Below are 130,456 nucleotides of genomic sequence, written 5' to 3'. Positions count from 1 at the left end.
GGGTTGAGATGGACCAGTCACCTATGCACTCTCATCTAGCCTTTTCTCTTCCCTCCTTCCCTCCCCTCCCTCCTTCCCTCCCCCCTTTTTTCCTTCCTTCCTTCCTTCCATTCACCTACTTCTTAATTCAGTGATGATTCACTCATTCATTCAGTCACTTGGTGACTCACTCCTTCCTTCCACATGGGTCTGCATTTCTCAAAGTGTGCTCCATGGAAGAGCACTTGTCTGGGTGCTCTTAATCTATCTCCCATGAGTGAAAATTTCCTGTGGCCAAATGCATTTGGGAACTGCTGGACTAAATAAGATCCCCGGGCTTCTTGGCATCAGGACCTTTCCTAAGGGGTGTGAGTTCCCAGGAGGGGCAACCTATGTGCTGTTCCCTGACTTCTCAGGCCCTGGGTCCTTTCAAGGCTCTCTCCTGGTGCTTGGGGTAGTATCACCAGAGGCCCATGTCCTTCCACACTGGCCTGGGGCAGGGACGGGAAGGGTTGTAGCTTCCGAAGCAGATGGGAGCCTGGCCTCAGTGGCTCGCTGTCTGGAGAGCGTGTTGGAAGGCGCGGTGGCTCTGCATGAACTGGCTGTGACCTGGCAGTCACACAGCCGAGGAAAAGCTGGTTCTTGACCATTGTTGGCTTTCTGGGAGGCTCTGCTGGCCTCCTGCCCCTCCAGTCACCAGGAAGGGCATCTGATCTGCCGGGTGCTTGGCCTCGGAGCAGCCTCAGACCTGGGCTGGCCGCACCCAGGGTCTCGTTGCTCCCAGCCCCCGGCTCCCCTGCCACCTTTTCTGAGCTCAGTGGCCAGAGCGTTCCTACCCCTCCCATTAGGAACTTACTTCCCAATGGGAGGGCTACTTGGGAATGGGTCTCGTGGCTGGTCTGAATCCATCATCTGAGGTCCACTGGTGGGGATGCTAGTCTCTGACACACATTAGTTCACCTGATCCTGAACCTCGGCAAGATTAGGTAACTGGCCCAGGTCACATCTGATCATCCTTCTGGGTAGGAGACAAAGGTCAGCATGGGTGGGAGAGTGCTAGTGGACGTTTGATATTCTGGTCTGACTTAGGGTAGGCTGGTGGGGCGTGGGTCCTGAGACCGAAAGAAGGACGGGGACTGGCTCAAAGGTCCCAGGAGGCAGGCTGGATGGATGCCTTGTTGTGGTCTGACTGAGGCTGTGACCTCAGGGTCTGAGGCCTGCAGACCTGGGAGTCCTTGAAGAGATGCTGAACAGGCACAGGTGGGCTGCAACCCCCGTGCCCAGCCCCCCAGCCCAGAAACACCAGGCCTGCCCCAGGCAATTGGTCCCAATCGAGAGAGCTCACTTGGGCTTGGGGAGGAGCGCTGTGAGGTCAGCAGAGCCAAACCCTGGATGGGGCATTCACTCTCTCGGGTGATGATGCTGTGGGTCCTTCCACTGCTCATGTCCCCAGCCTGGTCAGTCTTTGGGGGACACTGATGGTGATACCTGAGCGTGAGTGTGGGTGGCCTTGGGGTGGGACCTCTGGGTGTGTGAGCTCTGAGTGTGAGGGGCACAGTGTGTGTGTGTGTGAGCTGTGTGTGCCGCAGGTAGTGTGAACTGAGTGATGCTGCACACAAGTGTGTGCCTGAGAGTCTCTAGGAAGTTGATGTGAGAGACCCCTGTGTATGCATACATGGGTGAGCTTGGCTGGTGCAAGCCAGCGGGTGTCCCAAGGGGCCACTGTGGTCGGCCGTGCTTGGTATCCGCCCTGTTCCTCCCTCTCTCAAGGGATTCCTGCTGCTCCCGTATGCCCGTCTGGAGGCCGTGGAGGGCACTGTGCCCATGCTTGATGGCCTGGTGGCAGCCCACGCAGACCAGGGTGATGGCCTCAGCTGAAGGTCTCCAGTCCGAAGACCTGGGCCAGAGGAGCTGCTCAGCTGCGCAAGGTGGAGCAGCTTGGCTGAAGGGCAGCCTCAGAAAATGATCCTTGAGAATCTGAGAGCCGTGTGTGATTAATCCACTTCTCTCCCCATTGGCTGACTAACCCTGAGGCAAGCTCCACTCTGGCTCTCGGAGTTGCCAGGGGGACGGAGCGCAGTTGCCCACAGCGGAGACCAGCTCAACAACACCCTGCCTGCACTTTCCACCCTTCCCAGTTTCACTTTCCACTCCCTGGTGCTGTTCCTGGGGTCACCTTCCTCATCAACCCCTTGCACCCCCATCCTGTCCCAGGGTTGGTCCTGCCCCTCCTCCCGTCCCCACTGTCCTGGGAATTTAGCTTCACTTCCCATCTTCTTGGGGCCCCAATGAGCCCCACTGCCCAGTGCTCATGTGGGCCCAACTCCTCAGGGCCCCCTGGGAGAGAGAGGCAGCCAGTATCCTTCTAGGAGTGTGAGGAACTTGGATGTGGCGCCATAGGTGAACACGCCATAGTGTGTCCGAGTGGACACAAGAAATGTTGTGAATGGAGGAAGTGGAGAGCACTGAGCTTGATAGCCCCTGGGGGGCTGTGGGATCCTGAGTGTGTTTGCTTTTGGAACTGGGTATGGGTGTGGGGCGGAGAAGGCAATGGCACCCCACTCCAGTACTCTTGCCTGGAAAATCCCATGGACGGAGGAGCCTGGTAGGCTGCAGTCCATGGGGTTGCTAAGAGTCAGACACGACTGAAGCAACTTAGCAGCAGCAGCAGCAGCATGGGTGTGGGGTCGTTCCGGTTGGAATTGCCATGGGTACCAGGTGAGCTGGGCAGCACCACCGTGAAGGCTGCCACATTCGTTCCCAGAAGGGGCCTCAGAGTACAGAGGTGGCAGCTGAGCTGTGCACCCTGGTGTTTAGGACAGGGGAGTGGTTATTTTGTATACCGTGAGAGGTGCTGAGCTATCTGGTTGTGCCTAGAGAGGTGCTGCGGGGTTGGGGTGGGGGGTGGGCGGCAGGAATGATTCCTGTAAATGGAATGCTTGAATGGTTTAAACCTCGTGGAACATCCCGAGGGTGGAGGACAAGCCCAGGACCAAAACAAGTTCTGTTACAACTACGAGTGTCCGCAGGCAGTGGGTTAGAAACTGGGAGAAGGGAATTTGCGTCTTTCAGGGGCTCACTGGCTTTGAACAGGGGCGGCAGGCAGCCAGCAGGTGGCAGTGTGGGCTTGCAGTGGGACCCAGGACAGGGCTGTACCGTCCTTCAGGATCACACCCCACTTTCAGGGCACTTGGGAGTTTAGGACTATGCTCATGGACTCTACCTGAATTCAAGTAGGAGGGAAGAGTGACAGAGAAAGGGAACCTGTCAGACAAGGGATCGACAACCAAAGCCAAAGTCTTATAGAAAGCAGAGACAAAAGAATTTCTGCAGAGGGGGAGAAAATGACTTACTTCAGTCATTTCAGCCTGATTTCCTCCCCTACACCTTCCCCACCGCTTCCTGATAGTCAAAGCTGTCAGAGTGTGGAGTGAAATGCCAGTCTTCTGGTGTTCTGGAGTCAAGTCCTGCAAATTTATGGCTTGTCTTGGTGGCAGTTACACTGGCCGATTCTTGGAGAATCGATGCCATGTTTTACAGAGGTTTAAAAAAAATTACGGCTTCCCAGGTGGCTAAAGAATCCACTAAGAATCTACTTGCTAAGCAGGAAATGTGGATTCAATCCTTGGTTCAGGGAAGATCCGCTGGAGGAGGACATGGCAACCCACTCCAGGATTCCTTTCTGGAAAATCCCATGGACAGAGGGGCTTGGCAGGCTGCTGGTCCACGGGGTTGCCAAGAGTCAGGTACAACTTAACCACTAAACAACAACAACAAAGTAACTGGTGTAAATCACCCACTACCCAAATATCCCTGTCCTAGAAGAATAACAAGGTTTCAGTGACTGCTGACTTTGAGAAAAGTAACATATTTTCAGTTTGCTGATTTAACCCTTTCCTTACAAGTGTCAGATGGTGCCAACCCCACCATGGGCTCCTTATTCAGGTTACTTCTTACAACATTTTTTTATTGATATATTTATTTTGAACACAGAAAAGATACATTGTTGCGTATTTAGCGCTTAATCCAGGGACAAGAAAAGCTGCTTGGCTCCATCCCTTCAACACTGATGAGCATGTGGGGGTTTTTATCTCCCCCCCAACTCCGGCACTCTATAGGGTTGCAGAAGCAAGATGTGTTTCTTAAAAGAACCTCAGCCCTGGAGTGCATTTTAAAAGCTATACAGTACAACAGACAAGAGATTATTTTTTTGCCTAGAAAACAGTACACCACAAAGGTGGACAGAACTGCGTGTAAACAAGGTCCCTTCCCCAGGCAGAGTCAGGGGCGCCAGGATGCTACAGAACCTCTGGGTGGATTCCTTTCAGTTCTGCACCAGAAGAAATGCTATTTCTACAGAAAATAAGATTCACGATTGCCTTCCTCGCCACCTCTCTTCTTAAGAAAGGGATTACTAAATTGTCTTAGCCCTTTATTGGAGGAATGGAAATGTAGGGGAGAGGTTGGTTGGGGGTGCTGCAGTTTAAGGAGCGGGTGGGGAGGGAGGCGGGGTGGGTTGGAGGACTGCCGCTAGTGATGCCGGCGGGGACGCTCTTTACGGGCGCTGGGCTGCCACCCTCGTGCAGGCTGGGTCTGCAGGCATCAGCTCTGTTACCTGCGTAGTCTCTGATGGAAATTGCTGGGATTCAGGGGCCAAGGTCTAAGTCTGTTTACAACGAGGCCCGTGTACTCCTTTCTGCAGTAGCCCCAGCAGCAAGGCTGAGATGCAACCACTGGTCCTCTCGCGGTGGCACAGTAGGGCCCACATCCCCTTGATTTCATTTGCGCCAGCACCATGGAGGGCAGACCAGAAGGTGCTGGCTCCCAACTCCCAACCCTGAGCCCCCACCTAGAGGGCCAGCACTGCTCCTGGGGTCCGTCTCCAGCCCACTAGAGCTTAGGCCATGAATGGCTGGCAGGGCATGCCCCTAGTGAGGGGCTGCTCCTCTGCCTCAGCGCCTGTCCCCAGGAAGGCCCCACCCCATCTTCTTTGAAGCCCCTCAGTCCCAGGCAGTGGTTGAATGGACATGGGCACCGCCATGACCCACTACCACCACCCCACTACCACCACCGCACGCCCGCTGAGGGCCCTGTCCATCACTTGGGGCTTGGAGTGGGGGCTTTGGAGATAACTCCGCTAGCACCACCAGACGGAGGGTGCTGGGCTAGGGATGGGGCAGGGTGAGGCAAGGGTTTCCAGGTTGTGCCTGGGCCCCCAGTCCCGTGTCCCTCACCCTATAAGTGGCAGGTGTTGTGGCTCTTCTGCCCTGGGTGGGGACATAGAGAGCGTGGAGCTGAGCCTCACTGAGGCCTGTCCCGCCAACCTGGAGGACCAGCTGCCTCCTGGGGGTGGGGGGTGAGTTTGAGCAGGAAGCTGACCTGGGGTGGCTGAGCAGCTTCTTGGGGGGAGAGTCAGCGTTGGGGTCCAGGCTTTCCAGTGAGGGCAGGGCAGACAGCCTGGGGAGAGGGCAGAGTGAACCCCAGCCCCTTCTCTGCCTTCTTTCTCCAAGCACTGGCTCCAGGGGTATCACTGGCAGGCTGGGGAGGAGACTGGAGGTCAGGAGAGCTGCGTCTGCAATGAAACCTTCGCAGGTGGGATTGTGTATCTGGGTGGGGGGGGGGGGGGGAGGCCTGTGTGTGTGTGCACGCCTGCACACGTGAGGGACATGTCTGGATGTATGTGTGCACATGGGTGTGTCAGTGTGTGTCTGTCCAAGTTGTGTGTATATGTGTGCATGTGGGGGTGCCATGTGAGCATCTGTGTGTGTGTGTGTGTGTGTGTGTATACACGCCCCTGTGTGCCTGAAAGATGTGATTCAGCCCTGAGGGGCCGGCAGGACCTGACTACCAGGTCGCTCACATGATCTGCTCTGGGCCCAAGGCCAGGGCCTGGGTTGGGGCAGGCGAGCCCTGGGAACTCTGCGGGCCTGGATGCGGTCCAGGCAGTGGCAGCCGGCCTGATGGAGGGCTGATCCCACACACAGCCTCATAAGGGGGCAGGGTGTCCATGGAGACAGTGCGGAGACCACTCTGGCCCTGCGGCCTCTGCGCCTGCTGGTGTCGGCCAGGGCTGTGGCCATTGCCCGCATCCAGCTCAGGGCAGGAGTCGGTCAGTGAGTAGGGGGGCGGGGCATCCGTGGGGACGTACAGCTGAGTGGCGCCCGGTCCCACACACTCCTCGTAACTGCAAGAGAAGAAGCTCCCTCAGGCCCTGTGTGAGCTGGCCTCAGTGGCGGGTAGCGGGGTCATCCGCGCCCCCCCACCCCCTCCCAGGGCTAGAGGCCTAGCCACAGTGACAGGCTGCCCTGGAGTGGAGCAGGCCAGACCTTAGTCCCACTGACTCCTGTGAGACCGTGAGACCCCTCCACTCCCTGGGGAGGGGCACCAGGCACATTGAGACCTGGATTCTGGTTCTGACTCAGCCCCGGTGTCCCTGTGAACACAAGTGACCAAGTCACCGAATGCTGGGTCCCAGATCTCTTAGAACAGCAGCTGCCACTGCCGAAGCATCTCCAGGTGGGGCTCCCAGTGTGGGGAGCACTGGTTGGGGCAGCCAGACACTCCTTGGTCTCAGGTCACCCCAAAGTGCTCCTTCAAGGGTTAGGGAGGACTTCCTGGGGGCCCTCTGAACCTGAAGCTACAGGGTAGAAAATCACCCATCCTCTGGGAAAGTCCATCCCTCCCAGTGACCCTGGGGAGGGGGTGGTGGTAAAGAGTAAAAGGGTGATGGGGAGGATGGGGCTGTGTGCAGGGCGTAAGGGGGTCCCCTGGATGGGAAGTGCTGGTGTCCTGACTCCTCTTTCCAGGTCCTAAGTGGTTGGGTGAGGTGCCTGAGAGTGGCTGCCAGGACAGGACCCAGAAGAGAATCCCCCCAAGACAGGGCCACCTGGTGGGCATGAGCGCAACTGGAGACAGTGACACCTGTCCCAGTGGGTGTGATCTGGACTTCAGGGGCTCATACTAAGGGTGACGGAGGATGAGATGGCTGGATGGTATCACCAGTGCAGTGCACATGAATTTCAGCAAACTCCGGGAGATAGTGAAGGTCAGGGAAGCTCAGTGTGCTGCATGGTGTGATATAGTCCATGGGGTCGCAAAGAATCGGACAGGACTGGGCAGCTGAACAACAACCAAGGGGCTCGGGCCTGGACCCTCCACCTCAGCTCCTCACCCATCCTGAAGCAACTGAACTTTTCTTCTTTTCCTTTTGGAGTGTCTCTCGGTGACATCTGCTGAGTCACGCCCCACCTCACTTGGTCAGGAGGGTGAGGAGATGGCCACGCCCACTGAGCAGATGTGTTCTGCATTTGTACCATCTGGGGTGTTGCCAGTCCCCGTGGGGGCGGGGCTTCCCGTCTGGAGCCCCGCCCTCTCAGGCCCTCCTGCCGCCCCTGAGTGGCCTCCTTACCCGGGTGGAGAGTCTGGGTACAGCTCTTGGAGCACCGTGGCATCCACGTCCCCATCAGAGCTAAGGTCCAAGGGCGGAGGCCAGTCCTCAGCGGGGCTGCAGGCGTAGCGCATCCTGTGGCTCGGGCGGCCGTATATATGCCCGTCGGACACTGCAGGGAATGGACGGACATTCGGCCTGGGTCTCTGGCTGGCGCCAGGGAGTCTGCCTGCGGCCACTGTCCTGTCACTATCCTGCCCCTCCCTCACCATGCACAGCTGCCTTCATCCCCTCAGCGAGCCCCAGAATATGAGTGCCAGTGCTCTGCTGAGTGTGTGTTGGGGGTGGTCACAGAGAGGAAGCAGAGCTGGCTCGGGCCTGGTGGGACTCCCAGGGTGCTGAGCAGCCTGTTCTGGGTACAGCCAGGTCATGAGCAGCACATCATGAGCTTTGATAGGTGTCGTACTAGGGCTGTGGGAGCAGAGAAGGGCCCGACCCAGCCTGGAGGTCAGGGAGGGCTTCCTGGAGGAAAGGCTCTCAGAACTGAATCTGGTTCAGAAATCAGTCACGGGAAGAGGGGCAAGCCTGGCAGAGGGAACAGAACAGCTCAGGTCAAGGGTGGTGGTGGTGCGGGGAGATGAGAAAGAAGACTGTAGTGTGAAGGGAGATGAGAAAGAAGACTGTAGTGTGAACAGGATGCTTTGAGCTGTGGAGAAGGGCTGGGGCATGACAAACGGGGAGGAAGTGTCGGAGAATGAGGACTGCAGAGGTCTCTGGGGTTAGGTCTCCTGCCCTTTAGGTTTCCCGGGGAGAAAACGGGGCTTCTATGATGAATCCTGGTGACTTCACAGACGACACTGTCTTCTGTTGTTGTTGTTTTTATCGCACAAGTACATCAAAGACTCTTGAAATGTCCTGAAGCTGAGAAACATATTTAACTGTGCTTGTGCAGCATCTACCAACAGAATCTTATTTTCTTAGACCTAGTAACACTGCTTAGGGAATGCCGACGGAGTACAGTCTTCTCATTCTACAGCTGGGGTTCAGAGAGGATCAGTGACTTAACAGAGGCCACACAGCAAATTACTGCTAGGGCCAGAGGGTGACTGGATGTCCTGGCTCCTAACCCTAGAAGCTCTCCACCTCCCAGTTTCCAACAGGTCTGGTAGAGGCTGGAGGACAGTGGGAGCTGCAAAGATGGCTGAGACATGAGGTTTCCGGACCGCCCTGGCCTCCCAGGTGGCTCCTCCCCTCGGAGGGTGGGGCCTGAAGTGGGCGGGACTTGTCTGCTTTGGGTGGGACTTGCGACCTTTCTTTGAGGTCAACACCACTGTTGGGTTGCCCTTCCCATTCTATAGCCAGGAGCTCAGGGTCCTGTGGCTGGTAGAGTGTGCAGCTGGAATTCACGCATAGTCTGTACAACCCCAAAGACTGCTCCTTGCATTCCCCAAACTCTCTTTCCCATTCTTGACACAATGGTAAGTGGAAAAATCTGGATACAAAACTCCATCTGTGGGTATAATCCCAGGATTATCTACAGACATCACGAAAGCTCTTAGAAGAAAATATTCCAAACAGTGGCTCTGTTTGGAGGACAGGAACAGAACCCTTAATTTTTTATGTTTTCTGTATTTTAAAGGTTTTCCACAGTGATCACACATTACGCTTCTCCTAGGAAAAAGGACTGCAAAAACATGCTGAGAAGATGCTGAAATGAGATTTGTTTCCTTTTAGGTCACCAGCTGAAGAATGAGAATTTGGGGAAGAAGTTGGGGAAGAAGCTGAGGAGAGAGGAAAACATGAAATGACTGGGTGAGAACAGAAGAGCCGCAGTGGCTGGCCCTGGGCTCCGGTGCTGGGCCCCATTCCCACCAGTGTTGGTGGGCAGGGCCCCGTCCACTGTGTGTTGGGGTAGGGGGCAGCCAGGGCTGTCTGGACCTCGGGAAAGCTGAGGCTGTTTCCTGGTGGGCAGGCCTGAGAGCCGACGGGGTTGAACCACACTGCTCTTCACCTCTGTCTCCCTGTGGTTACTTTCCTTGGGCCCCCCAAAGGCTGAGCATCTTAGGGAAACTGAGGCCACCCTGAGGCATTCACCTAGCCCAGACCGCAGTCCTGCGATGACCCAGGTCAGCCCCAGACATCCAGGTGGGCAGAGCTCTCAAGGAACAGCTGGAAAGAAACTCCACTCCCCTAATCTGAACTCCCCAAATTCCTTTCTCCTCTACCCTCATCAGCATGCACTCAGATAGTCCAGGGAGACCCAAATCTCTCTCTTCCCTTATTTACCCAAGTTAAGGTATACCTCTGTTCATTATTCAGCCCCAGTCCAAGGTTAGCAACCTTACACAGGCTCCAGAGAGCGGGGAGGAGGAACTTGCATCCCTAAGCATCACTGTGCAGTAGCCTCAGGATCTTATTCACCCTCACAGGGATTTGAGAGAGGGACACAGTGGGTGCCTTCTTCTTGCAGATGAAGAAACAGACGTCAAGTCACTTGTTCTAAATGTCCAGCAAGTGAGAGAGGGCCAGATCCATCTCCTAAAGCTCAAACTCAAGACCTTTCCATCTTATGGAAAGAGAACAAATTTTTTTCTCTTTCTCTTCTTCCTTCTTTCCTTCCTCCTTTCTTCCCTAGTCTCTCTGACTCATTTCTTCATTCACTCACTCCTTCACTCATTCTCAAACATTCACTGGCGCCTCTCTCTGCACCTGACCAGCCTACAGAAGGGCCCTGTGGGCAGGCAGGGGAGGACTGACTTTGCCCCGAGGGCACTGGGGAGCCACTGCATGGCACTGAGCAGAGGCCACAGTTCAATCGTGGTGCTTGTCCCATGGAGAAGGCCTTGGGGGCACCAGGCCAGCGGCTGGCAGCTGTGGGGGCTGCAGCATTAGTGACATGACCCCGAAGCAGGTTGTCTCAAGGGGGAGAGATAATGAAAATAGTTAACATGAACTGGGCACTTACTCATAAACCAGGCACTGTGCTATTTTAGACCTGACAATAACTTTGGGGCGGGTCCCCATGTACCCATTGTATAGATGACTCACAGAGCTGAGCCACTTTCCTGAGGCTGCTTGGTAAGAAGTGGAGATGAAGGCTGCTGTGGACCCTGGGTCTGAGGTGCCTCTGAGACGTAAGAGCCTTGGGGCATCGGGTGAGGAGGATGGGTGGGGCCTGGAGCTGGAGGGTGTGTGAGATGGAGCAGGGGTGGGTCCTCCTGAGAGAGGACCCAGGGCCCAGGGTGGGGCTCTGAGGAACCTTGAGACTCCTCTTCTCAGGAATCGACCAGCAAGTCTGAGAAGAAGCCACCAGAGCGATGGGAGAGAGCCTGGAGAGGCTGAGTCACCGGAGCCAGGGAGGGTGTCTGAAGGACAGAGGGTCCCCCACGGCCAGGAGGCTGCTGCTCGTCGGAGCGTGGTGGCTCTTGTGTGCCCTCTCCCCTGGCTTCTTTTCAAGCCTCCTGGAAGTCCCTGGTGTACCCCCTGAAGGCCGGGGGACGGCATGGGGGCATCAGCACCTCCAGGCCTCCTGCTGAGGCCCCAGGGAGATGCCAAAGCCAGAGCTGAGAACAGAGGCGAGGGCAGGGAGGCGGAAGCCCCGCAGCAGGGTCTCCACGGCGACAGGGCCGCGGGGCTGCAGTGACTCAGCATCAGGCAGCAAAGGCCTGAGCCCAGACGCAGCCTGGCGGCGGCCTGCGCTCACCCCACCTGCTCTGAAGTCAGGGCTGGGGGCTTGCTCATGTGACACTGGCCCCAGGGCCCCACCACGCACTCAGGACGGACTAGCCTGCCCGAGGCCTCTCTCTTTCCTCAAGGCCAAGATTGACCTCTCCACTCAATCTTGGAAATTCCCTTGGCCCTCTCTCCTGAGCTCTAAGTCCTAGGCTCAGGCTCAGGCACATTCAAGCCACTCAACAAGTCCCTCTAGCTCCTGGTCTTTAAAATGGGCTACCACAGCTCTCACTGGGAAAATGGGATGGGGTAGTGACTTCCTCTGCTGTGGAGCAGGTCCCTCTGGGCTAGGCCCATGCTGGGCTGTGAGCTCAGTGCGAGGAGAGCTACAGCTGCCCAGCGTCAGGGCACTGCTGGGGGTGGGTGCAGTGCTCAGGAAGTCCTGGAGTGGGGATCACCCCTGCCTGAGGGGAGGGCGTGAGGAGGGGCAGAGAGGCTCTAAAAAGAGGAGGCATTTGTGTCAACTCTGGAAGGACAAGCAGGCTTCTGTCAGATGGGGAGGTGGTGGGGAATGGCATTCTAGGCACAGGGAAGAGCGCGTGCAGAGGCGGAGGTGGTAGGGAGCAGGAAGGAGGCGCCTTGGGTGGGGGAGCAGGAGGGGTAGAGGGCAAGGGTCGGGCTCTGTGAGGTGGGCAGGCTGGCCATCCTGGGCCTGACTGACTCCATCCTGGGGTGGGAGAGGTCGAGGGTGGTACTGGGCTCCTTGTTGGGGGGAGGTGGGCACGCTCTGGGCAGGAGCCCTTGCTCCTCAAGGGTCAGGCTGGTGCTTCAAGGGCAGGAACAGGCAGGCTTGTTTCACGAAGGCCGGGGCTGGGGAGAAGCCCTACACCCACCCTTTGACCTTCAGCCTCATCCTTGGCAGACAGGTGGGCTTCCCACGCCACTGAGGCATTATGGTGAGTGCCTCTGGGCTCTTCCTGATCACTCAGGACCTCTACAAGGCAGCCTGACCACCCTGTCCCACCCACGGCAGAGCCACCACCTCCCTGCTGCCGCCTGGGCGACAATCGGACAGGGGGCCTGGGGGTGCCCGGGGACGGGCAGCAGCTCACCGTAGCCCTGCTCGTACTCTCGATGGCGCCGGCGGCGGCGGCGGTGGCGGCGATGGTGGTGGCGGCGGTGGCGGTGGCGCTGGCGCTGGAGCCGGGCTTGCCTGTCCCTGCGGATGCTGCCCACGATGATGGTGATGCAGGAGAGGATGATGACCACGCCTATGACCGCGCTGGCCACCAGCACGGGGGACACGAGCAGGTGGCTGTGCTCCGAGCTCTCCGAGAACGTGGGGTAGAAGTAACTGGTGCGGTTGTACCGAGCTACTGTGGACAGAGAGAGACACTGAACAGAGATTATGCCCCACACCCTCCTCCTGCCTCCCTGCTGCCCTGCGAGTTATCCCTCCCTCGGTGTGCGTGTTAAGTGACTCCAGTCCGTGTCCAACTCTTTGCGACCCTACGGACCATAGCCCACCAGGCTCCTCTGTCTGTGGGATTCTCCAGGTTGGAAACTGGAGTGGGTGGCTGTGCCCTCCTCCAGGAGATGTTCCTGACCCAGGGACCAAGCCTGTGTCTCTTGAATCTCCTGCACTGGCAGGCAGGCTTTTTACCACTAGTGCCGCCTGGGAAGCCCTCATCCCTAGGTAAATGGAGGCTACTGTGGCCCATGGACTTTATCCTGACTGCTTCTGCCAGGGAGGAAGGGAGCAGCGCCTTGCCCACATCCTGCCCCCCCTCCCCCCACATCTACAGGAGTCTCTACTAATGAGGGTTGACCCTTCTCCTCTCCCCTGAAGCCTCTGCCCTGGGAGCTCAGCCAACTCAAAGATAGGGAAAAAGGAAGCTCAGAGAGGGCAATGGACTTGCTCAAGGTCACACAGCAAATTAGTGGCAGAGCTGAGGCTTGAACCCAAGATCCAGTGCTAGACCAGGACTCTCCTCCACCAAGGCACGAGGTTGGAAGGTCAGTGTGACTTTGCCAAGGTCTTGGGAAGGGATGGAAGATACTCATGCATTGGAGTTTGAGGACAAACCATACTGGTCTCCTGCTTCGGGCGTGAATCCTACCCAGGGGACACCAGGGAAATCAGGCGGGCCTGGGCCTGCGGGCAGTAACTGACCCAGGCAAGTCAGGGGGCTGGATCTGATCAGGGAGGACTTCTTGGAGAAGGTGAAATTTGGAGGTATTCCAGGCAAGGGAAGAGCAAGGGCAAAGGTGCAGAGAGGTAAGAAGGGGCTTCTAGGAAGGGGTGTGACATGGCAGGAGTATGGGAAGATGAAAGAACCTTGTCTAGGACCAACAGCTGGGTCCCTGAGAGCCCTACTAAAGGAAGCTTCTGGGAGCCATGGTGGCTTTGTCCTCCCGCTGGATAAGATGATGGAGCCCTGGGGGCTGGAGCTCCAGGGAGGGGTTAGAATCAGCCAAGAGCATCCACGGGCCTCTGCCCAGGGAGAACCAGCACCTCATTAGTGAGTCTCTGTGACTGCTCCTTAATTCCCTCCCACTCAGCTGGGCTGGGGTGTGGATTTCCTCTTTTACAGATGTGTGAACTGATACTCAGGACTGGTAAGTGACAAGCCAACGGTCATTCTGTTACTCTGTGGTCGAGTCAAGCAAGAACTCAAGCCCAAACTTCCAAGTCCAGAGCTCACTGCGCTCTGTGTCCCCGTCCCTGGCATGCTGGTCCCACCTCCCCAGAGCGAGTGAGCTGCAGACACTTGGTGAGCCACAGGGGCAGGGCAAGTATTCCTGGGCCCTGTTCTGAAAGGGGTCCTTCTGTCTGCCCTCCCAGAGCCGAGGTCCCAGGCCCTGTTCTGCATCTGTCTTGTATGATCATGCATGGTTTCCAGGGCTTGTGTCTGAGTGCCCTCTGTGTCCTCAAGCTCAGCCCTGGGTCCAAGTTCACCAAAGGTGCCCAAGGCATATATTGAATGGGTGGCTTCAGCCTTGAGACCAGAGAAAGAAGTGGCAGGGAGGCCCTGAGCTCCCTCAGGGGAATGAGGTCTCTGTCTTGGGTGTTTGAGGATACTGTACTGAGGATGCTGTAGGAGGGCTCTGTTCCCAGGTGAGGGCCTGGACTTAGGCAAATCAGAAGCTGGAAGCTCAGCTGTGGCCACCTGTCCCTTCTTATCCCTTTCCAGCACCATGTCCAAAAGCCTCTCCCACATTCAGGCCATGGCGGGGACAGGTAGGTGAAGCAGGAACTTGGGGTTGCTGCCTGAGCTGTGAAGATGCCCGGCCAGCAGTTCTGCCCATGCTGGTAGCTCTTGAAACCTACCGACATTCATTAGGAGCGGCTGGCTTGAAAGCCTTACTTTCTGGGCCAGTATATCATCCTACCTGAGAGCCAAGCCTTTGCCTGCTGAAGTTCATTGTAAGCTGCTCTCCTGCAGGTGCATTCACTGGGGAGAGGGAGAGACCCTTGGCTTTGGCTGGGCATGTGTGCTTCTTGACCCCGTGATATAAGAATGTCAGGGTATGTGAATTTCTGGGATTCTTTGGGGGCCAAAAACACACCACTGTTTTGAGAGCCCCTGCTATGTGTAGGCTCTGTTTAAAGAGCTCACTTCATCCCTGAAGCTATGTTCTCCCCATTTTAGAGGTGAGGATACTGAGGCTCAAAAATATTAAATGACCCACCACAATCATATAGCCAGTATACGGCTAATTGATAACCATTCTCTTTCTGTTTGGCCCAGGAGCCAGCCTCAGCATCCTTTCCTTTTTTAAAACATCCTTTCCAACATAGCACTTCACACAGTGATTACCCTGGTCATGAAGCGAAGCTTGTGGCCACTGCTCATCTAGTCCACGGTGCTGCCACTTCTGAGCCAATGACCAGGCTTTGGCTTGGACTAGGTCTGAACCAGTGGCCACTCTGTTACCATATTCTCTCTAATAAAGCACAAGCCAACTGGCCATCCAACCAATGTCACCATCTTCCCATCTACCATGTGGCCTCTCCGCTTAGAAGCCAATGGCAGGACTTGGGACTGTCAGAGACAGTCAGTCCTTCTTGGGGAGCATAGGAGCGTATGGAGTCCACACTCAACTGGTTCAGTATGTCCCAGCTGCTGCAATGGCTTGGGACACGCTGGCCACCCCATGATCCAAGGCAGATGGGCTACTAGAAAGCTGGCCAAGGCAAGGTTGTGGGTGCCCAGAATAAAAACCTAGGGCAGGATGTGTGTGCGGGCATGCCTGCCCTGCTCAGCATGCAGTACCTTCTGCCAAGGTGCCAGTCCCATGGGGTCACCTTGAAGATGACTTGCTGCCACCTGCTTCAGCTGCTAAGGGGAGCCTCACCCTCCTGGCAGTGCTGGGCTTATTACCAGCCAGGCGTGGAGATGGCAACACCGCACCTGCATATGAAGCCAGTTTGGGCAGGCATCCGCCTGTATGGCTGGTGAGAAATTAATCTTCCAGTCACTGTGACCGGCAGAAGTAGGCGCTGCTTTAAATTATGAGGGAAATTCTTCCAGTTTCCAAATGCAGGGTCCACTTCATCAACGAGATAAAAATGACTGCAGAAAAACGACATGATGCTAACACCCCTTCCCACCCCTCTGCCTCCCTGTCCCCCATACCAGCTGCAACAAGGACAGAGAATGAGGCAAGCTTTGCCTCTAGCCTGATTTTCTTCCCAAGTAGCCTCTACAAAGGTGCTGATGACCAAGAGGAAATTGTACCCTGAGATGTGGCCCTTCCTCCACACACCAGCATGACTAGCTAACTTCTGCTGAACACCTACAATGTGTCCTGAACCATGCTTGGTACTTTTCATGTACTAGTTCATTTAATTCTTACGATGGCCCATGATGGGAACTCCAATTAACAGGTAGAGAAACTGGGCCTCAGAGAGGTTAAGTCATTTGTCCAATGCCACACAGCCCACAAAGAGGGACCCAAGTCAGTGGGCAGCCAAAGCCCTGTGCTCTTAGGCAAGATGCTAGTCTGTGGCTAACAGGCACTGTGAGATAGAATTCATGTTTTCAGGATCTTGCTAAAGTGAAAATTTCCTCTCCCTGAAATTGAGCTTTGCTTCCTCCTGACCACCTTATATGTAGCAACGTAGACCATGACCTAAGTCTTATTCAGGGTGAAAGTATATCAACAGCTAAACATTGCATGTCATGTTTAGCTAAACTAAGCCTTTAAACAGCTAAGCATCCCTGGGTCAGGAAGATTCCCTGGAGAAGGAAATGGCAACCCACTCCAGTATTCTTGCCTGGAAAATCCCATGGACAGGGAAGCCTGGCAGGCTACAGTTCATGGTGTTGCAGAGTCAGACACGACTGAGCACAAATATTGCTAAGTTTTGAGGGGCTGGCAGGGGTCCACTATTAAAATCTAGAAAAATCAAAAGACCGTTCTTGGGTTTCCCCTGGTGTCCAGTAAAGACTCCATGCTCCCAATGCAGGGGCCCAGAATCCATCCCTGGTCAGGAACTAGATCCCAGATAACACAACTGAAGATTCCGTAGCGGCAACTAAGACCAAGCACATCTAAATTAGGGGAAAAGGCTGTCCTTTAATTCAAGGGCAAAGAGGAGACTTCCAGGGGCCTGGTCCAAGTGTTTTAGGGGCGCCCTCTGGCTGAAGAAAGGGATAGTGTATGTGTATGTTAGTCGCTCAATCGTGGCTCTTTGCCACCTCTGTCCATGGAATTCTCCAGGAAGGAGTACTGGAGTGGGTTGCCATTTCCTTCTCCAAGGAATTTTCCCAAGAAAGGGATATATCATAAACACACGAAGGCTGCTGCCAGGCTCCAAGCGAGCGTGGAGCGAGGGTGGAGCGGTGCATAGAGCAAAGGGCATGCGTGGAGCATGGAACGTGAGTGGGCGAGCGTGGGGCGTGCGTGGCGTGTAGGTGGAGCATGGGGCGTGCGTGGAGCGTGGGTGGAGCGTGGAGGAGGCTGATGCCCCGGCTCTCGGGCTCTGAGTGGAGCCAGGCTCAACTGAAAGCTCTTGACGGTGAGCTGTTCCTGAGAGAGTTCCTCCGCCGCGCCAAGCTGAAGTCCTGTGAGCACACCGCAGACACAGCCCTGGTGCTCTCCCGACTCTGCGCATGGGGTCCTGAGGCTCCTGTCGGGGCGGGGATGGTGCCTGGGACCGTGGGCCGCCGCCGGGCCAGGCAGAAGCCAGCGCTTGCGCCTTCGGACTTCTGCTTCAGACTGCGACTGGGAACCACTGGTGAGTCAGGCCCTCAGTGACCCCGGCCTGGGCTTGGGGCCGGGTCTGGCGCTTGCCTCCTCTCTGTGTGGAAACATGGCCACTCCCATTTACAGGACACTGAATCTTGGTGGGCTGAAGTTTGTCCGCCTGGTTTTGTGGCAGAGCTGGGATTTGAACCCGGGTGTGTCCGATGCTGCATGAACTTATGGCCCAAGGCAGAGGCGGAGGTGGGAGAACTGGGCTACATTCCTGGTTCTGCCACTTACTCTCTGTGTGACCTTGGGCATGTTCTCTGCCTTCTCTGGACCTGCTCACTGTTTGTCTGAAAGATGTTTATTCTTGGATCTTGAATCGTTCTTCCTGAAGGGTGGGTAAAGGAGTAGGGAGGAGGTGGGAGCCCGGTGAATGCAATGGGAGAGGCAGTGAGATCAGAAGATTGCTCTTTGCAGCCTGAAGCCACCTAGGACCACTGGCAAAGGAAGGGCATCGAGGCACCGAAGGTGCTGAGCCACGGTCTTTAGTTCTCCAGCCCTGCCCTTATCTTCAGAGATGCTGGCGGGAGGAAGAAGGGGGCCGCGGACAGAGATCTGACTGATGGTCCCCATCACAGAAAATTCTGAACGCATTTGTCACGGGTCCACTTCCCTAAGTCTGGCCTCAGCAGTGCACTTCTTCTCCACTGCTGGAGCCACCACGGTGAGGCTGTGAAGTCACTGGAGAAAATCTGGGGAAGAGGATTCAGGCGCAGTCTTTTCTTTGCTCACCAATGGCTGGTCCCAGCCTCCCAGCTGGGACTAGGGTAGGGGGACACGGCAGGTCAGGCTCACTACACGTGGGCGCTTCTGAGTCCTGTCCCCTTCTTTTTTGGGGCAACTTCCCAGCCCACTTGTCACCTATCGATACCTATCCTCTTGTCACCAGGAGACTGTGATGGAGAGGGCACTGGGGGCAGGTCAGGATCATCGACACAGGGGCTGGGTCTTGCAGGATGAACCAGCAGAACAAGAGCCGGGGAGGGAGCAAGGGGCCTGGGCAGGAGTACAGAAGGGTGAGGTCGCAGAAGAGCTCAGGGAAGGAGGTGCTCCTGGGGTGAGGCTGTGGGCTGCCACGTGAACACTGGGATTATGAAGCTGGGGAAATGGCTGCTTGGTGTTCAGGATTCTTCTTACAATGGAAATGTATCTCTGCAAGATGTCAAGGCCCTGACAGGTTTTACTTCGCTGTCTGAGGCATTACAAGTGGGGCAGGTTATAGTGGAAACTGAGGATTAGAATGTGAGGTCATCCACCCCTCCATTAATTCACCCAACCAACCGATTATCCACCCTCCCATGTATTTATGTACCTAGGCATCTACTCAGGATCCACTTGATCATCCATGCATCCATCCATATATCAATCATCCATCCACCCATCCATCCATCCACCCACCAGTCCTCACTAAGTGCTTCTCTGCCTGGATACATGCGAGGCACTAGGAACATGTATGTGAGTCAGCTAAAATGAACCTCTCAAACTGTAGAAAGCACAAATACCCCAGTGCTCAGGGGGAAAGTCTTGGTAGATCATGGAGTTCTCTGCTCTCATGTTATGCAGAGTAGCCCTGCTTCTCTCTGTTTATACATCAGAGTTAATAGCAGAGTGCTCCACTGCCATGTTTAAGAATTTTAGCCACTGCATTAAAATATAACTGGAAAAATAAAAGTGACCACCCACAGGCTGTTCATGATTCTATAAATATAAGATGAAAATTATTTATTCCACTATTAAGATAGATTCTGCCACTTAAATAAACTCACCAAAATTAACTCACATGTACTTCTATGTATCCAAACTCTATAGCTTACCATCCTGTCATCATTCACTAAAGTTTTATCTCCAATTTGATGAACAATTTATTTGTTGGCTGGAAAACTCACTGAAACAGTATCACAGACCATTTTTCCCTGTTTCTGCAGAGGAAGTGGTGAACTGGCTGACATTACAAAATCCAACCACAGCAGAATGAGACTTTCAACTTGAACCCACACCACCAATCTCTCATTTTCTTGCTAGAGTCATCAGTGGCCTTGAACTCATAGTCTCTACTCTTCCACCATCACCTAGAGTTAGCTTTTCTGCTGTTTTCCGTGGAGCACACAGGCTTTTATAACACCAGCAGTCACTGTGCCTGCTTGATGTGTAGGAAATAGGGGCACTGTGTGGAGAAGCAGCTGGATGGGAGCTGGGGGCTGGCTTGGCCCACCCGCCAGCTGGGGCATTCGCTGTCACAGCCCCATCTGCATTGTGCTGTGCTTAGTTGTGTCCTACTCTTTGCGACCCCGTGGACTGTAGCCCACCAGGCTCCTCTCTCCATGGGATTCTCCAGGCAGGAATACTGGAGTGGATTGCCATTTCTCTCTCCCTCATTTGCATTATGAGCCTCAAAATCATGGCTTCAGAAAATGACCATTTACTACAATTTGGTCTTTCCAGGAAGTTCATGAATAATTGATACATAAAATGTTAAATTCATGAATGCTTCAAATTATCATCAACTGTCCCCCAAGCTGGGCCAGCCTAGAGATGTGTTCTTGGGCCACAATGGCTGAGCCCCCACCCCAAGTACTATCATCATTCTTAGTTTTGTTCTGGCCTTTTGCTTTTGTGGGTTCTGATTCTGGAACATATCATGGGACTTTGTCCCCTGCTCCACAGAAGTTCCCTCAACTCCTAGAATTTACAAGGGCATGTGGGAAGCCACCAGGGCAGCAGTGTATTAAAAATAATACATTATGAGGAGAAAGGACCTATTCCAGGAATGCAAGAATGGTTTAAGACCACGAAATCTATTAACGTAGCATGTCACTTCAGGAGGTAGAATGAGAGAAACTACTAGACCAGGCAAAGACATATACTTCTTGGCCACAATAGATACGAATGATCTCAAATGCTGACTGAACCATGGTTCATCACAGTGAACCATGGGGCTTTGGAGTAGTTTCTCAGCGTGTGGCTCATGGAACATAGATTTCTAAAAACATGGAGTGTTTGTGGAGAAGTCCTGAATCCCCCCAGTCCCCAAGGTTGCTCTGCAGCCCTGAGCTGGGGCACCCCAGCCCTAGTCCTAATGCCTTTTATTCACCAGCATTTAGTGTCTGAGGTGAATGGCCCTAGTGTCCTCTGGGAGAAGGGTCACTCCTCAGCCATCTTCCTCAGGGCAGTGGTGGTGTGGGGGGAAACCCCAGAGCTCCTCCACCAAAGCTGACATGCATCTAGTCCTCGGATCTTGCCAAGTCAGAGTCCTGGGTTCAGATCTTGGCCCTGCCTCTTGCAGGTGGTCTCTGGGAAGTTTACCCCTCTGAGCTTCTAGCACTTCAACTGCAAAATGGGAACAGCAATTTCTTTGAGCTAATTAAAGCACACTGCTTAGCAGGATGCTTGGAACACAGTAGGTGCTCAATATATGACAATTAAACCTTAAAATCTTAACAAAACATTCCCTAGACATAGTGCTAAATATGAAAGGCAAACAGTAAAGCTTCAATAGGAAGACACTGTAGAACATCTTTATGATCTTGGATTTCTTAAACAGGATACAAAGGTATTAATACTGACTATGAAACAATGGGTAAGTTGTACTATATTAAAATAAAGATCTTTGGTGGGAGTTTGGGCTTCAAGGTGGGCAAGGGGCATGGGGACCGAGATGTGAACAGGATCAAGGACATGGCTAGAGCAAGGGGAAGATTTTGAAAGAGTTTCTAAATAATTTGTAACCTGCCCTGGGACACTGGTGAATGCTTCTCAGGGAGGAACCTGTCTGTACAGGTGCCTGGAACCAGATAATAGATCCCAAGACAGAGAAGGCTCCTCTTCACATTCTTATGGGATCTTCCATTTTTGCATAATTAGCTCTTTCACTCTAATAGTTCTTCGTGGCACACTCAAGGGAGTAGCCACACTGTCACTTACAGGAGTTCAATGTCAAACAGTAGTAACTGAGTATAATGCTTCTTGTGATGATAGAGGAAAACTCATTTGGAAACCTTGGTCTCATGTTCAATGAGGGGACCTAAAACAGCCTTTCTTCAAGTCAGTGATAAGTAAAAAGCCCCACAGGATTCCTTTTCAGTTCGAAAAATGCAAGTCCTCGCAGCAGCTGACAGGAAATGTGCGATATGTACCCGGGCTGTCTTTTGGTGGTGACTCATGTCGCCAGCGCCTTTGCCACCTCTGATTACCTGTGTTTCAGTATTAGTGTCGCTTTAGTACTTCAATCCTGTAAAGATTTTTGCAGCGGAAGTATAACTCTTGATTTCCTACTAAACTTGGAAACAGTTTAGTTTCTTACCTACTAAACATGATCTTCATTCAGTTTTTATGATATGTTTTTGCATTCTCCTCTCCTCTAAATCAAAGCCAGTGTTGAACAAAGGGATGATGCTGTGCATGTCTTTCTCGTCTTGTGTGTTCCATGGGCGCGCCCTCCCCATGGCTCTTGTAATAAGACTATGGTGTATAGCTGGGCCTCTCATTCTTGAGCACTTAAAAATAAATGGCACTGCAGGAGACGTGCTGGCTGTGCTAGGATTGAGCAGAAATTGATTTTGAAACGATAGGTAAACATTTGTTAAATCAGACACTGAATTTCAGCCACTGTGGTGGTTGAACTGTTTAGTTTATTGTTTTTAATGCTCACTGTAATTCCTATTTTAAAAGAATTTGAGGAACACTCCATAGGTTTCTGAATATATGGACTCAGAAATTCCATACTGGCTGGGAATTTGATAGTTATGTTGTCCTAGATAATTGGATTTTACGCTTAGTAGATATGGCAGTGTGCTAGCATCACTCAGGTGTAATTGATCATCGTGCTGTCTGGCAAGGATAATGTGAGAGCCGTGCCCCAGTGTGACTGTTCTTATTGTTTGGAGAGTGCTGGTGACTTACTGTGCCAAGTATATAGCCACATGTACTGAAATTGTCCTTAAACTGTTGGGATCACAGTCATTATTTTAGTGTTAGAGGTACTTTTGTATCTTGGAAAAAATAAGAAAAAATTTTAAAAGTTTAAGTTATTTCACAAGCAGTCTCTTTAAATTTCATTTAGCCTAACACCTAAAATTTCAATAATAGACAAAAACTCTTTAATAAGACTGCCATCCAACTTAAAAGGTGCCCACCTTGGCTTTCACATTTATAAAAATGTATTATTTGAAGTGCATCAGCAGGATCCTCTGCTCCTAAGAAGTCCAAGAGGGTATCCCCTAACTGTATGCTCCATATCATTTTATTTTCTGTAAATTTTAAAGTTAAATATGAATAAAGCAAACAGTTATATGTAAGACTTGATAAATACTCTCTATATAAAAATTTGAGAATATCTTTGAATGCAAAGACATGGTTATAAGAGTCAAAAAATCTTCCAGGGTCATCCCTGGCGGTCCAGTGGACTTTACCTTCCAATGCTGGGGGTGCGGGTTTGACCCTGGTTGGGCAGCTAAGATCCCACATGCGTCTCAGCCAAAAACACTAAACATAAAACAGAAGTAATATAGGAACAGATTCAATAAAGACTTAAAAAATGGCCTTTGTTAAAAAAATCTTAAAAAAATAAAGCACTCCACAAAGAGGAAGAAGATTTTTGCAATAATGTATCCAACACAGGTCTGGTATTCAGAATATATAAAGACTGACTAGAAATTAATACTAAAAGGACCCAATTAAAAAAAAGTGGGCAAAAGGCTTAAATAATCACTTCACAAAAGAGGATATCCAGGGTGCTAGTACACTGTACTTAATAACTAGAGAAATTCAAAGGAAAACCACCAGGTGATATTTCTACTATTTTCCAGAATGGCTGAAGTGAAAAAATTCAGAGCAAGCACTGGTGAGGATGGAGGGCAATTAGAACTCGTATATTGATGACAGGAGAGTGGACTGGTATTGCCTTTCTGGAAAACTGTTTAGCCCTATCTATTAAAGCCAAACATATGGATGTCCTATAACCCAGAAATTCCACTCCTGGGCAGAACAAATCCTCCAACAGAAATGCATCAATATGTTCACATACTAGAACAGTGCTGTCCAATATGGTAGTCACTAGCCACACGTAGCTGCTTAAATTAATGAAAATTAAATTAAAAATTCAATTCCTCAAAGTTGGAGATGATTCAAAGAAACTGAAAGATGTCCCATGCTCCTAGATTGGAAGAAATAATATCATTAAAATGCCGTAGTATCCAGAGCAATCTACAGATTTAGTGTATTCCATACCAAAATAGCCATGATATTTTTTGTAGAACTAGAACAAATAAACCTAATATTTATATGGAACCACAAAAGACCCTAAATGGCCAAAACAGTCCTGAGGAGAAAGAACAAAGCCGGCAGTGCACACAGTACTATGTATAAGACAGATAACTGGCAGGGACCTACTGTATAGCACAGGGAACTACTGAGTGTTCTGGGATAATCTATATGAGAAAAGACTCTGAAGAAGAATGAATGTATATGTATAATTGAATCACTTTACACCTGAAACTAACAGAACATTGTAAACCAACTATACTCCAATAAATAAAGAACAAAGCTGGAAGTATAACTCTGCCAAATTCAGACTATCCTACAAAGTTATAGTAAGCAAAGTAGTATGGTATTGGGACAAAAACAGATACATAGATCCATGAAACAGAATAGAGAACCTAGAAGTAAACCCCCACACCTATGGTCAATTAATCTACAACAAAGGAGGCAAGAATATACAAAGGAGAAGAGACAGTCTCTTCAACAAGTGGTGCTGGGAAAACTGGATAGTTTCTTATAAAACAATGAGATTAGAATATTCCTTCACATCATATACAAAAATACACTTAAAAGAGTTTAAAGATCTAAAGGTAAGACCTGAAACCATAAAACTCCCGGAAGAGAACATAGGCAGAACACTTTTTGACATAAATTGTAGCAATATTTCCTTGGCTCAGTCTCCTAAAGCAAAAGAAATAAAAGCAAAAATAAATAAATGGGACCTAATTAAACTTAAAAGCTTTTGTACAGCAAAAAAAACCATCAACAAAACGAAAAAAAAAGCCTACATAATGGGAGAAAACATTTTCAAATGATGAGCCCAACAAGAGATTACTGTTCAAAATATATAAACAGCTCATACTTCTCAAAAAAAAAAAAAAATCGAAAAATGGTCAGAAGACTTGAATAGATATTTATCCAAAGAAGACATACAGATGGCTAACAGGCACATGAAAAGATGCTCCACATTGCTAATTATTAGAGAAATGCAAATCAAAACCACAATGAGGTATCACCTCACACTTGTCAGAATGGCTATCATCAAAAGGAAACTCAAATAACTAATATTGGAGAGGATTTGGAGAAAAGGGAACTCTAGTTCAGTGCTGGTGGGCATGTAAATTGGTGCAGGCACTGTGGAAAACAGTATGGAGAGTCCTTAAGAAACTACAAATAAAACTACCATATGATCCAGCAAAAAAACCACAAATAAAACTACCATATGATTCCACTTCTAGGTATATATCTGACGAAAATGAAAACACTAATTATAAGAGATACATGCACCTCAAAGACCCCATGGACTATACACTCCATGGATTTCTCTAGGCCAGAATAGCCTTTCCCTTCTCCAGGGGATCTTCCCAACCCAGGTATTGAACCCAGGTCTCCCACATTGCAGGCAGATTGTTTACCAGCTGAGCCACAAGGGAAGCCCAAGAATACTGGAGTGGGTAGCCTATCCTTTCTCCAGTGGATCTTCCCAACTCAGGAATTGAACTGGGGTCTCCTGCATTGCAAGCAGCTTCTTTACCAAATGAGCTATAAGGGAAGCTCCCCAATGTTCATAGCAGCACTATTCACTATTACCAAGATATGGAAGCAACCCAAGTGTCCATCAACAGACAATTGGATTAAAAGGTGTGATTCCATATATATTCCATATATATATATAGAATGGAATACAAAAGGAATGAAATAATGCCACTTGTAGCAACATGGGTGGGACCTAGAGAATATTATTCATAGTGAAATAAGACAAGGAATGTAGAATCTTAAAAATGATACAAATGAATGTATATACAAAACAGAAATAGACTCACAGATATAGAGAACAAACTTGTGGTTACCAAAGGGGAGAAGGAAGGAACAAATTAGGGATGTGGGATTAATAGATAGAAACCACCGTACATAAGATAGATCAGCAACAAGGATATACTGTATAACACAGGGAATTGTACCCATTATCTTGTAATAACCTATAAGAGTATAAACCGCAAAAATGCTGAATTAGTATGTTGTACACCTGAAACTACCTGTATTGTAAATCAGCTGTACTTCAGTTAAAAAATTGAGTCTTCAGTTGCACTAGCCACATTTCAAGGGCTCAGTGGCTGCAAGTGGCTAGCGGCTATCATACTGGGCAGTGAAGATGTAGAACATTTTCATTATTGCGGAAAGCTCTGTTGGACAGCATTCTACTAGAACGTTCACTATTCATCGCTTCAACCTGAAGAGTACTCAGATGTCCACTAAAGTAGAATGGAGAAGTTATTTGTGGTATATTGACACAACAGAATATTATACATTCCATTGTGTCAGTATACACAATGTGATGAGAATAAGTGATCCACATTTATACACAATACTGTCATTGAATCTCATGACAGAATATTGAGCAAAAGAAGCCAGACCAAAAGAGAATATCCTGTATGATTCCAAACATATAAAGGTCAAAACCTAGAAAAGCTTATTTATAGTGACAGGTGTCAAGACAGTGGTTGAGCTGGGCATGGCGCAGGGGCTGGAAGTGCACATGGCCAGAGCTGTGGGCTGCAGCTCATGATGTATTTCTCGATCTGAGTGTGCTGCGTTTGTGAAGATTCAGCTGTACACTAATGATCTGTGCATATTTCTGTATGTGTGTTTTATACAGTGGTGTGCTGGCAAACCAGCTTTTCAGGAAAAAAAAAAATTCCTGATTTGTAGTGTTATTTGCCAATTTCTACGGTGTAAAACTCCCATCATGATGGATTTCAGGCTGGCTACCAAAGATTAAATGGGTCATTAATCTCCTGAATATTTAGCTACTCACTCTTGTGAGCTGGTATTTCTCCACTACACAGACAAACAAAAAAAAAACTAACCCTATAGAATCCCCATAAAAGGGACTCCTCAGTTCAGTTCATTTCTCACTTCAGATATTTAGAGGTCCTTCTGAAGACTTGAGGCCCAAAGAATAAGGACTGAGCAGGCAAAAGGGGAAGGTTTTGTTGGCCTGACTGTCCACTGCCTCCATTTTAGACTGAGGGGGCACCAGGTTCTAACAACTTTTGTCCTTTTAAAGACTAGTTTGGTAAGCCAGTCCTGGTATTACCATTCCCTGATGGACAGGGAGGCCTGGGGTGCTGCAATTCATGGGGTCGCAGAGTCGGACACGACTGAGCGACTGAACTGAACTGAACTATGATTGGCTTAGGGGTGGACATGCAACTAAATACTGGCCAGTAAGACATGAGGGTGGTCTTCTGGGAACTTCATGCTGGGGAACTTCTGGGAAAAGTTGTGTCACTGCCTGGGTTGATGTTGGCCCTCTTACAATGCAGCAGTCTTACAATGGAGCCATCTTACAATGGCCATCTTACAGTGGAGCAAGAAGATGGAAAGAACCTGGGTCCTCAGTGATGTTCATCTCTGACCACTGAAACTGAAGCCCTACAGCTGCTCTATCTCAGGATTTCCCTCCCCATGTGGAAATAAGGTCTTCATTTTTTTTTTTTTTAAAAGACATGGCTTGGATCATAGTTATGCTCTTTTTCTTTGTCTTCCCTGAGGACAGAGGAGAGCAGGCTCCTTGTGGAAAGAGCGCTTCATGTGGAGTCATGCTGGGAGCATCAGCGTTTCAGCTGCAAACACGCTAGGCGACCTGGTCTGGTCCCCAGTGTGCATCCCAGTTTCTGCATCTCTGGTGAGAGGCAGTTGGGGTAGAGTCTCCGGGTAAGTCCCGTAGGGTCAGCAGAGGATCTCTTACATCCAGTCTAGAAGGTAGGGAGAACCCATTTTCTTGCATTGTCTCGTTATGTGCCTGTGATGGGGTCTGATGAAAGGCTGGCACCTGGCTAGCCCCTGATGAGAGCCTGCCAGATGAAGTATGGCCCAGTATGCCATGCTGCGTCTGCATGCCCAGCTGGGAATGGAGAGGGAAGACGTGATCTCCCCTTGGAACAGTCTTGGGAGGACCCTGCAGGAAGACCTCCTCTCCCTGTGGGATAGAGGAGCCAGAGGAGGAGGATAGAACAAACCCTGCTTGACTGACTGTGTGGTCACTACACTCTCAGTCACCCTGGAAAGTGGGTCTCATGATCCCATTTCATAGCTGAATGACAGAGGCTTGGATGACTTAAATACATTTGCTTCAGTGGTTTTTGAACCTGCGTCATTCAGCTCTTGCTGTTTTTACTGTAATCGGCTATATCTCTAGCCCTAGCCCCATTCCTAGGGGAGACAAGTATTATCTGGGGGCTGAAGGGCCTGGTGGATGGGCAGAGGAAAGCTCTGGAATGACTCTTTTTCAAACAAGGCCTGGAGGTCACCTACAGATATGGAGTCCAGGTGGGAAGAGGGAGCAGCCCTTAGAAGCTGATGAAACCAGGGCTAATAGAGGACATGGTACTTTAAATGCAGAGAGAAGCAGATAGAAGGAACTCTAGGAGGTGAAAATGTATCAGGCTATCAGAGGGACTGGTGTGGCCAGTGCCCTGAGCTTGGGCCTGGAAGTTTCTGCTTTTAGATGCTGCCACCTCCTCTAGCAGTCCCTGGGCCCACAGGGCATGTGACTTCTCTCTTGGGGCCTCTCTCTCCTGACTGGGAAGCACGCGGTCTGCACACTTCTGTGGTGATGTCACAGAGGGTGACCAGCCTTTCCTAATCACCCTAGGCACGGCTCCAGGTACAGGAGGGTGGCTAATGTAGTGTAGTCCTTGGCAGAGAAATGGCAGTGTCCTTACTCATTCCTGTTTGCAGGTAAATCCTCCCCAGTGTACTTGGCTTTGGGCCGCCGTGGGTGACAACTCCAGGGATCATGCTTGCTTGGCAAGATTTCTAGATGCAGAAACCAACTCAAGGCTCAGTCTCTAGATCCTTCCCTTTCCCCACTCCCAGGGTTGTGGCAGAATAGGCTGGAGTGGGGCAAGAGGGTGGCAGAGAGGTCAGTTAGGAGGGCAGAACAGTGGTCCAGGTGATGCCAATGGTGTCCTTGGTCCTGGGGCTTAGTGGTGGAGATGGCAAGATGGAGTCAGAGTTCAAAGTGAAACTGTTAGGGTTTTCAGATTAATTGGTTTGGAGTAGATGAGAAAGGAGAGCAGTAGAAACTCAGAAAGTTTGGGGCTTGAGTACATGGAAGAACAGAGCTGCCATTTACTGAGATGGGGAAGATGATGGGTAGCTTGGGTGGGGGACTAGAAGTCAAGATTTAAGGTTTTGACTTGTTCCATCTGAGATGCTCTGTAGACACCTGAATGGACATCTGAGTGAAGATACGGGGTGGACAGTTGAATATATGAGTCTGGAGTTCAGGGAGAGTCTGGAGCTGGAGATGTAAATTTTGGGACTGACAGTGTATGGAAACATCTCGGTACCATGAGGTGGATGAGGTCACCCTGAGAGCCCACTGCCAGGGGAGGGGGAGATACAAAAACTCTGCCAGCTAGGAGTACTCTGCAAAGGCTGGGGTACTGCTGCTGTTACCAGTACTACATTAAGCGCTCAAGCTGAGGCTGATGCCCTCTTGTCAAGGACTCTAATATTAATATAAAATGATTGTGCACTTAAAACTGAGATTAGCTGTCAGATGCTGAGCACTGGCTACCGTCAGACTCTGGGATCGACCATAGAACTCAGAGGAGGGGTAGCCAGGATGTTCATGGGGCCACAGAGTGGACTTTCCATTTAAGGGCTGGGGGTTCAGGAGCTAGCTCTCAAGTTCTTCCTTCTGTTGACAGTGAAGTCTCTCAGAGGTAATACAGTAAGCAGAGCAGAAAACAATAGTATCTGGTCCACACCCCGGGTTCATCTCCAGAGTCCCAATCTCTCTCCATTTTTGCCAATCTGTTGCCAAAGACTTGGGTCATGTTAAGCATTGTAGAGAGAGGGTGGTCAAAAGGCTATGACTTTCAAGTTTCTCAAGCATCTTCTCAGTGTCTGGCACTAAGCTAGATTCTCCTTGTGGCATGTCAAATGTGGGCATCAAACCAAAAGGCTATTATGACTGTTTACATTTTACAGATGAGCAGATTGAGGTTTCTAGATGTGAAGAAGCTTGTTCTAGATCTCACAGCTGGCAAGTGTCAATCCTATGTTGTCCTTGAACCCAAGCATTGTTGACCACATCACACAGCTCTGAGGGAGGCCCAAGCCCACCCAGAGGCTTTTCCAGGCTATGATTCCTTCCGGCCTGCTGGCAGCCTGTGAACTTAGCAGAGACAAGCCCTATCCAATTCCCCGGTGGACCAGTGGTTGCTGCCCTCTACTCTTAGCCCTGCTTCGCTGCATGCTCAGTCTCCGCTGGGGCCCCAAAGCCCCTCCTCCCCAAGGTCTGTCCCTTGAGGCCACCCCCACTTCACAGCCTAGGAAGCTCTGTGGAGCTGCGATGTGCTCATGGTGAAGAAGTAGTTACGAAGCATCTGTTCTTGAAGCCTGGATCCTGGGGGAATCCTGGGCTGCCCTTCCCAGCTGGGGCCAGATGGAGGAGGCTCCCACGCGTCCAACCTCTCCGAGGAGCCGGGCTGGTCCTTCTTACTCAGTGCTTAAGGCTGGAAATGGCTCACAGGCCTGCACTTGCAGGGAAGAGACCAGATTTCCCTCCTGCAGCCTTGTAGCCAAATCCCTCAGGGCTTCCCCTCTCCTGTTCTTGCTTCCTCTCCCTGCCTTAGTTTTTCCATCTGCCTAACTGAGAGGGAGGGACATGGAGGTTTGTTGGGGCTGTCTCTGTGAGAGGCTGAGATGAGCTAAGATCCTTGCGATGTAACAGGGGTTGGGGGAGCCCAGGATGTGGGCAGGGCCTGGGAGAAGTTGGCCCCGCCTGGTCTGATCCAGGGCTGCCCAGCTCCTGAGAGGCCAGTGGATGGTCCCACTTCACGCGGTGTCCAGCGCTGTGGATGCCAGCCAGACCTGTGCCCACTGCCCTGCCCCAGGTTCACATTCCCTGTTGACTCTCCCTGACTTCCCTGAACTCTTAACTCCTAGCAGCCAGGTCTTGCTAGGGAAACTTTGGTGCTTGTTTTTCCTTCTGGTGACTTTCCTCTTTGCCCCTCTCAATTGGCAGGATGTAGGGGTGTGGAAACCCAAATAGGAACAAGCTATGGTTCCTGTCCTAAGTTTTCCAGATTTTAATGGGCTTTGGCATCTTCACATGTACCAAGCAAGATAATTTTGTGAGCCAAGACGGTTCAAGCGATTCCCTGTTAGGCGTCTAAATTCACAGAGCAGGAGAGGAGGTGCTAAAAGAGAGGTTGTGTATCTGTGGCCGGATGATGAAGCCTGACTTCCGGGCTTGCCCCTCAGTGTTCCCAGGCCAGGTGAATCAGGGCATCAGGGGCTCTTGTGGTTCTGCATCCCTCCTGAAAACCACCTGAGGGCCTCTGGTCTGTAAGCCCAGGAGGCCAACCATGAGGAGTCCGCTTCACTCTGTTTGTTCACTTGTCTGGTTCCATGAATATCTACTGAGGCAGCAATTTCCAGGATGGGGTCTGAGGAGGGGGTTGGACTAGGGGGGAAGTCAGGAGAGAGATCTGTTGACCTACTTTGGAGACCCCAGGGTCTCCCTGGGCAGCTGGTAGTGATGCAGGTGTTAGAGGGAAACTGAGGGTCACGTGTAGGGCTGGTGGTGATGGTGGTACCCTAAACCAAGACAGCAAAATCAAGCAAGCTGGCATGGAGGGGAGGGCAAGGAGTTCAGTGTGGGACGGGCTGTACTTGAGCAGTGGAGGTGGGGCTGCCCAGGGGAGCCAGGCAGTGGAAGGCAGAAGGAATCAGCTCAGGCAGAAACCAGAGTGGAAGAGAGTCATGGGAACTGCTGGCCTATAGGCTGCAGTTGAGAGAAGAGTGAGGATGAAATGGTTTGGGGTGTACAGGGCGAGAAGGCCAGTGGGGTTGGAGTCCTGGGGGACCCAGCATCCCCAGGCAGATGTGGGAAGAATGCACCCTCCTCTTGTACCAAAGGAGACCATGAATGGATGATCAGAGCCCAGAGAGCCAGAGGGGCTGGAGGAAAACCCCAGGGTTCAGAGTCCAGAACCCGGTGGAGGAGCCACCAGCAGGGTTGATGTGACCAACAGGGTCAGATGCAGTTGAGAACTGAAAACTCTGGGATGGACTTAGTGACACAGCTGCTGATGTCATATTGGGGTGAGGGTGCAGGAGGCAGGTTGAAGCAGACTAGGGGTGCTGAAAGGGAGGATGGTGAGCACTTCTTAGCTCAGAAAAAAGGTAAAGAGTCTGACTGGACACTGTGAGGAGAAGAGAAGAATCCTGCAGAGAAGAGATGATAGAGGAAGAGGGGCCTGGATACCCTCACGGGACCTGGCCTACCATTGCCTGGGACCTCTTTCTTTAAGTGAAATCTGAACAGACCCCCAACCCAGAGATGTAAGCAGAGCTGCTCTGGCTGACGCAGAGGGTGGTGGGGCATCTGAATTCTGCCCACCTGGTCTCCTCTCACCCTCCAAGGAGCCTCACAGCTGCTCTGAGCTCCTGGAACCCATTGGCCTCAGATAACTGCTTCATTTTAGAGATGAGGATGGGCTGGCTAGAGCCACGGAGAGAATCTGGTGGCAGAGTCAGGAGCTTCGGCTTCTCCCCCTCCAGGGCCTCATACACAGTGTTGGACTGCATTTATTCATTCAGCAAACATTTACTGAGTGCCTACTGCATGCCAGGCACTGAGCCTGTGCAGAGAGAGGGGGATTCAGAGAAGCTCAGTAACTGCTCTTGACCAGCCCAGGATACCCGTGACCACACCTTGGAGTCCTCAGGAGCTGCTTGCACAGAGCCTTGTCCTGGGGTGATGTCCCCTGTTAGTGCAGACGGCAGGGCTCCAAAGGGCTGGCTCAAGCCCGGAAGGTTCTGGAAAGTCCTCCACACTCAGCAGCCCCAGCCTTCTGCACTGCCAGCTGCTCCTGGGGGTGACAACACAACCACCCAGACCCTCTGTGGGGCAGGTGTCCCTGGGCTCTTACCTGCTCCCATGGCAGCCTTCTCACCTGGCCTGAGGCTTTGATAGCTGATCATTCCACAACAGCAGACATGGTGGTAACAGTAACAGTAATTTACTGAGCTTGTCCTATGTATCAGAAAGCTTATTGCTCTTGACCTATGCCCTCCTCGGTACCCATGGCAGCCAGCAGCCAGGCTGCGCTCCCCTACCTCCTGAAAACCAATCCCTGCACAATGAACGCACTGCCACCTTACTCCCCCGGCACGCCTGGTGATGGTCGCTCCCGGACAGGATAGGCCAGCTCTCCCTACCTCCACTACAGCAGCCCCTTGATGCTCGCAGAGTTGACAGTTGGCGATTTGACTCTCTGCAGGAGAGGTTCCCCAATCCTAGGATGTAGGACATGTAACCAGTGGTACAGATTTGAACAGACACTGGTGAGCAGGGTGAGGGAAGTTGACAGGTAGACAGGGAGCCTCAGCTGGGGGCCCCGATCTCACACAGACTCACAGTCCCAACCTCACCAGGGAGAAGGGATGGGGAGGTTATGCACATCCTCCCAAAATGCAGCAAATGAAGGTGGCTTGGAGGGGGCTGAGGGGACATCATGGGAGGAAGCAGGTGGCTGCCAGGGAGAGAGGCAACTCTGGGGTCAGGGTGGCAGCATGAGTCATGAAGGCAGGGTTGACGATGAGTAGGGGAGTAAGCCACAGGGGCTGCAGCCTTGAGCCCCAGGGCATACCTGATTGAGTCCATCGTCTAGATGCGTGGGCATCAGGGAGCCATGAGAAGAATGTTACAGGCAAAATCATCTAGTGGCTTCATTAGATGGAAAAATGAATTATTAATAGCAAACAAGGGACTGCCTGGTGAGGCTGCTCTAGGAAGGGTTTCCTCAGACACTGAACCCCAAGGAGTGTGTTCTGTGAAGCACCCATCTCATGAGACATTCCTTGTTGTCAGATAAGTTTGGGTAGACCCCTGGGCTTTCTCTTTCCTATGGAGCCTCACTACACAGCACCACCTTAAAGGCTCTGAAGAGTCCAGCAAAACTGACTTGACTTGTGTCACTCAGCATTTCCCACACTCATTTGACTATGGAATTAAAAAAAAAAGTAACCTCATTAATATCCCTTGGAAGAACCCTGACCCACACTCTGGGAAGTACTGATATGGAGGGACTGGCAAGGTGAGACATCTCTTGCAGATGGTCAGGGGTCTTCTGTGTTGCCCTCCCCCATCCGTCATATCACATCAAACCCCAATCAGACCCCTGGAGCTCTTTGGCCAAACATCCTAAAAACATTCTCTGCATCCTGACTCTGCCATGCTGGCCCCGGTCCATGGAAGGAGGTGGGGAGGAGACTTACAGGGGCAGGGGCGTTTGAAGGACATGTAATCCTTGGAGCAGAATAGTGGAGCCAGCCTGCCCACGTGCAGAGCTCTGACTTCTCGCAGAGAAGGACCCTCCGCTCACCTGCAGAGACACAAACAGGCAGGTGATGGGGGCGCCCACATGGCACCTGCTGACCCTGCAGGCTGGGGGCTTGTGTACCCTGGGCTGTCAACCTCTTGGGAGAGGATCGTGACTTTGATAGTCCTAGTCCGTGGGGGCGGGAGTGTGCTGGGGGGCTCTGGGCTGTGGAGTATGAGGGTTCCAGGGCAGAGGTGGCACAAATGTGTGCTGGCATCTCAGTGGTCTGTGGAAGGGGGCGAATATCTCTCCTGGGTTGACCTCTGAGAATTCTGTAACTGTTAGGGCTGAAAAGACCCTTACAGATCAGCTCAATGTCCTCATTTCACAGAAGGGGAAAGTGAGACCTGGAGAAAGCGAGAAACTAGTTCAAAGTCCCACAGCTGGCTCTGGAAGGGTATTCATAGATGCTTAGCTCAAACATTATTATTATCATCATTATCATCACAACAGTTTTAAGAGAAAGATGCTTTTTTCATTCTCATTTTATAAATAAGGCAGTTGAGGCTCAGGGAGGTTATGAAGCTTTCCAGGGTCACACAACTTCTAATTACAGGATGGGACTGGAACCCAGGTTTGTGTGACTCCAAAGCCCACACTGTAAGCCAGCACACTTCCTTAGAAGGTACCTACTAGATTAAATTACCAATTCAGAAATAAAGAGCTAGAGATTACAATTTTCTCTTTACCAACACCACCCCCCCACACACAAACACACCCCTATGTGAATATCCAGGTGTCAAGATGTCTGTGCAGTAAAGGACTGCCACGTCACTCTAGTACCTGTTTGCAATGGAGGAAACATTTTCAGACAGTAATTCATCCTCTCATGCTGCTGGAGATCTGAGCTGATTCAGTCTGTCCTGGTAGGTCCCCAAGTGATAGGAGGCCATGGGAATATTAGGGAGTTTTTATTTCCTAGGGAGTGTGGTCACTCGACTTGGGAGAAACCAAACCGTGCCTTTGGATGGATGTGGAGCCCAGCAGGCACTTGCAGGGGAAGCTGCCGGTCGCAAGCCAGTGGGCAGAGTTCCTGGCCCCTCTACATCCCAGGGGGAGCAGGCTTCCCTGATCCCGGGGATGATATCATTGTGGACAGAGCTTTTCCGTAAGAGGCAGTTCCAAAGGTTCCCACTTTTGTCTTCTCCAGGGATCCTTTTTATTATATATATGTGTATATCCTCTAAATGGGTCCCATGTTTTGATGGAGCCAGTTGGCCAAACTATACTAAGAATTCATTTTTTTACTTAGTAAACAAACACCTATCTTTGGAGAGCCCAAGCTCAGAAATCCAGTTCCTGAGTGCTAATATTGACTCTCCCACTTCCTGGCAGTGTAGCTTTGGGCAAAGCACTTCACCTCTCTGAACTTCAGTGTCTTCCTGGGGAAAGCAGAGTAAGAACACTTTACCTGCCGTGAGGACTGGGTTTATGTACAGACAGTCCCTGGCATGAGGTATGTGGCTGCAAAATGTTCATTCTGCTGCCTGAGGCGGGTGGGAGGGAGTGGCCATCACTGCTGCTGACCTCAGAATCCCTCTCCAGGTGACTTCTTCCAGCTCGGCCTGTCCTGGTGTGAACCCCATGCTGGCCTGACACCCACTCCCAGTCCCCATAGAAACCAAGTCAAGAGTTCTGATGGGGGAAGTGAAGGTAGGTGTGATCTCCCCAGGCCTCTAGAACTGGCATGGCAGGCTGCTTGGGGAACTGTGATTTCACACCAGAAAATTCACAGAGCATCTCAGGGCCTGGGATCTGTGTTTTCTAAAAATACATGTGTGTACGTGTGTCTGTGTTCGTTTCTGTGGGTGTGCACTGTGGCTGCGTGTGAGCTGGGAGGAGGATACAGTGCTCTGACAGGTCATCTCTTGTGCCACTTCCAGAGAGGCAGAATGGATCAGGTCATTTGCTGAAATGTCTTTGGTAGCTCCCAGTACCCTCGGGAAAATGCCCAAGCTTCTGCCCCAACCTCCACAGGTGCAGCCTCCATTTCCCTTTCTAGTGAGCTGGCATACAGTAGGCAGTTAGTAAATGCACAATGAATGTATACATCCTATATGGCTATCCTGTATGATGTCACAAAGGGTGCTGACCACCCCCAATGCTTCAAGAAATCGTCCCCAAGGTCACACTTCTATTAGAGGCCCCCTGTACCCCCTCTTTCCTCTCACTGGGCATTGTGACTCTGAGATTAAGATGGGTTTTCGCAGGGCACAGGGAGGTGGGAGATGAACTCCCAGGGCAGGGGCCACAAGGAATCCCTGCATTACATATGGTTTTCCATGGTCAGTTTGGGTGGGTGGTGGAGATTGGCAAGGGGCTAGCAGGTTTGGCCACCGGTCAAGTAGACATTTCCCTAAATGGAGATAATCTGGGCACTCCAGCTTTCAGGGTGGCTCATGTTCGCTAGGCGCCTCCATGTGCCAGTTAATATAACCGAAATTACAGCAACAGGTCTCCTGAAGTAGGTAACATTTTCATATTGCAAATAAGAAAAACTCATAGGCTCGTGACATAACCCACCCAAAGTCACAGAGAAGAGATGGAGAGAGAAAAATGCAGAGAGGGACCTTGTTACCTCGCGGTTACTGCCAGGGACACCCCACACCACAGATCTGACACCCAGGTCACGTCTTCCCTCTCGCCCGTCTCACTCAGCGCCCAGCATCTGAGGCGAGGCGCATCCCTGCCTGTGACTCATCTCCGACTGGATTGCGGGCAGGCGGGCGGCCGGCAGACTGCAGTTTTCCAGGTTCTGAAGTGGCCGAATGGTGGGCGGCAAGTCCACGTCACTCCCACTTCGCTTCGCGTCCCTGCTCCCAGAATCCCTCCGCTCCGTGGCTCACCGTGACACTCCGATCTCGATCAGTGAGCCTGTGGTTAAGGGGACTGGCTCCGTATCCCGGGCAGAAGCAGCCGGGTAACTGCGCGAGACAGGATGGTTCGCGCATGCGCAGCAGAGGCAGCCATACTGGAGGGTTGCGTTTCACCAGGGTCCGTGGTGAAGTGGGCAGGGCCGCACAGTGGCTGGCGTGGGGGATGGGCCACGTCTTTGCGATGCGTGCTCAAACCACTGGATCTCAAAACAAATCCCCATTTTACACAGAAAGGAGTCTCAGAAATGAGGGAGGCTGGTCTTGAAGTGTGAGAACCAGCTGATGGTCCCTCTAATGGCGAAAAAAAAAAATCCCATGGCAAGTGCAGATAGATGTCATTACAGGTAATACCTCAGAGCTAACTGTGGTTTGGTGGTCCGCGAGATTCCAGACCACCACAGTAAAGCGAGTCATTCAGGTTTTTTTTTGGTGTCCCAGTGCATATCAAAATTAGGTTTAAATTATCCTGCACTCTATGAAGTTTGCAGTAGCCGTTTGTGTAAAATACAGTGTACATACCTTACTTTAAAAATACATTATTGCTAAACAATGGTAATCATCCTTTGAGCCTTCAGTGAATGGTAATCTTACTGTGATGTATGCTCACTCAGTGCTGTCTGACTGTTTGCAACAGGGATTGTAGCTCGCCAGGCTCCTTTGTCTATGGAATCTTCCAGGCAAGAATACTGGAGTGGGTTGCCATTTCCTCCTCCAGGGCATCTTCCCCACCCAGAGATCGAATCCATGTCCCTTGTGTCTCCTGCGTTGGCTGGCAGATTCTTTACCACTGCGCCACCTGGGAAGCCCCTTATTGCAATAGCAACATCAAAAACCACTGATTACAGGTCACTATAGCAAATATAACAACAAGAAAAAATTTTTGAAATGTGAGAATTACCAAAATGTGACACAAGAGACATGAAGTGAGCGAATGCAGTTGGAAAAATGGCACTGACAGACTTGTTTGGTTCAAGACTGTCCCAAACCTTCAGTTGGTAAAAATAAGCAATATCTGTGAAGAGCCATAAAACAAGGTGTGCCTGTAAACATTTGTCATGTGATCAAATGAAGACACAGATGAACTCAGGAGCGGAGGACAAAAAGAGTGAGAGGATGATAGCAGAGAGGCTGGCAGAGGACACACAGATTTGCAAGCAAGTCACTTGGTACTGATTTTAGGAAAGGGATCCAGGCTGTTTGGCAGCCGTGGCAGCAAAGAGGCCTTCTGCCCCCATAGAGCATCTGGCCACATGTGTGCTATCCTGGGTTGGTCAGGAAATGCCTGGAGCTTCCTGGGTCTCCATGTTGCCTTAGTTTACCTGGAGCAGCGCTCTGTTGGATCAGTTGCCATCCCCACTGCCACCAGCGCCTAACCTCTAAGAATGGATTTACTAACTACGTAAACCAGTCCATTTGCAAACCAGCAAGTAGGTCATGACCAAGGATGTAGAGAAGACTCATTCAAGGCCTAGACAACACCAGTAAGGATATAGAAAAACATTATTACAGCAGCGACCCCAGTGTCCAATAACAGAGGACAGGCTGAGAAAATTTTGGCATATGCTTATAATGGAATATTATATAGCCATAGAGTAATGTTTTAAAGAAATTTTAATAATATAAAGACTTTCACTTTAATGTCAATGGTGGGGGGATGTCACCAAGTAAGCTGGTTATATAACTCTGCTGACAACATGATCCCTTATTTTCTAAGGAAAAAAATGAGAGAAAATATTCACACACAGAAAAAGATGAAAAGGAAATAGACTGAAGTATCCAGTTATGTGGGTACCCACACTCTGGGCAGTGGTGGGATTGAGGAGGCTTGTTATGTTCTTTTGTTTTTTACAAATGATTTTCCATAACAAAATAAAGAGTAAGTGAATAAATCAGTGATAGTTAACTCATTGGAAATTTTAAATGCTAATTTAATTGCCTTTGAGCCTACCATTTGTTGTTGCAAAGATTAACAAAAATTAACTTGTCTTTCAACTTACTGATAAGGAGCTTTATTAACATGTTAGGAAAGTAATCTCCAACTGGTTTTAACCTTCATCACATTTTCCCTGGCACTTGAGCAGGTCCTATTTGCCATAATTTTGAGGGGAGTTTCTGCCATGAACCTTAAGGTTTTATTTTCAGGCAAGCTATACACTTGGCAAAAATAATAACAATAATGGACCTTATGTTTGTAAAACACTTTATAATTTGCAAAGCATATGAAGTGGTGGTTGTTGCTTTTGTCTCTGGGGATATGAGAGTTAGCAAAATGGTTAAAAGTCCCTGCCTTTGGGGAGTTTACATTATATGGATGAGGGCAGACAATAAACAGATGAATAAGATATATAAATGTTGGGGGTGATAGGGCTATGGAGAAAAATGGAGAGGAAGGATAGGGAATAAGTGGGGGAAGCTGCTCTTTTAAATCAGTTTGATACTGTTTGAATAGAAAAACATGAAGGTGTCTCAAAAAATTGCCCATGGGCAATTAACACAGATGTCCAATGATTGGAGATACCCATGGAGGAAACATTCCAGTAACTAATTACATATTATCTAAAATACAGTGTGCTAATTATCAATTTTACAAACTCATAAAATTATGATGAGTCATAGTGATGTTTTACGTTTCCTATACCTAGCAAAGTTAGTTCTTAGCCTTTCTAAGCCTCAGTGTTCTCATCTGTAAAATAGGGACAATTATAGTACCTAGATCAGAGGGCTGTTGTCAGACTCCAAAGAGAAAATACTTATGCTTGGGAAACAGCATGTGTTCAATGCATGTTCTTAATGCGGACATAGCAAGGCCATTGCAAGGGGTCTGTTCGACACTGCTGTGTGATTCCTGTATATTTTTCTTCAGTCCTCACAACTATACTGGGAGGTGTGGAGTATTTGTTCCCATTTTCAAGAGAAGTGGAGGCTCTGAAGGGTGAATCTCCTGCCTAGAATCCCGTGCCATAAACCCATGTAGTCCAGCTACAAGAAGCTGTGCTCTCAGACACAATTCTTTGTGCCAGTGGGCTTCAGAAGCCCGCATGGTTTCCAGGAAGCTTCAGGAGGGTGAAAGCCCTCTCCTTTTAGGAAGCTGAGAGCCGACTGCCACCTTCCCACACCTTGTGCTCTGAGCACTTCCAGGGCACAGGCTTCAGGTAATAGGCGGCTGAATGTGTCTAACTAATGATTCTCCAAGACTGAAGGAGGTGCCTGTATCCCCATCACGTTGATGCCTGGCTGTGTTCCAAATACTGTGTGAACTAGGAGACACAAACCTCCTAATTAGTTTCTGATTAACTCCTTTGGGAAGAAGAGGTGAGAGTTATGGAAAATGCAAGGGTGTGACACCCTGGTGGGTGAATGGGGGAGGGGAGTAGCTGCAGAGGAAGAAGAGGACAGAGGGGGTGTCTGTGTAGAAAGAGCTTCAAGGAGGCAGCCCATTCTGTGTGTCCCACCAGGCAACATGTGGATAGACTGCCCTGCAACCCCCAACATTCCCTTCTGTTGTGGCAGCTGAGGCACAGGTGAGTAGGACTAATACAGGTGTCCACAAGTGGTGGAATTTGTTTTCTTCCCAACACCTGGGGCACCATTAAGCTGCCATGCCACTCCAAGGATTCCAGCATTCTCCCCTAGCTCCTGGGCCTCCTGGCTTCTGCTCTGGATCTGAAGCCTCCACTGCACAGACTGGGCAGATCTCTTCCTGGGGACCTTCCAGCTCTGAACTTCTAACCGCTCAAAGTCATTCACGGGCCCCACTTCCTCCCCAAGGCTCATCATTTCTGGTGCCTCGTGGCTCAGTCGCCTGGATGAACATACAGTCCACACAGCTTCAGGGTTGGGACCCCCTCCGACTTCGCGCTGTCTCCTTGCCCTAGTAGCTGCTCCCTCTGCTGCTTTTCGCTGCCTGTCTGAACTGTCACCACTGGAACATCCAAGCCACCTGACTGTCTGATTGCTCCTTAGGGAAAGCAGTCTTCCCTAGGCCCAAACCCAGGAGTGGAGGGAGGTGTGAATTCCCTTGCACAGAGTGTGAGAAGGACATGGGGAGCCCTCTGCCTGGGGAACAGACATCAATCTAGGGCCAAAGAAAGAGTGGGTTAGATAGTCTTTCTCAACGGGGATGGAGATGATAGGTAGGAGGAGGCCAGCGCCTGGGAAGCAGAATGCCCAGGGAGGAGGCAACAGTGAGAAAGGGCTGGCCCTAAGGAGAGGGTTCTGCCATTGCAGTATATGTCAAGAAGGCCTTAGGGGATTCAGGACTTCCTCAGAATGGGGTTGAGAAGGGGTGGTGTCCCTCCCACCTCAGAGGACCTTGCTCTGCCTTAGCATCCACTGGGGCTGGACACTTCACAGAATGTCACCTGTAGTTAGCCTGAACTGAGTGCTAGCTGTGTGCCAAGCACCAGGCTAGTCCTGCCCCCGTCCCCAGGCATTGCCTCATTTATTCCCTCCAACCCACCCACCTTCCCCATGTTTCAGATAGGGAAACTGAGGCTCAGAGAGGTTAAGCATCTCGCCTAACGCCACACAGCTAGAAAGTCAGCCAAGCCCACCCTCTGGTTCGGAAGCCCTTTAACACGTTGCTCACAACAGAATCCTACCTACATGTCAGTAGAGCAACTGAGGCACAAAGACGTGAAGCCACTTGTTCCAGTGAGCAGTCAGGATGTTTGAGGAGAGTCAGGAGGGGCTTGCTCAAAGGCAGGCGCCTGTGGGACTGTGTGAAATCAAGACCAAGGACCAAGCTTCTGGAGCCTCCGCGGCTGACACCTGTCACTCGTGCCCTCCCCTTCCCAGCCTGGCCTGGCTATCTCCCCCCGCCCCGCCCCCCCCCCCCCCCCCCAACCCCGGCACGGCGCGCGGGATCAGGAGGGCAGCCCTGGATCCTCTTCGAGCCAGCCTCAGGACCACCTGGCCGATGGGGAGAGGGGAACGGCTGTGCGAGTCAGCCGTGGAGCGAATGGGCACTAACCAACTTCCGAGGGCGCGTGGGGAGGGGCGGCTATACCGCTCGGCGCTGCGCAGCCGGCCAGAGCAGCCGCCTCGGAATCAGCCTCACTTACAGCGCAAGGGAAAGTCTGACCCAGAGCTGGAGAAGGTGCAGTGTGGACACCTCCTCTCCCACCGATGGTACTGAGATAGACCAGCGCGGCAGGCAGGCACTGAAGCGGGGGCATGGCTCTGGTGACCCGCCCGTTGGAGGGTCAAACTTCCCTGCTCGAGGGTCGAGGCTGGCTTCTAGCTTCAAACTCTTCAAGTCCGGGGCCCCTTTCCTCTTCCACCCCAGCCATAAGTGCGTCCTGGTTCCCCCTTCTTGGATGGGTTGTTTAGGGATCTGGGAAACCAAGAGCGCGGGGTCGTGGACATGCCCCCTACATAGGGTGGATGTTCGTGTGGGACTCCAGTCAGGCAAGAATCGGGGAGTGCTCTCCATCCCGGGGCCCGATGGCATGTTTAGGGGCAGCCACGGTCCGCGCGTGTCCCGGTGGCCCGCCCGGGGGCGCGGGGGTCGGGGTAGGGATCCGCAGGAGAGCGGGGATCCCGTTCGAAGCGCGCTGCCGTTCCGCCCCGGGACAGCGTTGAGCGCCCCCGGAATGTGTGCGTGCGCTGGGGCCGCCGCAGAGCGCGGGGGAGGGGGCCGGGACCCCCTCCCCGCCCCTCCCCAGCGCCGCCCCCGGCCCCACGCCCCTTACTCGGCTTGGCTGCCTCGCTCCGCTCGGTGCGCCGCACTGCCGGCTCCAGCTTCGGCTCCAGCTCGGGTTCCCGCTCTGGCTCCGCTCCCGCTAGCGTTCTGGTTCCCGCTCGGATGCCGCTGCGCTCGGGCTCGGGCGTCGCGGGGGGCGCGCCTTTCCGCCACGGCCTGCTCGGCGTGCAGGGGCGGGGCGGGGCGGGGCCCGGCCGAGCCGACCAGGGGCCCGCGATCCCCGGCCGAGGCGGCGGCGGCAGCAGTTTCCCGGTGCCGGCCCTGCCCTGCCGCAGCCCCGCCCGGCCCTCCGCCGGCCCCGCGCAGCCGCCCACGCCACGGCCGCCCGCTCCCGCTGTCCTGCGCCGCGACTCCGGAGCCTCAGCAGCGCCGGGCCGCCGCCCGGGTCATTCCCGAGCTGGGGGGAAGCGGCGGAGGGGGAGGGCCGAGCCGCGCCCCTCTGCGCACTGCCAGCCCGACACCCACACAGCGGCAGGCGGGGCGCACGGCCAGGAGGCCGAGAGAAGCTGGGAGGCCAGCGCGCCAGCCAGACGTGTGAGAACAGACGGACAGGCATGTGTAGAGTGTGACATACAGACAGGCGGGAGCAGAGGCGCAGACATACAAACCTGCAAAAGAGAGTAGACAGCCAATATGAGCAGGGAGGAACATCCAGACAGGTTTTTCAGAGGCCAGCCTGGGCACCGGGCAAGGGGACCCCTGTCATGGCCACTGGGCGAAGCAGACAAGCCTGGCAGAGCCTCCTGCTCCCAATTGCCCGCCGGTGATTCTTGGGTGTTCCGGAATGTCGGTTAGGCCTGGCTGAAGCGTTCCTCTCCTGAGTGACCAGCTTGCCTATTTCCTATTCCCCTCGCCCAATCCTGTGCCCTTTCACCCCGCCATACCCAAACCTTAGGCATAGAGCTTGACCCTGACCCTGGTGCCTGACTCAGGGAGAGGCTCCTGGCTTTCCTGCTCTGTCCCAACTCTACTTAGGGGCCGTGGACCAGCCGCGTCCCCAGACCTCCTCTCCTGATTATTGCACCCCTGCTAGTCTTGGTGCTTGCCAGTTATTTGTGGAATCATTTAATCTCTACTTAGCTGGGAGGGCTTCCCAGGTGGTTCAGTGGGTAAAGAACCTGCCTGCAGTGCAGGAGATGCAGGAGATACGGGTTCGATTCTTGGGTCGGGAAGATCCCCTGGAGGAGGGCATGGCAGCCCAGTATTCTTGCCTGTAGAATCCCATGGACAAAAAAGCCTGGTGGGCTACAGTCAGTGGGGTCGCAAAGTGTTGGACATGCCTGAAGTGACAGCACTCACACAGTTAACTGGGAGCCTTAGAGGGAGACCCCTGGGGGCCTGCCCAGAGCATGCACTCTAAATTTGATGAATTAATTGATGAAATACTTTATTGACAGTTCTCCTAACCCCCATTTCCTTGATGGTCATGTTACCAAATATAAAACATGAGGATAAGGAGCTGCACATGTTGATGATAAAAGGTGGAGAAGGAGAGGAGCCAGAGGGATGGGGTGGAGGAGAGGCCAGGCAGCCATTGGCACTGAGTGGAGGGTAGGGGCAGAGCAGGCTCTGGTTGAGAAAACAAACCTCCCTCCACCCCAGCTCTGCCAATCACCATATCTTGGGCTTCCCTGGGTGGAGGCGGACCTGCATGGTCTAGAGCCTTGCTTGGTGAGTGAGGCTCTTCCCAGCTCTCTTTGCTAGCAGTTTATTCTGGGCTCTGCCTCCTGCACTGTCTACCTTATCACCCTAGACTGAAGGAGATGAAGGGACCCCGGCTGGAGGATTCCACCTCCATCCAGAACTGTTGGGGGGGTGGGGCACATGAACTGTGTCGGGGATGGGGCCAGAATATAGGGAAACATCTCCCAGTCCTAACAAATGGAACCTGAGAGGTCTTTTGTCCAACTTCACACATTTATTTTATGGATGAACAATTAAAGGACTAGAGAAAGGAGGGGACAGACCAGCTAGGGTTGGTGGTTCTAGGGCTCCCAGGCCAGGGCTCTGCCCCCTGCACCACTCTGCTAAAGGTGACCTTGACCTTCTTGAGCAGACACCTGCTGATCTGTGCAGGATGGATATTCTGGTTGTTGAGTGGTTTTACCTTTACTCTGTCCCCTTTGGTGAGACTGTGCTGCTGCTGCTGCTGCTGCTAAGTCGCTTCAGTCGTGTCCGGCTCTGTGCGACCCCACAGACGGCAGCCCACCAGGCTCCCCCGTCCCTGGGATTCTCCAGGCAAGAACACTGGAGTGGGTTGCCATTTCCTTTTCCAATGCATGCATGCATGCTAAGTCACTTCAGTTGTTTCCGACTCTGTGTGACCCTTTGGACAGCAGCCCACCAGGCTCCTCTGTCCACGGGATTCTCTAGGCAAGAATACTGGAGTGGGTTGCCATTTCTTTCTCCCATTGGCAAGACTGTGTATATGTGTATTTTGTGGGGTCCTTGTGGAAGGCCCTAGCTGAAAAAGAGTTCACCCCCTTCCACCCCATTTGAACGTTGCTGAGCTGACAGATCTGACTTGTTCTTTGCACTGGAATGCAGAATGGTTTCCACTGGGCATGTGGTGTTGGGGTTTAGCTTCAGGCTTATGTTGATCTGCCTATGTATCTATCCACACACATATTAGTTGAAAAAGTGAAAAAAGAACACAAATACTGATCACTATTAATGTTGAGGTTTCTTTTTTTTCCTTTTTAATCTCACAACTCTACAAGTGTCCTTAATGGAGTGAGCTTGCTCACCCTCTTCTCCTACATCACGGTTTTCATGGCTGCCTAGCACTGTGTCAGATGGCTTTACTGTATTTTATTGGGTTGTCCAAAAGGTTCACTTGAGTTTTCCTATAAGATGTTACGGAAATACCAATCCAGTATTTAATCAGTTCTCTACTGCTGGGTGTTCAGTTTTGAGATTTTCACACTTTCACGCAACACCACAGTGAACATCATCGTGGGTAAGTTTGTGCGGGTCTGTGATTATTCTTGACTTCAGTGGGTATGTCCATATATTATTGAGGCTTTCTTCTGTATGGGGTCAGAGTCATAGGAGGGACATCTTCTGGACACCAGGGAAGCACACTGATGTTCAGTGTCTGTTACACCAAAGGGAGAGTATCGAGGTTGGAGGAGGGAGCTGGGAGGGGTCATGTAGTTCCATCTCAGGACAGTGAGGTGCCCCAAGAGTCCAGTGCCAGGCTGTGGGGACCTGCCTTAGAGTGTGTTCTCTTATCCTTGTCACTCCGAGGTTTGGTCAACTTACCAATTCTAATGTTGGGAGGAGTCTTCTGATATTTAATACTAAGGGTCAGTTCAGTTCAGCCCCTCAGTCACGTCCAACTCTTTGCAACCCTATGGACTGCAGCACACCAGGCTTCCCTGTCCATCACCAACTCCCGAAGTCACAGGCTCAGTAGTTGTGGCACACAGGCTTAGTTGCTTCGAGGCATGTGGAATCTTCCTGGATCATGGATGGAACCCGTGTTTCTTGCATTGGCAGGCAGATTCTTTACTACTGAGCCACTAGGGAAGCAGCCCCCTCCCCCTCCACCCCTGCCACCAGCTTTGCTAAGTGCTAAGTCACTTCAGTCGTGTCTGACTCTGTGCGACCCCATAGACAGCAGCCCACCAGGCTCCCCCATCTCTGGGATTCTCCAGGCAAGAACACTGGAGTGGGTTGCCATTTCCTTCTCCAATGCATGAAAGTGAAAAGTGAAAGGGAAGTCGCTCAGTCGTGTCCGACCCTCAGCGACCCCGTGGCCTGCAGCCTTCCAGGCTCCTCCATCCATGGGATTTTCCAGGCAAGAGTACTGGAGTGGGGTGCCATTGCCTTCTCCACCACCAGCTTTAAAAAGACCTTTTTCTCTCCCTCTGATTTTGCTCATAGTCTCCTTGAACATGTTAAGGGAGATGAAGGAAAAGAAGAGGGCTTGGTTCTTGCTTGGTGGGGTGTGGCGCCCAGGAGTGCAGCGCCCCCAAGGCTGACTAGCTCAGAAGTGCTAAAGCAGAGGGTGGAAGCTGGGGCGGGGCCGGGCACAGAAACACCTGTGGAGCCCTAGGTAGCGCTTCCTGGAGCTGCTCTCTGCTGAGAGAATGGAGGGTTTTGTGCTCACACTCCACTTTACGGGTGAGGAGACTGAGAACCACCAAATGTAAGTGATTTTCCAGAGATGCACACTTGGTTAAGCCGTGCCAGGTAAGATGATGAGACACTTTAAAACAGCAGAAAGATCACCAGGTGTCCTTCTAATTGACTCTTAGGTGTTACCTGGCACATGATTGTCTGTTTCTCTAGGGCTTCCCTGGTGGCTCAGCGGTGAAGAATCCGCCTGCTGAGGGGGAAACGTGGGTTTGATCCCTGGCTTGGGAAGGTCCCCTGGAGAAGGAAATAGCCACCTGCTCCTATATTCTTGTCTGGAAAATCCCATGGACAGAGGAGCCTGGTGGGCTAGTCCATGGGAACACGAAGACTTAGCAACTAAAGAACAACAAACAGCAATAGGAATTTGTAGCTTTCATGGTCTCTGAGCTGTTTAATTACTTTGGAAGTTATAGGAACCTGACTCTGATGGGAAACTGTTGCTGTCTTTTGAGATGCAAATACATTTTATCAGGTGAGGTCAATGGAGATCTTGTGAGAGGAGGCTAAGAGCGATGCTTGTGGCTGTGCTTCAGATTTTCCTTTAAATTGTGTAAAATGTCTTATTTTTCCCTCGTTAATTAATGAGTTAAAAATGAAATCTTTGACGGGTGCAGTTCATTTCATATTTGTATAACAGTCATGATTTTATTTTTTAAGAAATGCAAACAGTAGTAAGCTTGCAACTGTATCCAGATGGGTCTGTTTTACATCAGAGCTTAGCCTTTCTTTGGAGATTTCAGACCCAAGGCCCTCAGAAGAGAAGGAAGTTAGTGTGGGCTGGGTGAGTCTTAGAGGGCTTTCTGAAAGACAGAGTATGAGGGGTGGGGAAGGATTTAGAGAGGAACACCTGAAGACTGAAGGCTTTCCAGAATGCGGGGTGGCAGGGCCTGCAGTCGGGAAGGGGTATGGAGGCTTGGTGAGGAGGTCTTTCTGGATGAAGGGTGGGCTCTGGGGAGCCAGGTGCCAGATGGAGAATGGAGATGAGATTCCAGGTAAAGGAGGCTGCCTCTGATGCTCTAGGCAGCGGGGAGCCACTGTGACTCTTGAGGGAGGAGGGGACTTGATGAAATGGACCTATTAAGAGGGCTGGCCTCAGGGTTCCTAAACCCTTCCGGCCCCTACGCCTTTCTCCAGGTGGACGGCTGGGGCAGGCTGCCCCTCACTGTTCCCTGTTAGCAGGGAGGCCACCCTTTCAGGACCCTGGGAGAGGTCCCCAGAGGCCTATCTAGGGGAGCCTACTTCTGGGCCTGCTTGAAGATCTGTATTCGGGACAGGGCTTATTTCAGGGTCAGCTGGTTGAGAGGTGAGCAGGGTCTGTATGCAAACCTTTCTGCCGCTGTTTCCAACCAGTCATGATGTGTCCTCCCAGCGACCAGACCCTCTGTCAACCACTCTACGTGCATTGTTTATTTCCATCTTCATGGTATCCTGTAGAGGGGATGATACTTTCTCCATTTTTCTTTGTGCAGCAAGGAGTTTATGGAGGCTGAATAACTTGCTCATTGTCACATGGCTAATTAGAGGCAGAACCCAGATTTACACACGATCTGCTTGATCCCAAGACAAAGCCAGAATAGTCATGGTCTCTCCTTTGTGGGGCTCACTGTGTAGAGGAGGTGTCAGACATCAACCAAGGAGTGGCAGATAAATGTAAACTTGCCACCATGAGACATGCCACAAGTTTGGGAAGCATGTGAGTGAGTGTTATAGGAGGTCTGACCTTGTCAGGAGACAGGAGAAGTGGGCTGGGGCCAGGACTGCTTTTGATCTTGAGAGCTGTGGAGGGCATAAGAGTGTTTTAAACAACATTGGACTTATTGTTGTGGTTGTTCAGTCACTAAATCGTGTCTGACTCTCTGCGACCCCATGGACTGTAGCGTGCCAGGCTTTCCTTCCCTGTCTTTCCCTGCCTTCTGGAGTTTGCTCAAACTCATGTCCATTGAGTTGGTGATGCCATCCAACCGTCTCATCCTCTTTTGGGCCCTTCTGCTCCTGCCCTCAATCTTTTCCAGCATTAAGATCTTTTCCAGTGAGTTGGCTCTTTGCATCAGGTGGGCAAAGTATTGGAGCTTCAGCATCAGTCCTTTAATGAATATTCAGGGTTGATTTCCTTTAAGATTGACTGTTTTGGTCTCCTTGCAGTCTGAGGGATTCTCAAGAGTCTTCTCTAGCGCCACAATTCAAAAACATCAATCTTTGGTGCTCAGGCTTTTTTATGGTCCAGCTCTCTCACATATGTACATGACTACTGGAAAAACCATAGCTTTGATTAGGCAGGCCTTTGTCGGCGAAGTGATGTCTCTGCTTGGATGAGTGGTGGTAGCATAATCAGACCTGCGTTTTGAAAAGAGTTTTACTGGTAGTGCTGAGACGGTTGGGGGCACAACAGAATGGCGGCAAGGAGGCTGGGAAGTGGTGATCACACTAGCCCAGGAGAGGAGTGATGGTGCCCCTGGAGGTGGAGAGAGAGAGATGGGTTGGAGATAGATGTGGAAGGTAAAATCAGTAAGACTTGGTGATGTCTTGGGTGTGGGGGTTGAGGGAGCAGGTGGAGTCAGGATGATGCCTAGATTTCTGTTTGGTGCAGCAGGGTCATAGATTCACTGAGGAGTGGAACACTGGAAGGGAATCAAGTTTGGGGAAGAATAATATGAGTTTGATTTTATACATGTTGAATTTCAGGAGTTGCTGGCATGCAGCAGAACTCTGAGAGGAGTCCAGATGGAAGGATACCCTAAAGACTTAGATGTACAGGCATTAGAATTGATTGATTCATCCATCTATCCATCCACTCACCTATCCTCCCATGAATTCATGTGTTCTTTCTCCCATCCTGCAGTCATCTGTTGATGCACTCGTTTGCCCATCTGCCCTCTCACTGTTCCACCTCTCCCAACTCCTGTCTTCCAGTCCATCTACCCATCCATCCCCTGAACATGTCTTGGTAGTGTTAAGGAGAGATGAAGTAAGAGGCCTTGGTTCATGCTTGTTGAAGTGTGGGGACAGTGGCAGGGCCCTCCTAAGGCCAATAGGCTCAGAGGCAGTGCTGAAGTAGATAGAGGGAGGAAGCTCAGAAGGTGGAGAAATACCTATTAAACCTAGAGCAAGACCTTCTGAAGCTGTTCTCTGCTAAAAGCATGGAGGGGTTTGTGCTCTCATCCCACTTTGCTGATGAGGAGACTGAGGCCCTCTGAAATGAAGTGGTTTTCCAGAGATGCACACCTGGTTAAGCCATGCCAGGTAAGATGATGAGACACTTTGAAATAGGCAGAAAAGATTACCAGATGTCCTTCTCATTGACTTTTGGGTGTTAACCTGTCACATGGTTATGTTTCTGTAGGAATTTGTAGTTTTCATGGTCTCTGAGCTGCTTTGTTATTTTGGAAATAGTAGAAAACTGATTGTGATGAAAACTATTGTGGCCCATGTGATGCAAGTGAGTTTCTTTAGGTGAGGCCAGTTGGTATCTTGTTGGGAGTGGGTGAGCTAAAAGCTGTAGCTGTGGCTGCACTTTGGACTTGACTTTAAATTGTGTATCATGTCTTACTGGTTCCCTCATTAGTTAATGAGTTAAATAAAATCATTGACGTGTATTCATGAGTTAAATGAAATCTTTGACATCTATCCATCCATCTAACCTTCCTGTCATCGATCCACCTCCCACACACGCACTTATTTTTCCTCATGTCCATTTACCCATCCATTTATTCTCACAGACTCTATTTATTCATCCATCTAGTCATCTGTTTACCTCATTTGCACCCGTCCATCCATACTTACTGTTGCCTCCTCCAGGCCCAACATGTTGAAACAAATAATATAGAAAACCAGTTCCCTGCTCTTAAGGAGCCTACAATCCATCAGGAGAGGCAGGACAGTGGTCACAGAACAATATATTTTCTGTGCCACATGTGCCCAGAGAAAGGGCATTTAACCCAATGTGAGGAAGTTAGAAACGCCTGCACTGTGCTCTTTGAATTGAGCTTAAAGTTTAATTAAGATTTTGCAAGATGGACATGGTTGGGTGATGTTCCAGGAGAGAGAGTAGCTTGCGTGTGCAATGGTGGTATAGCTGTCAAGAGACCAAGGTAATTCCAGAAACACAGGTAATTTGGAATATTGGGAGCACAGTTGAGTGTGAATGACTCATGTACTATTTGAGAAGATTGGAATGCAGGTCTGGAGTGTTTCCCACACCGAAAATTGATTCTCCAACTCTCCAGACATCAAGTGGATATCCAACAACTTGGTTCAATTCTTCAGCTCCCCAGAGTTAGCACAGATCCCATAGCTTAAAGGCACAGCACAGTAAGACTGCCCCCCACTTTAGTTATCAGTTGCAAAACTACCCTTTGATTATAAAGAGAAAGTTCCCATGATCCTTTCCTTGGGTTCAGTAGTTTGCGAGAATGGCTTTAAGAACTCAGGGAAACACTTTACTTAGGTTTATCAGTTTCTTACAGGATATACAACTCAGGAACAGCCAAAGGGGAGAGATGTATAGGGAAAGGTGTGAAGGTGTGAAGGTGTGGAGTGGTGTGTGAAACCCCTGTAACCTCTCTGGGGGTACCACCTCCCTGCACCTCTGTGTGTTTGCCCACCAGGAAGTTCATCAAGTCTCATTGTTATTCAGCTGAATCTCCAACCCCCATCCACTCCATCCCCTTCCTATAGGACAGTGAGTAGGGCTGGAAGTTCCATCCCTGTAATCACTTGGTATTTCTGGTGCCCTAGCCATCCTGAGCTGTGTTAGGGCCCTACTCGAAGTCACCCTACTAGCAATCAGGTATGATCTAAGGGCTTGGTATGATTAATAAAAGACACTCCTATCACTTAGGAAATTTCAAGTCTTAGGGGTTCTATATAAAAACCAAGTATTGTAACAAAAGATGCTCATATCATCCTTCACATTCAAGAAATTATGTGGTTTTCACTTGCTCTGTGCCAGGAAGCCAGGATAGAGACCAACTATATTTCTCATTGTACTGCAGCAGGTCATAAAGGCCTTGGATGACAGACTAATGCCTTGAATAACAGGCTGAGGTCCTTGGGGGACACGTAAGAGCTTTATGGAGGGAGTGAAATTGTCAGGTATGTGTTTTAAAAAGATCTCTCTGGCTACCTTGTAGAAGATGGGGTTGGGTATGTGTGTGCTCAGGAGATCAGATGGTCCAGTCTGTGTAGAATGAGGACTTTGCCCATGATGGGCTCTTGATCCAGCCCTCGAGGTTGGCCTAACCACCATGTTTGCCTGGCCCCAAACCTGATTCTCTTTCCACTTACTCTGCCAAGGCTGAAGTCAAGGTAGCCAGGCTGAGGCTTGTGGCATGAGGAAGATTTAGATGTTCTGCATTTTCGAGGGTGGCATGCAGAACCCCCCACCAGTCTTAATGTAGTCCATCTCCAGCTTTAGAGCTGCCATGGACTTTTGTGAAGTGCTCACTGGCTGATCTGTCAAGGTTACTAGGATCTCAGTTCCATGCCTCTCTTTTTTGCCTCTACAATTTACATCCACAAAACCTATTAATTTCCCATCAGTCACACCATGATGTTTCCTCTGGTCCCATGAAATCTCCATCCCACCAGGCTTGCTAGTGACACCTGACAGTGTTTAGCCCAAGTAGAGCTACTACTTGGAGAAGGCAATGGCACCCCACTCCAGTACTCTTGCCTGGAAAATCCCAGGGACGGGGGAGCCTGGTAGGCTGTAGTCCATGAGGTCGCTAAGAGTCAGACACGACTGAGCGACTTCACCTTCCCTTTTCATTTTCATGCATTGGAGAAGGAAATGGCAACCCACTCCAGTGTTCTTGCCTGGAGAATCCCAGGGACAGAGGAGACTGGTGGGCTGCTGTCTATGGGATCGCACAGAGTCAGACATGACTGACGTGACTTAGCAGCAACAGCAGCACATCTGTATGTCTTCTTTGGAAAAATGTCTATTCAAGTCTTCTGTGCATTTTTAATTGTTTTTTATATTGAATTGTATGAGCTGCATATATATTCTGAATATTAAGCCCGTATTGGTCATTATCATTTGACCAGTGTTTTCTCCCATCAAATATTTTTTTCCTTTCCATTGGTCGTCTTTGTATTTTGTTGAGGTTTCCTGTGTTATGCAAAAGCTTTTAAGTTTAATTAGATCCCATTTGTTTATTTTTTCCTTTTATTTCTTTTGCCTTATGACTCAGGCCCAAAGTTTTTTTTGCTGTGATTTGTATCAAAGAGTGTTCTGCAGATGATTTTTTCTGTGAGTCTTATGGTTCCCAGCCTTACATTTAGGTCTTTAATATATTTTGGGTTTATTTTTGTATATAGTATGAGACGATATTTTCATTCTTTCACGTGTAGCTCTCCAGTGTCCCCAGCACCAGTACTGAAGACACTGTGTTTTCCCCATTGTATATTTTTGCCTCCTTTGTTGTAGATTAATTGCCCATAAGTGTGGGGGTTATTTCTGGGGTCTCTATTTTGATCCATTACTCTGTGTGTCTGTTTCTTGTGTCTGTACCATACTGTTTTGATTATCATACAGTCTGAAGTCAGGAAATGTGGTACCTCCAGCTCTATTCTTCTTTCTCAAGATGATTTTGGCTATTCTGTATCTTTTGTGTTTCTATATAAATTTTAAGATTATTTGTTCCACTTCTGTGAAAAATGCCTTTGGTATTTTGATAGAGATTGCACTGAATCTGTAAATTGCCTTGGGTAATATGGTCATTTTAACAACATTCTTCCAGTCCATGAAGATGGATTCCCATCTTTCTGTCTGTGTAGTCTTCAGTTTCTATCCACAGTGTCTTTTAGTTTCTGAGTATATATCCTTTGGGACTTCCCAGGTGGCTCAGTGGTAGAGAATCCACCTACCAAGCAGGAGACACAGGTTCAGTCCCTGGGTCGGGAAGATCCCCTGGAGGAGAAAATGGCAACTCACTCCAGTATTCTTGCCTGGGAAATTCCACGGACAGAGGAGTCTGGCAGACTCCAGTCTATGGAGTCTCGAGAGTTGGACATGACTAAGCACACATGAGAGACGTGTCTTTTACCTTTTTAGTTATATTTGCTGCTAAGTCGCTTCAGTCATGTCTGACTCTGTGTGATCTCACAGATGGCAGCCCACCAGGCTCCGCCGTCCCTCAATTACCTGTGAGTCTGTTTATGTTTTGTTACATTCTTCCATTTGTTTTTGGATTCTCCAGGCAAGAACACTGGAGTGGGTTGCCATTTCCTTCTCCAATGCATGAAAGTGGAAAGTGAAAGTGAAGTCGCTCAGTCGTGTCCGACCCTCAGTGACCCCATGGACTGCAGCCTTCCAGGCTCCACCATCCATGGGATTTTCCAGGCAAGAGTACTGGAGTGGGGTGCCATTGCCTTCTCCGTTTAGTTATATTTATTCCTAGGTATTTTATTCTTTTCTATGGGAATGGTCTTGATCCCTGTCTCCTGTACAATGTCACGAACCTCATTCCATAGCTCATCAGGCACTCTATCAGATCTAGGCCCTTAAATCTATTTCTCACTTCCACTGTATAATCATAAGGGATTTGATTTAGGTCATACCTGAATGGTCTAGTGGTTTTCCCTACTTTCTTCAATTTAAGTCTGAATTTGGCAATAAGGAGTTCATGGTCTGAGCCACAGTCAGCTCCTGGTCTTGTTTTTGCTGACTGTATAGAGCTTCTTCATCTTTGGCTGCAAAGAATATAATCAGTCTGATTTCGGTGTTGACCATCTGGTGATGTCCGTGTATAGAGTCTTCTCTTGTGTTGTTGGAAGAGGGTGTTTGTTATGTACCAGTGCATTTTTTGGGCAAAACTCTATTAGTCTTTGCCCTGCTTCATTCCGTATTCCAAGGCCAAATTTGCCTGTTACTCCAGGTGTATCTTGACTTCCTCCTTTTGCATTCCAGTCCCCTATAATGAAAAGGACATCTTTTTTGGGAGAGTCCCTTGGACTGCAAGGACATCCAACCAGTCCATTCTGAAGGAGATCAGCCCTGGGATTTCTTTGGAAGGAATGATGCTAAAGCTGAAACTCCAGTACTTTGGCCACCTCATGCAAAGAGTTGACTCATTGGAAAAGACTCTGATGCTGGGAGGGATTGGGGGCAGGAGGAGAAGGGGACGACAGAGGATGAGATGGCTGGATGGCATCGCTGACTCGATGGACGTGAGTCTCGGTGAACTCCGGGAGTTGGTGATGGACAGGGAGGCCTGGTGTGCTGCAATTCATGGGGTCGCAAAGAGTCGGACATGACTGAGCGACTAATCTGATCTGATCTGATTTTATTCTTTCTGATGTGCTCCTGTGTTGGATGCATATATATTTACAATTGTTATATCTTTTTCTCAGATTGATCCTTGGATCATTATGTAATGTCCTTCTTTATCTCTTGTTACAGTCTTTGTTTTAAAGTCTATTTTGTCTGATACAAATATTGCTACCCTGGCTTTCTTTTGACTTCCGTTTGCATAGAATACCTTTTTCCATTCCCTCACTTTTAGTCTGTATGTGTCTTAAGATCTGAAGTGATTCTCTTATAACCACCATATATATGGGTCTCGTTTTTGTATTCATTCAGCCAATCTGTGTCTTTTGATTACAGCATTTAGCCCATTTACATTTAAAGAAGTCATTGATAGGTAATATTCTTATTGCCATTTTGTTCACTGTTTTGGGCTTGTTTCTGTAGGTTCTTTTTTGTTGCGTTTTTCTTCTTTTGTTCTCTTTCCTTGTGAATTGATGACTATCTTTAGTGTTATGTTTGGATTCCTTTGGCTTCCTTAGTGGCTCAGTTGATAAAGAATCTGCCTACAATGCAGGAGACCCAGGGTAGGGAAGATCACCTGGAGAAGGAAATGACAACCCCCTCCAGTACTCTTGCCTGGAGAATTCCATGGACAGAGTAGTGGGGCAGGCTACAATCTATGGGATCCCAATGAGTCGGATACAACTGAGCGAGACTAACTTTCTTTTCTTTCTTTGGATTCCTTTCTCTCTATCTCTCTTTTTTTGGTGTGTGTATTTCTTATAGATTTTTGGTTTGTGGTTACCATGAGTTCTATCTATCTATCTACCTATGATTGTTTTAAGATGCTGATCTCTGAATTTCAAATGCATTTTAACATCCCTGAATTTTTAAACTCTCCTCCCCTCATGATTACTGTTTTTGACATCGTATTTTACATCTTTTTGTTTTGTGTATCCCTTAGCTGGTTATTGTAGGTATAGATGATTTTGCTATTTTTGCCTTTTGGCCTTCTCACTAGCTTTGTACAGATCAGATCAGATCAGTAGCTCAGTCGTGTCCGACTCTTTGCAACCCCGTGAACCGCAGCACGCCAGGCCTCCCTGTCCATCACCAACTCCCGGAGTTCACTCAGACTCATGTCCATCGAGTCAGTGATGCCAACGGGCGCACTACAGCGCAGGCGGCTGCCATGGGTGCGCTAAGCGCAGCCCGAGAGGAGTTACCCCACGTCTGAGGTCAGGGGCCGCGGCCGAGAGTGCCAGACTGCGACAGCGCAGGAACAGCCGAGAGGAGCTACCCCATGTCTGAGGTCGGGGTGGGGGGGGGGCGGGGCGGCTGAGAGGAGATACCCCACGCCCTTAAGCCGGAGGCCAGGGGCAGCGGGTGGGAGGAGCTACCCCACCCCACTAAGCCTGAGGCCAGGGGCTGTGGGCGGGAGGAGCTACCCCACACCCCCACGCCTGAGGCCAGGGGCGGCGGCAGGGAGGACCAACCCCACGTCCTGGCTGCGAGGGCACAGGAGCGTCTAGAGGAGCTATCCCACGTTGAAGGTCAGGAAGGGCGGTGGTGAGGAGATACCCCTCGTCCAAGGTAAGGAGCATTGGCTGCGCTTTGCTGGAGCAACCTTGAAGAGATACCCACGCCCACGGTAAGAGAAACCCAAGTAAGACGGTAGGTGTTGCAAGAGGGCATCAGAGGGCAGACACACTGAAACCATACTCACAGAAAACTAGGCAATCTAATCACACTAGGACCACAGCTTTGTACATAATTGATTTACTACCTTTACTGTATATTTGCCTTTACTGATGAGCTTTTTCCTTTTATAATTTTCATGTTTCTGGTTGTGGCCTTTTGTTTTTCAGTTAGAAATCCCTTTAACGTTTCTCATAAAGCTGGTTTGGTGGTGGTAAACTCCTTCAGCTTTTGCCTGTATGTAAAACTTTATATCTCTCCATCAAACCTGAATGAAAGCCATGCTGGGTCCAGTTTTCTAGGTGGTACGTTTCCCCATTTTATCACTCTAAGTATATCATGCCACTCCCTTGTGACCTTTTAATATTTTCTCTTTAAAAAAAATTTTACCACTTTAATTACAGTGTGTCTTGGTGTGGTCTTCTTTGGGCTGATCCTGTTTGGGACACCGTGCTTCCTAAATCTGGATGTCTGTTTCCTTTCCTTGGTTAGGGAAGTTTTCAGGTATTATGTCTTCAGATATGTTCTCTGCCCCGTTCTTTCTCTCTCCTCTTTCAGGCTCTTATGATATGAGTGTTAGTGTGCTTGATGTTGTCCCAGAGGTCTCTTAAACTGTCCTCATTGATTTTTGTCCTTTTTTTTTTTTTTTTTTCCTGTTCAGCTTCAGTGATTTCCATTTTTGCCCAGCTCACTGATTCATTCCTCAGTATAATTTAATGTACTGTTGATACCATCTAGTGTATTTTTCGTTTCAATTATTATATTCTTCATCTCTCTTTAGTTCTTCTTTATATATTTTCTAACTCTGTTAAAAACTTCTAGCTTCTCACTCTGTTTACTATCCACTCTTTTCCTGAGTTCTTTGATCATCTTAATGATCATTACCTTGAACTCTTTATTGGACAGGTTGCCTGTCTCTACCTCACTTGGTTCTTCTCCTGAGATTTTATTGTTCCTTCATGTGGGACATGTTCCTCTGTCAGCTCATGTTGCCTAAGCTGCTGTTTTTATTTCTGTGTGTCTGTAGTTCGCTATGCTTCCTGACGTTGGTGAAGTGGCCTTTCGTACAAGACGTCCTGTGTGTCCCATTAGCACACTGCCCTCTGGGCACAGAGCTGATTACTCTAGGTGTGGGGCCTTCTGCTGTGGCAGGCTGATAGCCGTGGGTGGTCTGGTTGGCGTGGTTGGTCCCTAGTCTGGTTGTCGACCAAGACCCTGCCTGAAGCAGGGGGTGATTTTCAGAGAGAGTGGGGACTTGTGAGGTGGGCAGCACCCCCAAAGTTGTCTCCTAGGTTATCTCAGGTATGTTGAGAAGACTAAATATGATAATGAATGTAGGCAGTTGGCACAGTTCCTGGCATATACTTTGGGCCCTATGAATGGTATCTGCTATTATTCATTCATTGCCTTATTTAATAAGCACTTTTTTAGGGTGTGGTTTCTTAGATCCTATGCTAGGTGCTTAGGACAAAGCTGTAAGGTCCTGTTGAGGTTTTTGTCAGGATTGAAAGAAATAATACAGGCAAAATATTTAGTGCAGTTCCTAACTCACAATAATGTTTCAGTAAATGTTGTCTATAAGTATTGAGTCTAAGTGAAAAAGAGTGAGACAAATTCTTACATTTTTTTCCTATATGTCTTTTGGTCGCTTGGCTACAGGACTGAGCCATGTTTGGTTACAAAAAATAGATTTTATTGATCCAAGTAATGTCAGCTGCCAGACTGATAGTTTTCAGATGTCAGAATTAAAAGTTTAGGAATAACTGGCAAATAAAATAACACTGGCATCTTCTGAATGCAGGCACTTAAATCATTAAGAGTTAGCTAAGTTAAAAATACCCATGTGCAACGTGTGATTATCTTTATTTTCCTGACCAAGAATGGACAGATCTGCCCATCTGCAGGAGACTTAAGTTGTGGTATAGCCACACGACAGAATTCTGCAATGAAGATGAACACACTTCAACCACAAGCTATGTATGGGCAACTCACACACACAGGGTTGAGTGAAGGAAGCCAGACACTGAATGATTCTATTTATATGAGTTCCAAAACAGGAAAAGCACATCTATGGTATTATAAGTCTGGGCAGTGTTTGCCTTCGGAAAGGCATTGGCTGGGAGGGGGCTCCAGGCATGTTGGTAATGCTGTTTCTTGAGCTGAATGCTGGGTACACAGGTATATTTTGTAAAATTTTACTGGACAGCACACTTGTGTGCATTTTAATGTATGCTTGATATAGTTTGATTAAAAAAAGTTTTAAAAACTGATAGAGTGCCCCTTCTTTCTGTACCTGCACAGCCCAGGCAGGAGAGGCAGGCTCCCTACTTGGTGACTGAGAAGGAACTAGATTTCCAGGCAGGGGGATAAAGGGAAGGGAAGTCATATTTATTCTGTCCGTGGAGAACTTTGTTTTGAGGCTCAGTAACAAAAAGAGTTTCACATCTTCTGAACAATAATTTTCTCTTTTTATTTATTTTAAAATATCTCTTGAATATTGTAAATGTTGCTACAGGGGGCGCTTTCCTCTGCAGTGGCTGCTGCTGAAAGTTTTGGGGTCAGCCTCTGGCAAGTGCAGGAATTGTATCTTTAGATGTCATCCTGAGTTTTTTATTTCCTGTCTTTGTTTTTCCCTTCCCAATTCACTCATTTGTTTAAAAAAATTGTAATGCATGTGTTTCCTTTGTCCAGATTCACTCACTTATTTTTTAGAAGTTGAGGTTTGTGTTTCCTTTACCCCTAGTCATTCATTTGTTAGAGAAATGTGATCGTATGTGTGTGTCTTTTTTTTTTTTTTTTTTAAATTCAGTTGTGCTGTGTATCATGTGGGTTCTTAGTTCCACAACCAGGGATTGAACCTGAGGTCCCTGCATTTAGAGTGTAGAGTCTTAACCACTGGATCACCAGGGAAGTCCCAGTATATGTGTGCCTTTTAGTGGCTTTGATTCTTTTTGGAGAAAAATGGTGTAGAAATAAACAAACCAGTGCAGAAAACATGGATAGCAACCTTATGTGTGTTGAGCATTTCCACCACTTATTTCAGAGGATGTTACAGGGGAAGAGTGTGGTTTGGAGGGGCTGACTTGGCACATAGGAGGTGCCCAATACACTGGTGAGGCATTGGCCAGCGGGGCAAGGATGGAACACAGAGGATCACATGGGGCCTCTGCTTTATCCAACTGCCAGAAAGCAGAGAGAAGTTCACTCAGGTCTGGTTCAGGAGCTCTGGACTTGGAGCCAGAAAATCTGGGTTCCATTCACTCTCTTTTTCATGGGCTGTGAGTCCTGGGACAAATCCCTGTCCTTTAAGAAACTTTACCCAGAAGAAGGTCTCCATCAGGCACTGCCTGGGGCCTGGGTCTCCTGTCCAGACTGTGGTCCCTCCCTTGGAGCAGCAATCAAATATGAAGGGGACTTTTTTTTTTTTTTAGTTGAAATACAGGTGACTTTATGGGCTTCCCTAGTTGGTGTGTGGTAGAGAACCCATTTGCCAATGCGAGAGACCTGGGTTCAACCCCTGGGTCAGGAAGATCCCCTGGAGAAGGAAATGGCAATGCACTCTGGTATTCTTACCTGGGAAATCCTATGGACAGGGGGCATGGTGGGCTACAGTCTATGGGGTTGTAAAGAGTTGGACACAACTTAGTGACCAAAAAAACAACATTGTTGATTTACAATGTTGTATTAATTACTGCTGTGCAGAAGAGTGATTCAATTATACCTATATATATATATATATATATATACACACACATTCTTTTTTAATATTCTTTTCCATTATGGTTTATCATAGGCTAGTGAGTATAGTTCTCAGTGCCATACAGTAGGACCCTGTTGTTTATCCATTCTGTATATAAAAGCTTACATCAGCTAATCCCACCCCCCACTTCATCCCTCCCCCAAGCCCACTTCCCCTTGGCAACCAGCAGTCTGTTCTCTATGTCTCATAAATAGGTTCATTTGTGTCATATTTTGGATTCCACAGGCAAGTGATCATATGGTATTTGTCTTTCTTGACTTACTTCACTTAGTATGATAATCTCTGCATCCATGTTGCTGCAAAGGACATTGTTTCATTCTTTTATATCAGTTCAGTCATTCAGTTGTGTCTGACTCTTTGTGACCCAATGGACTGCAGCACACCAGGCTTCCCTGTTCATCACCAGCCCCTGGAGCTTTCTCAAATTCACGTTCATCGAGTTGGTGATGCCATCCAACCATCTCATCCTCTGTTGTCCCCTTTACCTCTTGCCTTTAATCCTTCCCAGCGTCAGAGTCTTTTCCAGTGAGTCAGTTCTTTGCATCAGGTGGCTAAAGTATTGGAGCTTCAGCTTCAGTGTCAGTCCTTCCAATGAATATTCAGGACTGATTTCCTTTAGGATTGACTGGTTGGATCTCCTTGTAGTCCAAGGGACTGAGTAGTATTCCATTGTATGTATATGGACCACATCTACTTTATTCATCTATTGATGAATAAATTGAATAAATTATGTTGTTCCCATGTCTTGACTGTTGTGAATAGTGCTGCTGTGAACATAGGGGTGCATGTATTTTTTTGAATTAGAGTTTTGTCTGGATATATGCCCAGGAGTGGGATTGCTGGCTCATATGGTAATTCTATATTTAGTTTTCCGAGGAGCCTCCATACTGTTTTCCACAGTGGTTGCACCAGCTTACATTCTCACCAACAGTGTATGAGGGTTCTGAAGGGAACTCTTAACCCTGCCTCCTCTTTCTATCTTGGCTTTCTCCACCAGAGTTCCTGGGGACGCTTGGTAACTTGGGAACGTTCAGTGCCACCTATTCACATTCATAGGACTCAGAACAGGCAGTTGTGGAACCCAGCAAGACGGCTGGGGGTGCTTCAGTGCACCTGCGCCTGCTCCCCTTAAGCAGGCTCAGTAGCTCAGGAGCCTAGGGGAGCAGGCAGGCAGACACAGACCGGCCCCCTCTCTTGCCCTCTCATTTGAGGAGTCTGTCTGCTGTTTGTTTTGAGCTGACCAGGGTGGACTTGAAATGCTGCTAGGAGAACTCATCTCCCAGAAGTATGTTAAGCATGTTCCCCAAATGCAGTACAGAAAGATTTATACCCCCAGCCTGGATTAGCTGAGCCTTTGCCCTTGGGAGAGGCAGGGCAGAAATCCTGCAGAGTCTTGTGAATTTGACCCTCTGGGGAATAAGCTGTTTCTTAGCCTCTCTGTTTGGACTATATTGCCTTGTTCCTTTTAACAACATCATGAGAAACGCTGGGCTGGATGAAGCACAAACTGGAATCAAGATTGCCAGAAGAAATATCAGTAACCTCAGACATGCAGATATTACCACCCTTATGGCTGAAAGTGAAGAAGAACTAAAGAACCTCTTGATGAGAGTGAAAGAGGAGAGTGAAAAAGTTGGCTTAAAGTTCAACATTCAGAAAACTTAAATCATGGCATCTGGTCCCATCACTTCATGGCAAATAGATGTGGAAACAGTGGCAGATTTTAATTTTTTGGGCTCCAAAATCGCTGCAGATGGTGACTGCAGCCATGAAATTAAAAGATGCTTGCTCCTTGGCAGGAAAGTTATGACCAACCTAGATAGCATATTAAAAAGCAGAGACATTACTTTGCCAACAAATGTTCGTCTAGTCAAGGCTATGGTTTTTCCAGTGGTCATGTATGAATGTGAGAGTTGGACTATAAAGAAAGCTGAGTGCCAAAGATTTGATGTTTTTGAACTGTGGTGTTGGAGAAGACTCTTGAGAGTCCCTTGGACTACAAGGATATCCAACCAGTCCATCCTAAAGGAGATCAGTCCTGAGTGTTCATTGGAAGGACTGATGCTGAAGCTGAAACTCCAATGCTTTGGCCACCTGATATGAAGAGCTGACTCATTTGAAAAGACCCTGATGCTGGGAAAGATTGAAGGCAGGAGAAGAAGGGGACAACAGAGGATGAGCTGGTTGGATGGCGTCACCGACTCAATGGACATGAGTTTGGGTGAACTCCAGGAGTTGGTGATGGACAGGGAGGCCTGGCATGCTTCAGTCCATGGGGTCGCAAAGAGTCGGACACGACTGAGCAACTGAACTGAACTGAACAATGTGCTAGAAGCATCGCATAAGCAGGGCACATGCTGCCCTCAATATAAGCTTTTTTCAACTTGGTCTGGAAGAAAGGACACCCCTCCACTGCAGCGCTGGCACTTCCTTAGATCAAGCCACACCCTAGATAAGCCCTTCAGTAGTTTCCCATTGCTATGGGGCCAGGTCTACATTAGAAAGGACAGTCAAGGTCCTTTCTGATCTGGTCCCTGCATGCCTCTCTAGGTTCTACTTCAGTCACTTTCCCCCTCACCCCCTGGGCTCCACCCATCTCCAGCATCTGAAAGCCCCCTTTGCAGCGGCTTCTCTGGCTTTATTTTCCCTCATGTTGAACTAATATCTCCTTCATCTGGGGCCCCACAACACACTTCACATTTCAAAGTGATAGAAATTGTGTAAGATTTTCTTTTGTGTTTGTACATACATTCCACCCTATTTATGAGCCTTTGGAGGGGAAGAGCAAGAGTTACTCAGTCCTGTGTCCCCAGCTCAGGATCTGGCCCAGGGCTCCATAAGCCTTTGTTGCACCAGTGGAGTTGGAGCATAAAGATACCCGCAGCTGTGCTGGAACAGGGGACTGCCTCGAGCGTCCTGTCTGCTCTCGTGTTGTTCTAGTCCTTTACCCTCCCTGTCGCTTCTCAGGGTATCTCTTCTAGCTTTCCTCCTCCTTCCATTTGATAGTTATAAGCTTCACAGAAGAGCTGTAGCTTTCTTGAGAGAACAGTACTATGCTATATTCACAAACCAGGTTTGGTAAGAAGGACTGCATTCTTACCAGGACATTGCTAACTGCATAGCAGTCCTTTAGAAGTCAAACAAAGCATACTCTTTTTTATTTAAAAAATAATTTTAGACTTACAGAAGAATTGCAAACATAAGAGTTCATGTATATCCTTCACCCAGATTCCCCTAGTGATAACGAGTTATACAACCATAGTACAATGATCAAAACCAGGAAAGTAACATGGGTACAATATTTTTATTGTATATTATGTGAAATTCTCTAGTTTTTACCTAATGTTCCTTTTCTGTTTCAATATCTGCTTCAGGATCCCAACTTGCTTGCAGTTGTGTCTCCTCAGACTCTTCTGGTCTATAACAGTTTCTGATTTCTTTCCTTGCTTTTATGAACTTGGCATCTCTGAGGAGTACCGATCAGTTACATAGAAGCATTTTCTTTGCTTCTGGTTGGTTTCCAGGTGATTGAAGTTCCTGGAGGTGTGTGGTCAGGATGAGTTCTAGATAAGTGCTTCTTTTTCCTTTCCCTTATCATTCTGCTTGATTCCCTTGGGATTCTCTGGAGCAGGAGTCAGGGGAAGAAGCCATTCTGTGGAGGTGACCAGTGTTTCTTGACCTTGGGTGGTTACCATCATAGTCAGAGTTCCCAATCACGTCTGCAGTCAGTTATACAGTTAACCATGCACATTGACCTTGGGATGGCACAGACTCCTTCTTGCTCCTCCTCCTTCTCTGCACATCTCCCCTCGCCCAGTTGTCCTTGTTGATAAGAGGTGAGAGGAGGAGGCTTCAGGACTGGCACACCTGTGCACACACTTTCCTGGAGTCACACTCTCTGGGACACCTTTGCCAAGTCTGCTCAGGGACTGGCTGGTGTATAGGGTAGGGGGACCATGTGCTGAGCCTTATAGCCCCCCTGCTACTCACCAGTGACGGGCTGTGTGGCCCATGAAGTTAGGGACCAGGGCAGAGGCCTGGGAGAGGAGGCAGCTGTGGTACTAAAGTGCCAGTCAGCTCAGCCGCAGCACATTCAATCACAGCACTTTCAGTCAATCCTGGACTTTTTGAGGAATGATGGAGGAACATCCTAGAATCCAGTCACTTAGTTTATTCACTCAAATTTTCATCTGCCCATTTATTTGAAAAGAGTAAGTCCTGGTTCGTTTTTGTTGTTATTTTGGTTATTGCTGTCATTAAGTATGAGGACCTAGGGATGAATATAACTCAAGCCCTGCGCTAGAGTGCTGGAGTGGGTGAGGAATAAGGGAGGCAAGCCATAGAAGACCTCAGCACCATGTGACGAGGGCTCTGTTGAAGGGATATATTAAGTTTGTGGGAACAAGGGAGAGGGAGTGACTTAATTGTGACAAGGATGTGCATTGGATGGGGCAGGTGATGCTAAAGGATTTAGAAGAGTTAGGCCAACAAACAGGGAAGGAACTCATGTTCCATCCAGGGGAACAGCCCATGCAAGGGCCTGGAGTGCAGAAAGCCTGTGGCTAGTGAAGAGATAGAAGACTCCCCACACCTCACTCCTTCATTCATTCATCTACCCGTTTGTTCTGGGCCGGCTTTCCTGGGAACTGGGCCACTGAGGTGAGGCAGGTCTGGCCTTGCCTAAGGGCCTCACAGCCAGGGTGGGGAGCTGCACAGTTATTATGAGAGCATAAATACACATAGTGCTTTAGGGAGGAGGGAGGGATGGTAGGGAAGCCTTCTTGGAGGAGGATATCTTTGAGGTTTGATTGGAGGAGGAGTTGAGCAATAAAGAAGCAGAGATGGTCACTCTTTGTAGAGAGAGTATCATGTGCCAAGGCTCAGGGGCCATCTGTTTATTCATTCACTTATTATATTTATTCATTCAACAAATATGTATTGAATATCAGCTGTGTGTCTGTACTGTGAATAGAGATTTCAAAGTGAACAATTATGGACCTTACATGGAGAGTTTTAGTTACTTTAGGCTAAATTATGCTTTGGTGACAACCCCCAAATCTTAGTGGTTTACGACAGTCAAGGTTTATTTATTAATTTTTGTTTGCTTGTTTATTTTTGGCTGCACTGGGTTTTCTTTCCTGCTCTGGGGCTTTCTCTAGTCGTGGTAAGTGAAGGCTGCTCTTTGTTGTGGTGAGCAGGCTTCTCACTGAAGTGGCTTCTCTTATTGTGTAGCGCTGGCTCTAGGCACGGGCTTCAATAGTTGTGCACAGGCTGAGTTGCTCCATGGCATGTGGGATATTCCCAGACTAGGGATCGAACCCCTGTCCCCTGCATTGGCAGGTTGAGTCTTAAGCATTGGGCCACCAGGGAAGTCCCTTAAGGTGTATTTTTCACTCAAGTTATGTGTACATTGCTGGTGGCAAAGAGGAGAGATGGTAGAACCATGAACTGCTCCAAAGAGGCAAATGTCTCTTCCACTCTCATTTGGGAAAGTGCATCACCTGGCCAAGTTTGACATCAGTGGGTTAGGGATGGGTAGACCTCCCACAGAGAAGGGCAGTGCATATTTTGACAGAAAAGGCAACCTACCGTATGGTCTGAGGAAAGGTAGCTTAATATGACTGGAATGTCCAATATGAGTGTAACTAAGAAAATAAATTTTAAGGAGAAGCCAGATCATGCATGGCCTTGAGTACCAGGCTGAAGGCTTTGGACTCTTATGTCTGGCAGTGGAGAGCCATGGCAGGTTTGAAAAATTCTATTTAGGACTGTTCAGCAAAGAAGTATGAGATCATATCTGCACTTCAGAAAAATCATTTCAGTATTAGCAGGAGAAAGGCTGGCAGGGGTTTAGGCTAGAGATAGGAAGAACAATTGGGAAATGTCGGGGGTACCATAGTACAGAGAACGAAGTGGGTTCCAACTAAGGTTGGAACAGTAGAGAAGAGGAGGAGAGGGCTTCAAGAGGTGTCAGGACTAGAATCGAGGGAGTTATTGTTCGACAGATAGTTGAGAGAGAAAGAAGAAACGAGTATGTGTTCCAGAGGCGCCTTGTGCACCAGTGAAGTAACCAATAAATTAACTGCTTATAGAGTGAGACCCTGATCAAATATTTCTCCATTAAAATTTTTTTGATAATTAAAAAAATTAATGCTTACTTTTTTGGAGTATATGTTCTATGATTTTGACAAATGCATAGATTTGTATAACCACTACCACAGTTAAGATAATGAAAAGTCTTTCTTGTGGAGCTTCTCTTTGTTAAGCCATTCCTCCCCTGCAACTCCTGGAAACCCTGATCTGTTTTCTGCTGGTATCAGTCAGTCAGTTCAGTCGCTCAGTCGTGTCCGACTCTTTGCGATCCCACGAATTGCAGCACGCCTCCCTGTCCATCACCAACTCCCGGCGTTTACTCAAACTCTTGTCCATCGAGTCGGTGATGCCATCCAGCCATCTCATCCTCTGTCGTCCCCTTCTCCTCCTGCCCACAATCCCTCCCAGCATCAGAGTCTTTTCCAATGAGTCAACTCTTTGCATGAGGTGGCCAAAGTACTGGAGTTTCAGCTTTAGTATCAGTCCTTCCAAAGAACACCCAGGACTGACCTCCTTTAGGATGGACTGGTTGGACCTCCTTGCAGTCCAAGGAACTCTCAAGAGTCTTCTCCAACACCACAGTTCAAAAGCATCAATTCTTCGGCACTCAGTTTTCTTCACAGTCCAACTCTCACATCCATACATGACCACTGGAAAAACCATAGCCTTGACTAGACAGACCATTTTGCCTTTTTCAGAATGTTGTATAAATGGAATCATATGGTATGTAGCTGGAGAAGGGCATGGCAAGAATACTGGAGTGGGCTGCCATGGACAGAGGAGCCTGGTGGGCTACAGCCCATGGAGTTGCAAGGAGTCCCACAGGACTGAGTGACTAACACACACACATGCATACACACATAGTAGCCTTTTAAGTCTACCTTCTTTTGCCTAGCATAGTGCACTTGAGATTCATTCAAGTTTTTGCATGTATCAGTGTTTCCTTTTTATTGCTAAGTAGTATTTAATTGTATGGCTGTACCAAATGTATGTTTTTTTAAAAAATGCCCCAGATCACTTTTCATTATTCTCTACACTCTGCGAAGTGTTGACTTTTTATGTGATACCCCAGGCAGGGCATTTCTGTTTCTTGCTGAACACCTTGTGTCAATAGGTCTCCCTGTGCTCAGTCAGGAAGAGCCTTTTCTGGTTGGTTTCCTAGGCTCAGAGATAGAGTTTTGCTTGCTTTCTTTGATGTGAGGACTCATTTCCTGCTTAGAGTCCCATTGAAAACAACCCCCGCCCCCCGCCCCGCCTTGCACAGCTTCCTGTGTAACATCATCAAACATCCCACCAGCAACTGTTACTCAGGAGCATCAGAGGTTAACTGCACTTCCTACACCTTATGCTACAAAAGCATATTGCAAAGTCCTGTGAAGTCTCTGAGAGTTGGTGGACACTCAACTTTCCCAGACATATCCAGATCGCCTTTGGATGGACTGCGGAAATTGGTCTCAGCCTTTTCTCTTATATCTTTGAGTAATGTAGTATTAGAGTACTGTAAGATTTTCTATGCATTGCAGAATCCTGTGGGATCACTTGGCTAGAAAACCATGTTTTCTTCATCCCACGGATTATAATAGTTCAGATCCAAAAAGTTGCTGGAAATTTGGGGTTAAACAGCTCCAAAAATGCAGGTCCCACAGGACAAAGTTCAAAGGAATGATTGAAAAGTGGTCACTCAGTTGTGTCCGACTCTTTGCGATCCCATGGACTGTAGCCTACCAGGATCCTCCGTCCATGGGATTTTCCAGGCAAGAGTTCTGGAGTGGGTTGCCAAAAGGAATGATTAAAGACAGCAACAACCATTTTACTGAGTTCAGAAGCAATTACTTTAAAAAGCTATCTATTGCATTAGTAGATAGTAAACTAAAAAACTTTTTTTTTAAGATTAAACTTTAAATGATATGTGGGGATGAACTTTGCTTATCAAATTTACTATTTTTCAATGAGAAGAAAGTGTTTACAAGTTACCATTCTTTTCTACTTATAAACATAATGCATGCTAATTAAAGAAAGTTAGAAAACACAGAATTAAGAAAAATTATTCATAATTTCCAAACCTGGAGATGGATATCTGCAAGTAAAAATGTTGAGATCTGACTGTTAATAATGCACTGGGTTCAGCTTTTTGGTTTGACCTTGAATTCAGCTCAAGATGACCATGTCACATGATATAATGGCTGCCCAGTATTGTTTTATGGATCTGCCATAATTTACCTTACTAGTCTTTTATTGTTGGGCATTTCTGTTGTTTTCTATTTTTTACTTTATATATATGTGAAATTAACACTGTGGCAGATACACCCTGTGCTTGTCTCTTAGTCTATGTCCTTAGAAGGGGAATTGTTATGTGGTCTGCGGTTTTGGTTGTAAAGATCAGAGATTCAGCCTGTCATTTTGAGGACAGTAGAATTTATGGTAAGGATTCTTAACCTGGGAGATACCTGGAACCAGGGTGCTCAAGGATGGTTGCTCTTTCTGGCCTAAGAATCAGTGCTCCAGGATTGACTTGCCAAAAGTGGGGTGCAACAGAGCTGGAGGGCTGAGTGTGGGGGGAGAGGCTCCTGGTGCCTGAAGGGATAATGGGGTGCACATCCAGGGCCAGCTGCTCCCGCTAGTTGAGATTCTTCATGTCATCAGAGCTACTGGAGGTCACAGATAACCCATCTACTTGAGAAGGTGGGGAACCAAGTACTTGCCTTTCTTTTCCCATTAGAGACTGGCATGAGGGGAGATGCAGAGCAAGTTGTGGGGCTGGACCCTGTAGCCCCCTGTCTGATCTAGGTTCCTTCAAGGTCCAGGCCCCTCAGAACCAGAGGTGTATGGTAGGATACCCAGGTATTCCATCTCAGGGATGCTGGAGAGTCCTGAGCATGTGTTGAGGCCCTGTGCCCCCTAGTGGTCACTTTCTCCATTACTAGCACAATGGGCATGGATGAAGTTTCCTGCAGCCTCTAAGCCCCCAGATTTAGGGAAATCTCTTGCAGAGCCATACTTTCCTGGGAGCCAAAGGCATGTGCTACTCCCAACTCTCTTTTAACTTGCTGTGTGACTCTGGTCACTTTTTGTTTCACAGAACCTTCAGGTCAGCCAGAGGGAAGAGCTTAGGGCCTTCCCAGAAAGATAGAGTTCCAGAAAGATCCCTTTCTGGGTCTCATTTTGCATGCATGTGTGCTCAGTCATGTCCGACTCTTTGTGACCCCATGGACTGTAGCCTGCCAGGCTCCTCTGTCCATGGAATTCTCCAAGCAAGAATACGGGAGTGGGTTGCCATTCCCTTCTCCAGGGTCTCACTTTAGTCATGGAAAGTGATGCTGGCCTCATTTGACTTGAGGAAAGGCTCAGAACCTCTTTAGCTTCTGCCCACTTTGGCCTGGTGGGGGGCCCAGAGTTGGCTGGAGCAGGTGTGTGCAGTGTGGTAAGCAGATTCCAGGGAGCACTGGATTTTTGCCCTTTCATGGCATCCACTAAAGGCTGCTAATTGAGAGATGAGCTCTCTGGTTTCATGAGGATCACTCCTGCCACCTTAGGGTAAACAAGACTCAGAGAGAATGTGGCCAGGGTGGCATCGTGCTCAGAGCCAGGCCCCTCTGGAAGGCTGGAGGGATAGGGACTCCGTGATTTGGGAGTGCCTGGAAGACTTCTTGGAGCTGAAAGTAGTACATAGATCTCATGGGCTTCAGGGGTTGGACAACTGTGAGTTCAGAGGGCAGACACTTCAAACAGGAAAATAGAGTTCAAAAACCAATCTGAGGGGGTGACATCAGCGGGAATGGAGAATAAGGAAATCCTCTCTTCCATAAAAGCAATGAGAACACTGGAAAAATGATCAAAATCAACCTTTTCAGAACTTTGGAAATTACCCAAAGGCTTGAAACAATCCAAGGAGTATTCATGGAAAACAAATAGCTAAGGGAATTCCCTGGCAGTCCAGTGGTTAGGAGTGGTTAGGACTCAGCGCTTTCACTGCCAAGGGCCAGGAACTGCCCAGTGAGCCAAGATCCCACAAGCTGCTTGGCATGGCAAACAAGAACAAACATCAACAACGAAACAAAAAAGGAAGCGGCAAAAACCAAATGGCTAAGTTGTGGTAAGAATAGTTAACTTTGCAGTTAAAGCTTTGTTTTAACTTGCCTTAGTCCCATCCACTTCTCTCTAGCCCAGTAGTCACCTTGAAGCCCAATAGCTCCACAGCTGTAGTGCAAATCAGCAGCCTGGCAACCACTGGAAGGAGCAGAACAGAATATAAACTCCTCCAAAGCTCAGTTCCTAGATACCTGGTGTCTTTTGACCTATCTGGTGCTTCCTTAGGTGAGCTCCCTTGAAAGGCTGTGTTTATTTGACCCAACTTAAAGCTTGCTTAATGCAAACAAGCGTTTCTCCCCTACCCCCCGCAGATCATTTGTTGAAAATGATTGGAGAGAGTCTTTTAACATCACAGTTGCCTTAGGCAGTGATAACAGGCAGGGCAAACAAGAAGCCGACCAAAAATTTTAAAGGAAAACTTAAGGAATAGACTGTCTACAGAGGGCTTTGAAAAACTTGGGCATATTCCTAGGAATCTAAAAGGCCACTCATATGTGTAGAGCTGTGCACATTCTCAGGGAAGACCTGGGAAGGCCCTAAGCTCTCACCTCTGGCTCATCTTGAAACTCTGTGCAACAGAAAGTAAAGGCTAAGACAGACTTGTAAACTATCTGCCTGAGCAGAAGTTCCCCAACACAGGCAAAGAACCCTTGGCAAATTCTGAGAGACTTCTTCCTTCCAGGCGTTTAAGGGACTCTGTCCAGTCACTAACTGACTACTACCAAAGAGAGTAGCATGTGGACGGTGACTGCAGCCAAGAAATGAAAAGACACTTGCTCCTTGGAAGGAAAGCAATGGCAAACCTAGATAACATGTTAAAAAGCAGAGACATCACTTTGCTGACAAGGTCCATCTAGTCAAAGCTGTGGGTTTTCCAGGAGTCATGTATGGATGTGAGAGTTGGACCATAAAGAAGGCTGAGTGCCAAAGAATTGATGCTTTTGAATTTTGGTGCTGGAGAAGACTCTTGAGAGTCCCTTAGACTTCAAGGAGATCAAACCAGTCATACCTAAAGGAAATCAATCCTGAATATTCAAGGGCTGTTGCTGAAGCTGAAGCTCCAATACTTTGGCCACTTGATATGAAGAGCCAACTCATTGGAAAAGACCCTGATGCTTGGAGAGATTGAAGGCATAAGAAGTGGGCAGTAGAGGATGAGATGGTTAGATGGCATCACCAACTGAATGGACATGAATTTCAGCAGACTGGGTAATAGTGGATGACAGGGAAGCCTGGTGTGCTGCAGTCCATGGGGTCACAAAGAGTCAGACATGAGTTACCAACTGAACAACAACAGTCAAAGAGAGACTTCAGTAGCTACACACAGCAAACGAAAGTCAATAAACAAACTGTAGCACCAAGAAAACCTAGCAACAACAAACTCTGGTTTCCACAGTTGCCATATTGTATTATTTAAATACTAATTTTCTACAAAAATTATGACGCATGCCAAGAAATAAGAAAAATTGGCCCATTGACAGGAAAACAAGCAATCAAAAGAAACTATCTGTAAAGAAACCCAAATGTTGGTCTTATTAGACAAATACTTTAAGCCAGTTATTTAAAATATGTCCAAAGAACTAAATGAAATCATGTCTAAAGAATGAAAGAGAAGTATGAGACTGATGTGTCATCAAATAGAGGATGTCAATAAAGAGGCTTTAAAAAGAATCAAATAGAAATTCTGGAGTTGAAAGTACAGTAAGTGAAATAAAAATTCACTTGACGAGCTCAAGAGCAAATGTGAGTTGGCTGAAGAAAGGGTCAGCCAACTTGAAGATAGGTAAAATGAGATAATCTAGTCTGAGGAACAGAAAGAAAAAAGAATGAATAGAAATCTAGATGTCCATAGGAAATTAGCAGGTATATTAACAAATGCATAATGGGAGTCCCCGAGGAGGGGAGGGCTTCCCTAATAGCTCAGATGGTAAAGAATCCACCTGCAATACAGGAGACCTGGGTTCGATACCTGGGTTGGGAAATCCGCTAGAGAAGGAAATGGCAACCCACTCCAGTATTCTTGCCTGGAGAATTCCATGGACAGAGGAGTCTGGTGGGCTCCAATCCATGGGGTCTCAAAGAGTTGGATACAACTGAGTGACTAACACACACAGAGGAGAGGAGAGAGTGCGATAGAATATTTGAAAAAATCATGGCCCCAAACTTCTCAAATTTTATAAAAATATTAATATATACATTCAAGAAGTTCAGTGGATTCCAAGTAAGATCAACTCTAGAACCTATCCTAGGCACATCATAATGAGACTATTGAAAATCACAGACTCAGGGACTATTGATAGCAGCAAGAGAGAAATAATTTATCACACAAAATTTTCCTCAATAAGCTTAACAGTCAACTTCTCATCAGAAGCCAGTGAGGTCAGAAGGCCATGGGATGAAATTCAAAGGGCTGAAAGAAAATGTATATCAACTATTAATTCTGTATCTAGCAAAACTACCCTACCAAAAAAATAAATGTGAAATCAAGTCTTCCCAGATGGAATGGAGAGATTCCTCACTAAAAGACTCTCCCTACAGAAAATACTAAAGGGATCATTCAGGCTGAAGTGATAGATGGTAGACAGTAACTTGAATTCACATGAAGAAATAAAGATCAGTGATAAAAGTAACTATATAGGTAGATACAAAAGACAGTACATATGTAGCTTGTAATTCTCTTTTCCCCTCCTGTATGATTTAAGAGACAACTGCATAAAGCAATAAACACACATCTGTGTTGTTGGGCATACAAGGTATAGCACTGTGATACGTGCACCAGAGACACCACAGAGGTGGCGGGGAGGAAGTGGAGATATTAGGGGCAAGGCTTTGTACACAACTTAAATTGAGTTGGTACAAATTTTACCTGGATTGTTCTAAGTTAAGGGTTAAGATTTTAAGTATAATCATTAGGAGAACCACTAAGAAAATAACAATACAGTAAAAGAAATTGCAGGAGAATTAAAATAGTACACTAAAAGATATCTGATTAACTTAAAAGAGGCAATCACGGGATAACAGAGGAACAAAAAAGACAAGAGGTAGAAAACAAACAGGAAAATGACAGACATAAATCCTGCCTTACTAGTAATCACATTACATGTAAAAGGATTAAATACTTCAATAGCAGAGACTGGTAGGGATGGATAAACTGCCATGATCCAACTATGTTTTGTTCACGGAAGACACACTTTATAGTAAAAGACAACATTTCAGAGACTGGTAGGATGGATAATCTGCCACGATCCAACTATATTTTATTCACAGAAGATACTTTATATTAAAAGACACAAGTAGGCTGAAAAGGAAAGGGTAGGAAAGATATACCATGTAAACAGTAACCAAAAGACAGCTGGAGTGACTGTACTAATATCAGACAAATCAGACTTAAACATCGTGACTACATACAAAGAGGTACATTTTATAATGCGAAAAGGGTCAGTCCATCAAGAAGAAGACATAACAATTATAAGCCTATATGCCTCTAACAACAGAGACCCAAAATGCATGCAGCAAAAACTGACAGAATCGAAGGGAGATGTATACAATTCAACAGTGCTGGTTGGAGATTTTAGCACCAAACTTTCAATAAAATTTATATACTAGCGAGAAAGAAGATCAGTGTGGAAACAAAGGACTTGAACAACCCTAACATACCACTATGGAACACTCCATCACAACAGTAGAGTACATACTCCTCTCCAGTGCACGTGGAACATTCTCCAGGATAAACTGTATGTTAGGGTATAAAACTAGTATAAATTTACTAGTTTAAATCATAAACTTTACAAGGATTTAAATCATAAAAATTCTCTGACCACAGTGGAATGAAATTAGAAATCAAAAACGGAATGAAATTGGGAAATTCCCTAATATTTGGAAATTAAACAATACAATTCAAATAACCGATGGATCAAGAAATCACAAGGGAAATTAGAGAAAAATTGGAATTAAGACATATTGACCCCCTGAGAGCTCCAAGAAGTAGTGTTTATCCAGAGCACAGTTTGCAAAATGCCATCCCCGAGAGAGACACTGCCCAGGAAACCCTGCTGGCAGGCGTAAAGGAGCCAGGGGCCTTGCTGAAGTGAGTTTCATCTCTCACCTCCCCAATTCAAATCCTAAGTCTGTCAGGGAGGCCTCCTACACTCATTTTTGATTGCTTCCTATTCTCATTTTTGATTTCCAGGCAGGAGCTCAATGTTGGGGTTCACACACCCCAGTGAAGTGCCAGCTGCTCAGTCACTGTTGTTAGCCAGCTAATTAGAGATTGATTTCCTCCCTCACTGCTGATTTATCTCACCTACCTGGTCCATTTGCCACTTGCAAAAGGTGTGGCAGCTCAGCTGCTAGAGGCCCTGCCTGTTGTGTAGAGTCAGGGGGGTTGGGGGGCATGTGCAGGCTGAGGGAAGGCATGGGCCTCTGGGAGGAGACCAGGATGGACGAGGTGTCCCTTGTTACTCTCCACTGCAGTCACTTTCCTACAGTATGTGTCTGAAATCTGCCTGCAAGCGTCACCTTGCACTCTGGGTTCCTCTGATGGCGGTGGTGGTGCTGGTGGTGGCATGTCTGTGCTTCTATTTCTCATGAGCTCACTTAGCTCTAGAAAGAGACGTATTTCAAGATTTTTCTTTATTTAGTTATTAAAAAAATACAGTATGTTCCATGCACCAGTGTAGCCTATATATATATATAGTCATTATTAGTAGAGCAGTTACTACAATGATAGGAAACAGATGGTTACAGGAATTTCTTGATCCAACTAAAAAACCCGAAATAAAATTGTTAACCTAAATAGAAACCTGTTAATTATGCAAATACCCTTATTCTATATGTCTGTGAGAGCTAGAAATGTGTTAAGTATTATTAGTATAAAAAACCTAGTTATTAGTTAAAGATTAAAAGTCAGTATTATCTATAGTCCCCTGAATTGAGGAGCCTTGCCCACAGCAGGAGCCTTGGTCCATGACAGAGGGTGAATTGGAGAATTTGCCTCCTTTCTCCTCTCCCCTCTCCTGTTGAGTGATGCCCCTTCCCCAAGATGTGGTGCAGTGGAAAGTTCCATATGTGGCTGAAAGTGGAAGAGACACAGGCGACCACAGGACTTGAGCAGGGGCCTTGCCTTGTTGCAGGGAGGGGGCCCTGCTGGGGTTCCCTGAGATGTGGCAGCAATGAGGTGTGAAGGCAAATGACATGGCTCTGTTGTGCAGTCATGGGTCACATCCTAAGTGCCACTATGCCAAGAGATCAAGAGTAGATGGAAAGAGAAAACAAGAGCATGAATGAGTCACCAGGAGATATGGGGAGAGGTCTTTTGCTCTGGGAACACCTGTCCTGCTTCCCAGGCAAAACTGGAGTGGTGTCATGAATCTCAAATTGGGGTCACAGTGACCCCCAGCCCCTTCTGGAGGGAGTGGGTGTGAAGGTGGCCCTCACCCTATGATCTGGTGTCACACGTGGTCTCCACTGCTCCTCCAGGGAGAATTCACAGTTGCTTCAGAGTTCAACAAGCCACTTCCCTGACCTTGGCTGGATTTTCAATACACAGTACAGCATAGTTACAGGCACAGCAGGCCAGTGAGGTCACCTTGGGACCCAAGGCTTGGAGATGTCAAGGGGCCCTTCCTCTCTCTCTTGACAGGCCTGGGGAGAGGCTGAGGAATGCGGGGGTACTTGGGAGCATGTGAGAAAGCTGAGGTGGGACAAGCGTGATGGGTGGTCCCAGTTTCTGGTAGGACAGGGCTACAGAGAGTCTTGCCCCATGGTCATGCTGTCCAGCCTTTTGCCTCCAGGCTGACAGGAACCAGGGCTCCCCAGCCTCCCCAGGGGGTTCAGGGACCTCAAGGGAAGACCCCCACCCCAACCCCTGCAGCAACTGAGCATAAGCTGCTTTGAAGAGCCAGAGAGAATCTTTGAGTTGGACCCGTGATTCCAGATGACAGGGTTATATGGATGTCTTAACCCAGACAGCATACCAGCCTTGATTTTCCAGCATTTGGGGAGTACCCATGGCTGAAATATGTTCCGGGACGTTTCAGGAACTTGGATTTTGCCAACCAAGGTGGTGAAGTCTCTGTGACCTGCAAGGAAGGGCTGTTAGGCTGGGACAGGAGTGTTACAACTGGAGGCCTCAATGCCTCGTGTCCGACTAGCCTGAGCTGCAAGTGGTCTAATACACCAGCTCCTCCTGGGGGTCTGAGCCATACAGCTCGGCCAGCATCTTGAACCTCGGTCCCCAGTCATTGAGAAAGTCGTAATCAATGTCCGAGTCCGATGAATCCGTGCCCAGGGAGCTGAGGGACTCGGCAATGGACTCGGCGCCCTCGTAGCCGTAGATGTGCAGTGTGTCATAGGGCGGGCCGCCGCCGTCGTGGTCCGCCTCGTCCTTCTTCACCCCGATCATGGCGGCCATCTCCCCCGGCGCATGCGCCCCGGGCGCTTGCCGGGGTGGCTTCTGCACCTGAGCGTAAAGGGACGGCCGCGCGTCCAGCGCCGGGCGCGGGGGCTTGGCCCCGCCATGGCGCGCAGAGTTGAGCACTGACACATCGTAGCTGGTGGTGTCCATCTCGCCACCGCCCTCCTCATCGTAGGTGACCAGCTGCTCGTGGATCTCTGGCACACTCTTGCCATGGGCGCGGGCCTGCTTCCGGAGCCGCCTCCGCAGAATGAAGAGGAGGGTGATCACTGCGGTCAGTGAGCCAGAGTTGGTCAGGCTGTGCGGAGGCTTCCCCCGCCCCCCACCGCTCCCTTCTACCTCCCAGGTCCACCTGCTCCCTCCTCTCCTCCCTGGGCATCCCTGGGCCAGCCCAGCTCCCGGTGGCACGTGGGCCAACACAGAAGCTTTGGTTCTGGCTGGTCTCATGGTGGGTCCACCCTCAGCACCCTCACTCCCAGCCCAGAGTCATGTCCATCCCACCCCCACCCCAGGGTATGATCTTTGTTGGTGTCACTGGCCACAGTAGGGATGGGAGGAGAGGAACACAGTGGACCTTCTCTCAAGTTCATTTTCTCCTGCCACTCTCCTTCCCATCTAACTGCATCCTCAATTCCTCCCACCTCTTAGCACTGTGACAGATTCTCTGTCATCTGCAAAGGCCAGGAGGCCAGAGGTTGGGGCAGAAGAGGGGGAAAAGATGGAGTTGGAATTTGGGGTGCAAAGATTCTGAGCCATGATGATGATGGTGGGTCATGACGGTGCTGGTGGACATGCTCCCGTTGCAGCAGCAGCAGCCACTCTTGAGCACACCTACTGTGTGCTACATGCTGGCATGGTGGTGGCACGTTTTCATGTTCTTTTACTCAGTTCAGTTCAGTCGCTCAGTCATGTCTGACTCTTTGCGACCCCATGAACTGCAGCACACCAGGCCTCCCTGTCCATCACCAACTCCTGGAGTCCACCCAAACCCATGTCCATCGAGTCGATGATGCCATCCAACCATCTCACCCGGTATTATTATCCCATTTTACGTAAGTGGACTGATCTCAGAGAAGCTGAGTCACTTGCCCAGAGTCCCGTGATCAGACAGTGGTGTGATGTTGGCCCTGCTCAGAGCTCTCAGGGGTATGACTGCATAAGGGTTGCCAGCCCTAGGAGGGGTGGACTGTGTGGGGCAGAGAGCTCCTGGAAGTAGGCCCAGAACATCCCTAGATTCTGTCCTTCTAGCCTGGAGTCACTTAAACTGTTAATAGGAAGCCAGGATGGGCCTCTGAGTCTGTTTCCTTGTCTGTAAAATGCAAGTGATGACGCCTCTGCTGTTTACATCGGATACAGTGGCTGCGAGCTTAGGTGCAATTCTGTGTGTGGTGGGGATGCCAGTGTCATCATTATTACAGATTTTTATTGAGAGGGGAATCTCAGTCTGGACTCTTGGCCACAGACGGGGGGCTCTGCCAGGGGGCCTCTCAGGGGAGCCACTGGCAGGAAAGGCCTGGAGCCTCACTGTGTCCCCGGCCCTGTCACTGGAATGTGCAGGGTGACCTCTGACCACCCAAGGGCCTCCTCTGCATGGCTGGCTCCTGCCCCACGTGAAGAGCAGGAGCAGATGACCACCCCGGCCATCTGCTGGTGGGCGTTGGTGGGTGAACATGACTGAGTGCTGCCGCCCAGGCCCCAGGGAGAAGCTCCAGTGGCCCGAGGTGGCAACTTGTGGGACAACTTGCCCTTCACCAGCTGCCTCCTTTCCCTGTCAAAGCTCCCACTCTTTCTTCTGGGCCTTCCTGGGACCGCTTCTCAAATAAATCACGTGTACCCCAATCCTTTTCCCAGGGTCTACTTCCTGGAGAACCTACACTGAGGTTAGGTCTAAAATGCCTCTAAAATTTCTGAGGCCCAAACAAGAGGGGGGCGGCGGGGGGAGAGAGATCAAGGCTGGAGAAATCTTAAAAAAAGAAAGAAAGCCCCCCCCCCCAGTGATAATTTAAACTAGAAATTTTATACTTTCCATTTCTCTCCAAAAGAGGGACTGGATCCTCTTTTTTTCAAAAGAGATTTTATATAAATAAGTGCCTGGAGCAGCGCCTGGCACACAGTTAGTGCTCAAAATATGTCAGTTGAATGAATGAATATTATGTAAAGTATTTTAAACTGGGGAAGGGTCTCGAGCCACGCCTCCTCCTCTGCTGTCATCCACCCTTCGGCACCCGGGGAGGTGGACCTGACACGGGCCCAGGGCCGCGCTTTGGGCTGCAAGCCGCGGGGTTGGGCCCGGGTCCCCGGCCGCCACCCCCTCCGTGCAGTCCCCTCGCCGTCCCCTGCCACCCTTCTGGGCACTGACCTGTGATGGTGAGGATGCAGAGGAAGATGGCGACGAGCGCCTGGATGCTGATGCCCACCTGGGCGGCCGCCTCCTCGCACAGGGTGAACTCGCCGTGCTCGTTGCACTTGCACACGGTCACGTGCAGCGTGCTGGTGCCCGTGAGGCTTGGCCTCCCGTTGTCCGAGATGAGCACGGGCAGGTGGTGGACCTTGGCACGCTCCCGGTCAAAATACCCGTACTTGACTATGACGTTGGCCGTGTTATCTGGAAACGCCAAGGCCTCGGAGTCAGGCTCTGCTGTTGGAGTGCCCATTCTCTCATCGCCACCGACAGTGTGGCTGCCTCTTCCAGAAGCCCTCGTAACTGTGCCAGCTCACATGCTGCCTGGGCCGTGTGTCTGCCCTTTATACCCCTGCCTTGTGTTTTAGCCATCTGAGGGCAGGTCTGTTCCTCCAGAGAGGAGATGTTTTGGGCAGCTGCTTCGATTTGGCCTCTAAGAAGGATTTGGCCAGTACTTAAAATCCTTGCTTTTTTGTTTCTATGGGTAACTGAAATACCTGACCCCTAACCCTATTTCAGTAAGAAGGAACTCTCAGTTAATTAATGCATTGTTTCAAGCTTTTATGAACAATCAGGGGAAAACAAAATTAAAAAGTCTCTTGCTGCTGCTGCTGCTGCTAAGTCGCTTCAGTCATGTCTGACTCTCTGCGACCCACATAGACGGCAGCCCACTAGGCTCCTCTGTCCCTGGGATTCTCCAGGCAAGAACACTGGAGTGGGTTGCCATTTCCTTCAATGCATGAAAGTGAAAAGTGAAAGTGAAGTTGCTCAGTCGTGCCTGACTCTTAGCGACCCCATGGACTGGCGCCTACCAGGCTCCTCTGTCCATAGGATTTTCCAGGCAAGAGTACTGGAGTGGGGTGCCACTGCCTTCTCCAAAAAAGTCTCTTAGCATTAGGCTAACTTCTAAGGCTGTTTTTGCTGTCCCTGAGAATGCATTAGAAAGTAAGAACAATGCACAGGTCCCCTGGGGCACTGGGGGAATGATTACAGTTGTAATTGAGAATTCCCTGGGCAGGCTGGAATTGGGACTGTGCTTTGGCCCAAATATTGGCTCTCCCTCTCAGAGCCAATCAGTCCATGTAAACAATTCCCCAGGGAGATTTTTGAACATGTTAATTTTCAGACCCTACCCCTACCCACCTCCCCTCTACTCCTCTTTCCTTCTTTCCCCCCCCTCTCCTTTCCTGAATTTCTGATTCAGTGGCTCTGGGCAAAGGCCAGAAAATGTGTCTTTTACTGGCTCCTGGGAGGTTATGATGGTCAAAGGTGCAGGGACTCCCTACTCCAGGCTTTATGTAGCTACACGGGCGGGGTTGGCACACTCAGGAAGCCAAAAGCAAAGGAGGCTGTCTTATAGATTTCAAATGGAAGCCAGTTACATTTCATTATTAAGTAGCCATATCTACTGTGATAGAAAATAATAGCAGTATGGCCACTGAGGCTGTATGAGAGAAATGAGAGATTTCTCGCTATACTCATTTAATATTGTAGCAGGACATTCATGTTATAAGTGAGTCTGAGACCAACAGGCTTATCTCCTGATCACATACTGGGGGTATTTGGGGTGACATTTAAGCTTTTTACTCCATTGCTGACCTCCTGTGAGGTGGGTTTGAAGCGGGCACTGGGGATGGTTGTGACAGGTGCTTTTCCCACATTATTTACTACTAAAGACAGCGGAGTGTTGAATGATGTGGCACTGACTGTCAGCATGCCCTGGCCACCATCCCCATCCCTCAGGAGGAGTCTGTGGCTGGTCCCCTGGGTCTCCCCCTCACTCTCAGGGATCCCAGTCTCTGACCTTCCTCAAAGGTGGCAGTGGCTGTGTCTATAGTGGGAGCCTCACCAACCACCATATTGCTGGTTAGGGGTGGGCAGGGATTCCTCCCCATTCTGGAGTAAGGATTGCTCTCTTTAGACCCAAGGGGGATATTCTAGGTTTTTTTCTGAGGAAGGTGCCGAGAGCATGGAAGCCTGTTTTTGGCTGGAATCCAGCCCACTCAGCCTCATCACTCTGGGAAGCACATGTTCATCAGAAGCTCTGATTGGCCGCTGCTGACATTGCAGGACTCTGGGATGGGACTGGTGGACCATATCCCGTCCTGAGGACACCTAGTCTTAAGTAGTCATTGTGGCCAAATCAAAACACTATATTCTTGGTATTTTGGTTTCAAATGTCCCATTTTGGCTCTTTTGGAGCAACCTCAAAGTTCCATGTCATAGAGTAATTTGCAGTTGTACTGACCACAGAGGTCCCATGGGAAGGAGTCCCTTAGTTAGTTTGTAAACCAGGCTGTCTACACCCCATATCTATTCTGTGCCTATTCAGTGACCTGGGCATCTTAAGAGAAAAGGCAAGGCCATGTGGACTTGGCAGTGTGGCCAGGGTGGCTGTGACCATTGCACAGACCAATAAGGTATGTGGTGGGAATTGTATACAATATCTTGGAACTTGATAGCCCCAGGGAGGGCACCTGATTCATTGGCTTAGTCCTTGACCCTGGCATCTCAAGACTCAAATAACTCCATCTCTGACCACCACCTCCACCCAACCCCGCCCACTCCAAGAGCCAGGCTGACTGCTTCAAGGCGCACCGTGATTATCAATGAGGGTGAAGTTGCTGTCCTCAGTGCTCAGGGAGAACTTGAACTTCACATCTCGTGGTGTTATATCCTTGTCTGTTGCTGAGATTTGCACGACCAGCTGGAGGGTGGAAGATGGGGGGTGGTCAGTGGTGGTGTTGAGCTGGCTGGGGTTTCAGTCATGGTGAGGGACTTTGGGTTTAGACCTGACTGTGGCTGCCTCTCACCTGTAACACTAATCTCAATGGTCTCCAAAAAGTCACGCTTTCTACCACCCACCTCCTCACCAATCTGCTCACTACACATTGTCTCTGAGCCTCAGTTTCACCATCTGTAGGGGGAATGTCATCTTTCCTCAAGGCTGTTGTACAGATTACATTAAGCTCATGAAGTGCCAGCTGACTGTGACCGGGGGTGCTGCCCCTTTGGTCTGACCCCGGCAGGTGCTGCCTCACCCCCCACCTGAGCCAGACTCACCTTGCCCTGGGGGGCGTTCTCACACACTTTGGGCTCATAGGGCTTGGCGAACTCTGGGGCGTTGTCATTCTCATCCATAACTTCAATGTGGACCTGCACAATGGATTCTTTGCCCGTGGGAATCCCTGCAGGAGAAAGGACTCGTCACTACAGTGGACTTAGCAGATGTCAGCCCTGAGATTAGAAGGTGTATTGGTGGGAGTCTTGGAGGGGTGCTCTTTTTTCTGGAAGAGGGGGCTGTGGACATTTAGAAGGAAGGCCAGGGATGGCGTTCTGGATGAAAGGAGCAGAAGAGGAAGCGGGGGTAAAGCCTCATGCATAAGGATATTTGCTAGAGAATTACTTGTAAGAATCAAAAAGAGAAACAGCATAAGTGTATTTTTAAAGGTTTTCATTAAATCAATTAAGTAATTATTAAGTCAATGCAGTAATTTAAGCAATCAAACCAATTTAAATAAATTCACTACAGAACAGTTGAAAAGGTAAACAGTCTGTGTGAAGTTGCTTTAATAAACAGGGCCAGTTTAAAAGAATGGACCATGTGGCTGTTGGCAATGCCCATGTAAATTACATTTTAAAGTTGTAATCTCTTTAATAAAGACATTTTAGTACCATGAGAAAATAATTCTGGAATAAGGTTAAGTAAAAATTCAGGAAATTATGATTTCACTTGTATGAAATGACAGGTAGAAAAAAGACCAGAGGAAACACACTGGAGTGCTAATGGTAATTATTGCTGTTTGGTGGGGTTATGGCGGGGGGACACTTTTCTTCTTTTTTTTTTTTATTTTCTGTATTTTAAAATGCACAGTAAGCTATTACTATAAGATTTAAAAATTGTATGAGTGAGATTAGATGGGGAAGAAAGGGGCAAAGATTGATCTGGAAAGCACTCAGAAGTCTATTGAAGTTGGCCTGGCTGCCATGTAGGGGACATGCTGCCTGCAGGAGGCAAGGACCCTCCTGGGTAGGACCAGTGGGACTTTGGCCCAGTCACCCTTTTTTCTGGGCCCCGTTGGTCTCTGGGAAGGGTGGGGAATATTGATCCTTCTCCTGGAGAGCAGTTGTGTTTTTCTCATATAGGCTAAGAATGCAAAGCTCCAACACCTGCCTTTCCTTCTGGCAACAGTTACCCTACTTTCTGGAGACTCTAACAATCAGAGTTGGCAAGTGCTTCAGATTTTGAATTCAACCCACTAACTGGCACATAAACAGTCTCCAAAGCAGCCTTTCCCAAATGCCCATGATAATAAAAATCACACGGCACTTGTTCAGTGCACATTCCCTGCTGTTTCTGACTCTCTGGACTAGGACCTCCAGAAAGGCATCTGAGAAGCTGTGTGTTTAAGAGGTGACTCATGTGATTTCCATCACAGGGACATATGGCAGCCTGTTTTGGAACAGTGCTTCTTAAACTGTAGTGTGCATGAGATTCTGACTCAATCTGGGGTTGGGGCCTGCTGTTTTGCCTTCTAACAAAGTCTCTGGTGACGTGGATACAGCTGGTCCATCTACACTTGTGGATGGAGGCACTGTAGCATCCCAGCCAAGTGGTGCATCAGCAGTGCTTATAGTACCTCTGGAGGCCTCAAATGACAGCTTATGCCAATTTTAAAAGAATGGGGAAAAGAGAAGAGCCCAGGTCCTCTGGCAAAAGGGCCACTCACCACTCAGATCCACCTCCTTGGCCTCCACTGTCAGGTTGTACCAAGGGTACACTTCTCTGTCCAGTTCTTTGTCATTGTAAATGCCCCCTTTCTTGGTTATTCCAAAGAACTGGCCCTTGTCACTGGTCCTGCGGATGGAGTACCTGTCCAGGGGAAAGAGTTTCAAGGGATTCCATGGCTTTCCATTGTTCTTTGCGGAGTCCAGACTGCCCAGAAGGACAGATGAGGCCCTTTAGGATCTGTCCCCTGCATCATCCCCCACCCTTCGCTCACTGCTCATTGCGCCTGACCGCCCAGAGAGAGTCAGGGTAGTGAGAGAATCTCTTTGATCTGGGCACTGTTGCGATCACTGGGATGAGGGTGGACCCTGAGACTCCATCAGCGGTATCTTCCGAGTCGAGGCAGGTGGCACTGCAGCCAGCTTTACTTCAGCTTGAATTGGATTTTGTAATTAGTGAAAAGATAGTTGAGTAAGAGCCAGGAAGAAATAAAAAAAGGAACCAGAAGAGGTAAGAAGTGATTGAAAGGAAATCAAATTTGTGAAGTAAAAATGTGAAAAGTTCTTAAGAAAAAAGGCATGAAGAGAAGAAAAGAGAGATGAAAAAAATCCATAATGTTCCAGATATATTTTTTCTAACACTAAGGAAAATTCCAGAACAAAGAGAACAGAAGAAATAACAAACAATGTAATAAAAGAAAACTTCTTGCTCTGAAGAAAGACCCAAGTTTATATATTAAAAGAGGTCATTGATATCAGGCATAGTGGAAAAAAGATCAATATTTAGCTATATTCTGATGATACTTGGGAATTTCAGGGGTGTGAAAAGAAATTGAAGAGAGTCCACACAGAAAAAATACATCCTTATAAAGAAAGAGAAATCAGACTTAATCCTAGACATTTGCACAATGTTAAGTGCTAGAACACATTGATAATATTTTTGATTTGTAAATATGAAAGAACTCAGGAAGTATATCACCCACAAGATGGGTCCTGAAAAACTTTTTGTGAAAACTCATTTCATCTAAGAAATGTCTCAAAATAAAGTAAAAAATCTGGCTTGGGAGGAATTAAATGGAAATTGTTTGTTTCTTTTTCATATACAGGAAAGCAGTGGAGGTGGTGGTGGTGTGTGTGTATGAGAGAGAGAGAGATTTATAAGTAGAAAATATTGGTCTGGGAAACCAGTTTAAGTTTTACAGATAGAAATAAATGTCACTGGCAGAAGTAAAAATGCATATATTCCATCCAAATACCTAGGAGAATAAATATGAAAAAAATAGACTACAACAAAGATGGGGAAGAGAAAAAAGTCATTAGTTTTGAGAAATAGCCAATGTAAAACAGGCTAAAAGAAATAAGATCAAACTCATCATTTATGAGGAAAAATGTAAATAGGTTAAACATGACACCTCTCAGTTTTGATTGAAAAGCAACGCCATCTGCATTCCAGTTTCAGGAGACAACTTAAATGCCGAATGACCTAGAAATATTAAAAGTAAAGATTGGGGCTTGATGGCTCAGTGGTAAAGAATCTGCCTGCCAATGTAAGAGACATGGGTTTGATCCCTGGTCTGGGAAGATCCCACATGCTGCAAAACAACTAAGCCCATGAGCGCAACTCTGAGCCTGTGCTCCAGAGCCTGGGAACTGACTGCTGAAGCCCTCAAGCTCCAGAGCCTGTGCTCTGCACGCAACAAGGGAAACCACTGCACTGAGAGGCCCACGCACAGCAGCCCCTGCTGGCCACAGCTAGAGAAAAGCCTGTGCAGCAGTGAACACGCAGCACAGCCAAATAAATAAATAAAATTGTCTATGAAAAGAGCAAAGGTTGGAAAATTTCAGGCGAACCTCAGTAACATGAAAGCAGGACTGACCAACCTGACGTCAGGCAACGTGGATTGGAGGACAGAACACTTAAGCAGGACAGACTGGGTAATGTCGTAAGGATGAAAGAGACACGTCATAATGAAGGTAAAATAATTATAAACCTTTGTTAACTGAATAGAAAAATTTAGAATACATAGAGCAAAAGCTTAGATACTACAGAGGAAAATGGACAAAAGCACAGTTGCGTTACACCACAGAACATGTTAAAACCAAAAAACGCCCTACCACTTGTAAATGAAAAAAAAAAAAAATCTCTTAAATAAACCATTGGATCAGTAAAGAAATAAAAATGATCATTATAGACTATTTAAAATAGAATGACTATGAAAACAGTCATCCCCAAACTTAGGAGATGTGGTCGAAAAGGAGGGACACATTTGTCCTTAATAGAGCGTTAACTCTCCCCAAACTGACATGCAAACACAATTCTCATTAGAATTCTAATGCTTGTTATAAAACTCAAGAGTTTTATGGTTCACAAGAAAGAACGGATGTTTGAGAATGCATTAAAGTTATATAAAGTGAAAAAATACTTGGGGGAGGGACTTGCCTTATACACACCAAGTTTTAGTATAAAGCTGCGACAATAAAACAGTGACAATAAAACAGAATGACTTTGCTACAGAACAAAGGATTCAAAAATAGATTCAGGGACATACAGGAACTCAGTATGTAACAAAGGTGGGAAATGATGACTTATTTGATTAATGGTGCTGGCACAGTTGGCTACCAGCTCTGGAATAAAATGAGACTGCATGAACTCCATACTCTCAAATGTTATGTGGCCCTAGAAAGTATGGGCTGGAACTGCATCTTTTGTCACAGAGGGTAGAGGTGCCTAGTTGAGATGGAGGAACAAGTAGTGATGAAATGGTCATAATTGTTGTTTAGTTGCTGATTCACATCCAACTCTTGGCACTATGGACTGTAGCCCACCAAACTCCACTCTCCATGGGATTCCCCAGGCAAGAATACTGGAGTGGGCTGCTATTTCCTTCTCCAGGGGATCTTCCCAACCCAGGGATTGAACTTCCATCTCCTGCATTAGGAGGCAGATTCTTTACCCCTGAGAAACTGGGGAAGCTGAAATGGGCATACTATGATCCAGAAAAAATTTAAAACGATCAGAGCCCTGAAACAAATGACAAATCCACCATAAATGTCTGTGGGTGTTTGTGTGGTCATGAAGAGAGGTGTGATAGGATCACAGCACACCATGGACATGAGTTGTCTGGAAGTCAGGGTTACTGATGCTTTCCTGTAGATCTTTGTGTTGTTTCATTGTGTGAAATAAACTTTTCCCTTTTGTGGTTTTGGGAAGACACATGTAATGAAACGTATTTAGTGAAGGGATTTCACATATGTCAAGTTGGTTGTCCTGTTGACTATCAGATCTCCCTAGATGGGACCTGTGGGAATCTGTGCCTCACCTTCAAGGTAGAGCAGACAATGGGTGGCTGTAATGGCCAGGACCATGCTAGGTGGGTACCTGGGCAGGACGAGATTATACCTGGCCACGTGGGTATAGTGGAAGAGCTTGGGCTTCTTGTCCTGCCCCTGCCCACGCCCAGTGTCCATGCTGGGAGCAGCCAGTTTCCCCCTTGGCGTCCTGGCTCAGCCCAGCTGATGTAAGAGCCTCGGTGCCAGGGTGTGGCCCTGATCATCTGCATCCTCACGACCTCCACCCCCTTACCTGATGTCCCGCTGAGCAGCGTCAGGGTCCTTGGCCAGCACCGAGCCAATCAGAGGCTTCTTCTGGTTCTCCTGCAGCTGGAAGTGGTAAAAAGGCTGCTGGAAGATGGGGGGCTCATCCACGTCTGTGACGTTGATAATGACACGGGCGATGTTCTTGGGGGAGGTGCTGCCCAGGTAGCGGAGGTCAATGGTGGGGTCTGTGGCCTCAATGGTGAAGCTGTATTGCCGGATGCGTTCATAGTCCAGGGGCTGTGGGAGGAAAGTGTGGTGAGCTCCTGCTCTGAACCAGGCCCTGCATGGTAGCGCTGGGACGACACCTGTTGAACAGATGAGGGGCCTGTGGCCTGGCTGTCTTCAGCTTCATCCTGACCTTGGCTCTATTCTGAGTACTGGGGACACCAAGCAGATCAGCCATACTCTTGCTATAAGGGGAGCACAGACTAGTGGTTCTTCCCACAGCTCCTCAAAGCCATGCCTTTTCTGTGTGCCTTAGCTCAAGTCTCTTGCCTGCTTGCCACACTCCTCCTCACCCCATCAAGAAGTCTGTCCAAAAGTAACCGGATGTGCTCATAGAGCCTGTTCCTGCCCCTCCTGACGCAGTAGTTCTGCTCCCTGCCTGGGTCCCCTTTGGGGGGGGTGTGTGTGTGTGTGTCCTCCCTACTGGCCGAGAACCTTGCTACCATAGGGGTTGTCTGACTCCCTGGGCATATCCAGTTCCCAGCACAGGGCTGGATCAGAGAAGGATTCCAGAGAGGTCTGCTGGAGGAGTGGTCTGGCTTAGGTACACGGGTTTGAGTGTCCCCTCCGAGGAGGAGATCCCTGTCCTGGGCCCCCTAGTTCTCGGTATGGCCATTCTGGAGGCAGTTTGTGCCCCTGGCAGACCTTCTCTCCTCTTCTAGATTCAGCTGGTTTGACTGCTGTCTCTGCAGCAGCCACTGCCAATGCGCACGCCGTCCTCATGGTGTTCACTGTGTCCTTACACGCTGACGGCTTTTGGCCAAAAGCACTTGTAATCTACCAAGGCTCTCCTGGCCAGCACCCAGGGCAGATCAGAAAGTGCCAGGAAGTGAGCCCCCAGGAGCCCTCGGGCAGCCTACAACTGCTGCGACTCAGAAGCATATCCCACACAATTGCCCAGATGTCCCCAGTGGGACCGTATCCCGCTCATCCACAGTGATCACCTGCTCACTAAGGAGCCTGTCTTAACTCTCCTCCCTTTTACATATCACTGCTCCTGGGGGCTTCCTGAGATCACCCCCAAATAAGCTGTATACACCTAAGTCCTTGCCTCAAGATCTGGTTCTGGGGTAGCCCAGCCCAAGGGACTGACCCTTCTCTCGTGGCTCCACATCCCAGCTCCAGGGGTCATAGGATCCACGAGCACACGGCCTGCTCCACCTGGCCCAAACATGGACCTTTGGTGGCCTCTGACCCGGGAGCAGCCCCTGGATGAGTCCTGAGCATGCCAGGAGCCCCCAACCCCCCATCTGATGCCACTGCTGCAGGCCTGCCAACCTTTATGGGCTTGATGATGCCCTCGTTGTGGCTGGGGTCCGTATCGATGGTGAAGGTGTCCCTGTACTCTCCCTGCACGAAGCTGTACTTGGTCTTCCGGTTTTGGGGCTCGTCTGGGTCCTCAACAAACAGAGAGCCCAGGGGGCTGCCCACACGGATGTCTTCTGGCACAGAAAACGTGTACCTGGCTGATGCAGAAGGGGCGCCCCAAAGGGCATTGGGTTAATGAGATAGACAAGGTAATTGTTGCGTATACTATCCCAGTGTATTTTGATACAAGCAACAGGCACAATAAAGTAGCAGCAGCAGTAGTAGTAATTCCTCTGGAATTTTGGGTCTCAAGGCACAGAGGTTCCACTCTATCTGTCCTTTCATCCCTTCATCCATCTGACAAGTAGTTATTAAGCACCCGCTGTGTGTCAGGCACTTTGCTAGGGGATCTGTCAACTGCCAAGAGAGAGAAGCCCTGCCTTTGCGGGGCTTGCACCATGTACAGTGAGGTCACTTCAGGGTACACTGGCCTGTCCTTGCGGTGGCTGAGCCTCTGAGGGACATCAGCCTTGGAGGTGCAGGTGGTGAGCCATCTATCTGACCTTCCTCCCCAGCCTGCCCAGTGCGTGTGAAGAGCTCTTGTTGGACATTTTCCTGTGGGGAGAATCAGTCCGTGGGTGGGTCAGGGCCCAGCCCTGGCTCTGGCACTCTGCTGAACCCCGACTCCCCAGCTCGTGGGTTTTCCTGAGCTCATGGGAACTGGGTGAAACTGGTCCTGTCTGGTAGTGGGACTCTGGGCACATGGGACCCAACAAGGGGGTGTGAGCTGCTGCTGGCCCAAGAGGGCACGCTGGTAGGCCAAGTGTGCAGCCTTGGGAGTGTGTGCAGAGACGGGGAGCACTGGGAAGCCGTCTCTGATGTAGGCTCACTCTGGGGTGGAGGGAGAGGTAGATGGACACCAGGCTCCTCCCTGAGAGCCGCCCCCGCCCTCCACCAGGGCCCAGGGAGGGGGGCTCACTCTGGGTGAAAATGGGGAAGTTGTCGTTGACGTCCTGTAGAGTGATGAGCACGGTGGCTGTGCCTGACTCCCCCCGGCGGCCCTGGGCATCTTCTGCTTCCACCACAACCTCGTACTTGTCCTGAGTCTCTCGGTCCAGGTGTTTGTTCATGGTGACAATGAGTCCTGCAAAATGTGTGCTGTCAGGAACCATGTTACCTGAGGAACTTTTAAAAAAATATGGGTGCCCAGACGCTACCCAGAGAGCCGTGACTTCAGAGCTCCTGGGTGACTTCCCTGTGCAGCCAGGGCCAAGAGCCAGGGGAGATCCACCACCCATCTCCACGCCCTGCACTGTTAGGCCAAAGCCACACAAACACTTTTGTCCGCTATGGGCCGAGAAAGAGCCTGAGGCCACATCTAGGCTCAGAGTGAGCGAAGTGCTGTGATGGGTTATGCCTCAGTGCAGCACAGGCTGTGTATTTGCCATTGTTCTGAATGGTGGCATGCCCCGGGCCTGACCACTTGTTCTTCTGTCTTTCTCCAAAGACTCAGTCCTTACAGTTTTTTAGGTCACATGTGATGGCTAATGACAACGAGCCACATGCTCTTTATACATCATCTAATTCAGACTTCACAGCTCCTGTATGGGGTGCATGCATATAACCTTCCCCATTTTCACCATAAGGACTCGTCAGTGCTCAGAGGTTGGTTGATTTGCCCAAGGTCTTTAGAAGCGGTGAGCAGCAGAGATGGGGTTGGAAACCAGATCTGTGTAGTTCCACAGCCAGAGCTGCCAACCAGCCTTCTCGTCCACCTCTCGTGTCACTGCTTGGGTGGATTTTTGTCCCCTGGACTTGAGTTCACGTCCTGGGCACCTGTCTGCCTCCTCCTGCCCTCACCAGCCCCCTTGTCTTGACGCGTGGTACGGACTGCCTCCACAGGACAGTGCAAGTCAGTGGTTGGTAACACCTGTCAGACTGGGCTTCCCTCTGTGCCTGCACCTCCACCCGCTCCAAGCCAGTGCTGCCCGGGGGGTTAGTCACACAGACCAGAACCACGGATGTCGAAATTTTCTTTTCCCTTTGTGAGCTGGTACACGACAGAAGCATGGTCTGCCACCGTGGGGTCATCTGCATCCACCGCTGTCACCTGGATGACCGAGGTCCCTGCGGGAGAGAATCCAGGCTTGCTGCCTTGTGACTACCAGCCCTCACCCCATTCCCAGATGAGGGCAGATGGGGCTCAGGCTGTCCCCGGAACCCCCTCCCCTGGGTCCCGTTTTCTGAAGAGCCTGCCTGGCACTGACGTGCTGGCAGTGGCGGAGGCCCAGCCAGTCAAACATGAAGGGTGAAGAGAGCGGTGGTTTTCATTTATGGGGGAAATGAGGGAAGGGGCGAGTGTCTGCAGTCATGGGGAGAAACAGAGGAAGAGCTGCTTTATTTTTGCTCCTGGAAGCATGAGGACAAGAGAATAGGAAGGGTCCCAAAAGACTGGGTGTCACATCTCTTTGCCCTTGAACTCCAGGCTCCCCAGGCTTAACAAGAAGGTGTGGTCTTGAGCCCTGACCAGAGAGCCTGGATGAAGGGGTGGGGATGGGAGCTCTTTTCTTGCATCCCCTGGAGGCTGGGAGTAGAATTGAGGAAGAAATAATCTCCTCTGGGGGCCTAGGGTCTAGGCTGGTGACATACCTGGGGATGAGGTATGTCCCTCTCTACCCACCTCCCCCCGACTCCTGCATGGACCCTAAAGGTGACCCCTTATCTTGGTGGCAGAGTTGGCCTCCTTCATATGTGAAGTCTATGCTCTTGGCATGCCAGCCCTGAGAGTCAGAGCAGTGGGCGGGGTTGGCTTCAAAGAGTAACAAGGTGTGTGTGTGTGTGTGGTTTGTGTGTGGGGTGGGGTGTGTGGTGTGTGTGTGTGTGTTTGTGGTGTGTGTGTGTGTGGGGGGTGGGGTGGGGTGTGTGCTGTGTGTGTGTGTGTGGGGTGTGTGTGTGTGGGGGATGGGGTGGGGTGTGTGTGGTGTGTGTGTGTGGTGTGGTGTGTGTGTGTGGTGTGTGCATGAGTGGTGTGTGTGTGTGGGGGGTGGTGTGTGTGGTGTGTGTGTGGGGTGGGGTGTGTGTGGTGTGTGTGTGTGTGGTGTGTGTGTGGGGTGGGGTGTGTGTGGTGTGTGTGTGGGGTGGGGTGTGTGTGTGGTGTGTGTGTGAGGTGGGGTGTGTGGTGTGGGGTTTGTGGATGTGTGGATGTGTGTGTGTGGTGTGTGTGCGGGGTGGGGTGTGTGTGTGTGGTGTGTGTGTGGGGTGTGGGGTGTGTGTGTGGTGTGTGTGTGGTGTGTGTGTGGTGTGTGTGTGGGGTGGGAGGTGTATGTGTGGTGTGTGTGTGTGTGGGGTGGGGTGTATGTGTGTGTGGTGTGTGTGTGGGGTGTGGTGTGTGTGGGGTGGGGTGTGTACGGAGGGGTGTGTGTGTGGGGTGTGGTGTGTGTGGGGTGGGGTGTGGTGTGTGTGTGTGGTGTGTGTGTGTGGTGTGTGTGTGGGGTGGGGTGTGTACGGAGGGGTGTGTGTGTGGTGTGTGTGTGTGTGGGGTGGGGTGTGGTGTGTGTGTGTGGTGTGTGTGTGGGGTGTGGTGTGTGTGGTGTGTGTGTGGGGTGTGGTGTGTGTGGTGTGTGTGTATGTGGTGTGTGTGGGGTGGGGTGTGTACAGAGGGGGGTGTGTGTGTGTGTGTGTGTGTGGGGTGGGGTGTGGTGTGTGTGTGTGTGTGTGTGGGGTGGGGTGTATGTGTGTGTGGTGTGTGTGTGGGGTGTGGTGTGTGTGGGGTGGGGTGTGTACAGAGGGGTGTGTGTGTGGTGTGTGTGTGTGTGTGGGGTGGGGTGTGGTGTGTGTGTGTGGTGTGTGTGTATGTGGTGTGTGTGTATGTGGTGTGTGTGGTGTGTGTGTATGTGGTGTGTGTGGTGTGTGTGTATGTGGTGTGTGTGGGGTGGGGTGTGTACAGAGGGGTGTGTGTGTGTGTGTGTGTGGGGTGGGGTGTGGTGTGTGTGTGTGGTGTGTGTGTGGGGTGTGGTGTGTGTGGGGTGGGGTGTATACGGAGGGGTGTGTGTGTGTGTGTGTGTGTGTGGGATGGGGTGTGGTGTGTGTGTGGGGTGTGGTGTGTGTGGGGTGGGGTGTGTACGGAGGGGTGTGTGTATGTGGTGTGTGTAGTGTGTGTGTGTGGTGTGTGTGTGTGTGGGGTGGGGTGTGTACAGAGGGGTGTGTGTGTGTGTGTGTGTGTGGGGTGGGGTGTGGTGTGTGTGTGTGGTGTGTGTGTGGGGTGTGGTGTGTGTGTGTGGTGTGTGTGTGGGGTGTGGTGTGTGTGGGGTGGGGTGTGTACGGAGGGGTGTGTGTGTGGGGTGTGGTGTGTGTGGGGTGGGGTGTGTGGTGTGGGGGGTGTGTGTGTGTGGTGTGTGTGTGTGTGTGTGTGTGTGGGGTGGGGTGTGGTGTGTGTGTGTGGTGTGTGTGTGGGGTGTGGTGTGTGTGGTGTGTGTGTATGTGGTGTGTGTGGTGTGTGTGTATGTGGTGTGTGTGGGGTGGGGTGTGGTGTGTGTGTGTGGTGTGTGTGGTGTGTGTGTGGGGTGTGGTGTGTACGGAGGGGTGTGTGTGTGTGTGTGGTGTGTGTGTGGGGTGTGGTGTGTGTGGGGTGGGGTGTGGTGTGTGTGTGTGGTGTGTGTGTGGGGTGTGGTGTGTGTGGGGTGGGGTGTGTACGGAGGGGTGTGTGTGTGGGGTGTGGTGTGTGTGGGGTGGGGTGTGGTGTGTGTGTGTGGTGTGTGTGTGGGGTGTGTGTGTGTGGGGTGGGGTGTGGTGTGTGTGTGTGGTGTGTGTGTGGGGTGTGGTGTGTGTGGTGTGTGTGTATGTGGTGTGTGTGGTGTGTGTGTATGTGGTGTGTGTGGGGTGGGGTGTGTACAGAGGGGTGTGTGTGTGTGTGTGTGTGTGTGTGTGATGGGGTGTGGTGTGTGTGTGGTGTGTGTGTGGGGTGTGTGTGTGGGGTGGGGTGTGTACGGAGGGGTGTGTGTGTGTGTGTGTGTGTGTGTGTGTGGGGTGGGGTGTGTACAGAGGGGGGTGTGGTGTGTGTGTGTGTGGGGGGGGTGGGGTGTGGTGTGTGTGTGTGGTGTGTGTGTGGGGTGTGGTGTGTGTGGGGTGTGGTGTGTGTGGGGTGTGGTGTGTGTGGGGTGTGGTGTGTGTGTGTGGTGTGTGTGTGGGGTGTGGTGTGTGTGGGGTGGGGTGTGTACGGAGGGGTGTGTGTGTGTGTGTGTGTGTGTGGGGTGGGGTGTGGTGTGTGTGTGTGGTGTGTGTGTGGGGTGTGGTGTGTGTGGGGTGGGGTGTGTGGGGTGTGTACGGAGGGGTGTGTGGTGTGGGGTGTGGTGTGTGTGGGGTGGGGTGTGGTGTGTGTGTGTGGTGTGTGTGCGGGGTGGGGTGTGTGTGTGTGGTGTGTGTGCGGGGTGGGGTGTGTGTGTGTGGTGTGTGTGGTGTGTGTGTATGTGGTGTGTGTGGGGTGGGGTGTGTACGGAGGGGTGTGTGGTGTGTGTGTGTGTGTGTGTGTGTGGGGTGTGGTGTGTGTGGGGTGTGGTGTGTGTGGGGTGTGGTGTGTGTGGGGTGGGGTGTGTGGTGTGTGTGTGGGGTGTGGGGTGTGTGTGTGGTGTGTGTGTGTGGTGTGTGTGGGGTGTGGTGTGTGTGTGTGGTGTGTGTGTGTGTGTGTGTGGGGGGGGTGGGGTGTGGTGTGTGTGTGGTGTGTGTGTGGTATGTGTGTGGGGTGTGGTGTGTGTGTGTGGTGTGTGTGTGTGTGTGGGGGGGGGTGGGGTGTGGTGTGTGTGTGGTGTGTGTGTGGTGTGTGTGTGGGGTGGGGTGTGTGTGTGTGGTGTGTGTGTGGGGTGTGGTGTGTGTGGGGTGTGTGTGTGTGTGTGTGTGTGGGGTGGGGTGTGGTGTGTGTGTGGGGTGTGGTGTGTGTGGGGTGTGGTGTGTGTGGGGTGTGGTGTGTGTGTGTGTGGTGTGTGTGGGGTGGGGTGTGTGTGTGTGGTGTGTGTGTGGGGTGTGGTGTGTGTGGGGTGGGGTGTGTGGGGTGTGGTGTGTGTGTGTGGTGTGTGTGTGGGGTGTGGTGTGTGTGTGTGGTGTGTGTGTGGGGTGTGTGGGGTGGGGTGTGGTGTGTGTGTGTGGTGTGTGTGTGGGGTGTGGTGTGTGTGTGTGTGGTGTGGTGTGTGTGTGTGGTGTGTGTGGGGTGGGGTGTGTGTGGGGTGTGGTGTGTGTGTGTGGTGTGTGTGTGTGTGTGGTGTGGGGTGTGGTGTGTGTGGGGTGGGGTGTGTACGGAGGGGTGTGTGTGTGGGGTGTGGTGTGTGTGGGGTGGGGGGTGTGTGGTGTGTGTGTGTGGTGTGTGTGTGTGGGGTGTGGTGTGTGTGTGTGTGGTGTGTGTGTGTGGTGTGTGTGTGGGGTGTGGTGTGTGTGGGGTGTGGTGTGTGTGTGGTGTGTGTGTGGGGTGTGGTGTGTGTGGGGTGGGGTGTGGTGTGTGTGTGTGTGGTGTGTGTGTGGTGTGTGTGGTGTGTGTGGGGTGGGGTGTGGTGTGTGTGTGTGTGGTGTGTGTGTGTGTGTGTGTGTGGGGTGGGGTGTGGTGTGTGTGGGGTGGGGTGTGTGGGGTGGGGTGTGGTGTGTGTGTGTGTGGTGTGTGTGTGGTGTGTGTGGTGTGTGTGGGGTGTGGTGTGTGTGGGGTGGGGTGTGTGGGGTGTGGTGTGTGTGTGTGTGTGTGTGTGTGTGTGTGGGGTGGGGTGTGGGGTGTGTGTGTGTGTGTGTGTGTGGGGTGGGGTGTGGTGTGTGTGTGGGGTGTGGTGTGTGTGTGTGTGGTGTGTGTGTGGTGTGTGTGTGTGGTGTGTGTGGGGTGTGGTGTGTGTGGGGTGGGGTGTGTGGGGTGGGGGGTGTGTGTGTGTGATGATCAGGGCTCTGTCTGGGACCAGGTCAGAGTTTGGTCTTTAGGGACCAGAGTTCCTTTCAAGTCACAGCAAGTGGCACTACACGCATCCTCATCGCTGCTTGGAACTCACTGAATCCTGCTCCAGGCAGCAAAGCTGCTGATGGGAGAGGTGCCTCTGGATCAGGGACGTGTGAGGGGAGAGGGAGAGGGACAGACCAGGCACATACCTATCCCTGACATCTCGGGCACGGAGGCATTGAACACCCGGTGGGTAAACACAGGCCAGTTATCGTTGACATCGTGAACTTTGATGGTGAAGCTAGAAGGAGACTCCAGGTTCTTCTTGGAGTCCTTGTCCACCACAAGGGCAGTGAGGTGGTACTCGGAGATCTTCTCCCTGTCCAGCCTCTCTAAGGCATACACATCGCCTGTGTTCTTGTCGACCCGGAAGACCTTGCCGGCAGACTCTCCTCTGAGCTGGTACTCGGTCTTCTTGGGGTCCACGCTCGATTTAATCTGTAGGAGGAGAGGCACCGTGAGCTGGAGACGGCAGTGCTGCTGTGTGTGCCTGTGTGGGTGTATGGGATTGTTGAAAAGTCACTTATGTAAGTGTACAGTTAAATGAATTGTATTAAAAATGAAGGTAATTACCTCAAAATTTATTGCTTCCTAATAGTTTTACTACATTTCACTATGTTCTTGAGTTTTTATGTTGGTCCTGTCTAATCATGGAAATCCTAGCTAATGGTGTGTTCATGCACATCTCTTTCCCACTCTGCCTTCAAGCTGGTAGCTTGAAACAGATACGGGGAAAGTATTTACACCAAGGAAATTGGCAAAGGCTATAAACAGGGTTTTTTTCCCTTCAAAAGCCAGTTGTCAACTGTTTATCAGCACATCACTGGACCCCGGCCATTTAGTTTTGGAACGATATGTAAAATGTTCTCTTCTTGAAAAAAAAAAAAGTGTTCTCTTGGATATTTTCAATATTTAGTCCTGCAGAAAAGAACTCCAGCAAGCTTTGTTTAACTCAGAATTTCCCATACTCATTAGACCACTGAATCCTTTTCCTTTGTAACATGTGTTGTTAGTGTCCTTAGGAATAAGGTTTGGCAAATAATGTATGTAAAGGAATTTGCTCAGGCTGTCAATAAATGCTAGTTGTTACTCATGCTAGAGCCATGTGTTCAAGGATATTAGAAGATTAGAATTGCTGGACATTTCATTTATAGAATCTTAGAAACAGAAATTCCTAGGAGCATAAACAAATGATATTTCATACATGTCGAATGCTTCTCTAATGGATGGTTAGGATGTTCAAAAAACAAAGTTCAATTCAAAAGAAAACAAAATAGTCCAGTCCCTACGAAGTGCCAGCTTGGGAGCATAGAGATAGCGCAGACTGTGCTCTTGCTCTCCGAGCCTGATTTGAAGCTGCAGAGGAGATTTTGAGGATGGGCAGCATTTAAGGGTCAGTTGGAATGAGAGCCTTGAGTGAAGGTGTCACATCAGAAAGGCTGGCAGAGGACCGGAGAGAGAGAGGGGTCTCAGGACAGAAGAGGTGGCATGAAGATGGGCATGGTCAAGTCCCATGAGGTCTGGAAAGCATCCTTAGGCTTAGCAATGATGCAGTCATCAGAACCCCTGGGGAGAGCAGCATTAGGGTGGTGGACTGAGAAACTGGATGACAAGGCTTTTAGAGAAGAGTCTCAGAGGTGAGGAAGGGGGAACTGGGAGTAAGGCTCCTCCCCTTTGGGGGCTGGAGAGATGCAGAAGTGGGGCTGTAGCTAGAGGTGGTGAAGCATCTTAGAGCACGGTGTGCAGGGGGCAGGTGGTTCATGGGGAGGCCTCCAAACCCAGCAGCCAGGACACGTGATGAATGGATGGACTGGAGGCAGGAAGTGGTGTGCCTACTCTGGAGTCTGTGGCCTGGGCAGGGGGCAGTGGGGATCAAGGAGGAGGGACAGTGTGGGCCCTGTGAGTTACTCAAGGTTCGGATAGGATGGTTGTTCCAAACCTGGCTGCGTGGGTGCATTAGGACCCAGGTGTAACCAGTGGGGCGTGAGTCTGCTTGGATGCGTCATTGGAATTCTAAGATTGTGCCAATGGAAAAAATGTTGGCTGCCATATTAGTAAACAAGGGATGTTACAGCCATCAAGCCATCATATTACAGCTCCCCCCGCCCCTCCTCCCGGCAGATGGTGCACCCGAGGAGACTCAGGATGAGAAAGCACAGGATACTGACCCTAGAGAGCTGAGCTGTGCATCAAAGGAATGATTTCAGTGAACCCTGACCTTGGCATCTTCTCATACACAGAAAAAGGGCTAAGTTCTTTGAGATGTCTGTTTTTCTTTAATTAACAGTAATCTTTTGAAGTTCCAACTACCTGATCTTTGTTGCAAAAGCTCCTGTATATCCTGGCTCCCCCCATCTTGCCTCTTTGCAGACGTCCCTTAGAGGGACGTGAAAGTCCTGTCTCCCAGGCTTGAAGTCCTCAGAATGTCTACCAAATAAAACAGGACTCTCAACTTTTAGATTGTGCTTTTTTTTTTTTTTTTTCAGTTGACAGTTGTATCTGACTCAAACAACTTTGGTAAAAATTTTTCAATATTATCAAATCAATAGCGTTAAAAAAGATATCCTGTGAACGTAAGTTTCTGTTTTCCTTCCCTCCAACTTTTCTTAGGTAGACTTTATATATTAGAACAGTTCTAGATTTATAGAAAAACTGAGATGATAGTACAGAGGGTTCCCATACATCCTGCTCCCAGTTTCCCTGTTGTTAACATCTTACATTAGTATGGTACATTTGTTATAATTAATGGACCAATATTTATATATTATTATTAACTAAAGCCTGTAGTTTGTGCAGATTTCCTTAGCTTTTACCTAATGTGCTTTTTCTGTTCTACAATCCCACCTAGGACACCACATTACATCTATTAATGGTTGTTATGTTTCTTTAAATTCCTCTAGGCTGGGATAGTTTCTCAGACTGTCCTTTTTTTTTTTTTTTTTTCAATTGAAGCATAGTTAATTTACAATGTTGTGTTAGTTTCAAGTGTACAGCAAAGTGATTCAGTTATACATGCATACATATTCTTTTTCAGATTATTTCAGATTATTTTCAAACCATTGTAGGTTTTTTACAAGAGGTTGAGCATGGTTCCCTGTTGCTTTACAGTAGGTCTTTGTTGTTTGCCTGTTTTATATATCTTGGTGTGTAGATATTAATTCCAAACTCCTAAGTAATCTCCCCCGCACCTACCCCACTTTCCTCTTTGGTAACAAAAGCTTATTTTCTCTATGATACTCTTCTTGGTTTTGATGACCTTGAGAGTTCTGAGGACTGCTGCTTGGGTGTTTTGTCAGATGCCTCCCTACTGGAGTCTGTTTTGCTCATGATTAAACAGACTGAGGTTATAGGTTTTGGGGGGTCCTCCCCTTTTTAATATTATCCCTATGTTTGGATGTAACATCTCAGTGCCGAAAGCTATGCTGACCCATATTTGTGGATTCAGAAGGCTGTTCAGGTCTCATTCCCATTGTCCAGCAAACAGCTCTGTAAACAAAGGCTCCATGGCTCTGATCTTGATAAACAGGGACTTCCTTCCCTCAGATGACATCTTTGGAGTGAGGAGGTGAGCCATGGAGCTCTGTCCTTGCCTTTTCCAGGCAGCCTTGCTGCTTCTCAGAGTGGGGATTGCACGGGGCTCCCTCCCCGCCTTGTGCCCCATGCCACGTGCCAAGTGCGTGCTGATGGCAGGTGACTAGCAGGCCTGACGCTCTTCCTGCTGGGCCAAGAATCTCGGGCGAGCTGTTCAGTGTCTGTCAGGGCTGCTCGTAGCCCCGCTTTCTGCTGACTGTCCCTGACTCAGCTCAACAGTATTCCTTGGGGGCAGCCATCCTCTTTGGAAGCTGATTCATGGCCCAGTCATCCCACTGCGGAGGAGTAGGTGGTCTGATGACATTTTCCTCTAGTGTGGGGAGTCAGGAGCCCTACGCTTTCCTGGAGCTCTTCTGGTTTCCCTGTGTGACCCTGGGGCAAGCTTCTTCCCCTCTGAAGGCAGACTGAAAGATCTAAATTTCCCAGCCATTCTTTGTGGCCAGAGGAGGCCTGGGCCCAGGGAGCTGGCCTTGGGCAGGGCTGCGAGTGGAGATGCCCCAGCTGGCCCCGACTGCCACCTTCGGTGGCATTTCTGGTACCATGGCCAACTGAACCCTCCCCCATTTAAGGATCCTTTCTGGCCCATTTCTCTATAATCTCAGGGAGCCCCCATCTGCCATGTGTGAGGCTCTTTGTTTTATACATGCTGCCCTTATAGACCAGGGTGGGCAAACTGTTTCTGTGAAGGGCCAGATAGTAAAAATTTTTGATTTTGTGGGTCATATGGTCTTTGGACAGTTACTCAAATCTGCCATTGTAGCATGAAGGCAACCACACCTTCACTTTCAAAACCGCATGGTGGGGCAGTTCTCTCAGCCCGTATTTATGCACGTATTTGTTTAATTGGAATAGAGCTGATTTACAATGTTGTGTGAGTTTCCAGTGTACAGCAGAGTGATACAGATATACATATATATATACACACACACACACACACTTTTTCAAGTTCTTTTCCATTATAGGTTATTACACACTACTGAATATAGTTCCTTGTGCTATACAGTAGGACTTTTTTGTTTGTCTGTTTTATATATGATAGCTTGTATCTGCTCACCCCAGACTCCTAATTTATTCCTCCCCTCTTTCCCCTTTGGTAGTCATAAGTTTGTTTTCTATGTAAGTCTATTTCTGTTTTGTAATTAAGTTCATTTATATCATGTTTTTAGATTTAACATATAAGTGATGTCATATGATGTTTGTCTTACTCTGTCTGACTTCACAGAGTATGCTAACCTCTAGGTCCATCCATGTTGCTGCAAATGGCAGTGCTTCATTCTTTGTACGGTGTATACACACACACACACACACACACACACACAGCCCTATGTATATGCATATCTCCGCATCTTCTTTATCCATCCGTTGATGGACAGCTAGGTTGCTGCCATGTCTTGGCTATTGCACACAGTGCTGCCATGAACTTTGGGTTGGATGTATCTTTTTGAAATAGAGCTGTCATATTTTCTGGATATATGCCCAGAAGTGGGATTGTTGGCTCATATAGTAACTCTGTTTCGAGCTTTTCAGGGAACCTCCATGCTGTTCTCCATACTGGTTGCACCATTTTATGTTCCCTTTCACCACAGGGAAAAGGAGGTTCCCTTTAACCACACCATCTCCAGCATTTATTGTTTGTAGACTTTTTGCTGATGACCACTCTGACTGCTGTGAGGTGGTACCTCATTGTAGTTTTGATTTGTATTTCTCTAATAGTTAGCAATGTTGAGTATCTTTTCATGTGCCTGTCGGCTATCTGTATGTCTTCTTTGAAGAAGTGTCTTTGTAGGTCATCTGCCTGTTTTTTGATTAGCTTTTTTTTTTTTATATTGTGCTATATGAGCTGTTTATGTATTCGGGAAATTAAGGCCCTGTCTGTCACATCTTTTGCAGATATTGTCTCCCAGTCTGTATGTTGTCTTTTTGTTTATTTGTGGTTTCCTTTGCTGTGCCAAAGCTTGTAAGTTTGATTAGGTCCCTTTTGTTATTTTTGCTTTTATTTCTTTTGCCTTGGGACACTGACCTAAGAAAACATTGCTGTGATTTATGTCAGAGAATAGTTTGCCTATGTTCTCTTCTCGGAGTTTTATGGTGTCATGTCTTATATTTAAGTCTGTAATAAATCATTTTGAGTGTGGTGTGAGGGAGTGTCCTAACTTCACTGGGTGACATGTGGCCAACCCCTGTTTTAGATCACAAGCTCCATGATAGTGAGGATTGTGTCTGTCTTTGCCCCCCGTTATCTTCTAGAGCCCAGTCTGTGCTTGGGACTACCCCTCCTCTCACCAGGGCACTGATCTTTCTTTAGCTGACCCTGCTTAGCTTCCAGGAAATTGACATGGTGAGATTTTAAAGCCCTTGAATGGAGTTTTTCCTCCTCAGTGAAAACTGTTGGAATGCCTAACCCATCTCCCTGTTGTCATGTGTGAAATTCCACCACTGGAGCCTCTCCTTTCAATAGAGGTTTTTTAGATTTTGAACCTTTTTTAGAGGTTCAGTAGTGGTTTTGACATCGGCAGGCCTTTGACACAGAAAGACTGTTCATTAGTCACTCAGTGTAGCTCCAAACCCTAGGAAGGTGGCTGAGGATGGACGTGTTTGCAAAGGGGTGAAGTGAGGGTTAGAGTCATAGACACTGCCCTGGAGGGCAGGCTTGGGTCAGGCACCTTGTTATGGCTTTCTTAGAATCTGGTTGAGTGGGTGGTCTGAGAGAAAGGGGTTTTTGAGCAAGTGCAAAGGCCTGGACTAGAGGTGGCAAACTGTGGCCTGGATGATGGGCTTTGTCACCAGAACAATTTTGTAGACATCTGCTCAGGTCCCGAAGGCCTCTCAGATGGACAGATTTAAAGCGGCCTTTGCTTCATGGGAAACAGATGGGGAAACAGTGGAAACAGTGTCAGACTTTATCTTTTTGGGCTCCAAAATCACTGCAGATGGTGACTGCAGCCATGAAATTAAAAGACGCTTACTCCTTGGAAGGAAAGTTATGACCAACCTAGATAGCATATTCAAAAGCATAGACATTACTTTGCCAACAAAGGTCCGTCTAGTCAAGGCTATGGTTTTTCCAGTGGTCATGTATGGATGTGAGAGTTGGACTGTGAAGAAGGCTGAGCGCCAAAGAATTGATGCTTTTGAACTGTGGTGTTGGAGAAGACTCTTGAGAGTCCCTTGGACTGCAAGGAGATCCATCCAGTCCATTCTGAAGGAGATGAGCCCTGGGATTTCTTTGGAAGGAATGATGCTAAAGCTGAAACTCCAGTACTTTGGCCACCTCATGTGAAGAGTTGACTCATTGGAAAAGACTCTGATGCTGGGAGGGATTGGGGGCAAGAGGAGAAGGGGACGACAGAGGATGAGATGGCTGGATGGCATCACTGCCTTGATGAGTTTGAGTAAACTCCAGGAGTTGGTGATGGACAGGGAGGCCTGGCGTGCTGCAATTCATAGGGTCACAAAGAGTCGGACATGACTGAGTGACTGAACTGAACTGAACTTACTGGTCCCACCCTAAGCCCTGAACCCTCAGACTATACCGGCCTCCTTAACTGTGCACGGGGTGGTCCTTCTGCCAGTGATATTCAGGCCACAGACCAAAGTCTGGGAGAAATACGAACCCTTGTGCACAGCATTACTTCCACCACCACCACCATCACCTCCACGATCATCACCACCGCCCCCACCACCTTCCCCTTCCTGATAACCACCCCCACCACTTTCTCCCTCTCTCCTTTCTCCTAGTCACCGCCACTGCCACCACTTCCACCGTCTCTCCCACTATGACCATCACCCTCGCAGCCATCATCTCTAACCCTACAGCCACCGCCCCCCCCTCCCCCCATCAGAGTCTTTCCCATCACCACCAACGCTGCTGCCGCCTGCCGCCGAGGCCTCTCTTGCTCCAGGGTCTGAGGCTTACCTTGCCCACGTAATGGGGCAGCGAGTCATTTCTCTCTTCGTCGATGTGCATCTGATTCCAGATCCAGTCTCTCTTCTGGCGCCGGTGAGTGGGCAGCGAGCCGGGGCTGTCGGGTCGGCCAGGGTTGGTGGCCGCTGCAGCTGCTGCCAGCAGGCCCAGGTAGTAGGTGGCCCCCGTGGCCAGCAGCATCACGAGTGCCTGCATCTTCCCAGGAGGGAGGCTCGGGTCTGAGGGAGGAGGGGATACACCATCAGGTCATGTGGGGTGCGAGCATCTCCCAGGGAGCACTGACCTATTTAACCCTTTGTCCTCCTCTCTCTGCTCAGCCCAGCAGAACCAGGGCCTGTTCCTGCCTCCACAGAGATCCCAGTCCAGGAGAGGAGGAAGGACATGGAAACAACTCCTTCTTAAGGGCCGCATGTGCTGGCGGGGAAGCAAGTGTGGGTGACGGGGAGCCCAAAGGAGAGCTGTAGGAGAGATTTGCTAGAGGAGAGGGTGATGCTGCCGTGAGCGAGAGCTCCCAGAGCCTTGTGCAGGGGACGCCCAGCTTATCCTCACTTTACACGTGGGAAACCCGAGGCACAGACATGTGACCTTCACGCTGGAGTAAAGTCCCACGCTGGTGGGACTGGGACTAGAGCACAGTTGTCTGACCTCAGCAGCCGACATTTATCAATAAACGTCGTAAAAAAATAAAAATGTCACCAGAATGATAAATATCAACTTTATATGTGTTATCTCACTTAATCCTCCCAATAACCCTGGAGGTGGGTGTGTGTAGCCCTCACGTTATAGATGAGCCGAGGAAAAGAGAGGTTTAGTAACATTTCCCAGCTCACACAGACTCTAAGCTGCAGAGTCAAACTCAAACTGAATTGGCCTGGCCCCAAAGTTCCTGCTTTTTCTTTCTGCCCTCTCTTGTCCTAGCACCTGCTGTGGGGTGGGATTTAAAGGCTTGTCTGAGCAAATATGCCCCCTGGCCGGCCCAAGAACCCCTGTAGCAGCGCTGCTTTGATGCTGTCTTCAGAAGGCTCTTAAGAAAGCGGGATGTCTTAACCCAGAGGGTCAGGCCCTCACCAGACCCCGAGCTCACAGTTGGTGATCAGCTTAGGAACTGTCACGAGAGCAGGGGTGGGGTGGGGTGGGAGTGTTGAGAGGCTGGGCTCACAGGACCAGCTTCATAGTGTGTGGGGTCCAGTACATAGTGGAAACATGGGGTCCTTTTTACAAAAGTTATTAAGAATTTAAGGACGGAGACAGAAGAACATGAAACCCAGCACGAGGTCCTTTTAAGCACAAGATCCCATTGAAGGCAACCCTTGGGGTGTGGGGTTACACTGGATGGGGAATCTGGGGTCACGCAGAGAGAGGGCCTGGCTTCACCCTGAGTTCTAGAAGGAAGGGGGATTTTCTCACTGACCCACGGCGGGTGTCACTGTGCCCTCTCAGCCCTGACCCCTCAGCCTATACCCATGCTGGGCCCCATGTCACTGACCTGTGGCTCCTGGGAGGGTTCAGAGGAAGAGGGGTGCTGTGTGAGAGAACCAGGGCTCCCATCTGGAGAGGAGGGACCCACTGGGTGCTGGGTGGGAGGCTGCCACCCTGGCCGTCCCCCGCCCTGGCTGGAGGGAGGGGCTGGATTCTGCACAGCACAGGAAGTTTCTAAACTCTAGTAACATTTTCTCTGAGACGGTGGCGCCAGGCTGTCCTCAGTGAGGGCCGAGGGTGTCTGTAGACTTGCTCCTGGGACTGCTGATCTTAGCACCCAGCATCCCTGTGGCCCCTGCTGCCGGCCGGGGAGGAAGAGGGCTTGCAGGGCTGGGGTGGGACAGTGCCTGGAGAGCAAGTGCTGTGTGCCTGGGAAGGCTTTTGGGTCCATTTCCTCAGTCCTAAATGGGGCGGTTGAACCGAAAGAGACCTGATGCCCTTCGAGGTGGGCTGTGAAAAGGGCAGCTGTTCCAGGCAGGAGGAAGGCAGTGAACAAAGGCACAGGGAGCTGAGAGTCCTGCCGGGAAGCCGTCCTAACTCAGAGGCAGCGCAGCTGTGACCCCTGGCCAGCCTCACGGGATTCAGGCCCGGTAGGTCATTTCCTTCTTTGCCTGGAAATGACCTGCATGTCTTGCTGCTTTCTGTATCCCTCAAGTGAGAAGTGACTCAAGAATGAAAAAGTAGGAAAGGGTCGGGGGAAGGGATAGTTAGGGAGTTTGGGATTGACGTATACACATTGCTATGTTTAAAATGGATTACCGGGCTTTCCCGTGGCTCAGTGGTAAAGAATCAGCCTGCCAAGGCAGGAGACACTGGTTCAATCCCTGATCTGGGAGGATCCCACATGCCATGGAGCAACTAAGCCCATGTGCCACAACTATTGAGCCTGCGCTCTAGAGCCCAGGAACAAGAACTGCTGAAGCCCTGCGCCCTAGAGCCCAGGAACCAGAACCACTGAAACCCTGCGCCCTAGAGCCCAGGAACCAGAACCACTGAAGCCCTGCGCCCTAGAGCCTAGGAACCAGAACCACTGAAGCCCTGCGCCCTAGAGCCTAGGAACCAGAACCACTGAAGCCCTGCGCCCTAGAGCCTAGGAACCAGAACCACTGAAGCCCTGCGCCCTAGAGCCCGTGTTCAGCAACAAGAGAAGCCACCGCAGTGAGAAGCCTGTGCACTGCAACTGGAGAAAAGCCTGGGCAGCAACAAAGACCCAGCACAGCCTAAATAAATAAATAAAATCAAAAATAAATAAGATGGATTACCAACAAGGACCTACTACATAGCAGAGGGAACTCGGTTCAATGCTATGTGGCAGCCTGGATGGGAGGGGAGTTTGGGGGAAAATGAATACATGTATACATATGGCTGAGTCGCTCTGCTGTCCACTTGAAACGATCACAACATTGTTAACCAGCCATACTCCAATATAAAATAAAAAGTTTTTTTTTTTAAAATAAAAAAGTGAAACAAACAGAAGTGAAACTGAGAAAGGGGAAGAGAGAATTCTCAGGCCCCTGGGCACGACTAAGTCCTGAGGCCGAGCCCTGAGTGAGTGTGAATGGAGCCTCTGCTGTGTGCTTGGTGAGCGGTGAGCAGGGCAGACAGGACATGTCCTTGGGGAGTGCACATTGTCATGGGAACCCCAGGAAAGTAAGGACATGAGGAAAAGCATCAGCTGCTGATCAGAGGCCCTCAGGGAATTACGCTGCGGGGCACAGCGGAAGGTGAGGGGGCAGCTGGCTGAGACTCCCAAGGGCAGGGAAGGCCTCTCAGAAGACTACTGGGCCAGCATTGGCGTGTCAGCCCTTGGAATACCAGGGGAAGGGAGGGAATCCTTGGTAGAAGGACCAGCAAGTGCAAAGGCCCCGAGGTAGAAGAAAATGGTTCATTTGTCTGGAGAAACAAAAGAGAAGGCCCTTGGGTCAGAGAGAAATGAGCAGTCTGTGGGGCTCCAGAGAGGTGATGGGTCAGGGTGGCAGGGTGCACGGTGACGCCTCAAGAATGTCCATGCCCCCCTCCCCAGCTGCCTTCCATGGCAGAGGACTTGTAGCAGATCGGGTCAAGTTAAGGATCTTGAGATAGGGAGGTTATCCTGGATTATGTGGATAGACCCAGTACAATCACAGTGTCCTTAAGAAGATGAAGGCAGGAAGATCAGAACGTGAAAAAAGGAGATGTGATGATGGAAACAGAGCTTGAAGAGATACGGCGCCCCAGGTCAAGGAGTGCGGAATCGAGGCCGGCTCCCCAGTCTTTGGCCTGAGCAGCTGCGGGTCAGGGCTTTTGCTGAGATTTGGAAGATGGGTGGGTGGTGGCGCCACAAGGTCTGTGTGGGCTGTGTCAGGTTGGAGTTGATATGAGACGTCTCTGTGGCCGTGGCCGGGAGCTGCCAGAGACCTGATCTGGAGTGGGAGAGAAATCGGGGCTGGAGCAGCTGCAGATGGTCGTATCGTGTGGCTGGTGCTCAGACGGGGAGGCTGGAATGAGAAGGAGACCAGGGAGGAGAAATGGCCCAGGATAGCCCCACAGGTTTTCCCTCTTTTCTCTGTCTGGTGAGCTCCTCATCTGGAATTTTGAGCCCAAACAGACTCCTCTGGGGAGCCATCTCTGGTCTCCACCCTGCACCTCCTGCATCCGTGGGCATCTTCCAGTACTTCATCACCTGGGGTTGGTCCCAGGGCTGGGGACCAGTTCCCACTGCTGGGCTCAAATCACAGCTTCCTTCCCTTCCTGGAGAAGAGCTTTCCACCTGCCCTGTGCCCATCCTCCCTGCTCCCCAAGGCCCAGTCACACATGGCACATGGCTCTCCCCTCTGTGGGGTGACGTGGAGCAGGGCGATGGTTGTGACTGCGGGCTCTATGGTTCAGAGAGCGTCAGTTGCGCTGCTTTGTCATTGTGTGACCGTACACATGACACTTCACCTCTCTGAGCCTCAGTCTCATTATCTGCACAATGGGAGCACTAGTGTCTGCCTCTCAGAGTTGTTTTCAGGCCTGAATTAAAAAAAAAAATCGTAACATGGCCAAAACAGTACGTAAGAAATCAAGTGTATATGAATGCTTGCTGATGCTCTGTTCTGCTCCACTGAGTAGTCAGCTTACCACTTTTGTTCCTTATTACTCAGCCACTTAGCTGGGGGCTTTGTTCCCACCCTGCTGGATCCACTCCCCCTGCCCCTCCCCTGACCTCTTCTCTGTGTCAAGGGGACTGACCCTGGGCCTTCTTGCTTGAGCTTCAGATATTTGGCCAGTAGGGTCTGCAGCGGGCGTCTTGAGGATAGGAGGAGAGAAGTCAGGAACTTCTTCCCCACTGCTCTCTGCTCTGGTTCCTATTTCCTCCTGTGGCTGCATCTCTCCATCCTGCGGGCCTCTTTACTCTCATCAGTCCCTCACTGGGTTCTGGAAACACCCTCCCCTCTTCTTAGTCCCCTTGGTCCCCTTGGTCCTGGGATGGCCTGCTTCCTGTCTCTACAGGCCTCAACATCCCATTTGTTCCCATGATTAAGCTCACAGCTCCATGTTTCCTTTATAAAGTCTATTCTTTGGAATGCCAGGGGTAGCTGATGTTTCCAGCTGGGACTCCACCTGATACAGTGAAGCAGATGCGGCTTTCTCTTTGTGGCAGCCTCGTGGATAGGGCAGTGGTCCTGGGGCTGCCAGCAGGCGACAGCCAAACAAACAAATAACCACACTGGCCTGCAGTACAGCAGAGGCTGCTAGTCACAGGCTACGGCCGCGTGGCTCACGGGAGACATCATCCTCTCGGTGGCTTTGGCTGGCCCCCAGCCCTGGAATGTCCTCTGAATGTGCAGAAAAGCCCCTTGGATCCTATTGTGTGTCTAGAAGAGGAATGTCTTCTGTCTGCTGTGAGCCCTGGAGAGAAATCCCTTGGCACCCAGGACTGGTGCTTGCTCCTGTAGAGTCACCTCGTGTCCCTGGAATGTCCCTTGCTGGGCTCTGCATGCTCAGCTCTCTGAGCAGTGAGTGAGGGGCCAGGACTCTGGAGGTGGGGCCTTCGGGAGAGGAGGACCATGTGCCCCATCTCACTCCCCTGCTGGACCCTGGCGTGCTTGCCCAGGTCTGCCCTTTTTGCCGGGGGCATCATTCCTGAACACCCCCTCAGTGGCATACTGAAACTTCGTCTCACTTAAACCTTGCAAATTGTGAGATAGTTGTCAGTAATCCTGTTTTGCAGATAAGCTCAGAGAGGTAGAGGGAGTCCTCCTGGGTCACACAGCAGCAAGCGGTGGAGCCAAGATATGAACGTAGGCTACCTTTCACCCCAAGTAGTGTTTTTCCCTCATGACACTCTGTCTCTATCCTGTAATCATCATCATCATCATAATAGTAGTAATAATAATAGTAATAAGAAGAAGCTGTTCTCCATGCTGGCTTTCATAGATTCTATCTTGTGTAGTCTTCACACTATCCCCAGCATGCAGGAGTTATCACCCCCACTTCACAGAGGAAGAAAGTGAGGCTCAGATAACTTGTAAGTCGTACATCTGGAACCCTCATGCAGATCTGTCTTTTTTTCTAAGTCCTGGGCTTCTCTTACACCTAATCTCCGAGGGCCCTGAGGGACTTTTCCTTCTGAAAAGCCCCATGTATTTCTGTCTTTTGTCTTTTCGGTTAGAAATTTACCTAAATGGGTTTCTGAGGGGAAGGGTTTGTCAAGAAATTTTTCCTCCTCGTCCTACAGTTGGAGAGGAAGTCAGCCGGCAGGATTTGTTGGACCCACAGCTGGAAACAGAATTGCCCTGGCCTGTACCTCTGGAGGTGCGGTCAGCGCACAGCTGGGGTCAGGCTTATTTTAGCCCTTTCCTTTCTGTAAGCAGAAGTCATGTCTCTTGGTGGTTCTCACAAGTTTTTGGAGAGAACAGGCTGCTGCTGGCTGGGTTTGGGTACCACAGATATGCAGAGGGGCTGAGGAGTTTGGAAGTGATGTCTGTGCTGAGAAATGCCTACCAAGCAGCCCGGGAGCTTGCCTGATTACAGCCTTGGGGATGGGGGATTTGCTTGGCTACTCAGAGGTGCCTGCTGGGCACCCAGGGGCCGGGGGCTGGCCTCTGTCCCTGTTAATCCAGGATCTGTGATGATGCTCCATCCCTGGAGCTGTGACAGAGGCTTTAGGGGCAGCTTCCAATGGACTGATGGGCAAAGGCAGGCCCTCTGTGCCCTCGGTCAGTCTGGGAAGACCCAGGGGGCCCCCTCGTAGCAGGTATATGGAGCCCAGGAGAAGGGGTAGGGGAACCCGGGAGCATGTGGGGGCCAGCTGGGCTCAGGCATGCTCGGATGGGAGGTCAAGGCCTTGGAGAATCCCCAGGTCTGGGTGTGTCCACAGTGTGTGGGGCCACTGAGCTCAGAACCTGGATGCCTCGGCCTTAGGACAGAGGTGTGACTCTGAGGGCTGAGCCGTGTTGGTGGAGGTTGGGCTCGGGGGTGGTGGGGTGGCGGGGTGCCTCTGCCCCTCTCCAGTTCCCTGTCTGGGCCTCGAGGGTGCTTGGTGAGCCTCCAAGAGTAGCCCCAGCCTGGAGGACAGTGACGCCCCTCAGGCTTAGTCACAGTCTCCAGCCTTTGCCCTTGATGTTCTCTTGCCTCTGCCTGGATTTGGGTCACATGTCACCACCTCTCTGAAGCCCTCTGTAGAGCCCAGGGGTTATACAGTCATTGAGCGAACGTTTATCAAGCATCTGCTACACGCCAGGCACTGACCTACACGTGGACAGCAAACACAGGCTGCACCCTCATGTAGGGACACTGACCATTTGATGAGAAACACGGCTTCAGGTTGTGGTGTGTCGTGTGATGGAGGAGGAGAGGAAGCTGCGAGAGGGCGGAGGTTGGGGCCCCTGATTCCTCGGAGGGTCTCAGCCCAGGAGTGACCCCGCCTCTCTCTGACCCGCTGTGGGACAGCAGGCAGAATTCCTTTTGGTCTCTTTCTCTTTGTGACAGGCCTCCATCTGTCACTAGGGTTTGGCTTTGGAGGGGCTGCGGATCTGCTCAGCTCTGTGCTCTTTACAAGGTGGGGATATAGGAAAAGATGGGGCAGGCAGAGGCTGTGCTTTATATAGCTGAACGGACCCTAGGAAGCCTGGACCAGCTGCGAGCTGCTCGGCAGACAGCCTGGCAAAGGCCTGGGCTAGTTCTGCCCTGACCTGTTCAAGCCTTAGGTTTCAGGGGTTGGGTCTGGGTTTAGTGGGTTATTGAGCAGACCACAGGGCCCTTGGGTGTGGGCTAGAGAAAGACTCCAGGTCAGGGATAACACACACATCCTCAGGCCACACGGACACAGACATGTGCTGCCTATGCAAGCACACACTTGTGTCCCCCGAAGAGTCTTCTCTCTGCGGGGCTGGCCCCTCTCCTGTCCTCACACCTGCTGTGAGCTGGGACAAGACCTGGCGGCAGAGCCCAGCCCCAGGCAAAGCCTTGGAGGGTGCACTGGACACTTTACCCCAGCCCAGCCTCCTGCAGGCTCTGGGCTCCTGCCCAGGGACCCTGGGGCAAGGGTGAGGGGCTGGGAGGTGGGACAAGAGGCCCAGAGCCTGCAGGAGGTATGCCTGCGTGGTGGGGCACTGGAGCCCCTGCTCCCTGTGTGGCCCTGGACCACCCTCCCCACCACCCTCTCACCACCTCAAGCCTCAGTCTAGGGCAGAGTTTGGAGCTAGTGATCCCCAAACTCATTCAGGGATTCCCAAATTGTCTCCTTGAGCCCCAGCATTTACAGCTGGGCCTTGGCAGTCACCCACACTGGGAGGATGAAGGGTGAGGCCCCGGGAGCCACAGGGATGGGAAGTGTTGGGGGTGGGGCTGGGCAGCTGTGAGCTGGCCCCTTGGGGCCTCATCCTGTACTGGGGCTCTGTTCAGCCCCATGACCTGCTCCAGAGGGTCCCAGACCTGATCCCCTCCCCTCGGGATTCTGCCAACAGCCCGCCTGTCTCGGCTCCCCTCAGAGCTGCCCACGCCACTCCCCTGCTGACTGCTCCTCCCTGGCTCCCCACCGCTAGCAGGACGAGGCCCTGCCTCTGAGCATCCCTGCCCACCCTCTGGCTCTCCTCTCCTTCCCCTCCCTGCCCCTCCCAGCCAAGAGGAGAACTGGATGTTTCTGTAGTACACAGTGCTCTTCCTCTCTTTAACAGGCTTTTTGCCCAGGCTGTTCCCTCTGCCTGGAATGCCTTTCCTTGCTGTGGCCCCAGGGTGAATGCTCTGCTTCTTTTCAAGCCCCAGTCCGTATCCTCCATGACATCTTCTGACGGACTCCCGAGTGTCTCTGACCAGGCAGGTCCTGGGCCAGTGTCCCCTTCATCCCAGCATCTAGCTGTGTGAAGTAGAGGCCTGGAGGACCTTGAGGAGCCAGTGTCCCCACCACTGCCTGTGAGCCCGCCTTGGTCTCCTTCCCTCCTCACTCACAGAATTTCAAACAAATCTGCGCATCTGCAGACAACACCTCGGGTGCTCAGAGCAGGTACAATAGTTGAAACAACTCAGAGAAGCTCCTCCCCGTCCCCAAATAGCATCTCTGATAGCCCACTGCTTTGTCAGACACACAACCCTTTGAGGACAATCAGATTATCCTTCTTACGGGTCCCTGATGACCATATACCCGTGTGCAGGGCACCTCTGAAGACAGGACTGACAAAACAGAAGTCCTGGGTTGCCACTCAGCCTTTTTCATACTCATGGCAGACATCGGTGATAAATCACAGTGTTCATTCCTGCTGAACTCGAACTCAGCTCCTGAATCCTCAGTACAGTCTTTGAGCTAGAGACTACCAATTCATCAGAACTAGTTTGTGATTTGAAACAAATGTATGCTAGGGTCTCTGGGTCACCCCGATACTAAAGGGGCAGCTCCAAGCTTCAAGGAGAGAAAACCCACCCGTGGGAGAGCCTTTTCAGCCTCCTCTTGGATTTCTGACTTTGCCTGGGGCTCTGAGGCAGTCAGTGGGGGCAACAAGTATTACACACTTGCCTCTTTGCTCATGGGCTCTGTAGCCTTAGGCCCATTCCTTGCCTTCTCTGAACTCTAGCTTCCTCATCTCTAATGGAGAGTTGATGAGATCATGGGTGCCAAGCTCGGCACACAGTAGGTGCTTAGTACGTGTGTGGGTGTCCCAACTCTCACCTTACCCACTCAGCCTGGCCTGGCAGCTGTGGGTGTGACCTCATTTCCTGGTTCTGCCCTGGGCACTCACACCTGACCTCATTTCCTGGTTCTGCCCTGGGCTCATCTGCTGCTCCTTTCTGTTTGCCTGGGCAAGGAAATCTCATTCACCGCCTTCCTGGCCCAGCTTCACGGGCCCTACTGTGCCCTCCTCCCAGTGTCGGCACCTGCCAGAATCCGACCTTTATGCTGTGGAGCATAGTCTAGTGGTCCTCATGTGAGTTTAGGGACCATGCAGTCCATTCCCTGCACTAGAGAAACGAGAAGACTGAAGCTCAGAGAGCACACCCAAGACCTTTCAGCACCTTTTGGGGCTCCTGCTCTTCCTCCAGGAACTCTGTGCTTTCTCTACCCAACATCAGCTTGGAGCTGGATTAGGACGGGCTTGCCAGTATCTCTCCAGCAAGAAGCCGGTTACTCAGGGCAGCGGTTATCTCCTAGAACATTCCTCCTCCAGGATCGCTGGGCTCCTGGCTCAGTCTGGTGCCTGATTCTGTGGTTTGAACTGTCCAGTTCAATCCCCACCCCGGCTTCTGCCCTCCAGGCTTCCCTATGGAGTGTGGCAGGGCAATGGGGTCAGAAGGGGCTGGCCTCATTCATATTCTGCTTTCACTTCACAGTAACCGTGTGACCTTGGACTGGCTGCTCCATTTCTCTCAGCCTCTGTGGTTCTGTCTCTCAACTGGGAATTCTTTTAGTAGCTTCACAGATACCACAGAGGAGCAGAGAGGTGGTGGAAGTAGCAGGGATGGGTTCCATCGGTAAGGGGGCTCAAAGATTTTCCCCTGAGCTACTGGCCATTGTGTCCATGTGTCCTCGGGGTAGCAGCAGAGCTGTGAGTCATCCAGCTTTGGGAGAAGAAAAGCATGGCCCCTCCGGCTTCCTGCCCCCGTGTCCGGCCCTTGTTCAGCAGCACAATCGCTCAGGTCCAGACTGTGGGGCGGTCAGCTTAACCCCTGCCAGGCCGGTGGGCGCCTCGCCTACCCCCTCACCATGATAAGCCAGAATTAGCGGGGCTGCCTGGGGGCACAGCAGCTCCTGGTCCCCTTGATCTCCTGCTGCCCTCCAGGCTGGGACCCACACGTGGCTGGACTCAGGTCAGCCGGGAGGGTCCTACTGCTCCCCAATGCTTGAAGATGAACCAGGGCTCTCAGTCCTGGTACTCACCCCTGGTCCTCAGTGTCATTTGCCCTCCCACCACTCCCTGCTCTTAAAACCTTCTGGCCACATTGGCTTCTCCAGATCCGTCAAGCTGCCCAGGCTCCCTGCCTCCCCTGGAATGCCCTTCATCTCCTGTTAGGATCCTATCTACCCCCCACCCGTGGCAGAAACATCCACGGGGTGGGGGGTGGGGAACAGACACAGTGCTTGGCGTGGAGTCGCTGCCCAGAGTGCCCGCTGGAAGACGAGCTGATGCATCCCTCACCTGCTGGGGACTGACCAACCCCAGGGGTCATAACCTTAAAGACATTCTAGCCATGGTCAGTTCAGGTGGAAGGTAAATTCATCTGTGATTTCTCAAAGCTCCTCTCCTACTATCCATTCCTAGTGCCAGTGTATACATCACCCCCCTTGACTCATGAGAAGACCCTTTCTTCCAGTTTACAGATGAGGAGGCTGGCACGTGAGAAGCTGTGTGGTTCTGGGAAGAACCTGGGCTTTGGGGTACGAGATCTCGCTTCGTATCTCAGTTGCCTTGACTGAGAAATGGAGAAGGGCTGTGTCTAACTCATCAGCTTGCTGGTGTGATATACAGTAACGGGCTCCAGTGCCTCAGAACCTTCTGTGGTCCTCATCTCCAGCCCTCACAATGAATTCTCACGAAAGAACCACCATCTCCATTGTTCCGACACGCAAACTGAGTTTGGGAGACGCTGAGTAACTTAACCAAAATCACAGAAGCGGATGGTCGAGCTGGGGCTTGTACCCAGGAAGACGGTCTCCAAGCCAGGCTCTCACCCTAGACCGCCTGCCTTCAAGTCTTTTGGGAGAACTTCTCTAAAATACGAGGGCTTCCAGGTCTCTTGGCAACCGATCTACGGGTACCTGGGTGTTGGGGGGAGAATCCACAGCTCCCGCGGTCTGGGGAGGGAGGAGACAGAATTCCACAGGCAGGGCCTTGAGCACCCAGAGCCAAGCCTCAGCATGCCTGTACTGAAAATGGGGGCAGGGGCTGGCCGGGAGGGGGCCGAGGCTCTGAGCTCCCCTTTCAGGGCTCCTCACCCACTCCCAGCGCAGAGCCTTCTGGAGAGGGGATGTCAGCCTGGATAAGCCCTCTCTCATGGGAGTAGGGGCGCCGCCTGGGTGTCAGCCTGCCATCCCTGGTGTGCCGGGAGACTCAGGTGGAATCCTGTCCTCTGAGCATCAGAGCTTGGCACCCACAGATGCCTGTGGGCCCTCGAGTCTGGGAGCCTACCCATGGGAGAGCCGAGCTTCCCTCTCCCTGAGAACATCCGTCTGTGCCCACCGCACCACCACCAGGCGCCCCTTCCCTGCCCCGCTCTACCAGGAGACGCAGGCCACCTCAGGAGCGGCTCTTCCTGGGGGAGTCGCTGATGACCATTCTACAGAGGGGGAGGCCGAGGCCCCTCACTCACCGTGTCCGTGGGCTCACAGTGTGTCAGTTCCGTCTCTCTGGCTGGCTGGGGCTGAGCGTGCCGTGGAGTGCTGCAGAGCTCGGCCGACAGCCTCTGGAGGGGAGCCCCACCCAGTGGCGAGGGAGGCCTGGCCGCCGCCCCTGCAGGTTTTCCAACTGGCCCCAGCCCATGTCCCCCCTGCCACCCCCCGCCCCCACCAGGATGGTTTCCTGTTATTGTTCATTTGTGAGGGCTGAGCTGGCTGCAGGGAGGCAGGCCCCGCAATGGGCCTGCCCAGGCGGGCTGCCCCCATGGAGGCCTAGTCTGAGATTTGGCCTTGGATATGTAACTCGGACCCCAACCCCAGGCCTCAGCCCTGGGGCTTTGAGCCCAGCACCTGCTGAGGGCCTTCATATGAGCTCCTTGTAACCCCAAGGGCAGGTGGCATCACCTGCCTTTTATAGCTCAGGACACAGACCAGATTTTCCCAGGTGACCCCATGACATGCTGGGGGAGGGCTGACTGCAAAGGTGCTGGGGAGGCCTGGGGGGAGCCTTAGAGGTGGGGGTGGGGGGTGGTGGGAGAAAGGAAACAGACCGCAACCCTTGGCTGTGTGCACTGAATCGGCTTCTTCCGGTGAAGGTGGACCTGGGCTCCAGCTGTGAGGTGCCAGCCTGTTTGGGTTTAGGAATACCGAGTAGAGTCAAGTTCCTTGACTCCACTTTTGAGCTGACCATGGGCCTGTCATGCACCTCCACCCCAGCCTCAGTTTTCTCTGCTGTAAAATGGGGATAATTAGAAATTCAGCTTCACATGGCTGTTGAGTCCAACATGATGTGGTAGACAAGGGAAACTGAAGGCAGGACCAGGGACTTTTAGAACCAGGAAGCCGGGAGCAGGAGGTGCTCAGAGTCTGTCAGTCATGAGAGTCATAGGGGGAGATTTTACCAAGTGCAGAGACCGGGGCCCCACGCCAGTGCAGCTGACTTTGGAATCTCCCAGGGCAGGTAGTGGGAATCTGTGAATAGTTGCCCCTATTTTTCCATGGATGGATGAATGGCTGGGAAGTCCCGCACGGGATCCCTTATACAGCTGGACAAACATGAGACCTCAGAGGGAGAGAGCCTTGCCCAGGGGCACGAAGTCAGCGGCCACTGGTGTGGAGATAGGGGAGGGGGAGATAAAGATTTCTCTGTTCAGGCCTGTTTGAGATGGCTTTTAGACCCACAAGTGGCCAGGTCAGATTGGCAGTTGGAGAGAGAGGTGGGTAGTTGGATACAGGTGGATGCAGTCCGCCCTGAAGTGAGGTCGGAAGCCCTGAGCTTATTATGGCTGGCACTGGAGGCAGTGGTGGTGGACGAGCTTACAGGGGGGGAGGCCCCGGCCTCTGAGATCTGTAGGTTCGTTAGGAGAGAGGCCAGGGAAGGAGGGAAGCCAGGAGGTGTGTCTGAAGCCAGGAGGGAAGAAGGATGGTGTCGGCTGTGTCAGCCCGGGAAAGGTGAGGCCTGAGACTTGACCACTGGACATTTGAGGTCATTGATGGATGTGACCAGAGCAGGCCCAGGGAAAGGAGAAGGCATGATGGACCGAGGGGACTGGCGTGGGGGACCAGGAAATGGGGGCGTGCGGTCACCGCTCCTTCCCCCAGACTTGCAGTGAATGGCACGTAGAGATGGGAGGCTTTTAGGTTTGGTTTTAAAGCTCTGCTGGCCTGTTTGTGCGCTGAGGGGACTCCAGTGGCAGGGAAGGGAAGGCAGACGTCGCTGGAGAGAGGCTGGTCCGAGGCGGGCCTCTGTGCAGGAGGATGCAGCCCATTCGCTCCCTGTTTGTGGGATGCACAAACAAAGGCTCCGCACTTCCTTTTCCAACAGGATTAACTGCCTTCTCCTGCCGGGGGTGGGGTGGCCACAGAGGAGCCAGGGCCGTCCAGGGCTCCGCCCCTGGTGCCCCAGCCTGAGTGCTTCTCACCCCAGCCCGTGCCTGCTGCCTGCCCTCGTGGTTGACGTGCCCGTGAGGTCGGGCCAGGTCCTGGCATCCACTTCCTGCTGGGGGCAGACAGAGATGGTGTCTGTCCTGACTCCACCCACCAGGACCCCCTCTGCTCTCAGTGGTGGGGATGTTGACTCTGCCCTGAAGCCCACTGTTCTGGTGTCTGTAAACAAGGGAAGGGCTGACTGGGCATGTGCCCCTGGGGCGGGCCTGGGGCCTCCACACAGTGGTGATCCAGGCCACGGGAGGGAGGCTGGTGCCTCTGAGGATCTTCTTCGTGATTTCTGCCACCGCCCAACTGCGATTCCAATCCCCTCTGGAGGCAGAGGAGGTGACGGAAGGCACAGGCCAGGAAGGTACCATCAGGAGCAAAGGAGGCAGCCAGTCGACCTGCAGGAAACAAGATGGTCTGCGAGGCCTAATTAGTGTCTGGAGAGGGAAGCAACAATGGAGGTGGTGGGGCTGGGCTGGGGAGTGCGACAGCAAGGCCTGGGGACACCCCCCTGCCTCTGCCAGGACAAATGCTGACCAGGGAGGTGGCCCCACGACATCCTGCTGTGAGAGGTTCAGGCTTGGGGGCGCACAGACCCGGTTCAGATCCTGAGCGGGCCCCTTGCTGGCTGTGTGACCTGGGCCAGCAGACTTGCCTCTCTGAATCTCTTTCCTTACCTGTGATCTGAGTTACCAGTTCAGACTTTGCAGGGCTGTCTGAGCAGCAGATGAGACAACGAAAATAAATGATGGTAATAGCACGCTTCGTTGAACAGGTATTTCTCCGAGTGTGGCCACCTGTCTCAGAATCACTGGAAAAGCATGTATTGAAAATGCACGCTTCTCGGCCCACCCCAGGGCAGTGGAGGCAGAATGGCTGCCAACGGAACCCCGAGACCTACGTGTCTGTGGCTTCCAGGCCCTGTGTTTGCGCACTCACACTGGAGGGCCTTGCCCTAGGAGCTCTCCCTCCGTAGGGTTCCCTCGTCATCCTCAGGACAACTACGAGGATTGCAGCGGTGGGGGGGTGGGGAGGGAGTGGGGGTGGGGGCTTCTATTGTTATTCCCACTACACAGAAGGAGAAACAGAGCCTGGGAACCGAGTGTTCCCAGGATCACAGAGCCCGTTAGTGGCACATGGGAAATTCCCAGCCAAGCCTGTGTTTCCAGAGGCTGTCTCCTCGCCCACCAAGCTTTCCTGCCCGTCTGGGTCTGGTGCACAAAAGGGGCTTATCAAGAGGCGATCCTGTTTGTTCTTCCCCACAGTGTGGGAGACCCAAGGAAGGCACAGGGAAGCCAGACCACTGGGCCTTTGGTCTGCTCACTGGACTGCCTCCTTGCCTGCCTGCCTACACACCCCCACCCTAACGCCCTGCTCCGTCTGGAGCTGTCTCTGCCCTCTCCTCTCTCCTTTGCCGCCTCTGGGCTCCTGAGACCTTTTCCATGGACCCCCTTCACTACCCGCTGCCCCGCCCATCTGCTCCTCTCCCCTCCCTGCACTGTGATGGTGTCTCCTGTGCCTGTCAGTCCCTGGTGGGCGCCCAGCACAGGGTGAGCACTTTGCTCACATGGAGTTGAAACCGTGGACTCGTGGAAGGGCAGTCAGCCCGCTGCGGATCAGACCTGCGCCTTCTGCAGGGCCTTTGGGAGTGCGTGGTGGCCCCGGACCAGTAGGCAAAGCCCTGAGTGAATGTGTGAGCACAGTGCATGTAATCACAGAGCACGAGGAAGGGATGGAGTTAGCATGCTCTTGGGAGAAAGTTCCTGGGATGCATGCCGAGATCCTGTCTGTAGCTTGATTTGTCTGCTGAAATAGTTTTCAGTCCCTTCCTTTTTTCTCTAGATAATTGCTTGAAATCTGTGGCTGATGAAGAGTGTGGGGACCTGAGGCTCAGACTTTCTCTGGGCTGAGGGGGTGGTCACAGGGGACAGTTGAGTTCATGGGGCTCCCGGGCTGCCTGATGGGGTGGGGTGGAGTGGGCGGGAGAGGGCTGTGTTAACCGGAATGGAGCGCAGGGTGCAGTGTGAGCTGCCTGCTGAGAGGTTTGGATGAAAGGAAAGCATTATGGCCTTTGGCGCCCTGGCTGTGGAAAGGGGAATGAACACAACCTTCACAGAAGGGTCAGCATAGGGTAGGCTGCAGGGGCTCAGGAGCGGGGGAGGGGTCTCACCCTCAGCTGTGGTTCCACAAGGACCAGGGAGAGCCACTTCCAGCAGGGACTGGGCTAGGCTCACCTCTGGGTGCTCAGAGCAGAGTTCAGGGTGGGCACAGAGCTGGGTCGTTGAATGAAAGAATGCATGGACGAGTGTGTGCATGAGTCCCTGACGCGTGGAGGCAGACATGGGCATCGGACCCGTGTACCTGGGGTCCACGGTACCTTCCAGCACATAGGGCACAGTCAGCCAGGCGGCCTCTCAGCCTGCTGGGTGCCCAGCTCTGTGCCAGCTGCAGGTGAGGACCCCGGAAGTGGAAGAGACGGTCCCTGGATAGACGCTGAGACTGGGTGGCCTGGGTTACAGCCAGCAACCCAGTACGTGTCTAACCCGTCCCAGGATCTGTGCCTTATTTTTAATACCTGGGGCGACCTTGAAAGGTCATTTGACTCTATTCCTCTGACAGCGCTGAGTACTAACCCAGTGCACTGCCCGCCTCAAGCCAGGGCTCCCGTGAGTGTGCTGAGCCCCACTGGACACCCCAGGGCAGCTCGGGCTGACCTGCTGCAGCCGCCTGCCTCCGGGCCTTTCCCTGTGCTGTCCTTGCACCCAGGGTGCTCTTCCTTCCTACCTCCGCCAGCCCGATCCTCCTGCACTCCCAGCTCCAGCGCACCACCCCTCCACCCAGCCCTTCCAGATTCCCATTCTGGAAAGCATCTTTCCACGTGGAAGCTCCCACCCTGCCTGCACCCCATTCATTCAGTTCCAAAGCCTGCCAGGCTCCTCCCCTCTTACATAATGATTCCTCACTACAACCCTGAGAAGTGTAGATACTATTCATATTCCTCTTTCCCTGAGGAGGGAGCCGAGCCTCAGAGAGGCTGAGTAACTTGCTCAAGGTCACACAGCTCCTGAGTAGCAGGGGCAGGATTCCAACCCTCGTCTTCTGGTTCCCAGTTGAGTGTTCACTCTGCATCTGGGCAACATGTCATTGTTTGACAATGTTTTGTGCTTGTATATTATTTTAAAAATACACTTAATGATATGCAGGCTTTGCCTCGCTCTAAGCTGGGGGTGGGGGGAGCAGGGGGGAGGGGGTGAGGATGCAGATGTCACCCAGGCCAGGTTCTCTGCTTTTGACGTGTCAGGCCAGGATGAGCACACTGGGTGGGGTCAGGTTGGTGACAGAGGTGTATGCCCTGTGCTGGGGGTGCCTGGAGGAGGTAGCCTGGGGAGCTGCCAGAGGACGGGGTGCCCAGGCTGCTCTGAAAGGAGGGGCAGGCAAGAGGAAAGACTGACCAGCCACAGAGAAGGGCAAGGTCCAAGCAGGGAGGCCTGTTTGGGAAGTGAAAAGTGAAAGTTGCTCAGTTATGTCCGACTCTGTGACCCCATGGACTATACAGGATTCTCCAGGCCAGAATACAGGACTGGGTAGCCATTCCCTTCTCCAGAGGATCTTCCCAACCCATGGATTGAACCCAGGTCTTCCATATTGCAGGCAGATTCTTTGCCCTCTGAGCCACCAGGGAAGCCCAAGAATACTGGAGTGGGTAGCTTATCGCTTCTCCAGAGCATCTTCCTGACCCAGGAATCCAACCGGTGTCTCCTGCCTATTTCGGAAGGAGAAGCCATTCCCCCATGGGCAAGGGTTGAACTGTTGGGAGGGGGATTCAAGGACTGGCTGGGGTGAAGCCAGGTGGCCGAAGCCTCATGAGCTGCACGAGGGAACTCAGGCAGGGCCTCTGAGAAACTGAATGCCAGGCAAATCGCCCATCCAGTCTGATGGTCTGAGGCCTGGCTGGTGAGCCACAAGCCGTGGCCGCTTTGTGTACAGTCGCTAGAGCTGGACTAAGTGAGGCCTTGGCTAGGAAGGGACCACTGGAGCAGGCACTGAATTCCTGACAGTGAGAACAATGGGGCATCCGCACAGCACTTTCCCAGCTGTTTCTCACTTTTCTTCCACCGTATCCGGGCAGGCTCTTAGGAAGCTGTGTTCACACTTGGGGCTGAAGGGTACCCAGGAGCAGCCGCCCGACCCCGACGTGAGGGTTCAGAGTGATGCCTGTGGTCATGTCCCAGGCATACCTGCTGCTTACTGTCCCGCTGATCCTGGACAAGCCTCCGGTGCCTCAGCTTCCCCTTCTGTAAAATGGGAGCGACCACACGCCTTCCTTGTGGGGTTGCTGGAAGGAGTCATTAAGAAGATTCGAGTAAAGCTGCCTCTGGCATATAGTAGGTGTTCAATAAGTGTTGGCATGACCGTGATGCTGCAGAGAGGTTGATGGTGAAGCTGCACATGTGCATGGGTGAGGTGTGAGCATGTGCACGGCGTTGGTTTGGCAGCTGTGTGGCTAATGTGTACGTGCTAGAGCTCGTATAGACAGTGTTAGGCATCCACATCAATGTGACGTGTGTGTTTATGTGCACAAGTGGGCCAAGGGGCACAGCTGGGCTGAAGGAGGGCCATTCCTGGGGCCAGCCCCTTCCTCCTCTATTAACTTGAAATCATCTGCTTCTATTACCCTGTTGACCAAGCCTTCTGCACCCTTGTCTCCAGCTGAGGCCCAGAGAGCTCAAGGCTTTGCTCCAGGGTGGCCCAGCAAGCTGGGAGTGGCAGGATGGGACCAAGGGCCCTTCCTCCCTGATTGGAGGGCAGGCCTGAGTCTGGCAGAGAGCTCGCCCCTGCGGAAGCCAGGACTTCCTGCCTCTGGGCCCCACATTCCTTGCGCCCTCCATCAACTGTCCCAGAGAACAATGGGTCAGAGGATTTGCCTTCTGCGGGGCAGGAAGGTGGGTCAGGGGCTGCCTCTTGATGGGGTAAACAGATCCAGCTCAGGCCACAGCCTCAGGCAGTGTGGCGGCAGGACCAGAACCTAGCCAGCCTGGGATGTCTGCCTCCTGCCTGCGCTGGCCCGGCCTGTCTCCAGGCCCCTCAGCCATCTCCAGACCCCACCCCTTGTGGCTTGAGGCGGCCCTTGAGGACCCAGTCCAGCCAGGGGATGAGGAGTCTGGGCTGGCCCTGGGGAAGGAGTCTGCCCGGAAGAGTTCAAGGCAGATTGGGTGAAACTGAGGCAGCTGGTGGAGGTCTTGGGGGTCCCACAGCCTCACCCACCTGCCATGCCACTGAGAACCACGAGAAGCTCTACCAGCCCAAAGCAACCCTCCCCAGCTCCTGGGCTCAAACTGGCACCCACAGGGGTATCTCTGAGCCTGTTAGGGCTCAGTTTACATACAGTTCTAACAAGGATGCTGGCGGGAAAGGCAGGGTGGGGCTGTGGCAGTCCTGCCAGTGGAGAGGAGGAAACTGGGGATCTGTTGGTCTGTATGGACGACTCTTCAAAGGCTCGGGCTGTTTCTGTACCCCCTTGTGTCTGAGTATCGGGCCATCATCAGGGGTTCCCCTGCCCTGGGCTGAGGAGCCACCTCTGAGAACAGCTCCTCCCAGTCTATTTGTACTTCTGGAAAAGTTTCCTTCCGCTTGTGAGTCCCAGCTGGGGTCACTCACAGGAAGCATATGGCTGGAGAGAAGGAAGACTGGAGTCAGGGTGGTGAGGTTTGGGGAGGGGTCCAGACTCCTGGCGACGAGGGAGGCTGGGTGGGCTGCCCCCGCCCACCGCGTGGGCCGGCTGCAGGGCTGGGCTCTGGGACGGCCCCGCTGGCCCTCCCTCACTGTGATGCGGGAGGGCACGCATGGTCTTACCACATCACCCCTCCGTTCTCACTAGTCTGCTGTTGGCTGTTAGTTCCTGCTTGACGACGACCATCTTTTGCTCTTTGGGACAAGGTCCAAGCTCCTCAGCCTGGTATTTAAGGCCCTGCTGCCCCCTCCTGCCCTGCTCCTCACCCTGCAGCTCTGGCCCTCGGCAAGCACAGTGCTCTGTCAGGCCACAGGACCTTGGCATGTGCCAGCCCCGTGGAATTCCACCTCCCAAAGCACCTCTAGAACTTCCAGCTCCCTGAAACTTAATCTGAACTTCATCTTCTCCATGACAAACAACAATAGTTTCCTTTTCTTTGAAAAATCAAAACAGCTTTACTGAGCTTTGTTTATTTTTTAAAAGTTTTATTGAGGAGTAATTAATGCACAATAAATTGCATACATTTTAGGTATACAGTCTGGCAGTATTTGACATATGTATGCGATATGGAAACATCCCCACAGTCAGAATATTTATTGAGCATGTTTATCGCTCCTGAAGCTTGTCTTAGGCACTTTCGCACTCCCTGCTTGTCTCCTCTCCTCAGACACCTGTTTGGTTTGGATTCTGACGGTTTAGATTTGTTGGCGTTTTTCTAGGACACTTTATATATATACAAACCTTTACTTAGTGGTTTTTTTTTTTCAGTATTGATATAGTCACAAAGTTGTGTTATTAGTCACCATTATCTATTCCGAGAACATTTGCATCACCCCAAAGGAAATCCATACCCCATTAGCAGTCACTCCCAGTTCCCCTTTCCCCTAGCCCAAGAATCTACTTTCTATCTCTGTGGGTTTGCCCTTCCTGGACATTTTATGTAGATGGAGTCGCACAACATGTGGTCTTTTCATGGCTGAATTCTTTCACTTAGCTTTGTGTTTCAAATGTCCATCCATGTTGTAGTATGTATCAATATTTTGTTATTTTTTATGACTGAGTAGTATTCCAGTGTGTAGATATCCACATTTGTTTATCCATTCATCAGTTGATGGACATTTGGGTTGTTTCTGCTTTTTTGGGCACTATGAATAAGACTTCTGTGAACACTTGTGCATAAGCTTTTGTGTAAAGATTTGAAAAAAATGAAGCACAGATGATTTACAATAATGTTTAAGTTTCAGGTGTATAGCAACATGATTTGGATATATATATACACACACATATATGGGCTTCCCTGGTAGCTCAGCTGGTAAAGAATCTGCCTGCAATGCGGGAGACCCTGGTTTGATTCTTGGGTCGGGAAGATCCCCTGGAGAAGGGATAGGCTACCGACTCGAGTATTCATGGGCTTCCCTGGTGGCTCAGACAGTAAAGAATCCACCAGCAATGCAGGAGACCTGGCTTTAATCCCTGTTCCCTTCCACCGGGTTGGGAAGATCCCCTGGAGGAGGGCATGGCAACCCATTCCAGTATTCTTGCCTGGAGAATCCCCATGGACAGAGAAACCTGGCAGGCTACAGTCCACGGGGTCACAAAGAGTTGGATATGACTCAGCGACTAAGCACACACACATATGTAGGTAATTAATCTGTTAATCTTTTACTTCTAATTTATCCTCCCTCTTCCCCTTTGATAACCAGAAATTTGTCTTCTATATCTCTGAGTCTGTTTCTGTTTTGTAAATAAATTCATTTGTACCATTTTTTTTAGATTCCACATATAAATGAAATAATGTTTTGTCCTTCTCTGTCTGACTTACTTAATATGACAATCTCTAGGGCCATTCATGTTGCTGTAGATGGCATTATTTCATTCCCTTTTATGGCTGAGTCATATTCCTTTGTGTATGTATACCGCATCTTCTTTATCCATCTGTTGATGGACACTTAGGTTGCTTCCACATCTTGGCTATTGTTAATGGTGCTTCTCTGAACGTAGAGGTGCATGTATCTTTTTGAATTGAGAGTTTTATCTTTTCTGGATATATGTCCAGGTGTGGGATTGCTGACTGATATTATAACTCTACTTTTAGTTTTTTGAGGAAACTTCCTACTGTTTTCCATAGTGGCTGTGCCAATTAGCATTAATTCTCACCAACAGTGAAGCAGGATTCCCTTTTCTCCAGCATTACCGTAGACTTTTTGGTGCTCGCCATCCTGACATGTATGAGGCGAGCCTTGTTGCAGTTTTGACTGTATTTCTCCAACAGTTAGCGGTGTTGGACATCTTTTCATGTGCCTGTTGGCTATCTGTTTGTCTTCTCTGGAGAAATGTCTGTTTAGGTCTTCTGCCCATTTTTTTTATTAGGTTATTTGCTTTTTGATACTGAGTTGTATGTGCTGTTTGTTTATTTTGGAGATTAATCCCTTGTTAGTTGCATTGTTTGCAGATATTTTCTCCCAGTCTGTGGGTGGTCTCTTTTTTTGTTTAAAGTTTTCTTTGCTGTGCAATAGCTTGTGAGATTGATTACATCCTTGTGTGAAAATGTTTTGAATTCTCTTGGGGTATGTATTTGGGAATAGAATTTCTGGGTCATATGGTAACTTTGGTCTTCTGCGATGGCTCAGCAGGTAAAGAATCCGCCTGCAGTGCAGGAGACACAGGAGACACGGATTTGATCCCTGGGTTGGGAACATACCCTGGAGGAGGAAGTGACAACCCACTACAGTGTTTCTGCCTGAAAAATCCCATGGTTAGAGGAGCCTGGTGGGCTACAGTCCAAAGGTCACAAAGAGTCGGACACGACTGAGCAACTGAACACACCTGTACACACATGGTAACTCTGGATTTAATCTCTGAGGAATTGTCCCACTGCTCTCCAGAGCAGGTCTGCCCTGCCGCACTTCCACCAGCAATGTAGAAGGGCTCTCATTTCTCCACATTCTCACCAACGCTTGTCAATATCTGTCCTTTTGAGTCTAGTCATTCTAGTGAGTGTGAAGTGGCATCTCCTTCTGGTTTTGATTTGTATTTCCTAAATGACTAGTATTTTTGAGTCTCTTTTCATGTGTATTGGCTATTTGTGTATTTTCTTTGGACAAATGTTTGCTTAAATCATCTGCCGGTTTTTAATTGGGTTATTTGCCCTTTTTTTCTTTGTGTTGCAAGTTTTTTTGTATGTCCAGATGTAAGTTCTTTATCAAATATGTCCCACATATCCAATATGTGGTTGACAAACGTATTCTCCCATTCTCTGGGTTGTTTATACACCTTTTTTGGGGAGGGGGGCTGTGCTGTGTCATTTGCAGGATCTTAGTTTCCCAACCAGGGCTCGAACCTCTGTCACTTGCATTGGGAGCGTGGAGTCACTGGATCATCAGGGAAGTCCCTTACTTTCTTAATAGTGTCCTTTGAAATACAATAGCTTTTAGTTTTCGTGAAGTCCAGTTTATATTAATATATATATTCTCCTTTTATTTATTGTGCTTTTGGCATCAAACCAAAGAAACCATTGCCTCACCCAAGGTCATGAAGATTACCCACCGTCTTGAGATTTCCGTGTGCCACGGATGTATTCTCTTGCCTCATCACATCTTGGCAAGGCAGGAACTTTAACTCCCATTTTACAGATGTGAAGTTGAGGCTCAGTTCCTTCCTGGGCATATAGCGAGTAGATGGTGGGATGTCTAGCTTGAAATATGGGCCCAGATTGGTGCCAGGGGGACCCACAGATAGCCTGGAGCATGGCAGTGGGTTAAGGAAAAGAGTACCCGATGTTCACCGAAGGTCTGCTTTGTGCCAGGCATGGTGCTCAGCGCTGTAGATGCTTTGGCTGACTCTCTCTTCCTGGCAGAGGCTCTCACAAAGTAGGCTCTGCCCCGCAGCACCAGCTGATTCTCTGGCTGAAGGCAGACTTGCTAGATCAGAGACTCTGGGGGTGGGGCCCAGCGACCTGTTATTCAAGAGCGTCAAGTGGTCCTGATGCACTCAAGCTTGAGAACTGCTGCCCTCGAGCTGTGCTTCTCCCCAGGCTGCACAACCTGGGGAGCTTTTGTCTTGTTTCTGTCCTGAGTGCTGGTTTGAGGCGAGGCACCCTTAGAGACTCTGATTCAATTGATCAGGATGGGGGCTGGACTTCACTATGTTTTAAAGCTCCCCAGGAGACCCTAATGTGCACCCCTGGACTCTAATCACTGCCTTAGGGGCAGCTACCACCTCTAGCTCCATTTTATAGGTGCAGAAGCTCGGGAGATTAAAGGCCGTGTTCAAGATTATATAGCCACATAGCGGGAGGGGGAGCTGGAATTCAAAGTCCCTATCTTTTCACTTCGTTTCCTTTCTCCTATTCTTTGTGAGCTCAGTCGCTTCAGTCATGTCTGGCTCTTGGCGACTTTGTTTTATATAGAGCGCCTGTGTTGTTTCTACAGTTGCACCATGTTGCCATCTAGTGGCCATTAGTGAGAACTGATGAGCATCTTCAGGACTTCAATGACTGTTCTCAGGGGACACAAGTGGGTGGAGAGGTGACCATTCACATTGCTTAGACAGAAGTTTTGAGGGGATGTGGGCCTATGTTTCCAAAGGGTTTTGTGTGTGTGTGTGTGTGAAAAATAGAGTGGCCTCATGGCAGGTTTCGTGTGTAAGCACTGCTGATTAGATATCATTCACAAACCCCAGGAGAGGCTGGAGACAGTCTTTTTTTTCCCCTAAATTAACTTAATTTTTTAACTGAAGGATAATTGCTTTACAGAATTTTGTTGTTTTCTGCCAAATATCACCATGAATCAGCCATAGGTATACATATGTCCCCTCCCTCTTGAACTTCTCTCCCATCTCCCTCCCCATCTGTCCCCCCTTTAGGTTGCTACAGAGTCCCTGTTTGACTTCGCTGAGTCCTGCAGCAAATTCCCATTGGCTATCTGTTTTACATACAGTAATGTAAGTTTCCCTGTTACTGAGACAGAGTCTCTAGATCAGACTTGAGTCAGGTTTCCTAACTTTCTCCTGGGCCCATCTGAGCACTTCCCTGTAAAATCTAGTTTTAGCCAGAACTCTGCCAAGTCAGTTTAACCAGAACCTTGAAATCTGATCAGGTTCCTCATCCTACTGTGCCCTCTGGGTGATGTCTGAGCTCCCTGGCTTGCCTTCAGCAAGAATCCTGGTTAGTTCATAATTCACCAAGAGCTCAGTCAGTTTAACTAGAGTTCCCTCTACCCTTGGTGTTTCGTCTTAGGAATTTTCCCTCCACTGACTCCCACTCATCCTGATCCTTGGTTATAAATTCCCACTTGCCAGTCTCCCTCCCCGCAAGTCATATTGCAGCGATCCCCACACCTTCAGTGATGGTCCTGAATAGAGTCTGCCCTGCCATCTAAAACAAGTTCCATAAATACATTTTTTTCCTCTAACACTGGGGAGGCTCGGTGCCAGGCAGGGCTGGAAAGGGAGGGAGAGAGTAATCTGAAAGGGTGGATACTCATTTGGAAAGGAAAACTCAGCTTGCCTCCATGGGGGCATTCATTCATTCAACAAACAGCCACTGTGGGTCAGGTCTGAGGCAGGTAGCTGCTGACTCTCAGACATCAAGGAGATACGCATAGACTAATGGGGTATTCAATCTCCTATGGTCTCATCAGGTCTATTCTTGGTCCTGGGAGGGCCTCCAGGGGAGGCTGGTGAGGTGGGAAGGGAGTAGTGCCCTAGTTTGGGGCATCTGAGGTGGCTGTAGTTGGGGGCAGCCCTGTGGCTCAGCTAGTAAAGGATCCGCCTGCAATGCGGGAGACCTCGGTTCTCTCCCTGGGTTGGGAAGATCCCCTGGAGGAGGGAAAGGCTACCCACTCCACTGTTCTGGCCTGGAGAATTCCATGGACTGTGTAGCCCATGGGGTCACAAAGAGTTGGACACGACTGAGGGACTTTCACTTCACTTCTTGAAGCCGACAGCCAGGATTTGAATAGGAGCCCACAGAGATGAGTCAGAATTGATGGCTGCTGCCCAAACTGCTGGCTGCTGGAGAACCAAGCGAGGCTCCCTGGAGAACCAAAGAAGCAAACAAGAAGCTCTCAAAGGCTGGTATGGCTGCGGTTCTCACCCAGGGCAGGGGCACTGAAAAAAATAAAGTGTCTGAGGAAGAAGGAGTGATTGGCCGTGGGGAAGGCACTTACAGGAGGTACACATAACGGAAGGTTTACCATCTCAACCGTTTTAAAATGTAGAGTTCAGTGGCATGGAGCGTAACCATCACCACCACTCTTCCCCATCTGCCTATCTTGCAAAGCAAAACTTTATGCCCGTTAAACAGCTGCTCCCATTCCCTCCTCACTCAGCCCCTGGCAACCTTGTCCTACTTCCTGTCTCTACGGTTTCGACTACTCTGGACCTCATCTAAGTGAAATCAAACAGTATTTGTCTTTTTGTGACTGGCTGATTTCACTTAGTGTAATGTCCTCCAGGCTCATCCATACTTCGGCATATGTCAGAATTTCATTCCTTTTTTAAGGCTGAATAATAATCCATTGTATATAGACACCATTTTTTCTTTTCATCTGTCGAATGACCCTTGGGTTGATTCTACCTTTTGGCTACTGTGAGTAGTACTGCTATAAACATGGCAAATATAGACAAATATCTGTTTAAGACCCTACTTTAAGTTCTTTGGGGGTGTAAACTCAGAGGTAGAATTGATGAATCATGTGGTAATTATATTTTTAATATTTTAGGGGCCACCGTACAGTTTTCCATAGTGGCCGCACCTTTTTATATTCTTGTCAGTAGGACACAGAGCTTCCAATTTATCCACG

At 50.2% G+C, this 130,456-nt stretch overlaps 3 protein-coding genes and 2 long non-coding RNA genes across 6 annotated transcripts; 2 read left to right on the top strand and 3 right to left on the bottom strand.

Annotated features, from left to right (window-relative positions):
• Positions 1 to 5,695: 5,695 nt before the first annotated feature.
• Positions 5,696 to 8,147, bottom strand: BEAN1 (brain expressed associated with NEDD4 1). The gene is made up of 2 exons (XM_055551454.1): positions 7,388 to 8,147; positions 5,696 to 6,163 (listed from the first exon to the last, which is right to left on the bottom strand). Exons 1-2 carry the CDS (start codon positions 7,636 to 7,638, stop codon positions 5,836 to 5,838), a joined length of 579 nt encoding a protein of 192 aa, XP_055407429.1. The 5' UTR covers positions 7,639 to 8,147; the 3' UTR covers positions 5,696 to 5,835.
• Positions 8,148 to 8,710: 563 nt separating this feature from the next.
• LOC129630891 (uncharacterized) lies at positions 8,711 to 11,132 on the top strand. Its single transcript, XR_008703803.1, has 4 exons — positions 8,711 to 8,844; positions 9,101 to 9,178; positions 10,406 to 10,500; positions 10,646 to 11,132. It is a non-coding gene; the product is annotated as an uncharacterized LOC129630891 (long non-coding RNA).
• A 30,312-nt stretch (positions 11,133 to 41,444) lies between these two features.
• On the bottom strand, positions 41,445 to 45,491 carry LOC129630611 (procyclic form-specific polypeptide B1-alpha-like). Its single transcript, XM_055551123.1, has 4 exons — positions 45,464 to 45,491; positions 42,985 to 43,145; positions 42,527 to 42,896; positions 41,445 to 41,550 (listed from the first exon to the last, which is right to left on the bottom strand). Exons 1-4 carry the CDS (start codon positions 45,489 to 45,491, stop codon positions 41,495 to 41,497), a joined length of 615 nt encoding a protein of 204 aa, XP_055407098.1. The 3' UTR covers positions 41,445 to 41,494.
• A 1,072-nt stretch (positions 45,492 to 46,563) lies between these two features.
• Positions 46,564 to 104,433, top strand: LOC129630854 (uncharacterized). Of its 2 annotated transcripts, none has more exons than XR_008703786.1 (3): positions 46,564 to 46,690; positions 103,533 to 103,794; positions 104,037 to 104,433. It is a non-coding gene; the product is annotated as an uncharacterized LOC129630854 (long non-coding RNA). The 2 variants fall into 2 exon arrangements; XR_008703787.1 differs by lacking the exon at positions 46,564 to 46,690 and adding an exon at positions 56,396 to 56,579.
• Positions 75,572 to 116,097, bottom strand: CDH5 (cadherin 5). Its single transcript, XM_055551369.1, has 12 exons — positions 115,963 to 116,097; positions 103,711 to 103,937; positions 96,353 to 96,641; positions 91,253 to 91,369; positions 90,222 to 90,386; positions 89,213 to 89,400; positions 87,696 to 87,946; positions 84,115 to 84,257; positions 82,448 to 82,572; positions 81,983 to 82,091; positions 79,343 to 79,588; positions 75,572 to 77,252 (listed from the first exon to the last, which is right to left on the bottom strand). The coding sequence occupies exons 2-12, from the start codon at positions 103,912 to 103,914 to the stop codon at positions 76,738 to 76,740; spliced, it is 2,352 nt and encodes a 783-aa protein (XP_055407344.1). The 5' UTR covers positions 103,915 to 103,937; positions 115,963 to 116,097; the 3' UTR covers positions 75,572 to 76,737.
• Between the last annotated feature and the right edge of the window lie 14,359 nt (positions 116,098 to 130,456).

The sequence above is a fragment of the Bubalus kerabau genome, chromosome 17 (assembly GCF_029407905.1).
Source record: "Bubalus kerabau isolate K-KA32 ecotype Philippines breed swamp buffalo chromosome 17, PCC_UOA_SB_1v2, whole genome shotgun sequence".
NCBI classification, from domain to species: Eukaryota; Metazoa; Chordata; class Mammalia; order Artiodactyla; family Bovidae; genus Bubalus; species Bubalus kerabau.
The sequence above is the reverse complement of the archived record's forward strand: the minus strand, read 5'-3'. Positions and strand labels throughout refer to the sequence as shown.

Excerpts from the sequence above, each read along its gene's own strand:
- BEAN1 (XM_055551454.1), bottom strand. The coding sequence starts at position 7,638 with ATGGTGAGGGAGGGGCAGGATAGTGACAGGACAGTGGCCGCAGGCAGA. Across the intron at positions 6,164-7,387 it reads TACCCAGACTCTCCACCCGG|TTACGAGGAGTGTGTGGGAC; the intron begins GTAAGGAGGCCA and ends CTTCTCTTGCAG.
- LOC129630611 (XM_055551123.1), bottom strand. The coding sequence starts at position 45,491 with ATGATGTTCACTGTGGTGTTGCGTGAAA. Across the intron at positions 43,146-45,463 it reads CACTGTGGTGTTGCGTGAAA|GTTTGTATGTCTGCGCCTCT; the intron begins GTGTGAAAATCT and ends TCTCTTTTGCAG. Across the intron at positions 41,551-42,526 it reads GAGCGAGGCAGCCAAGCCGA|TCCCACAGGCGCCTGCCTTT; the intron begins GTAAGGGGCGTG and ends GATTTCACACAG.
- CDH5 (XM_055551369.1), bottom strand. The coding sequence starts at position 103,914 with ATGCAGGCACTCGTGATGCTGCTGGCCACGGGGGCCACCTACTACCTG. Across the intron at positions 96,642-103,710 it reads TGCCCCATTACGTGGGCAAG|ATTAAATCGAGCGTGGACCC; the intron begins GTAAGCCTCAGA and ends CTCCTCCTACAG. Across the intron at positions 82,092-82,447 it reads AGAACGCCCCCCAGGGCAAG|CTGGTCGTGCAAATCTCAGC; the intron begins GTGAGTCTGGCT and ends TCCACCCTCCAG.